This window comes from Lycium barbarum, chromosome 12 (genome assembly GCF_019175385.1).
Source record: "Lycium barbarum isolate Lr01 chromosome 12, ASM1917538v2, whole genome shotgun sequence".
NCBI lineage: Eukaryota > Viridiplantae > Streptophyta > Magnoliopsida > Solanales > Solanaceae > Lycium > Lycium barbarum.
The window spans coordinates 69,549,912-69,664,652 of record NC_083348.1 but is presented as its reverse complement, the minus strand read 5'-3'; the positions used below and the strand labels follow the sequence as shown (position 1 = coordinate 69,664,652).

The 114,741-nt window shown below is 35.1% G+C and overlaps 9 protein-coding genes and 1 pseudogene across 18 annotated transcripts; 7 read left to right on the top strand and 3 right to left on the bottom strand.

Annotated features, from left to right (window-relative positions):
• Window positions 1-11,417: 11,417 nt before the first annotated feature.
• Window positions 11,418-17,628, bottom strand: LOC132622405 (apyrase-like; annotated as a pseudogene).
• Window positions 17,629-19,345: 1,717 nt separating this feature from the next.
• Window positions 19,346-26,199, top strand: LOC132624394 (probable pectinesterase/pectinesterase inhibitor 46). Its single transcript, XM_060339180.1, has 4 exons — window positions 19,346-19,417; window positions 23,039-23,089; window positions 23,807-24,902; window positions 25,520-26,199. Exons 1-4 carry the CDS (start codon window positions 19,346-19,348, stop codon window positions 26,197-26,199), a joined length of 1,899 nt encoding a protein of 632 aa, XP_060195163.1.
• Window positions 26,200-26,961: 762 nt separating this feature from the next.
• On the bottom strand, window positions 26,962-30,169 carry LOC132621643 (small ribosomal subunit protein uS19-like). Its single transcript, XM_060335980.1, has 4 exons — window positions 30,019-30,169; window positions 29,798-29,943; window positions 28,729-28,786; window positions 26,962-27,411 (listed from the first exon to the last, which is right to left on the bottom strand). Exons 1-4 carry the CDS (start codon window positions 30,019-30,021, stop codon window positions 27,163-27,165), a joined length of 456 nt encoding a protein of 151 aa, XP_060191963.1. The 5' UTR covers window positions 30,022-30,169; the 3' UTR covers window positions 26,962-27,162.
• Window positions 30,170-41,267: 11,098 nt separating this feature from the next.
• LOC132621466 (transcription termination factor MTERF2, chloroplastic-like) lies at window positions 41,268-51,027 on the top strand. The gene is made up of 2 exons (XM_060335744.1): window positions 41,268-41,416; window positions 49,456-51,027. Exon 2 carries the CDS (start codon window positions 49,566-49,568, stop codon window positions 50,778-50,780), a length of 1,215 nt encoding a protein of 404 aa, XP_060191727.1. The 5' UTR covers window positions 41,268-41,416; window positions 49,456-49,565; the 3' UTR covers window positions 50,781-51,027.
• A 607-nt stretch (window positions 51,028-51,634) lies between these two features.
• On the top strand, window positions 51,635-57,058 carry LOC132622077 (uncharacterized). 5 transcript variants are annotated; one of them, XM_060336603.1, is made up of 3 exons: window positions 51,646-52,107; window positions 54,534-54,631; window positions 55,543-57,058. In XM_060336603.1, the coding sequence occupies exon 3, from the start codon at window positions 55,560-55,562 to the stop codon at window positions 56,769-56,771; it is 1,212 nt and encodes a 403-aa protein (XP_060192586.1). In that variant the 5' UTR covers window positions 51,646-52,107; window positions 54,534-54,631; window positions 55,543-55,559; the 3' UTR covers window positions 56,772-57,058. The 5 variants fall into 5 exon arrangements, with proteins under 5 accessions (XP_060192583.1, XP_060192586.1, XP_060192585.1 ...); XM_060336602.1 differs by having other exon boundaries at window positions 51,648-52,107; window positions 55,449-57,058; XM_060336600.1 differs by lacking the exon at window positions 54,534-54,631 and having other exon boundaries at window positions 51,635-52,107.
• A 695-nt stretch (window positions 57,059-57,753) lies between these two features.
• On the top strand, window positions 57,754-69,880 carry LOC132621078 (uncharacterized). Of its 3 annotated transcripts, none has more exons than XM_060335218.1 (2): window positions 57,754-57,903; window positions 68,379-69,880. In XM_060335218.1, the coding sequence occupies exon 2, from the start codon at window positions 68,471-68,473 to the stop codon at window positions 69,683-69,685; it is 1,215 nt and encodes a 404-aa protein (XP_060191201.1). In that variant the 5' UTR covers window positions 57,754-57,903; window positions 68,379-68,470; the 3' UTR covers window positions 69,686-69,880. The 3 variants fall into 3 exon arrangements, with proteins under 3 accessions (XP_060191201.1, XP_060191202.1, XP_060191203.1); XM_060335219.1 differs by lacking the exon at window positions 57,754-57,903 and adding an exon at window positions 57,965-58,841; XM_060335220.1 differs by lacking the exon at window positions 57,754-57,903 and adding an exon at window positions 58,992-63,139.
• Window positions 69,881-70,501: 621 nt separating this feature from the next.
• LOC132621080 (uncharacterized) lies at window positions 70,502-76,648 on the top strand. Of its 3 annotated transcripts, none has more exons than XR_009575409.1 (2): window positions 70,502-70,918; window positions 73,633-75,306. XR_009575409.1 is itself a non-coding variant. In XM_060335222.1 (2 exons), the coding sequence occupies exon 2, from the start codon at window positions 75,430-75,432 to the stop codon at window positions 76,330-76,332; it is 903 nt and encodes a 300-aa protein (XP_060191205.1). In that variant the 5' UTR covers window positions 70,502-70,918; window positions 75,318-75,429; the 3' UTR covers window positions 76,333-76,648. The 3 variants fall into 3 exon arrangements, 1 of the variants encoding a protein (XP_060191205.1); XR_009575408.1 differs by having other exon boundaries at window positions 73,590-75,306; XM_060335222.1 differs by lacking the exon at window positions 73,633-75,306 and adding an exon at window positions 75,318-76,648.
• Window positions 76,649-78,544: 1,896 nt separating this feature from the next.
• LOC132621077 (uncharacterized) lies at window positions 78,545-81,316 on the top strand. Of its 2 annotated transcripts, none has more exons than XM_060335216.1 (2): window positions 78,545-80,047; window positions 80,321-81,316. In XM_060335216.1, the coding sequence occupies exons 1-2, from the start codon at window positions 78,830-78,832 to the stop codon at window positions 81,173-81,175; spliced, it is 2,073 nt and encodes a 690-aa protein (XP_060191199.1). In that variant the 5' UTR covers window positions 78,545-78,829; the 3' UTR covers window positions 81,176-81,316. The 2 variants fall into 2 exon arrangements, with proteins under 2 accessions (XP_060191199.1, XP_060191198.1); XM_060335215.1 differs by having other exon boundaries at window positions 78,549-80,047; window positions 80,306-81,316.
• An 87-nt stretch (window positions 81,317-81,403) lies between these two features.
• On the bottom strand, window positions 81,404-85,505 carry LOC132621081 (uncharacterized). Its single transcript, XM_060335223.1, has 2 exons — window positions 85,177-85,505; window positions 81,404-81,878 (listed from the first exon to the last, which is right to left on the bottom strand). Exons 1-2 carry the CDS (start codon window positions 85,388-85,390, stop codon window positions 81,748-81,750), a joined length of 345 nt encoding a protein of 114 aa, XP_060191206.1. The 5' UTR covers window positions 85,391-85,505; the 3' UTR covers window positions 81,404-81,747.
• A 6,616-nt stretch (window positions 85,506-92,121) lies between these two features.
• LOC132621079 (protein TRIGALACTOSYLDIACYLGLYCEROL 2, chloroplastic) lies at window positions 92,122-99,127 on the top strand. Its single transcript, XM_060335221.1, has 5 exons — window positions 92,122-92,815; window positions 93,356-93,685; window positions 95,204-95,319; window positions 98,560-98,650; window positions 98,730-99,127. The coding sequence occupies exons 1-5, from the start codon at window positions 92,282-92,284 to the stop codon at window positions 98,820-98,822; spliced, it is 1,164 nt and encodes a 387-aa protein (XP_060191204.1). The 5' UTR covers window positions 92,122-92,281; the 3' UTR covers window positions 98,823-99,127.
• Window positions 99,128-114,741: the final 15,614 nt, after the last annotated feature.

The window sequence follows — 114,741 nt, the reverse complement described above, 5'->3', positions numbered from 1 at the left end:
TTACTTTCCTCAACTCTTTTTGCTTCGATTTTAGCTAATTTCCGATTAAGTTCTTCAATTTGCTGCGCCATAACTGCGATTTGAACACCATCAACTCCCTCTGCTTGTCGAGGAGACCCTTCACCTCGCAATCCTCACCGAAGGCAACTTAAGTTGTTCCTTGGGCCTAAACCGTATGCTCTACCCTTTTGTACTCCCCCAACTGCTCTACACCAAAATTCTACCTCTAATTCCGGCGGAGAATGCCTCGGGTGGTCAGGCTGAGTTTGGCTGTACTGGTCCACATTTTGCATAAATTGCGTCTGTATATTAAAAAATGAGACTTAGTAGATAACGAATATATCATAATCAGACTTATATATAATTACTTAATAATAAAATTATCACTTACATAGGAATCACGAACCCTGTTCTCAACCCATTCGATCGGATCTGACTCCTGCTTTTTCTTTTTTGTGTGGGTCTTTAGGAATAGCTGATCCTGAGTCTGCAACGGTCCCATAGCTTTTTTCTGCAAAAAAAAAAGAAACAGTGAAAGATAGAATTAATAACTCAATAATGACATATTGATCGTAGGTAACTTTAAAACTATAAAACTACTTATCATTGTCCTAGCCACGTGCGCCTGACTTCTTGTACCCGCAGTGTGCAAAGAGCCACCTTTCTAGGACGCACGGGCAGCCTTTGCCTGCTCAGACTTGGCGATAAACTCAGGAGTTCGCCAATATGCCTTAAGTTGCTCCCACTGTCCATCGGTTAGCCATTGCTTCCTCATATACTTTCTAGCCCTCAAAAACCAATCAGACAACCTTGCACTCCCCTTCTTCTCAAAGTTCGCAGCAACCCTATCATTTTCTATTGGATCCGATGTACACAACATCTGCAAATCAAATGGCTAATGTTAGATGATTTATATAAAAGTAAATTCAAGTTATGAAATGTATAGTAAGATGCATACGTTAAGCTCTCTAAACATAGTCTGTCGAGTATCATATGGGGACTTCACCCCATGAAGTATAAAACCGATCACCATAAAGCCTTCGAACAACATCCAGTATGGTTTTTGTAGTTTCGTGATCTGGATAGTACCTGCAGTTAAAAAATTGAACGCGTATAAGATTAAGATGAAAAAAACTTTAGGAAAACTTAATAAAAGACGATCTTACTTTAGCTCTAACGCATATAACTTTGAAAAGCACAATCCCAACTAATTCTAACTTTTAATTCTGAATAACAATTCTAACTTTAATAACTTATGGATTCTAATTTTAATTCTAAAAATTGACAAGTAAATCTAGTCAAATAAAGTCTACATTTTAGTTTTGAGGTTATAGAAATATTATAACTTAACAATTCTAACTTTGAAAGCACACTGTCAACCAATTTAATTTGAAATGCTCAATGACAATTCTACTAACTTATGAATTCTAACAAAAAGCACAATCTCAACTAATTCTAAAAATTGAAAAATAAAACTAGTCAAATAAAGTATAAATTTTTGCACAAATTCAACATCAATAATATGACAAACAATAATAACTAAGCTAACACAAATATACTGACAATGAACATAAAATATAGCACAATCTCAAGCAAAAAAAAAAAAAATGAAAAGTAAACTAGTCAAATAAAGTTTACATTTTTCCACAAATTCAACATCAATAACATTACAAATGATGTTTAACAAAGCTAAATAGACTAACATTAGGCCTAAAATCTACAAATAAAACTAAAATTGAAAGAATTTTAAAAGTCATAATTTCAAATAAACCAACCTCAATTTAGAAGTTAAAAACGGGGTTGGGGTAAGCGGGGGTGGGCTGCGCCGGTGGCGAGGGTGGTCGGCGGGGGCAGGGACTTTGGTGGCGCAGGTGGTGGTGCAGCTAGGTTTTTTTGTTAGAGGAAAGTGGGTTTATTTTATGAAAGAGGGAAATGGGAGGAAAGAACCCATTTGGGCTTCTTGTATTAAAAAAACCGACGCAGTCCGTCGGTTTTTTTAATATGTTGATCAGATTTGACCCAAAAAAATTAGAAAACACGTCGTCCGTGGGTTTATTTTTTTTAAAAAAAATCATTTATTAATATTTTAAAAAACAAAATGAATTATAAATTATCTAATATAATTTTAAAATTAGAATCGACGTCGTCCATCAGTTTTTAATTATTTAATACGTCGGTTTTTGTAAAAAAAAAAAAGGTTGGCTAAATTATAAGTTCAAAATTCCGCGAAAAAAACCGACGTTGTCAGTCGATTTTTTTAATTAAAAAAATATATTAGAAATACACAAAACCGAAGCACTGCGTCCGTTTTTCGAAGCGACGCAGTCCGTCTGTTTTTTGTCCATCGAATTTTAGCAGTTTTTTAGTAGTGTTTCTTTAAGAACTAGAATGTCACCCAACTTCACTATTTTCCTTAGAATATATTAAACACACAAAACCCTTTTTCTTTCCTAGTTGACATGTCATGTCCCAAAAAAAAAAATCTTAATAATAATTTTTTTTAATTCATCAAATCCATTTAACGCAACTCAACTCATTTAACCAACCAATTCATGTCCTCTACCCAAATAACTCATTTTTATCTTTTGAAATTGCCTAATATGAGCATTTTCGTTTTACCCTCAACATTATAACTTGATGGATCTACTTGATATAAAAATTAATTTTTAAGAAGAAAGAAAATAAAGATACGTGCAACTCCCACCATCACTACTAAAAAAACAGTATTTCCCGACCTCAAAAAACCGACCTCAGTTGAGGTCGGTAAAGTCGTAATATTTAATTTTTCAATTTTTTAAAAAATAAACCGACCTCATGAGGTCGGTAATATTGTACCAAAATTTGAAAAACGTAATGTACCGCCCTCAGTAGGTCGGGAATTTATTTGATGCTAAATATAATAATTTTATGTTTAATTTAAAAGAATATCGACCTCACGAGGTCGGTTTATTAAAATAATTTTTAATTAACCGACCTCGTGAGGTCGGTATGCTTTTAATTAAAAATAAAATTATAAAATAATTATACATACCGACCTCATGAGGTCAGTATAATTAGTCAAATAAATGAAAAATACAGACCACTTAAATATATACGTACCCTTCATCTTTCCACTTTCTCTCTCTTTCCTCTCACCTTTTCTCTCCCCCCAATCTCTAACCCTAATAACCCGCCCGCCAGTCACCGTCGCCGCTTTCCAGTCACCGTCGCCGCCGTCTCTACCCAGTACCGCCGTTGCCGTCCACGGCCAAACATTTGAGGTATGCTTTCTTTCTTTTCTTGGCTAAGAAATTTGCTAGGAGGCCCAGCTGAAAAAAGCTTGTTTCAGATATTGTAAAGTGAGTTCCTGTACTTGTTTCTGATTTGCAAAGTAAATTCCTGTACTTGTGATGTTTGCATTCCTGTAATTGTTTTAGATTTACAAAGTAAAATCTTGAATAAAATTACCTGTACTTGAGTTCCTGCCCGTCAACAATGAGGCTCCTAAAATTTGACAAACAACGAGAGTAGCTAAGCAAGAAAAAGAAAAACGCAAAATTAGGCGTGTTTGGCCATGAAAAGCAATTAATTTTTCACTTTATTTGGAATTTTGAAGTTGAAGTTGTGTTTGGCTATAGTTTTTGCAAATAATATTTGAATGTATTGAAAGTGAAAAAAAAAGTGAAAACAAGGTTTTAGGTGTTTTTCATGGCCAAACACTGATTTTCAAATAAAGTGAAATAATTTCCGGAAAAAAAGTGAAAATTTTGAAAATGTATTAGTAGGGATAGAGCAACATTGTGTGTACAGAGGATTGATTATCCTTGTAGAGAGCTAAGTTACCTTAAGACTATATGAATTGGCATAATGCTCTATATTCTTGTTTACTCTAGAGACATGAGACTTAAGTATATATGATCTTCACCTTGTTTTGAGAATTGCTAGATAGAACCTTGAAGTTTAAGATTTGATACTTAAATCGAGGTTCAAGTAGTTTTTTTAACGTGTGTGGAGAGGAAGTACTATGACATGATCTCTAATCTGAGTAATACATGCCTGTACACACAATGTTGCTCTATCCCTACTAATACATTTTCGAATTTTTCACTTTTTTTCCCGGAAATTATTTCACTTTATTTGAAAATCAGTGTTTGTTCATGAAAAACACCTAAAACCTTGTTTTCACTTTCAATACATTCAATCTAGTGGTGCGAATGATGATGGGACTCACGTGTCAAACACACAAAGGAATGTTTGAATGTTAATGTTGTGTTGGATTTGTGGATTGTGTAAGTGTTTTGTGGATGTTTGCGAGGGGTGAAGTAGTCTAATGTTGTAGACTAACTTAGTCTAATATTGTAGACTAACTTAGTGTAGATCTACTAGTTTAATGTTTTGTGGATGTTTGCAAAGGTTGAAGTAGTTTAATGTTGTGTAGATGTTTGCGAATGTTGAAGTAGCTTAATGTCTCTTAGGAATGTTTGAATGGCGTTTTGATTCAACTTTGAAGTAGTTTCGAATTGAATTTGACGTATTATTGGTTGTGATATATGTGTTTGTTGAAGTAGCTTAATGTTTTATGTTTTTTAGTAGTTTGGTGAATTGTTGGCAGCTATGTAAGCTGGTTTTAGTCGAATATAAAATTGCTTTCATCTTGACAGGAGGGTAGCTGGAATAGCAGCTGGATCCTACCATTTTTTTTTTTTGCAGAATACTGACCTCATGAAGTCGGTTTTCTGCAAAAAAATTCAAGAAATTGCAAATTACCGACCTCATGAGGTCGGTTTTCTGCATAATATTCGCAGAAATTGCAAATTATCGACCTCATGAGGTTGGTTTTATGCATAATATTCCCAGAAATTGTAAATTACTGACCTCATGAGGCCGGTTTTATGCAAAATATTCCCAGAAACTGCAAATTACCGACCTCATGAGGTCGGTTTGCTGCAAAATTATCTATAGAAATTGCAAATTACCGACCTCATGAGGTCGGTTTTTTGAAAATAAATTATATTATTAATATAATTTACCGACCTAATGAGGTCGGTATTTTATTTAATTAATACCCGACTAAAAAAACATTACCGACCTCATGAGGTCGGTAATAATTCCGACCCACTATTTTCCGACCTGATTTTGAGGTCGGTTTTGAGGTCGTTTTTTGCCCAAAACCAACGTCATGAAGTCGGAAATTGTCATTTTTTTGAGGTCGGAAAATACTGTTCTTTTTAGTAATGCATCATTCATTTAAAAGGACAATTTTATACTTTACATCTATTTGTTTACATATCTAACGTCTTATTAAAAAGTATTTCATCTAACACATTTAATTTACGGAAAATGGAATGAATGAAATAATAGTGTGTGGTTCGTTTTAGTACATTACCTTAATCTTCATTGTCAAAATCTCATCAGTTTACCTGAAGCGGCTGAAGGTGCGGATTATATGTGTAGTGAAGTTTTTCTGACCTCTAAAAACAATATATATATATATATATATATATATATATATATATATATATATATATATATATATATAAAACTTAAGAGAATTGACATTTTGAGGAGCCAATTAGTGATTATAAAATATATTTGGAGGACCAATTTTGAAACCGACTCCTTGTGTATGCATATGGACTACTTTCTTGATTTATTTTTAAAGAAAATTTCATCAACCTGACAAACTGTATAATAATATTTGTATTTCTTTTTTCACGTATTATTAAACAAATGGATTGGATTGAATTGAGTTAAAGGGATTTGATGAGTTAAGCAAATTTATTATTAAAAAATAAAAATTTATGCGACATAGCATGTCAACTAGGAGAGAAGGGGAATTTTGTGTGTTTAGTATATTCTGAGGAAAATAGTGATAGTTAAGTGATATTGTAGTCCTAAAAAAAAAATGATATTTATAGACAATTCTCAACACATAAGTGACTTTTTAGGAAATTAACTCTTGTTTTGTAATATATACGGCTATGAGTAGCTCATATATCCTTATTCCAAATAGTTTATGACCATCTCAATAAATTGATATTTTCCTAACCTTGGTGTTATCATTTGTCCAAAGTCATTATCATGTTTTCTTACCTAGCTAGAGACTTGCAAAATATTTTCTATCTCTGATGGATCCTACGGTGTCTAGTTTTTTTTTTTTTTTTTTCCTATCTCCTCCGGTATCTGGATTCAAATTGGGGCCCTGACTCATTCAAATTCACGGTCATAAAACTTATTAATAATTAAAGTGTGACTTAGATTCCGTGGAAGAAGGAAGATTTTAGAATGTTGAATATGACAACTCAAAATTTATTGGAAAAGTTTGTTTGACAGACTAATTACGAACGTTGACCTCTCAACCCTTCCAACAAGCTAAGCTAAAAAGATTATTCAAATTACTCGGTAAATTAAAGCAAAAAAGTTATAGCTATATATCATCTTAGTATTCTCATTAGAATAAAAAAGAAAAATCAGATTCTTATCCAATGGTATCTCTTCCTATAGAAAATTTTCTCTTTTCGCCATTTGTATTTGCTAGTTAATAATAGTAACAGATAATCTACGGTTATGTGTTTGAACATGAATTAAATGATATTTTTAAAAAGAAGAAGTAGTACTTGAAGTTAAGTTGAAAAAGGTTATTTAGCTGAAGACTTGAAGTTGTGTTTGGACATGCATTACACTTGAAAAAATGTTGAAGTTTTGTGGGGGATTTTTTTTTTTAATTTGACTGTTTTCTTTTAAGTTTGGAGTGAAAAAACGACACAATATAACCAAACAACTTTTTTTGAAAAAACAATATTTGTTTTATGTTCAAACAGGGTAGAATAGGTCCAATATTCTAGAGGGAACTTGCTTCTTTTTGTTTTCTTGCAAAATGATCATATTCGGGAAATTTCACCAGCTCTTTATCTAGCAAAAAAATCCAATTATAAGAAACTAGCTCTATAAACCACCTTAAGACAAAATAGAAGTAGGTAAATGGGGGAAAATAACTTTTTTAGCAAAGAGTTTACAATAGTGTACTTTTTTTTACACTATCAAGTCAATGTAACCTCTAATGACAAGTACTGTTTATAGTAAATCTAGTTTGGTAAGCTAGTAAATATAATAAATCATGTTTTATAATAATTTAAAATATACTACTAATGTAGAGATTCTTTAAATAATTATCAATAATCCCTATACAAAATAATAGCTGCCAAAAACAGATTGCAACTAATCAATGTTATTCATCATGGTGATATTCATAGCTGGAATTTAATTTAGATTGCTTCGAATCAAGTTGGCATACCTTGACGCTGACTTCCTCCTTCTTGCTTTATCTATATCAAGAATCAAAGAAGTAATTATGGATGTAGATGAATTTGGAGTTGTTATTATTTTTCTTGATTAAATGTTAATTTGAATCAAGTATTAATTGACTTAAACTGTGGAATTAAGAATCAAGAGTTAATATAACATAGATTAAAAAATCGTGAGGCCTCGGGTTCAAATCTCAAATGATACAAAAAATATCAAGTGATAACTTTAATTTCCGTCTGCCTAAGCCCTAATACTGGAGAGATTTATTTGATACATATGTTGGTGAAAGATAGCAAGTATTCGGCGAAATAGTCGATGCATGCGCAAACTGACTCGGACTTTATTATCATAAGAAACCGTAATAATGTGAAAAATAATGTTAAGTATTACTCTAATTTATAAGTTGAACAAAGACTTTACTCATTATTTAGAGTTGAGTATTGGTGTTCTACCTCTTGTTCTATCCCATAAATTCCTCTATTGTCTCTGTCGCACTAGAGATAAACTTATATTCCCTCCGTTCACTTTTACTTGTTTATTTTGAACTTTTCATGCTGTTTAAGAAATAATAAATGAAGTGTATAATTTACTAATGTTAATTGGTGTATATTTTTATTGGATTTGAAAAATGATCTGAAGTGCGTAATTAATACTATGGGTAAAACAGGAAAAAAATAAATTGTCTTATCTTGATATGATAAAAGTGACAAGTAAAAATGAAAATTTATTATTAGAATACTGGACAAGTAAAAGTGAATAGAGAGAGTAAATTCTAACGACTTAGCTTGTTTAGGTGATGAAGCTTTCTTGGTATATGTAATAATCAGTTGACTCATGAATAAATATTGTCCTGTTAAACATGAGGTGATCATAAGTATTATTTAACGTAAATGTGTGATGTAGAGAGACTTGTATTCAGAGGCGGATCCAGGATTTAAATTTGATGGGTTCAATCTATAGATTTTTAGTATGAAACTCATTATATTTTTAAAGTTAAGGGTTCGTATCTATTATTTATTGCAATTTTAATAATTTTTTACATATAAATTTAGGCTCCGCGTCTAAAGATTGGGGTTCAGTTAAACCCCAAACTTATAGGCTACATACGCCTCTGCTTGTATCTATCAAATACCTAGTTTTTATGTATGATGTATTGGTTTTCTAACTTATTATTAACGTAAATATTTTCTTAATAATAGTTAGAACAAAGATCAGATTGAAGGCACAACAGACATAGAATTGGACCAAGTACAAATTTGAGTCCATTGGTTTCGAATAAAATAGAATGAGGCTTTTTGTGAAGCAACTTCTTGGGCCAAGTTTATGCCCGACAAAAAAAACTTTTTTTTGGGGGCAATTCGCGCGAATGCCCTTCAAATGCGTTGGTCTTTAATTTTTGCCCCCGTAATGCGTGGTCTTTAATATTTGCCCTTCTAAGCCAAAAAATAATAAGAAAAGACGTTACTATCCCTACCCATCACATATAAAAACCTGAAAGTCTGTAATGAATCTCAAACATTCAATTAAACCTATCCATCATTCCAACAACAAACCTTTCAATCGTTCCATCGTTCCAACATTTCACCGGAGAAATCTCCATTGATTTTGCTGCTACAACATCGGAAAAGATAAATACATAATATATAGCGTTTCAATTGAACGTAATTCAACTCAATTTAATGCTTTATTAAGTTTAGATTTGTTAATATTTGAAAATAACAACAAATCATCTTCTATGAACTAAACAACTGATATTCAGTTGAGATTCAACATTGTGAATCATAATTTTACTCAACAACATAGAATTGATCAAATTTATTGCTTTGTTCTGATTTTGATTAGTTTATACGTTCCATTTGATTAGTATACAATGCTCAATGACTTAGACTTGAAATTATAGTAACTTCAGTTGACAAAAAATAATCAGGCAAAGTTCTGAACAAGTATGCCGGAGGAGGCAGAAGTTCACCTTGCAAAAGAACAAAGTATGCCGCTAGAGTCAAACTTTCATTTTCATAAGCAAAACATCAAGTATACAAGTGTTAAGAACTAGAAAAGTATGCCGGAGGAGGCAGAAGTTTACTTTACAAAAGAACAAAGTATGCTGTTAGAGGCAACTTTTATTTTCATGAGCAAAACAAAAATTTACGCAAGTGTTAAGAACTAGAAAAGTATGCCGGAGGAGGCAGAAGTTTACTTTACAAAAGAACAAAGTATGTTGTTAGAGGCAACTTTCATTTTCATAAGCAAAATAAAAAAGTACACAAGTGTTAAGAATTAGACAAGTCTGCCGGAGGGGGCAGAAGTTCACGTTACAAAAGAACAAAGTATGCTATTAGTGGCAAACTTTTATTTTCATGAGCAAAACAAAAATTTACGCAAGTGTTAAGAACTAGAAAAGTATGCCCGAGGAGACAGAAGTTCACTTTACAAAAGAATAAAGTATGCTATTAGAGGCAACTTTCATTTTCATAAGCAAAACAAAAACATTATTAACAAAACAACACCAAAAACACATAAGATTGCATAAAAACCAAAATTATTAACAAGACAACACCAAAAAACCAAGCACATATAAATTAACTTAATTCATGAAGTTATGCCGGAACAAGCATAACTTTATGCCGGAACCGGCATAACTTCAGTTTACAAAATTACAAAGTATGCCGTGAGAGGCAAACTTTCATTTTTCATAACCAAAACAAAACATTATTAACAAATCACCAAAAACACATAAGATTGCATAAAAACCAAAATTATTAACAAGACAACACCAAAAAATCAAGCACACATAAATTAACTTAATTCATGAAGTTATGTCGGAACAAGCATAACTTTTTGCCGGAACCGGCATAACTTCAGTTTAAAAAACCAAGAACTCTGCCGGACCCGACGTATGTTGCCTCAGACAAACACATTTTTCACAAAAAACAGATTATTAAATAAAAACAGCAGCAACAACAACATAAAACAGCTGTTCACAGGCAAAACTTCAACGATTCAACAAAGAGAAAACCAAAACGCATATCAAAATCAACTAAAACATATTACGACATTCATAATACGACATTCAAAAAACCAAAATATATACATGGGGAATGAAACTAAAGTTCAGAAAATCATACAGACACTATAACAAAACACTATAATTTTAAATAAAAAAGGATCAATTAAATATAAAAAATTATGAAGACAAGGATATCAATTCAACAAATAACAATTTAACATAAAAAAAAATATTGAAACGAGCAAAAGATCCAAATTCGTACTTAAGTTTTAGAACAGATGAGACAAACACAAAACAGATGAGGAAAGAAGAAGCAAAAAAAGAAAAGAAAAGGGCAAATGACGAAATAAAAAGGATTTTAATGGGGTAAGGGTAATTTTGTCAAAAAACTTTCATTAAACAGGCGGCAAGGGCAAAATTTAAAGAAGACATAAATGAGGGGCAAAATATAAAGACCAGCCCAAAAGAAGAGCACTCCGCGCAGCGCGGATTGTTCGTCATTTGGGGTGGTATTTAATTTTTGTCCTTCAAATTGGTGGTCTTTAAGTTTTTCGCTTCGCCTAATACCTCGAGGTTGTGGATTCGAACCTCAGCTTAATTAAAAATAAAAAATAAAAAATCGCAAAGCAGAATTCTGCAAATTCTACCTTTAAGGCCCAAATTCTACCCATGTGCAAATTCTATCTTTAAAGCCTAAATTTGCAGCGAAATTCTGCCTGAAGGGCAAAAATTAAAGACCTTTGAAAACTTGATCAAGCATGAATTACTACTCCGGTATTGACAAATGTGCTTTAGAAATAGATTAGTCAAACACAAACTACAACTCTCTAATTGTACATTTTTTTAAAATACTTCTCATAAATTTAAAAGCACTTCTCAAAATTTAGAAGTTTGGCCAAAAGAGACTACACTCTCACCATGCACCCCTCAAAAAAGAATGGACATATTGTAAAAAATGAGTTGATTCCTTGAACGGCCACTCAAAGAAATTACCTACTAAAGTCATTTATACGTGCCATGATATAATGGAGAAATAAGAAAGAAAAACTAGCAAAAAAAGGCCATTTAATTTCTAACTAAATGAGGAGAATAAATAGAAACAGCTGCTCCTAGTACATGAACCATATAGGTGAAAGTAGTCTTATTAGTTGAAGCATTCTCCCAGGCTGACATACATGGCATAATTAATTAATTTGAACACATGAGAACAATAAAGCAATTGAAATTCCCTAAAATTACCAGGAAAATTAAAGAAAAAGAAACATTAATAACATATCCCAACATATGTAATTGTTCTTATGTTGAGGAAGAGACAGCATCAATAGCAGAGCCCAATGGCCATGCAGCTTCAACAAGGTGATTTTTGTAATTAACTTGATGCACCACTGTGATCTTTCTGTAAGGATCAATGCCTGTTCATTAACAAAAAAAGGACAGAAAAATGAAATTAATGTGTGATATTAAAATCATAAATTTCAGCTAGAAATAGAAGTATAATAATATTGGTTAAACAAAGAAATAAGGACTTACCAAATCCATCTACAAGCAATGCGTATTCATACATTAAATCCATGCAGATAAAGGGTATGTCTTTATCTACAGTGTTAGGGAATACTGATTTCATATTGTCCTTCTTAGTCTTGCAAGCAAGCTTTGCTGCTTTGTAGTATTGTATTGGCTGAGATATACCAGAGGGCTCTTTCGGATCAACTATACCTACCTATACAAATGAAACATATCAAAAGTCAAAAAAATTCATAGATATATCACTACCAGAAACAGAGGTTTTCCACCGATATTTAGTGGGAATTTGTGTTATAAAACATGATCTTCCCATATCAATCCCATCGAACAAGCTCACTAGAAAAATTACATGGTGGAAAAAAGTTTCTCATTGAACGCTGGGAAACTTCATAATTTTCCGTGTAAAAACACTAATATATAAGTTTTTTTCCCACCAGCATTCAGTGGGAATAGCAACCGCACATTTTTCAGTGGGAAAATAGTAATTTTTTAATAGTGTATAGGGCTATGTAATGAACCAAAATAATAATACCTACAATTTATCAATTTATATTAAACTTTAGAAATCACAAAAACATATAGTAAATGAGTGAGCTCCTTCAACTTGGAGCGAGGCAGCTTAAATTAGTTAATCTACTAAATTCTATGCTGACAAATTAGTAATAATGATAATATTATTTCCCTTTTTGTACTTAATGAATTACCTCAGAAGCAAAATCATAGAAAAATGAAGAGATATGGAGATTATTGGTTCCAGCCCCAGCACCACCATTCCAAACCCCAGCAAACGAACAATTGTTGTGGTTGCATGCTGCAGCAATTTTCTAATTATTGCTTTGCATCTCCTAACACTTGGACCATGTTTTTGTGCTGCAGCTTTATAAGCTACTCCATTATATGTGTAGTACCCTTCAAGTAAAAAAAGAACAATTTAAATGTTAAGAAAGACACTTACAAATGTAGTGCAACGATATAGGATTATAAAAATCAATTTGGGTAGAAGACAAAATTTCTAAGTATTTAAATTTGTTAAGGGATAATAGCACTTTCTGTCCCTCAATTATCGGAAAGCTCTGGTTTTAAAATCTCTGTGATATTTGATAAAGGGTGTTTAGAGCCTGTTTGGATGGGCTTATGCCTATAAGCTGTTTGCAGCTTATAAGCTAAAAAAAATAAGTTGGGGTAGTCTAACTTATTTTTTTTGGCTTATAAGCTGCTTTAGATAAGCTAAGTCAAATGGGCCCAATTATCTTTTTGAGCTTATTTTAAGCACAAAATGACTTTAAGCTGGCTAGCCAAACACTCAAAAAAACTGAAAACAGCTTATAAGCTAACTTATAAGCCAATCCAAACGGGCTCTTAATGTTCAATTAATTGAAACGTGTGCTTATAGTCCTTTATTTTTGAAATATGTTATAATATTTGGACTATTTTTAGAGCTATATTATTGTCAAATATTTAGTAACTGTACAAGTTTAACATAACACATGAGTAATTAAGTTGTAGAACAATGGGTAACCATGATAAATTTGTGAGTATACACAAGCAAAAGGATAAAATATGTACGTTTCAATTAATTGAAGGTTAAATATGCTTAGTCAAATATCATATGGACAAAATTCAAAATTTATTAATATATGAGGGACCAAAAATGCTTTTAACCCTTTGTTAATACCGTTTAATTATTTGTTCAAGGAAAATTACCATCGTGCCCTTCCACGATGCATGGACTGGCCAGTCGAATTTTTAGAAGCCTTCAAAATCTCTGCTCGAGCCGCTAATAGTCCATAATTTAGGAAACTGTAATACATAACGAAGAGAAAATAAAGTTGTTAACTATGCTTTGAGGAAAAAAAAAACCTATTAATTGGAAAGCAATGTATTATAAAACATAAATTATAACAAATGAAACCTGTGAACATAGAGGTAATAATTTGTTCCAAGAAGTGATTTTTGTTGGACATAAGGCTCTCCATTAGGTAACTTAGGAGCATTTAGCACTTTGTTTTGAGACAGCATATGCAATTTGGACTGATCCACCTCCAAGATCAATTGTAGCAATGGTGCCAGAGTATTTTTTGCCCAAATTTCCGTACAAATAGTTCAAAGCAACCTGCATTTTTATAAGGAGAAAACAAGTTATTTTAACTTTTACAGTTGGTGAAATATTTATATGACTTTTGAACAGCTCTTTTCCTCCGAATTATAACACCCTACATGATTTCTTTTTAATTTACATTTTTGTGTGAAGAGAACGAGAGTTTTTTTTTTATCTGTTTTGCGGGTAAGCTACAATGTTTTTAGTGGATTAATTTCAAGTATGACCACTAAATTTGATTTAACGCCATAATACTAGAATTATTTAATTATTTTCTATCACAAAGAACTTTTAATGATGGACTCACCCAAAAATAAGAAGCTTCTTGAGTCCTTTCAAGAACCGAGACCCATTCAGCCTTGTAACTCAAGAGTAGTTTCATTCTTCAGCAAATCTCTCACCTTAATTAACCAAGGAATGATAAGAAAAACAATAATTAAACTAGTTAATTTGTACTATGTAGTATTATCAAAGCAAAGGGAGGAAAGATCTATAAGGAAGACTGATTGACTCGCTTTTGAGAACTAAGATCAATTTTCAGATTAATGAAGATAAAGTAAGGATAAAAAATGTACTGCTTGCAGAATCTTTTCGGATGAATCACCCTTTAACAGCCTCAGCCATGCAGTTGCCTGTATTTATTAAGATTAACCCAAATATAATGTTAATTTGACTGAAAATAGTGATAAATAATGGAGTGGTAGTAGTACTAATTTTTTCCACAACATTATTAAGATTGACATAATAGTTAACTGACCCCAATTTTAACAGGGGTTTGAGACTGTTAAATTCTTAGGAACAACAGCTTCAGCTTTCTGAAGAAGGGGCTTTAGAGAATTTGCAGCAGCCTTTGGATCATCTGCATATGAACTCAGTCCTGGTTTTATCTGCAAAGGCAAAAATAGAAAATTAAGGGAAATTTAAAAAACAGAAAAGGTTTTAACTCTCTTTAGAAATTGAGTTTAATTAGTATAAAAATCACACAACCTCACTACAACCAGATATAGATGTTTTACCCTCACTTATAATTAGATCCTTAGTAGTATTAACTAATGTGTGAACCACCTAATTGACCAAAAAATTTAAATATTTAGATATGGAATATTTTTATGCATTTTATTTAATTATTTTAGTTGGTATGATGTAGACCATTTTTGGTTCTTACAAACACTGGAAAAGTTGATGTGCAGCATTGAGACTTTGAAGCAAAAAAGCTAATGGCATGTCAAAATTCATGAACCACATCATCTTAAACTTTTGAAGGAGAATATTTTATTTTAGCTCTTCCCTTTACATTTTCTGGAATAAATGTAGAAAAAAGTTATATTGAAGAGTTCGCGCTCTATGCATTGCTAGTATATATAACAATTTTTATAATAACTGGTTGAGTTAGCACATGCTGGTGGTGAAACTAGTAGGAGGGAAGTGGTTCAATTGAATTCCCTTAGTTCAAAAAATATGTTGTGTAAATAGGTAAAAATAAAGTTTTTTCAGCTATATATAAATCGGAAAACGGTCAAATATACCCCTGTACTATCAGAAAAGGGTTAAATATACCCTTTGTTATATTTTGGGTCCAAATATACTCTTCCCGTTATACTTTGAGCCTAAATATACCCCTTTGTTATGCTTTGGATCTAAATATACCCTTCCTCCGTTAAAATTGTCCAAGGTGGACATGAGATCTGACATGACACTGACAACTCGGTGAGATGGACACCACATGGCATATATGTCACCTCACCGCCCAACTCATTTACCCCACTCTTCCTTTTCTTTTTCCACTACTATCATCTCCTCCCCCTCTACAACTTTTCCCACCATTAGCATCGCCACACTTGCTGATAACCATAGATCACCTCCCCCTATACCAAAATCTTCACTTGATTAGATGGCCATGTCCATCATTTCATGTGATAAACATAATCATTGCTGCAACAAATTTAAAGTTGTTGATTTTAATTGATGAGATCTAGTGGGGGCTACCACACCTATAATTCTTTTTTCAAATTTCTAATCCTGATAGCTCTATCAGTGACTTCTAAAGAACAAGTAATTGTAAAATCCAGCTAGATATATGTACATTTCACTGTTTTGCCTTCGTATTAGGCTGTCATAAATAATCTTAGATTGATATCGAAGTAAAACTTTTTTTTTTTTAAATGTCATGTAAGATCTAGGCATGACATTAATTTATTAGGAAAAGAGGACCCTTGTTTTCCTATTGATAAAGGCAGAAGATTGTGTGTTATATGTCCATTACTCTGTCATACATAGTACTGGTTATGACAATTCAAACATATTATTATCTTGGTTGTTGGATAAAGGAGATGGTGGTGTGGTGGTGCTAATGGTGGGAAAGGCTATAGAGGGGGAGGAGATGGTAATGGTGAAAGAAGAAGGGGAAAAGAGGGGTAAATGCGTTGGGCGGTGAGGTGGCATGCTATGTGGTGTCCACCTCACCGAGTTATTAGTGTCATGTCAGATCTCATGTCCACTTTGGACAATTTTAACTGAGGAAGAGTATATTTGGATCCAAAGTATAACATATGGGTATATTTGGACTCAAAGTATAACGGAAAGGGTATATTTGGACTCAAAGTATAATTAAGGGTATATTTAACCCTTTTTAATAGTACAGGGGTGTATATGCCCCATTTTCGTATATAAATTGTTGAATCCTCTTGACATAAGGAAAAGTTCTAGTGAAGTAATAAATTAGGGATTCAAAAATTGCTTTAAGTCACAAGTTCATATCACAACCAGTGGCGGAATCACATGCATCCAAGGGGTGTCAACCGACACTCCTTCGCCGAAAAATTACACTATGTAAATACGTAAAAAATAATTATGTATATATACGATGTGTTGAACCCCCTTAATTTCGTCATATATTTACTTTTTTTTATATTTTGACATCCCTCTGTAAAAATCCTAGTTCCGGCACTGATCACAACAATAATTTTCTAATATTTTCTTGAATCCAATTACATAAATTCCGACGCCGTCACTAACTCATATACAACCAAAATTAACTCGTCATATAATGAGTCTCATATGTTAGCCTGAAAAATAGAGTGCTAGTAATCTACTATAACCCACTAAATTGCAGTAAAAATTCTTTAATCACCTTTAAGCTTTTGTTGTATTGTAAGATAAGAGTTAAAAAAACCTAGTCCATGGATATTAATTAAGTCTAGATTTGATTACCGCCAAGAAGAGCTCAAGATCATTGCCGATGTTTATGAGGTCCATTTTCGTGTTAAAACGGAAAACATGAACTCTGCTACCAGTGCTTCCAGCGTCAAATATGACTGCATATTTCTCTGAATAATTATCATCATATTCATGCCTCGAAAATGAGCCCAATGGCAACCCCACAAGTGTCAAGAAGATGCAGATTAACAAGTTAATATTGTGTCTGTTACTTTGCTTCTGCATTTTCTCTCCCGTTTGCATTTAAAGCTCTCTGCAGCAAAAGAGATTGAAGTAAGTTAACTTAAATGATTCATTAAAAAGCAAACTTGCAAAAGCAATTAATGATGACTTAACAAAAACAATAAAACGAGTAATGCATGAGGACACTACTAGCTAGCACGAGAAGAAGGTACAGAGAGAAATGGTAACTTTACCTGCTTTGGTTCTAAAGTTATCAACTGATTAGAGCTAGTATGCAGGTTTATCTTTTATACAAGAGGTATTGATTTTGCTTTTTGATCTTTCCACACTTTTTTTTTTTGTAGGGTACACTTGCAAAAATGACAAATAGTCACATTATTCACCTGCGCTTAACTTATTTGAAAATTTAAACGAGGAGCCTTCAAACGGACCCATAAAGGCCATCTTTGGTCCATGAATTAAGGCTGAGTTCTCTTAACCCCTGTTTGGATGGTGGTTTCCCGTGGTTCATTAATGTATGGTTTTGTATGAAATTATGTTTGTTTTCATTGTTCTTAAAATTATGTGGTATGGTGTTGTAAACCCGTGATTCATCCCATGGTTATATAACCATGAAAAGTCCCAATTTTTGTAATCACGGATTTGGTGGTTTTTCCGTGGTTACGTATTTCATTTCTCATTATACCCCACCCTCCACCATCCACCCCAACCCACCCCCACCCTATCACTCACGCCCACCCCACCACTACCCCACCCTCCACCATCCATCCCACCCACCCCAACCCCTGCCCTACCACCCACGTCACACCACCCACGCCTCTACCACCCACTACCCCTCACCACCACCCACCCCCACAACCACTCACCCCCACCCTACCACCCACTACCCCCATCCTCATCCCATAACCATCCACTTCACACCACCTACTACCCCTTACCACCACCCAACCCCACAACCACTCACCCCCACCCTACCAGCCACTACCCCCACCCTCATCCCACAACCACCCACCTCACACCTCACACCCCTTTACCACCCCCACTCACTACCTACTTATTTTTTAAAGTTTCTATTTTATTCTTTACCTGAGTTTTATTAATATATATAAACTAATTTCTAATTAAGAGTTAAGGGTATTTTAGTAAACTTACAAGTTATTATACAGTACTATACAGTCAAACCAAACAATACAAATATTATTAAACCACAACAAACGATACATTCTATCCAAACATTGTGTTCATTAATACAGTACAATACAATATAACACCATATTGTACCATACCATACTGTACATTAATGAACCACGGAAAATAACCATCCAAACAGAGGGATATCTAAACTGGCCAAAAGCCACACTTTTGAGAAAAGTTATTTTCAGTACGTGAAAGAAGCCAAAATTATTTCCTTACAGTACCTTTCTTTTCTCTTCACATGTTTTAGTTTTTGGCAAAGTAGGGTCCTTATTCCCTTGGCCAAATTAGGTTTAGCTATTGTAGCTCAAATATATTGGCAGCATATAGCCAAATCCCCTAACACCACGGTTTAAAAACACTTAATTAGATGAGTTACATCATCGATTAATCTCAACACACAATACGGAATTAGATCCACGCATCAACATACCACATAAATCCGCAATTGAAAACCTAATTTCAAGTTCAATTTCGTCAATAATAGTGGGTTATAAACCTTGTTCCCAAAATTGATTTTAGGTAGCAGCTATGGAGTAGACTCTGGAATTTCGTTCACCATTTTATCACCAGTACAGGACACCCATTAAGCACCAAGTGTATATATCATGTATACAAGATATATACGATATACACGGATATACGGGAAATAGAGTTTTTTATGGATATGTACAAAATATACATGAGACATATACACAGATATACTATAGTATTCTTGAGAATTTTGTAAAGATTTATTATTTTAACCCGCGCTAACAATGTTGAACATATCATCTTGTGTGCGAAAAATAGCTACAGACCAATACGAAACATACAAATGTAATGTGAAGTGTAAAACAATGTTCAAGGGTAAGTGGCATGGGGAAAATATCACAAAAATTAAAGAACAAGAACTTCGAAAGAAGTGTCAGGTCTATCGCGTCAAGTCTTGGTGAAAAATTATACGGTGTATGTAGGTTAAAAATTATCTAAAATGAATATATTTTATAATTTAAACACCCTTGACCAAATTGAGAGGCCCAGCCCAGCATCAAAGGGTGTTCAAAGGATCTTAAAGGTTGCATCTTCGGTTGTTCAGTGTTTTACCCAGTAGGTTCGCATCTCCTTGAGCAATAACTAATAAACAATATAACAAAGTAACTAATAAAATCTTATTTTTTAAACAAACCATATCAAACCTCCTTAACATTTGTTCTTAATTAAAACAGGGATAAAATCTAGAAGTGATATTATAAATATATTTCAAGAGATAAAACCTCGTTAACTTTTCATTTGTAAAATTGTAATATTTTTTGGTTAAGTTCTTACTTCAGTTTTAATTTATTACAAACATCCGTTAAATATGGCGTAGTCTGAAAATTTCTTGTGCACCCACTCAATTTTCACTGCACGTATTCATCGATTTTTTTTGTTTTTTACATACTTCCTCAAAGATTGAATCCCTTGTTGAAATTTCTGGCTGCGCCACTGAATTCTCCCCCAAGGTGGCCAAGAAGTTGTTTGATGGAAACTGTATTTCTTATGGTGAATTGACCTCTGAATTCACTGTCCTCTAGACATTAGTAAGTATAGCATCAATTATACAGACATTTGTGCCTATTGGATTTAGTTTCTATTCAAAACTTAGCTTTTCTATTAGCTTTGGATACCACTTTGGTGAAGAATTTTATAGTATAGCCAATCTTGTGATACTCAGAAATAGATCTTACTCGTGTATTATTTGATGATGATGACAATTGTAGACAAAAGGGGCTGTTCCACTTGTTTAGACAGATACTGATAAACTTGATTTCCACATTTTAATTCTTGACAAATTACTTCACTAAATATGATATTACCAAATCAGTTGATACATATTTGATAAGGTTGAATAATAGGTAGCCCGAAGTCAATTTTCATTTAGACTTCTAAACAAAGTCTTTTATGTAGTTAATAATAGAGTATATTATCTGGTACTACTTTGACACTTTCTCAAACTCGACAAGTCGTATTTGTTCGTTTTGTTAACACTAACTAGCACTAATTGTTGTTATTGTTTTTTTTTTTTTTTCTAAAATTGCTAAACTAATTTATTGGTCAAAGTCAAATGTTCTAAAATCTTTATTAAATATGCGTCACTTTCGGGTATATATGTTGGTATAATTCTGTCTTTTACGATTTCAATGGTTTGGGTTTCGCCAATAAAAATGATGCTATGTCATTACAGTTGAGTTTTTCAATTGTAAATCTAAAACGGTTGACTTCATCTTATGTTAGAAAAAACTTCTACTAATTTTAAAATTTTGAACTCATCAAATTATTGAAATTATGAAGTTCAATGAGATGTTTTATCTATCAAATTAACTGTGCGACCTTTAATTTTTATGTTTTCTTCCACTAGCTCTATTATGAGTTATCTTATTAACTATTAATTAATACTCCCTTTTACTTTGTATTCAACTATCCATACTATACAATGTAATGACGATGTACTTAATATTCAATATCTAAAGCTTTAAATTTTAAGCAAATTAACAAGACTCTGATTGGATTCCTAAGATCTGGTAATTACCTGATTCTATTTAAGTGAACAGTCACAGACAAATTGCTATGGGGATTGGGGAGTAGAAGTTGCCTTGAAATTACTCTACATATAACTTAATTAATTAACGTGCATATTCTCAAGATCAATATCTTAACTCAATTAGTTTTTCTTTGTTTACCCATTAAATCTGGTCTTCTTTTTTTGTTTTTTCTGCTTTTGATAATACTTCGTTTGGGCAAGTATATAGTGAGTCCCTTTCCAAATATTCGTACGCGGTTGTAACTTGTAAGCATGCATCATCAATCGACCAGAAGGAAAAAAAAAAAAAAAAAATATTCCTATTTGACTCTCAAAATTTGGAACTTTTCAAGATGACCAATTTGTGCTAGTTATCGACGATTAATTTAAAAACTAACTGAAAGTGTAGAATGTTAATTCCATGATGCAACTAGATTGTTGGGACAACTTATTAGTTTAGTAACATTCTTTGGACTTATTAGTGCTGTTTCATTTGTTTAGACAGACACTAATCTTTGGATTAAAACAAATTTTGTCGAGAATTATTCCTCAGTGATGAATCTTCATAGTTGGATCCATGCATTATCTTTGGAAAGGTTTAATAATTTTATACATCTATAGCTAAGTTTACATTCATTACCACAAATTAAAAAAATAGTGCGGGTGAGGTATTGTGCAGCTACTTGATTAAAATTGTTAGATATACACCATGGCTACAGCTATAGTTCCAATCGTGAAATCATTTATTCTCTGAATTGAGAAACTTTTTATGATTGAAATTGTTAGATATACATACGAAGAAATTTTCGATGATGATAAATAGACAATAAACAAATTAAAACGAAATATATTATAGGAGACACAAAAGGAGTAATAATAAGTGCAAAAATATCGAGACAATAACCTCGCAGAATTTAATTTTAAAAAGGTTCACACAAGTGGTAGGTAGAATTTGATTCTCACAAATTCTTTCCATCAACTCTTTATCTGTAAAAGTATATATATCTGTAAAAGTATATATAGCTGATATTGTTAAGGAATGACATATTCTACAGTTAAGCCTCTTATAACAACATCGTTGGTTCTGAGATTTTTTTTGTTGTTATAGCGAGTGGTTTCTATACACTTATAATAGCATTTGACATTTAAATTATATCTGATTGTGTAGTTAAGCAAAAAAGATGTCAAATACTAGGTTTAATAACACTTAAAGATGAAAAATCCTTTAATGATGGAAATATAAATTCATATACCGTAATATTCATTCTTTGTCATAAATAGTATTCTATTACAGTATCATAATATTTGATCAAAATCTCTAGACCTATTATTGATAATCTTAGAAATTATATTTCTATACATAAAGATGGTTAATTACTATATTACAAAAAAAAAAAAAAAAAAAGATACTAGTTGTTATATAAGGGTAATTTTACAGAGAGCGTACTATTATAAAAATAGTTATTGTTATAGGTAAGTTGTTATATATATAGAATTAAAATATAACATAAAAATAGATTCCAAAAAAAAAACTTGACTATTGTAATGAGGTGTGTTTTTCATTAAGATGTTATAAAAAAAAATCGACTGTAATTTAAGGGAGTTCATACTCTTTTTTATCTAAGGACAGGAAAAGCGAAAAATGGAAGACCTATATTTCCTTTTTAGAAAAGGGAATTTTTTTTAATGATAAATGTGTTTTCACATCTTTTATGAAAAGGGACAGAACTCAAACATAGCAACAAAATCAGGTCAAAATCTAACAAAATTCTCACTATTCATTCTTTCCTCTCTCTTTTTCTTCTTTTTGTAGGCCAAAAAAAAATATATATATATATATATAATGAATCAAAAGAATCCTCGTGGATTTGGTCATATTTTGAGATGTAGTTGAAATAGTATCTGTTGCTAATATGGCAACCACAACACGGTATAGAAAATGCAACTATGTTTTCCTACAGTTTTCTAGCTTCTATTTGTTTAATAACAGGATCTTCTCCCTTGCACAATATTGTACTTTTATACTTTAGAGCTGGTTCGGGTTAGTCGATTAAAAATAATTGATAAGCATCAAGAGCGGAAATTAATTTTGATCGATAACCAATTACGTGTTTAAATAGATCTTAGAAGTATTTAAATTGATAATAAGTCGTCGTTTGGTAAAAATGTGTTGATAGATACTTTTTCTATTAAAATAGCTGAAATATCCTTAAAGTTATTTTTTAAAAAGAATATAAATTTTGAAAGTATTTTTATATAATAATAAAAAGGGACGCATGATGAAAATAGAATATAGAGATGAAAAGTTAAGTAGAGTACTATTTTAGGAAAAGTATTTTGGAAATTTGTGAAAGATATTAGTGATATAAAAAATCATAAATTTTCTGATCAAATCGAAAGTGCTTATTATTATGGCTTACAAGTACTGGTCTTATAAACATTTTTGGTGTTACCAAACGTGTAAATAAGCCAAAAATATAAACTTACCTAGTTCCTTTCCCTTACATTTTCTTAAGCCAATTTAGTTAAACCACCCCCCACCCCCTACCCCCGAGCGAATAGTCTCCTTGCATATAGTCATATTATTAGTTTATTACCCCTTTAACATTAAATAGAACCGAACTGGTCCATAACTAAAAATAAAATAAGACATGACTAGCACCTTTGTTTTGATAGACTCTCCTCCATGTAACCCTAACTGTTATGCCTTGCACGTATAACTCTTGTATAAATCCTTCCATTTCCAATTCCCAACAAGGAAGAGCAAAAAAAAACAAGAGAAGGGAAAGAAAAAAGTACTCATCAAAAAATGGCCTTTCCTAATGAAAATGATCACGAAAGTGTAGCTGCTCGCAAAAAAACAGTCAAGAGGATCAGTATTATTGCTATTTCCTCCATAGTTTTTGTTGGTTGTACTGTGGCTGCTATAGTTGGAATAACACTTGGCAAAAACAATGGAAAAAACAATGGCAGTGAATCAAAGTCTTTTTCCACAGCCATCAAAGCTGTTTGTGACATAACATTGTACCCTCAATCATGTTACAACAGCCTTGGCCCTCTAGCCACATCAGACAACCTTAAACCTCAAGATATTTACAAATTATCCGTCCAAGTTGCTGTCAACGAGTTGTCTAGAGCATCGGATGAGTTCTTCAATTTACCAGAATTGAAGAACATTTCCGATCCTATGACTGTTAAGGCCTTACAAAGTTGTCATGATCTTCTCTCACTTGCACTAGATAGTCTGAATGAATCACTTTCGATCCCCAAAAAGTCGTTGTCTGACGCGTTTTCTGATCTCAAGACGAGTCTGAGTGCAGCTGGAACTTACCAGCAAACATGCATCGATGGTTTTGGAAATATAACTTATGCTTTTGCTAGTATTGCTTCACATAACCTTAAGAATTCAGCGGAGTATACTAGTAACAGCTTGGCTATCATTGATAATATCAATCAATCGATTCAGAATTCAATGGACTCGATTAATTCATTGGGTGGAATTGGAAGAAGGCGTCTTTTGACTAATCTTGATGGAGATTTTCCAAGCTGGATGGGTTCAAAAGTTAGGAAATTGCTTCAATCTTCAAAGGGGAATAATTTGAAGGTGGATGTTGTGGTAGCTAAAGATGGCACAGGGCATTTTAGGAGTATTGGTGAGGCTCTTGAGGTTGTGCCTGAGAAGAGTGAAAAGAGGATTGTGATATATGTGAAGAAGGGTGTTTATGTTGAGAATGTTAGGGTTGAGAAGAAGAAATGGAATGTGATGATGGTTGGTGATGGCATGGATGCTACCATTGTTTCTGGCTCTCTTAACTTTATAGATGGCACTCCCACTTTCCAAACTGCAACTTTTGGTAAGTCTAATTGGTTCAAATTTTGCATGAAGATATATAAGGTCATATAGTTCCAAAGATTTCTTAAATTTTAAGCGGCATGCATGTTGCTTTTTTCGATAGAGTTAACTTATATACATCAATACTGCCCGAGATATATTTTCTGAAGTTTTACCCTACAAAGGTTTTGAATCTTGTCAAGAGAAGTCCTCACTACCCGCCATCCCCTACTTTTTATCTGTTATTCATTTTCTATATATTTTGGTTTTTTTCCCTCTCCTCGTAGATCTCGGCTAAAATTCTAAAGTTAATCCTAAAGTAAATTTTGAATTACCTTCGACACTACCTCGAAATATCCTCTTATGTCAAAGGGATTCAAAAATACATATATATACAAAAAGAATTGTCTTTGCGTTGTTTGTGCACTACGATTCTACAATGAATGGGATTCAATTGGCTCCACCACTGAACTTTGAGATATATATCAATCTATATCTATAGTTGTTTTCGCGTTCACATATATTGTTTGATCCTGAATCAAGGTTAGATCTGCCACTGCCGGTTGGGTAAAAAGGGATTATATCCTTGAATTTGTGAAGCTAAGTTCTGATTCTTCTTCCATTTTTCTTCCTATGCAGCTGTGTTTGGCCAGGGATTTATCGCTCGTGATATGGGGTTCCGCAACACAGCAGGTGCAGCCAAGCATCAAGCAGTGGCTCTAATGTCAACTGCTGATCTCTCTGTCTTTTATCGCTGCAAATTCGACGCGTACCAAGACACACTCTACCCACACTCCAATCGCCAATTCTACAGAGAATGCGCTATCTATGGCACAGTAGACTTCATATTTGGAAACTCAGCAGTTGTTTTCCAGAACTGCCTCATACTTCCTAAGAAACCAATGCCTGGCCAGCAGATCACCATCACAGCTCAAGGCAAAATCGACCCTAATCAAAACACTGGCCTTGCTTTTCAGAATTGCACTGTTTGGCCCTCAGCTAACCTTACTGGAGTCAATACTTTCTTGGGTAGGCCATGGAAGAACTATTCCACAACCGTTTTTATGCATACAACAATGGCTAGCTTTATTGATCCTAAAGGATGGTTGCCTTGGGTGGGTAATACAGCACCAGATACTATTTTCTATGCTGAGTACAAAAACTTTGGCCCTGGGGCTGTGACTAAAAATAGAGTCACCTGGAAGGGATTGAAATTGAACATTACTAGTAAAGAAGCTAACAAGTTTTCTGTGAAGCAGTTCGTTCAGGGTGACAAATGGCTCCCATCAACTGGAGTCACCTTCAAGAAGGATATCTGAGTCAGATGAAACTCAGATGGAGTCTTCATTTTTTTCTTTTCTCCACAAGGTTTTGTTTTCTGTTACACTTCATTTGTATTGAGGAGTTGGGGGTTGGTTTTACTTTTTGGGGCTCAAAGAGCCCAAGAAAATGTTATACACGCTCAACGGGTTCGAAGCCCCTAAATGCTTTGTCTAATTTCTCTAAATGTAGGTCCATATGCATACTCAAATTTTCAGCAAAAATAACAGGATTTGTTTTTCTTTTGCTGGACTTCCCGTTTAGTTATACGAATTCTTTTTAAATTATTCTGTTAACAAGTAATTATGTACAAGAGCAAATTCTTTTCAAGCGTACTCATTGGACTTCAAATAGCGAATTATCACCTCAAGTACAAAGGAAAAATATAACATAGAAAGATTTATGTCCAAACTCTACATTGAAATTGATTTTTTTAAAATATATGCGTAAGCAGGGAAAAGTGACTTTAAACATTACTGCCAAATTGTGATTTGAGCGCTGGAAACATGCGCTGGAATCATACAAAACACATTCAACCAGAAATACATCAAGTGAATATCGAAGGTCAAAACAAGATCTTCGTTTTACCAACTTAAAGGCTTGAGAATATACTGAATGACAGATGGCATACCACCTAAGTGAGGAATTCAGTTGTCATTTTAATTTATGGGGTTTGATATATATATCATTTGCAATCTAACCTAATTTATTGATTTACCCAAAAAAAGATCAAAAACACAAGTTGACACGAGATACGTGAGTAGGATCTAAACAGACTTCAAAATTCAATAACAAAGTATATAACTGAACACATTAAAAATCAAAATGGAACAAAGCTCTAGATAAGCACAATAACTGAAATGTTGCAATGTCTCAAACTAGTCACCATGAGCATCCTCAAAATTGCAGTAAAAACGAAGTACTAGTATTACTAGAAGCCATAAAGACAAGCTCTGCCTGAATCACTTCAATGGAATAAACCTTGAAGAGTGAGTAGCACCAATACCGGGCCTACCGTGCTTGACAGGCTTGTATGAGATGCTGAACTCAGCTAAGTAGTGACTGATCATCTCTGGCTTGACCTCAATTTGATTGAAAGTTTTTCCATTGTAGATTCCAATAACACTTCCAATCATCTCAGGCACAATAATCATGTTCCTCAAATGTGTTCTCACAACCTCTGGCTTCTCACCTGGTGGAGCCTCACGTTTCTGCATGAATATATATCAAATGTATCAAAAAAAGAGACAAGGATTAATTACTGATTTAGCAGAGTTAAACGTATAGGGAAGATCCCAATGTTACAGCGAAGCCAAACTTGCAAAGCATGAAACACTGAATGCAAGCATTAAATCCTGTTTCATTATGTAGGGAGAGGTGGTTGCATAAGGAAAGCGACTTTCTGATGAAGGATTTTTGACATCAGAAGCCCATTCCTCCTCCCCCTAACAACTATTAATATGTAAAATTAGTAAAGATCCAAATTTTACAGCGAAGCCAAACTTGCAAAGCATGAAACACTGAGTGCAAGCATTAAATCCTGTTTCATTATGTAGGGAGAGGTGGTTACATGGGGAAAGTGACTTTCTGATGAATAAGACATTGGACATCATAAGCCCTTTCCTCCTTCCCAAACAGCTATTTACAGGTAAAAATTTCCCAGTCTAGATACCTAGTTCAAGTCAACTTATTTGTGTCTTGTCAAGAAAACATAACACAGCAACTGTGGAAGAATGAAATATAGGGCATTTCCCGTCACTTTAGCAGCTATATTGAGGCAGCAAAGTGGCAATGGTGCACCCAAACCATTACTGTGCGCCTACGCACATTGTGCGCCACAAATATAAACCTTGCTCATGGAATACCACGCCACCTCTTAATTAACGAGGGAAGCGCTCGGCCTTAGGCGCCTACATTCTAAACCTCTCAGTTACTATAAATATGTAATGCAAAAAAAAACAAATATATTATTTTTAAATTCGTTATGCTAATATTTTTTCATCTTGTATCTCAAACAAATATTCAAGCTTTGTCCAAGTCTCCAGGATGACTTGTCGAAGCCGGCAAAACTTTGGAAGATGAAATATTATACAATTCGGCCACTGGAACGGAAAATAGGTCATCATAGATAATCAACAAAGACACAGCTAATGTAGTTTATCCATGATCAATTATAAAGGGCTGCAACCATCAACGTGGAGAAAAGGCAATAATGAGCACCCAGTACAGCTTCACATTTCAGTTGTCTTTTATAACTCAAGAGCTAAATTCTCTATGGCATTAAGTACAATGCATTCACACTAATACAATTTTCTCCAAATTAAATAGATTGGACCTGGCTGTTACTGAGGTCATGAAACACAAAGGCATATCATTCAAACTAAATATTCATTTTTGTATGCATCGAGTTCCAAATAGTCCCCAACATAACTATTTCTAGTTATTCTTTATTAAAGAAATAATAAAATTAAGCACCAAATAAATAATTCATAATTCAGAGAGAAGCTAAATGGTAAAAGTGTTTGTACCGCCTTGCGCAGCTTCTTGATCAAAGCCATGGGCTTCCTCTTCAAACCCCTCTGGAACCTAAAACAATTATAAATCAAGCTGAGTCCTTATCACCGACACAGAAACAACTGTCCATATTACAATGTAAGCTTATACAACAACAACAACAGCATACCCAGTGTAGTGTACGCAGACCTTACCTCTACCAGAGTAAATGTAAACTTATACACGGGAAAATTTATGTCCAATCACTACATCTACAGGTGGCCTTTGAGTCAGTTACATTTTGTTTATTACCAGTTTGTTTCAAAGTATATAACTATTTGAAGGGTTAAAATGTTGATTCTTCGACTACATTTTGCAAGTACTCCATAAAGTAAATGTATATATATATATTATACAGAGTTCACAATTGTACTTATTTAGTACTCCCTCCATTCCAAAATAAGGAATTTTTAGGGTGTGGTAAAAGTTGATTATAGACATTAATCAAAGGGTAATTTATAAAAACAGTCTCTTGCTGCTTCCCAAACTTTTCTTTGAAAAAATACTCTTTTTAATACTAAACTCCTAGCAAATGTAAAATCTTTGAACTTCAGAAAATTCATTCATTTTAGCCATAAATAAGAGTGCCAGAAATTCATTTATATTTGGAATGGAGGGAGTAAAAATTAGCTGTATTCTTGCTTCAAAAAATTAACAAAATCAGTGCTCAAATTCACATCAACTTTTTTTTAAAAAAAAAAAAGGTGACCAGCCATTCTTTGTTGGGATGAACAAGCAGTGTCATCAATAGCAAGATCTATTTTTTTCCTGTTTATCAGTCCCTAATTACAAGTTGTACCATTAACCAGCACATTTAACCCTATTTACTTAGGCTCATGTACAAATTTAGTCACACTTAAACATCAATACAAGGCCATACAGAGTAAATCAATAACAATTCAACAACATACATTTGCACATAAAAAAAGGTATCTTTTGCCTAAAATAAGCCAAATCCAAACAGGGACATTTAAAGAAGCCAATACAGAGCAAAATAATAACAATTCAAGAACATAGATTTACATAAATAGAAGTAAGATATACCTTCTACGAGGGCGAGCGGGGAAAAGCTTAACAAGCTCATCAGTAGACATGTCAAGCAGAGCATCAAGATCAACTCCTCTGTAACTGAACTTCTTGAACGTTCTCTTTCTTGGTTGCTGTCCAGCAACATCACCTTCAACTTCCGCCTAGAAAAAAAAATAACTGTTAAACACTGAAAGAAGAACAAGAAGGGTTATCCATTTTGAGAGAAAAACTATTACCATGGTATGGAGAATGAATTGGTTTGTTAAGTGAATGCGGCTAGGGTTTTGAGGAAGAAGATGAAAGGTGGGTTACTGAGAAGTGAGGAGGATATATAAGGAAGGGTGTAGATGTAGGGTTGGAGTGATTTTGATGGGCTGGGTTCAGAAATGGGCCTCATTTGTAACCTCTTAATGGGTCAATACCCGGCAGACTTTATTTGGACTTTAATAGTTACAGAGCCTGTTTGGATGGGCTTATGTCTATAAGCTAGCTTATAAGCTAAAAAAAAAAATTGGGGTAGTCTAACTTTTTTTTTTTTGGCTTATAAGTTATTTTCAGTTTATAAGCTGTTTTAGATAAGCTAATTCAAATGGGCCCAATTATTTTTTTGAGCTTATTTTAAGCACAAAATGACTTTAAGCTGGCCAGTCAAACACTCAAAAAAGCTGAAAACAGCTTATAAGCAACTTATAAGTCAATCCAAACGGGCTCATACTAATTATATATAACTAGCAAAATATGTCGGTGCATCACATATTTTTCACTTTAATTAGCCTCTTTAAGGTTTGTATTCCGTAAAGAACGTGAAAAGTCAAAAGTGGACCAAGTAATAGTTTAGGTATGTTTTTTGACCCTTTACTCTATAAGGAAAGAAAAGACATATCAAGAGAAAGGAATTTTTCTTCTTATTATTAATTTTACCCTTCACATTAATTACTCATTGTCAAATCATTTTCCAAGGCTATTGAGATTATACACCAATAAATATGAATATTATGTTAAAATATATACTCCCCCGTATCATATTGCTTGCCCGCTTTCCCTTTTGCACGCCTCTTAAGAATAATAAATAAAAGATGTATTTTACTATCTTACCCCTATCTCCCTCCAATAAATACATTCTAATCAAAATTGACTATTTTAAAACACATTTATTATTAAGGATAAGATGGGAAAGATTTAATTAATTTTATCTTGGTTTTATAAATGAACAAGTAATTTGGACATATATTTTTAGTAATGTGGCCAAGTAATATGGGACGGGGGGAGTACTTCATTTATTAATTCTTAAAGAACATGAAAAGTCAAAAGTGAACAAGTAAAAATGCATGGAGGAAATAAATATGTGTCGGAGAATTAAAATTGAAGTGCATATGTGTATACATGAGAAGAGAATAAATATTCAGCAAGAACGTAAAAAGTCAAAAGTAAATAAGTAAAAATGTACGGAGAAAATAAATATGTGTCGGAGAATTAAAATTGAAGTGCATACGTGTCTTGGACACTTATATATAATATAAAAGATAATAGATATTGGCAAGACACGTGTTTCAAATTACTTACACATGTTTTCATGGAAATGAATAAAGTTCAACCAATCTATCTATAAACATTTACAATAATACCTCTGTTTGTACTATTTTGTGCTGCACATGGTACAACTTTTGCAGCCGTGTTCGTCCTCCTTTTCCATTTATATAAGATAGAATAACCTTGATTTGGCACTTCGATCCCAAAATACCAACAAAAGTTGAAACAAGTAATTATTATGCTCTGTTAAATTTAAGAAGTTTAATTGTATTGATCGATTATTTGTTCATTTTAATCTTTTTTTAGAAGATTTTAATTGCAAAAGGGTGTTTTCGATTAAATGATTTTGGTTACTTTTTAAACTCCATTGGCCGTGATTTAAATGTTTTGGTCGTACTTTAAACACAAAGGGGCTACTGACTTATTTTAATTATAGTCACAATTCGTTAATTAGACCGGCTAATGTCAATTCCCAATTTTGGGTTATTTTTTACTCGAACCCAATCTAAAACACGTTTAACCCACTCTTTTCATCTCGAACCGGCCCATCAGCGAGTTAAATAAGGATTCAACCTCATTTCTCATTCCATTTCTACGAACAAAAGGCAGCCAAGGGTCAAAACCCTAACTCCTCTCTTCACTTTGCCGTCCCCGCTGTTGCCGAAAATAACAAATCTCCAAGCGTGTTGCTTCATTCAATCGATGTCTGTCCTCTTCGGGCAAGAGCAACTAATGTTCATGCTCTCTCCGTACTATCTCCACCCAAAAGTAAGGAAAATCCTCCCTCTCTCTTATCCTTTTGTGCTCCACATCTGCTGTAAATACAATCACAAATGTTACCTTTTATACATGAGATTCATGACTTCTGAAATGACGACTCTCTATTTTTTGTCTCTAGTTTTCTGTATGAAAAAATTATTCATGAAAAAGTTTATTTTTGAAAGGCTTCATCAATCGTGGAAAGTCCTTATTTATGGCATATCAAACATCTTGAAGATAAATTTTTAGAGAAGCTGTTTTCATAGATTGTGCAGCAAGATTGTTCCTCATTCTAACAAAGGTGAAGCTTCAATACTAAATATTCTGTTATACTTTTTTATTTATTGTATTTTAACCTGTTATTGCTTCATAAAATGCATTTTTTCTTTATTGGCGCTTCTTATTTTGTAGAATCTATAAGTTTCTCTCTTATCCCTCCCAATTTTTTTGGCTTAATATACGCTTTGCCATCTTAATTTGAACAAAAAGTTCCTTTTACACACAAAATTTTGAATATTCTTTACACATTTTACCTTGTATTTTTCATAGTTAAATAGTGATAAGTTGGCAAAATACCAACTTGTGCTAACCTTTTTCTTGAGTATTAAGGGTCTTTGAGTGCAATTTAGTAACCTAAACTAACTTAAGCTGGTGATTTCCAGGATTTGGAACTCAAGGAAGGCAATCAATGAAGAATTTGATCAAAAGTGATGAAAAAGATGGAAGTTGGAGCAAAATATTGAGAAAAGAGAAGATTGAGAAGACACAAAAATCGTGACCACGTCTTAGTTTCGTGGAGCCATTTCTGATGGTAGAAGAACTTGAATTTGACTAAGTCTGAGAATGAGGAAGTCTGTCTCAGTCCACAAAAATAAATGGCTAGACGAAATAGCTCCACGAAATTGACAAGATCTGAAGAAAAGCAAGAAAAATGTGGAGCCGAAAATATTCTGCTCCACGTTTATGGTCGCGAAGGGTAATCCCGATTTTCAAACAACTTTAAATAGAAACTAGGTCATTTTCTTTCACATTCCTTCATATTTGAAGCCCTGAGGAGCAGTCATAGTCTACTTTTGAAGGATTTAGAGAGTTTTCACCATAGAGCAGCCATACATATTGATGCAAATCAAAGTGACACTACTTCAAGGAGGCATTTCACAAGGAGTCAAGCTAAGGACCTTCAAACAGTGCAAGCTTTATGGATGAAGATGGAACCTTTGGAAGGCTCCAACATGATAGACTTGAAGATATTAAATATAGTAAGTGTTCTAACATTTTAATCTGCTAGTAACTTTAATGAAGGGCAATTAGGTTTTTCTTTACTACTTTTAGCCCTTAGTATAAATTGTAGAATATTAGGGTTTCATGACTAGTTTTTGACATATTATGAATTGTGCCTCTTGTGAGAGCTTTGAAAACTCTTTGTTAAATTTCAACATTTGTCCTAGAGTTTGCAAGTAATGTTACTACCTTCTTGAGAATTCTAATAGATTAGGTGTTCTCAATTCCCAATTAAGTGGTTTTTGGTTAGCTTCTTCATTACATCTTTTAATTGTTTGAATTTAGTTGTGTCTATCTTTCTTTAATTTCTATTTTGCTTCAATTTTCTTGTTTCACATCACAAATATTTATTTTTGGGACCATCATTTAATTTGTATCCTACGTTAAAAGTTTTGCAAGTTTATCCACATCAGGAACAATTTTGGACATACGGGACAGAAGTTGCAAAAATTCGAGTCTGAAGTTTGGCAAACTTCGGGTATTTTTGTATGCAGTGTGGCCTTGTAAAGGCCGAAAATCAGAGATTTGGCTCGAAGTTTGGTATGGCTTGTCAAGACCAACTTCAAACATTTTTGTTATTGAAGTTGTGGAATTGGCAAGGCCTTGGATATATAATGGCTTGCCAAGACCAACTTCAAACATTTTTTTTTTACTAAAGTTGTGATCTTGGCAAGACCTAACTTCGGACATTTTTAACTGAAGTCTTGGTGTTGGCAAAGGTCAAACTTTAGACATTTTTATATGAGGGAGGGCATATATTTGGCTGCGTGAAATTTAGGTGAACAAAATTTTGTTCAAAATCAGCAAGTTGTTCTTCGAATTTTAACAATCAAACACACCCATTTAGGCTCAAATTAAAACATAACTTCCATACATCATACAAAACAGACTTCATTTTATCAATTTGCCAAAACAACAAATCTAACAAACTCATTTTGCAATAATGGTTGTTTGCCATTATTTTCAAACTTCTCCAACAATATCCATTAGATTTATATTACGTCAACTTTTGTATCAAACTTCTAAAAAGAGGAATGTGATCGTCATGAATTTATTGTTTCAGGTAAAGCGAAACAAAACTATTCAAATTCAGAATCAATAGGTAGAAAATATTTGGTAATTTCAAATCCCAGATTAGAGAAGAATAAGAAGGGATGCTTTTTATTTGAAGTTTACTTAATACTGGGTTTAAGTAAAGAGATATAGGTTAAATGACATTTTCCAAATAGAACATGTGAAATTTTTATAGTATTTTGGTAGATGTCTCTTTTGATTTAAAAGTTTCACTTTCAATTTTGCTGGAACTTATATATTAATTATATTTGATTTTTCTTTAAACAAACTATCGTAAATATTTCTTGGATATTTTATTTGGACACTATATTTAACTTTTATCTCTTTCAAATATGAAGTTATTCCAAAGTGTGTAAACTTACAATTTTTTTACACACTACGACTATGGCTTAAATGATGATGGTCCAAGTCATCAATCAAACAAATAAATATAATTTGAAAAGTATAAGTCTGCAATCATTGTTGAATAATATATCAAATTTTAGAAATTGAAAGGAAATTTTTATCCACCCATCCCAACTAATATGGTGCTTTATTCATTTTGGGATAACTTCGAGTGTATGATACAATTATTGACAATATACTTCGGGTGTTCGGTATGGAGGAAAACATTTTTCGGAATATATTTTTCAATTTTTTCATGTTTGTTTGGTCAAAATATTTGGAAAACATTTTATTTTAAAAAAATAAGTTCCTTCAAAATGAAAAAATAACTTATCTAATGAAAGTAGGGAAAACAAGCATTCCACCAACAACCCTACCATTGCCCAACCCACCCACCCCCTCGACCACCCACCTCACTCCCCAATCCCCTCCAAATATTTTTAAAAGGTTTCTAATTTTAATTTTTTTTTGGTTTTTTACACCACCTTCCCCCCGCCCTGCCTCCAATTTTTTTAAAAAAGTTTTTTTTTTTGGTTTTTTACACCATCCACCCCCCGACCCAACACCCCACCACTGCCTCCATTTTTTTTTAAAAAAAATTGGGTTTCTACACCAACCACACCCCACCTCACCCCATCCGCTATGACCCCTCCCCCCTCCCCACCCCACCACCCTCCAATTTTTTTTTTCTTAAAAGAGAGTTTTTATTTTTATTTATTTTTTAGTTTTCTATACCACCCACCCCTCCCCCGTGAGCCCCCACCTTACCACCTCCCAAATTTTCTACTTCATACATATTTTTACTTTTATAAAAATGAGAAATTTGCGTTTTTTTTTTTTGTGTGTGTGGTGGTGTGGGGTGGGTGATGGGTGGTGGGGTGGGGTTGGTGGGTATTTTTCGAAAAATATTTTCTACTAACCAACCGAACATGAAAAAATAAGTAAAAAAATCACTTATTTTTCAAGAACACATTTTCTAGGAAAACATTTTCCTCCATACCAAACACACCCTTCCTCATCCTACATAAAATGGCACGATTTAGAGAACGTGAGTAGACTAATATAATATATCAAGTAACTCTAATAAATTATAATAAATAAAATTTACATAGACGCATTGCAAAAAAATCGCGTGGTGCAGTGAAAGATTTTCCGTTGGTTATCCAGCCCTCCAGATCTACGCCTACTTGTGAAATAAGCGTGCGTTGGTGGGGGGAGGGGGGTACCGAAGCTTAATGGACATTGATCGCACTATGGCCAAAAGAGAGTTCTTTTCACTTATTCCTCAGGGTACTCATAATTGCTATGAAACATAATTTTTGCAGTTTAAAATAATCAAAAATTGAGAAAAAAGTAGTTAGAGGGAAATATTAGGTTCCAGAATAAGGTACAAAAAAATTGGGATAAAGAGAATTTTATTATTACTCAACTTTCCAAAATACAAATTTATTCAAGTAGCCAATCTTAAAGTTTACGTAATATAGGATTAGTTTTAAATCTAATACAAGAAATATGTTTGTTCTTTCTTTTGGCCGGAGATGTGATGTTTTCTACTATCAATAACATTACACGTATTAAAACTATTTCTTTATACTTGTTTTATACTCATAAAGCACGAATGCACTATCATTGGAATGAAGAAAGTTAAAAAGATAAAATTAGGGATAATTTAAGAGACCTTTCCTCAGACCTTATCACACTCACCTCCCTTCTTTTATTTTATCTGAACTCCTTCCCTTTACTGTTCTTCGTGCTTTTTCTTTTCTATTTCTAGTTTTTTTTTTTGCTTTTTGTGATTTGGGTTTCTGGTAATTCAGAAGAACAAAAAAAAAAAATGCATAGCCTATGTTTTAAGGGCAAATGGTCAAATTTACCCTCCAAGTATGGTTTATAGTTTAAATTTGCCCTCCGTCAAAGTTTGGGATCAAAGTTGCCCTCCCCGTTAAGATACTTGATATATTTGTCCTTTAATGGATGAAAGTCCACATCACAGCAAAAAAAAAAAAATCATGTTGGATCCACATCAGATCTATGTAGGCAACTCATACCTAACCCAATAAACCAATAACCCGATCCATGTCCCCATCCCATAAATATTCTTTCAACCCTACTTCTTTGGACTTTAATAGTTATACTAATTATAAACACCTTAATTAGACACTCCGATGCCAAAATACCAACAAAAATTGAAACATAATTATTATGCTCTGTCAAATTAAGAAGTTTAATTGTATTGATTGATTATTAGTTCATTTTAAACATTATTTGGATGATTTTAACCGCAAAAGAGTGTTTTCAGTTAAATGATTTTGGTTACTTTTTAAACTCCACTGGCCGTGATTTAAATGTTTTGGTCATACTTTAAATTCCAAGGGGCTATAGACTTATTTCAATTATAGCCACAATTAGTCAATTAGAGTGGCTAATGTTAATTCCCAATTTTGGGTTATTTGTTTCTCGAACCGAATCCAAAGCATGTTCAGCCCACTCTTTTCATCCCTAACCGGCCCATCAGCAAGTTATATATGGATTCAACCTCATTTCTCATTTCATTTCTACGAACAAGGCAACCAAGTGTCAAAACCCTAACTCCTCTCTTCACTTTGCCATCCCCGTTGTTGCCGAAAATAGCAAATTTCCAGGCGTGTTGCTTCATTCAATCTATGTTTGTCCAATTCGGGGAAGAGCAATTAATGCTCATGCTCTCTTCGCCCTATCTCCATTCCAAAGGTAAGGAAAATCCTCCCTCTCTCTTTTCCTTTTGTGCTCCACATCTGCTGTAAATACAATCACAAATGTTACCTTTTATACATGAGATTCATGACTTCTGAAATGACGACTCTCTATTTTTTGTCTCTAGTTTTCTGTATGAAAAAATTATTCATGAAAAAGTTTATTTTTGAAAGGCTTCATCAATCGTGGAAAGTCCTTATTTATGGCATATCAAACATCTTGAAGATAAATTTTTAGAGAAGCTGTTTTCATAGATTGTGCAGCAAGATTGTTCCTCATTCTAACAAAGGTGAAGCTTCAATACTAAATATTCTGTTATACTTTTTTATTTATTGTATTTTAACCTGTTATTGCTTCATAAAATGCATTTTTTCTTTATTGGCGCTTCTTATTTTGTAGAATCTATAAGTTTCTCTCTTATCCCTCCTAATTTTTTGGCTTAATATACGCTTTGCCATCTTAATTTGAACAAAAAGTTCCTTTTACACACATAATTTTGAATATTCTTTACACATTTTACCTTGTACTTTTCATAGTTAACTAGTGATAAGTTGGCAAAATACCAACTTATGCTAACCTTTTTCTTGAGTACTAAGAGTCTTTGAGTGCAATTTAGTAAACTAAACTAACTTAAATTGGTGATTTTCAGGATTTGGAACTCAAGGAAGGCAACCCGTGAAGAATTTGATCAAGGGTGATGAAAAAGATGGAAGTTGGAGCAAAATATTGAGAAAAGAGAAGATTGAGAAGACACAAAAATCGTGGCCATGTTTTACTTTCGTGGAGCCATTTCTGATGGTAGAAGAACTTGAATTTGACTAAGTCTGAGAATGAGGAAGTTTGTCTCAGTCCACGAAAATAAATGGCTAGACGAAATAGCTCCACGAAATTGACAAGATCTGAAGAAAAGTAAGAGGAATGTGGAGGCGAAAATTGATGTAAATCAAAGTGACACTATTTCAAGGAGGCATTTCACAAGGAGCCAAGCTAAGGACCTTCAAACAATGCAAGCTTTATGGATGAAGATCCTTTGGAAGGCTCCAACATGATAGACTTGAAGATATTTAATATATTAAGTGTTCTACCATTTTAATTGCTAGTAACTTTAATGAAGGGTAATTAGGTCTTTCTTTACTACTTTTAGCCTTTAGTATAAATAGTAGAATATTAGGGGTTCATGACTAGTTTTTGACATATTATGAATTGTGCCTCTTTTGAGAGCTTTGAAAACCCTTTATTGAATTTCAACATTTGCCCTAAAGTTTGCAAGTAAGGTTACTACCTTCTTGAGGATTTTAATAGATTAGGTGCTCTTAATTCCCAATTCAATGGTGTTTTGTTTAGTTTCTGCATTACATCTTTTACTTGTTTGAATTTAGTTGTGTCTATCTTTCTTCAATTTCTATTTTGCTTCTATTTTCTTGTTTCACATCACAAATATCTATTTTTGGGACCGTCATTTAATTTGTATCCCGCATTAAAAGTTTTGCAAGTTTATCCACATCAGGAACAATTTTAGACATAAGGGATAGAAGTTGCCAAAATTCGAGTTTGAAGTTTGGCAAACTTCGAGTATTTTTGTATGCAGTGTGGCCTTGTTGTAACATCCCGTAAATCCGAGTTACGTGTGAATGCATGAAACTAGTATAAAGATGAGATTTTAGCTAAATGAATCAATTCGGGATGAATTCGGGTGATAAACAGTCATTTTGAAGTCAAACAAAAAGTAAAGTTCTTAAGGCCTTATAAATCCGTCTAAGTCTGAGACAGTCTGTACTTATTGCCTGTTTTCGGGTATTTACGATAAGAATTTGTAAAAACTCAAAACATGAAAGTTTTAGGTTTTTGAAATAGCTTTCCAACCATATATTATGGATCTCAAACGGAGTGCTGTGCTAGAAGTTATGCCAATTTTACTGGACTCTATGCAGTCTGTGCTTTAGGAGTTCCTCTTCAAGTCTAGACCTTTATTTCAAGTTTGGAGCGTTACCAGGTATGTAGGGCTACTATCTACATGTGGGAACATCTTTGTTCTTCCCCACACCACGTTTTTCCATGATTATACGAAAGTTCTTCAAAAACTAAGGTTTTAGCCATGTTCATGATAACCCTAGGTCCATGTACTATGTTATACTACGTCTTGAATTGTTATTAGTCCATTGTCGTGTTCTTGATATTTCATTATGATTATTGAGAATCTGTCCGTAATCTATGAAAACCCATACTTTGCAATCCATGGGTTCTTACATGTAAGTTTTTAAATAAAATGCTTATTTCATGAATATCCTACATGTCTACCAGTTTTTAAATAAAATGCTTATATATGTATTTATGTCCATGTCAGATACTCATGTTCATGACCAGGTTCCAGTTTCAGTTTCAGCTCTTAGCATGTTATTTCATGTGTCATATTTATTTCATTCAGTTGCTTTACATACCAGTACATTCAATGTGCTGCGTCCCCTTTCTATTGCCCGGGGGGCCTGCATTTCACGATGCAGATACGGACTTACAGGACGACGGATCTACTCTATAGGATCATCCACATATCAGCTTTTAGTGAGCCCTATCTCCTTCGGAGTTTAGTCATTATTTACTTTTATGATAGTTATGCATTTAAGGTATACTGGGGGCCTTGTCCCAGCAGTTATGTTTAGCAGTTCAGACTCATGTTAGAGGTTTCATATATTAGACAATTATGCTATGTCAGATGTTCAAAGCCGTATAGCCATCTTTGGCTCATTATCTATAACCATCCATATTTATATTTTTAAACAAGTATTTTATTTGATATTTTGAAATCTCCTGTTTATTAAGGCTCATCATGTTTATGTCGTATTCCGCTCATGTTATGCCTCATGATGATTCTGCAAGCCATGTGGTTCGCTTGGTCACATGCAGTAAGACACCAAGTGCCATGTTACGTCCAGACCATGGTTCGGGGCGTGACACTTGTAAAGGCCGAAAATCAGACATTTTGCCTGAAGTTTGGTATGGGTTGTCAAGACCAACTTCAAACGTTTTTGTCATTGAAGTTGTGGCATTGACAAGGCCTTGGATATATAATGGCTTGCCAAGACCAACTTCAGACTTTTTTTTTTTTACTAAAGTTGTGATCTTGGCAAGGCCTAACTTCAGACATTTTTAACTAAAGTCGTGGCGTTGGCAAAGGCCAAACTTCAGGCATTTTTATATGAGGGAGGGCATATATTTGGCTAAACTTCAGACATCTTGCGGAAAAAGATGTTTTTACAAAAATGTATTAAACAAAGAATACATTAGTAAGGGAAAAACAGTCCGATTATAACATTTTTTATATTAATAAAATAATATTAAAAGAATTGTTATAAATAAATTAGAATACGAGAGGTAAGCGTAATATCATAAACTACAAGGTAGCTGAGAGTGAGGAAAGGTCTCTGAAATTATCCTTAAAAATTTAAATTTGAACTTCTTGTTAGGGCCGGTGTAGTTGGAGAAGGTTCTTAATTAAGAGCCTGTTTGGATGGGCTTATGCCTATAAGCTAAAAAATAAGTTGGGGTAGTCTAACTTATTTTTTTGGCTTATAAGCTGCTTTAGATAAAGTAAGTCAAATGGGCCCAATTATTTTTTTGAGCTTATTTTAAGCACAAAATGACTTTAAGCTGGCTAGCCAAACAATCAAAAAAGCTTAAAACAGCTTATAAGCAACTTATAAGCCAATCCAAACGGGCTCTAAGAGCACTTTGCCATTTATCTGAACTTGGGGTCACAGTAGCAATTCTTAAAATTCAAAGGGATGTGAATGGTAAGTTTGAAATATATGGAGACGTCCCTAAAATAGGCATTGCTACTTGGACGCTATCACTGGAGCTGTTTACATTAATCTGCAGGTATGTCATTTTGAGTTTTGATGTATTTTTCCTTTTGAAACTTTGTAATGCTTCACTGTTAAAGTTTGTATTAGAATTTGGTGCTTATCTGGTTCTTGAACATAATAACTCTCATCATTTAATTGGGTTTTTTTTTTTTTTTTTTTAAAATCTGAATTCCTTTTCCCTCTACTGTCCTTTTTCTTTTCTGTTTCTAGTTTTTGTTGCTTTTTGTGATTTGGGTTTCTGGTAATTCTGAAGAAGAAAAAAAAAAGAAAAAGAAATTGCATAGGCTATCTTTTAATACATCTTAATTTATCTAACAAATTATAAGAAACAAAAAGGTTATATCTTTAATTCACCTTTAATTGATTCTGTTCTTAAAGTGTACAACAAGAAGTCTTTTTTAGAATCCTACATTGGTTGAGGGTATGGATGATTTTGGATATTCGCCACGACATTTTTTTTTTTGGGGTTGAGTTAAGTCCTAGGTTCATTTTTCCCGACAAGGTATCGAGCCAGAATAATTTTGATGAAGAAGGTGAATAGGAGATATGTAGAACGTATGCACTACTCAGCCTATTTGGGAGGTGGTAATAACTGTTTATCAAAAACCTAGAAGAGGGGCAAAACAGAAATGTCTGGAAAACCGATATTCTAGGAATAGATGTTTTCAGATGATGAGTCACATGGAATGTAGGAACTACATTTAACTTTCTAAACTTATACTCCCTCTGTCTCAAATCTTTTTTGTTCTACATGCCCCTTAAGAAATATTAATTAGGAGGGGTATTTAACTAACTTTACCCTTATTTATGTCTAAGTTACAATCTATCTCCATTGAATGTTTACTCTATTTATATGTCATCTCCATTAATGACAAAATTCGTAGAAAAATAATTAATTGCGTCTTGAACTTCTAAAACGACAAATAATTTGAGACATCTATTTTTAGTAACCACGACAGATAATTTGAGACGGAGGGAATACTTGCATGCTAATAGTAATAGGAAATATTGCTTCCTAACATGATGATTGGTATGTCTTTGGAAGGGGTCAAAACTATAGTGGTTTAGAAAGATTCCTGTTGTTGGACTGCGTAGAAGTAATGCATGTTATAGTCGAATAATAAGCTCAACAAAGATGTTTGTTGCTTAGTAAATTGTTACCACTGCGAGTTAGAGCTTAGGTAAGCATATCATAGAATTTCAAGAAGAAGAGAAAGTATTCTTTGTATTTCTTGATAATTCACATCCCATGACAATGGGTATTTTTACAATAAGTCCTATAACTAAATAAAGAAAGAGAATATTACACAATCATTACATAATCAATCTATATCAATTACTCCTATAATTATGCTAGGAAATCCATATCAATCAACACTCCCCTTCAAGCTGGGGCAAAGATGTCGCACATGCCCAACTTGCAAACTAGTGTATGGAAAGTCCGTTTGGTGAGGCCTTTGGTAAACACATCAGCTAGCTGCTTTCCTAATGACACATAGAACAAACTCAAGACACCATCTGTAACTTTTTCTTTGTGAAGTGTCAATCAATTTCAACATGCTTTGTTCGGTCATGCTAAACTGGATTATGCGCTATACTGATTGCAGCTTTGTTGTCACAATATAAGGAAATCTCTCCCTTTTCAGACAATCTCAATTCCTCTAATAGCTTTCGTAACCATAAAAGTTCACAAACACCCTGAGCCATAGCCCTATATTCTGCTTCCGCACTTGATCTAGCAACAACACTTTGCTTCTTGCTTCTCCAAGTGACCAGGTTTCCTCCTACGAGTGTACAGTAACCGGATGTAGATCTTCGGTCATCTAGATATCTTGCCCAATCCGCATCTGTAAAGGCTTCTAATTTTGAGGTGACCATGTCTGGAGAAAAGTAGACCTTTCCCTGGCGCAGACTTCAGATACTGTAAAATGCGAAAGACAACTTCCATATGAGGATCTCGAGGATCATGCATGAACTGACTCACCAGGCTGACTGAATAGGCTATGTCTGGTCTAGTGTGAGAGATAAATGAGTCTTCCAACCAGCCTCTGATATCTCTCCTTATCAACTGACTTTCCAACTGCACTTTGTAGTTTGTGATTGCTTTCCATGGGTGATTCTGCTGGCTTGCAACCTGTCATACCAGTTTCTTTCAAGAGGTCCAGAAGATACTTTCTTTGGGAAATAAAGATTCCTCTATTTGATCTAGCAACCTCGATACCCAAGAAGTATTGCAATTTTCCAAGATCCTTGATCTCAAATTCTTGAGCCAACAACTTCTTCAATCGGGTCATTTCCTCCTTGTCATCTCCTGTCACTACTATGTCATCAACATAAACTATGAGAAGAGTGAGTTTACCCGTTTGATGTCTTATGAAAAGAGTGTGATCTGCATTGCTTTGTTGGTAACCGAAAGAGATCATTGCTTTGCAGAATTTGTCAAACCAAGCTCTGGGAGACTGCTTCAGTCCATACAAGGCTTTCTTCAGTCTGCATACCTTTCCTTGATTCTATTTATTACCAAAACCAGGAGGAATCTCCATATACACTTCTTCTTCTAAGTCTCCATGAAGAAATGCATTCTTCACATCAAACTGCTGTAAGTCCCAATCAAGATTAGCTGCAGAAGACAAAATAATTCTAATGGTGTTCATTTTTGCAACAGGGGCAAATGTCTCTTGATAATTCACTCCATAGGTCTGAGTAAATCCCTTAGCCAGCAATCTCGCTTTGAATCTTTCAATCGAACCATTAGCTTTATGTTTCACAGTGAAGACTCATTTACAACTAACTAGTTTTTTGTCTGGAGGTGGTGTGACAAGTTCCCAAGCTCATTCTTTGACAAGGCCTTCATTTCTTCAAGCATAGCTTGCTTCCATTTGGAATCTGCAAAAGCTTCCCTTTAATTTTGGGGAATAGACACAGAAGAAATAGACAAGGCAAAAGCTCTATAGGAGGGAGACAAAGAATTATAAGAGACAAAGTTAGATAAGGGGTGTTTGGTGCAAGATCCGACTCCTTTCCTGTGAGCAATAGGCAAATCTAACTCATTAGGAACTATAGATGACTCACCAGATGAAGAGGGTTCGGCTTCGGCAGATTGCATGATAGCTTCTTCTGCTCTATTCCTCCTTGGGTAAGTTATCAAATCAGGCCTATCCAAACGACCAACAGTCTTCCCCTGAATTCTTTCTCCAATTTCATTTTCTCTTGTTTCAACAATCGAATTAGGAAAAACCATCTCTTCTTCCTTATAATTCTCCCCGTGAAGAGGTGATGGTGTAATGCTGAAATAGTACTCAGATTCTCGAAAGGTAACATCCATGCTGACGAAGGTTCTCCGGGAAGGAGGGTGATAACATTTGTACCCTTTTTGTGTTGGAGAATATCCAATAAAGACACACATAAGAGCTCTAGAATCAAGTTTTCCGTCGTTCCTAGTGTGAATAAAGCAAACACATCCAAATATCTTGGGAGGAACAGTATAGTCATTTCTACCCTTTAAAGCTTTCAAAGGACTCTGAAAGTTGAGAGTTTTAAGTGGCATTCTATTGATGAGGTAGGCAACTACTAGAATGGCATCCCCCCAGTAAGGTTTCGGTAGTTTCATGGTAAACAAAAGGGATCTTGCTACTTCTAACAAATGCCTATTTTCCTTTCAGCAACCCATTTTGTGCACTAGTATAAGGCAACTAGTTTGGTGGATTATCCCAAAAGACTCTAAGTAAGTTCCAAAAGTTTTATTCATGTATTCTGTACCATTGTCAGTTCGAAAGATCTTTATCTTAGCCTCAAATTGAGTACAAATCATCTTATGAAATGACTGAAAACATGTGAAAACTTCACTTTTGGCTTTCAACAGATATACCTATGTTATTCTAGCGCAACAATCAATAAAAGTAACAAACCATCGACTACCAGACAAAGAAGGTGTTTTAGTAGGGCCCCATACATCAGAATGAATGGTCGAAAAAGGAATTGTGCTTTTATTGTACTCAGAGGATAAGAGTTTTTAGTGTGCTTGGCATATTCACAAGCATCACAAGACAAAGATTCAAACTCAGTTCTGGAAAATAAATTAGGATATAACCTTTTTAAAGCAAAAAAGGAAGGGTGTCCCAACCGTCTATGTCACTCCATTATTTCTTGGTTGACATCCTTATTTTTCCTAAATAATCCTGACCAGAATCTCGAGCTCCATTGATCAAATATAAGCCATCATACAATCTACCATTGCCAGTCTTCTTCGCCGTTTGAAGGTCCTTAAAAACACAATGATCAGGAAAGAATTTTACACTACAGTTTAGTGCTTTTGTGATAGCGCTAACAAATAATAAATTAACAGGAAAGTCAGGAACATGAAGAATGAATGATAAGGTAATATCAGGGGTACAAAGGAGTAAACCTGTTCCAGAGACAGGGGTTAGGGAGCCATTGGCTATTCGGACATAATCCCCTTTGGGACTAGGAGAGTAATTTTGGAGGCCTTTAGAAGAGCCTGTCATGTGTCTATTCGCACCAGAATCAATAATCCAAGAATTAAGCTGAGCATTAAAGGCAATACCTGACTCCACATAATTGAAACTAGCAGCACTTGAAGAGTCAAGTTTGTTCAAAAGACGACGAAGTTGTTGAACTTCATCCGGAGACAAAGTTTCTCCAGAAGTAGTGTCTCTAAACGTCTCCACATTTTCTGCAATATTAGACTGACCAGCATTGATTTGTGAAAGAGAACTATTATCTGCTCCCGTTGTATCTCTCTTAGTTTGAACAGTCATAGATCTAAATAATTTAGATGTGTTCCAATAAAGAAATACTTCACAAACAAATGCCGTGGGTAAACACTGTCGAAAAAAGAAAAAAATCTGAACCTGAAAAGTTGCCGGAAAACACGCCGGAAAAATCTGAAACAGTGGCTGTAGGTGCAAAATATCGCTGGAAAATAAAACTGCAGATCTCTAAAAAACAGTAGATCCCGGTGAAAAAAGGGCTGCCACGCCGGAACCTTAATTTTCGGTGATCGGAAAAAAAATCAAAAACTGGTAGGCTGACTCGGAATGTTTCAGTAACTGCAACGGAAGAAAAAAATTCTGAAAAACTGACCGGAAGGAGCTTGTGTTGTGGACAGCCACCAAGAGAGAGAAAACTCGACTTGAGAAAAAAAAGGAACCCTAGTGCTGCGAGGGAGATAACTCACCTCTAAAAGGCAGCAATGGCTCTGATACCATGTAGAATTTCAAGAAGAAGAGAAAGTATTCTTTTGTATTTCTTGATAATTTACATCCCATGACAATGGGTATTTATACAATAAGTCCTATAACTAAATAAAGAAAGAGAATATTACACAATCATTACATAATCAATCTATATCAATTATTCCTATAATTATGCTAGGAAATCCATATCAATCAACACATATTACTTTTTTAAGTGATAGATGTTGAGACTTGGGAGTTTTAAGAATCTGACTAACATTTTGGGTGGAAGGCCAGAGAAAATAAGGTCCTTATTTGATTGAGGCGGCATGCTAGAAGTTCTATAGATTACAACCACTTTCCTATCAGGGGACCTAGGTCAGCTAGTGAACTAATATATGAACCACTCGCTTTCAATATTATGACAGTTCATTACAATCCATCAAGTGTGTTATTGACTTGAGTTAAATCCTACAGTCAATGATTTCAACTCAGAAAAGAGTTACAACACTTCTAAGGTGGAAATTCCTATCGAAATGGGAAGAGTGTGATTATACTGGAGAGAAGATTCACAATGGAAATAGTGTTTATTATTCTGAGGTAGCATGCAGTAGACTGACACTCCCCCTTTATGTTTTCTTCTTTTGGTTAACGTGTGAAATTGATCTTAATTAGGGGCTTAGATTTGCAGCAATGTTTTGAAAAACAAAAGCCCAAGGAAGGTGTATGCCTTAAGGAGTGAGGTGAATGCATTTTGGGGATTGTTCTTCTAAGTGTATTGAATTGACAAGTGTGATCTGTAAGTACAGAAGTAATTGGAAATACTAGGGGTAAGAATGAGTAGATTTCGTTGTTGACTGGATATCGTATACGACCACCACTTATCAGGAAAAAAAAGAAAAAAAGAATACTGTATACGAGCACTAGGGGTGTTATCAGTGGAGAATCTACTCTAAAAAGAGAGCGAGGGAGAGGTAGAGGCTTGAAGTTCTTGGCTTTTATCAATTAGTTTGTTTATATCTCTAAAGATAATTAAGCCAGACAAATCAAATGGGCTTAAGATCATCACTAAAAGGTGGGGGCTTAACAGGACACGTAATCTTCATCAACAAAAACATTAAAAGGCACAAAAGAGAAAATAATAAGTGCCAAAAGGCATGTGCCAAAATGAAAAGATTTCTCACCCTAGAACCACAAATAAGGAATGCCTCATATGAAAAAAGGCATGAATATTAGCTGGAAATGTCTTAATTGATGCTCAACTTGTGTTGAGTTTGGACCTGACTATGACTTGGATGCCAAGATTTGATGTCCATCAGTCCATGTTGTTGGTCTTACCTAGTATCTCAACGGGAGGCCAGGGTAGTCCTTTTCAAACTCGGATAGCTATATTTTTGTCATGATGAATCAAGTACTCCTTCTGTTTCAATTTATGTGTCTCACTTTTCATTTTAGCCTGTTTCAAAAGGAATGCCACTTTCTATATTTAGTAGGTCCCAGTTTATGTGGCGGTGTTTGACTAGCATAAAGTTTTAGAATGAAAGGAAGATTTTGAAACTTGTGGTCTAAAACAAGCCATTGACATTTGTATGGCTATAAATCATCTTATTAAGGGTAAATGAAAAATTTTAATTAAGAAAGTATGACATTCTTTTTTTGGACAGACTAAAACTGAAAATATGACACATAAATTGGGACAGAGGGAACAACTCTTTAATTCCAATATCTCACATGGCCTGTTTAATGTTAGAGTGGGTTAGAGTCCCATACTCCCATATTGATTGGGAATGGACCGGTGGTTTGCTTATATGGACTTGGGCAATCCTCCTCTCATGAGCTAGCTTTTGGGGTTGAGTTAGCCCAGGTGTCATATCTTTACATGGTATTAGAGCCAGGTCTATTCCCGTTTGGGCTTCTGGTCCACGCTCTAGTTGGGCCTGGGCGTGAAAGGGGGGGGGGGGGTTAGAGTCGCACGTTGATTAGGGAACGGATTGGTAGTTTGCTTATATGGACTCAAGCAATCCTCTTCTTATGAGCTACTTTTGGGGTTGAGTTGGACCCAGGTGTCATATCTTTACATTTTAGACCCCAAGATTCGAAGGGCATTTTGGTATATTACACACATTTTTTGTTTTACACCACAAGATTTAAAAGTCTTTCTTAATTTCTTAAACTTCATGCTTAGTCAAACTAAGACAGATAAATGAAACGGAGGGAGTATGTTCCGAGAACACTTTGAGATAGTCTTGAGGAAGTATATTCTTTTTATCAATATCACTGGTAATACTCTGCTGCAACTGAAGAATAAGTTAAAGTTGTAAAAGAACACTATGATGGTCTACGTTTTGTCCATCAGGTTAAGATTGGTTTCAATTAGGTTAATTTGTTCTTCTCATATTTATTTTTTGTTCTACATTAGATTTTCATTTTTGGTTTCGGTCTATGGTCCAAAAGACTATACATAAGCATAGTTGGAATAATCCACTCGTCAATTCCAAGCTATTGCTATTATGATGGTTGATGCATCAGATCTCAAGCATCAGCATATTCTGTAGTGCATAAGTCTTTCAATAAAGGTAAAATGTCTTGCCTCTTTATCTGCAATGGCTGTTGTGCCGGTACTTTTAGATTTACCTGCAAGAAATTTATTTATCCATTTAGATTCATCTTTTTACCTTCTTGGTAGCTGCAATGGCTGCTCCATTGTCATAATGGTCCTTCTGATGTATCTAGAGATTAAGGAGTCTTTTTGGGGAATATCGACTTCTCCTGAACTTGGAGGATTTATATAATTAAACCATTGTTGAATTTCATTGTCCTCTTCTTTTACTAACAAGCAATCTTTTCTGGCAAACAGTCTGTTTAGGTTCCAAGCTTTTGTTCGCATTGGCAGGCCTATAACTTGTGGCCTTTGAGGCATGATCTTGGCATCGATACATCTCCTTCACAGGGTGCCCTTCTTTTAAAATGCTTCAATCTCTCTATAAATGCCAAAGAAACTTGTGTACAAAGATCAGGAAAACCAGCCTTTCAGTGCAGTTTGTGTCGACTAGCTGTGGCAGCAACATCCCAACTGATGAGAACAAGTCACTCATTAATTTGTGTCAGGGGAAGTCGCACGGTTTATCAAAAGAACCCATCATTAGTGAAGCAAAAGTACTCCAATTAGATACTGTTAAATGTTCAAAAGTTTCAGCTGTGATTGAGTTCTTCCGAAACCATGGGTTTTCTGCAAACCAAATGAAGAAACTAATTAGACTACGCCCTAAATTACTAGCATCGAAGGTAGAGAAAACCCTAAAGCCCAAGTTGAAGTACTTGCAATCAATTGGCTTTTCTGAAGATGAATGCAGTAAGATTCTCTGCATTAACCCCAACATACTCCTCAGTAGCATAGAGAAACAACTGGCTCCATCTTTTGATTCCCTGAAGATTTTCATGGGTAGTGAACTGCAAGCAATGGCTGCCATCAAACGAAGTCCTCAAATCTTTAATAATAAGATCGCTCATACTTTGAAGCAGACTGTACAGGTATTGCACCAAATTGGTATTCCTGATTCTCAAGTTCTAGAGTTTATACAAAAATCTCCTATTATCTTGACTATAAATCCCAAAAAGATGAGTAAGGTTGGCCTGAGACTGAAGGAAATAGGGTTTAATGTTACTTCTCCAGCATTTAGGGCAGCTTTTTCTGCAATGTCTGTACTTAGTCATTCCAAAATGGAAAGGAAATTGGAAACCTACAGAAGTATGGGCTTTTCGGATGGCGAGATCCTTAATATTTTCAGATTACAGCCAACTTGCATGTTCTATTCCGAGGATAATATCAGGGCAATTGTGGCATTCTATGTTGATAAACTCCATTTGAGCCGGTCACACTTGTCACAAAGGCCGGTTTTTCTATTGCGTAGCCTGGAGAGGAGGGTTATTCCGAGGTGTTCTGTCATGCAAGTTTTGTGGTCGAGAGGCATTATCTCGAAAATGGGCAAACTATCTTCAATTCTAATGATTAGTGAAAAGGACTTCTTAGAGAAGTATGTTACTAAATATGAAGCAGAAGTTCCTGAGCTGCTAGCTGCCTACCGTGGCGAACTTATGTTCGAAGAGTACAGTTTTCATTTGCGTGAAGTTCGTCAGATTTCAATGTCGAAGGGATCATCTCCAGAAACTAAAGCAGCTTAGTATTTGCACCATATGCTGTCCCGTATCTCTTCAGTTTTCTTGTTTTTTAGCATCTTTTGCTGTCACATTCTCGGGTTCGAAATGTATTACTATTTATGCTTCCTTTTTCCCATTTGCACATTCTCGGTTTTCTTGTTTTAGCTCCTTATAATGTGTTCGTTGAGGTACTCAGATCCTTTATTAATAAGCTTATGATGGAAATACTTTGAATGATTTTTCTACAATTGCAGATTTTTTTTTATTTCCAGACCCCACTTGTGGGACTACACTTGGTATGTTGTTATTGTTGCAGCAGATTCTTTTTATTTATTTTGGATGGCAAACATAAAAACTTCATGGCAACACCTAGCAAGAACAATGTCAGCATATAAGGTAGAAAAACACGTAGTCGTGAGTTATAGCAGTAAAATTTTGATATTATGGTATGTAATTTGATGAAGAATGTGACAAGAAAAGTTTTTTGAAGGAAGCTAAAGTGGGCATGATTGACTGCTAACCCCATGATGAAGATATGAAGAGACCGAGCAATAAAAAAAGAAAAAAAATGATGTATTCCCTATATAAAATGTCTTAAATGCAGTTACATTGGACAACACATTTTTACTCAATTAATATTTTCAACTATTTTAATTATTTTACTCAATTTTGATACAATAACTTTATCAATATGTTGTTTAAAATATCCAGAACACTATCCTAATTGGTCTAGAGAAAGTAAAGGTATTTTTTTTTTTTGAAAAAGGTGAATTATTCTCATGGCCAAATGGGTAATAAGTTTCAGCTTAGCAGAAGTTTGTAACTTCTTCCCACAATAGAAAAACTATCTTTGAGGCAGTAAACTACTTTTGCTTATGCTCAAAAGCATATTATTTTTCGAAGTCTCTGATTTCGAACTGACCATAAAAGATGTGGTGTAGTGGATATGACTGCTCCTCTCTTAATAGAAGTCTTAGATTCGAGTTTTGGGTATGAATCAATCCTCGATAGGAAACGATTCCCCCAGATGGGCACTACACGGTGCGAATCTGAATTTAGCCAGACTCTAATGGGGGTACGGGACAGGACACCAGGCCAGAAACAAAAAAAAAAAAAAAAAAGAAGAAAGTCCTAGAAATGAGAAAGTTCTTAATTTGCCATTTATCTAACCTTCGAGGTAAAATAGCAGTTCTTAAAAATCGAAAGGACCTGAATGCAAAATTTGAATATTTAGTTTTTGTTCGTAAAATAGACGTGGAAGAAGTGTTAGCAATTTTTATTTTTCTTTACAAAATCTATGGCTTTGCAGCTCTTGAGGTAGTTTACTCACCTTGTTGGCCACTCTTATTGGGTATGTGATTTTCATTCTTTCTATGTTCATGTATTTTTTCTTTCGTAAAAAAATCAAAACTTGGGAATGTTTCACTGTTTCAAGTTTGTGTACATTGGATTTGATATAAATGGAAGAAACAACAGGAACTATATGCTATTATTTGGTGCTTATCTGTTTCTTGAACATATAAGTCTCATAATATTAATTTTTTCTCAGCAACTCTTTTAATTTACTGTTACTTCATCCTTTTCTTTTCTGTTCCTATTTATTTTTCCTTTTTCTTTCTTTCTTTCTTTCTTTGGGCTTCTGGTAATTCTAAATTGAAATGAAACAAAAAGGAAAATTGTATAGTCTATCTTTTAGTTCATTATTTTTTCTCCTTTTGTCATCCGAAAAAATTGAGAGCCTATTTTTTTTTGGATGACAAGGAACCACAGCCGCTACCCTTTGGGTGCGCACGGGGTAAACTCCTCTCCTGCCTGCAAACCACGCAGGAGAGATAACCGCACTAGGCAGGCCTGATGCGATGAGCTCGGCCAAAAATGAGAGCCTACTTATTCTATAAAGGTTCATAATTTTTAGAAAAAGTTGTATTTTTAATTCACCTTTGGATTCGGATTTGATTCTTTAAAGAGTAAAACATGAACTCTTTGTTAGAATCCTATATTGGTTTAGGATATGGGTTGTTATACGATTTTGGATAATTCTCGAACTCATGAGCTATCTTTTGAAGTTGAACTAGGTCCAGAAGTTGTTTTTCTCAATATGGTATCAAATTAGGCCCACTATGATAACAGTTTAAAATTGAGAGAAGTTATTTGAATCTATTATGTGTTTTTTAATTGTATGGTCCCTGAAGGTCAATATTATAAGTTGGAAAGGTATAATAGATTCAGGTTTAATTCCCAGAATGGTGAACAGAGTTACCTGGTACCTGTTGCTGGTGGGAGGTGTTAGGTCCTGTGGAATTAGTCGAGGAGAGCGCAAGCTGGCCCGGACACCACGGTTATCAAAAAAAAAAGAAAAAAAGATTCTACAGTGCTATCTGAAAAAAAGTATCTTTGTTGTCTTGCCATGGGACACACAGAACAAATGAAAGGTTGTTCGGATGAAATTTTATCGCTGAGAAATGGAACAGACAACATTCTGTGTAAGGCATTTGACCCATTTTTTGGTTCCAAAATATATCAGTCTTATTCATATCAACAGAATGTACCGTACTGGCATTGCGAAATTAGACATTGCAGGAATGGGAACTATTTACAATGGCATTATCTGTAAATTGCATAGAAACAGAAGATGAGCAGCAGTAGGGAAACCTCAGATTGAAAAATGTAGAGTCCATTTGCAACCTTACCAATTGCCAATGGCCTCTTCAGAGAAGGGCCTTGTATAGTACAAGAGCAATTGGTAAAGACAACAGAACATTGTAATTGATTGTGCAATTGATGTACTGAAATGAGGTTGAATTGAAAGGAAGGTACAAGAAAGATATTCTGCAAGACGATGTCTGAAGTCAGCTTTCGGGGACTATTAGAGACTACTTCTACTTTGTAACAATTGGGAGAGTAATAAGATAAGGAAATGGAAGGGAGTAGTTGAGAATAAATGCTTTTAGTTTCCAACAAACTTGGCAAAACATGTCATAAGCCTGATGTTGCATTACTCATTGTTGAGCCCCCATATTATGTCATTCATGTTCTGGATGTCTGGTCCAAGCATGCTAGAGTCTGACATTGATTGAGAGTATGTGTTGTAGTCTCTTTATATGGTCTTGGACAATCATCATCACATGAGTTAGCTTTTTGAGTTGATGTGAGTCCATATCTCTTTTCCTCAACACTTTCCTCTTGGTACTTATTGCAATAAAGTATTCAAACAAGGATAGTTTATGTGGAATTGTAGAATAACTTATTTATATAAAAAGCTAAAAATATTTTAGGATTTGGATTTGCACAACCAAATAATATTTGTGGAATTTAAACGGACCAAAGCATAGGGATGATTTTAATAAAATGAATAGAGGATATGATTTGAATAAGGTGAACAAGAGTTCTGGAGAACGTGTTGCACTATTCAGCCTATTTGGGTACTGGGAAGTAGAGGTAAGGCTCTCAAAAGCCTAGAGGAAGGGCAAAACAAGAATGAGAGATTTCGATAGAAATTTCTTGAAGTCTTAGAAAAGAATCCATGGCTACACTCGTTTTTTTTTTTTCCGACTTCTAAGTTCCTCTCTGTCTCCCTTTGCCAAATAGAGACTTCAAGAAGCTTATATTTATATCTTTACAAATAGTTGACCTTTTTTTTTTCTTAAAAAAAAAAGCCACGCTGCTTTTTAAAAAAAACGACACCAATATTCTAAGAGAAGATGTTTCCTAAAGAAATTAAAGAGTCTGTAGACCGATTTCTAACCACTCCAACCTTATCTTCCACTGTTTCCGTAGCTAGCTGGCAGTAGAAAAATTCAGTTTTTCTCTGGGTAGACCAGCAATGGTCTGAAGTATCGGCTGACATGCAGCACTTTGATTAAGACCAACCAGAGGTAATTCCTATCTGTGTTCAATTTCATCTTGCTGGAATGCCTTGTCATACTGTTTTGAACTTTGTTTGGAATTGGCACTGGATTTCTTATCCTTTGTCATCTGTTGTTCAAGTTGGATTTAATAATTGAAGTTTGAGAAACTTGTTTAAGATGGAGATTGAAAGTCAAAAAGACCCAAATTAGACTGAGCTACTGATTTCAGCTGCAAACAGAACTCACGCTTCGGGAAGTGGTAACTTGTTACCAGTAGGCAGGTTGGGGTAGGAAATAATCTGTGGTTGCCAAACCGAAGAGCTAGTTGTGGCTAATAATAATCAGATTTACCTAGAAGAAGATTTCTTCTCCATTTAGATTTTTTTTTTTTAAATTTCAAACAAACACAAGAAGATTCTTTTCCATTTCCTTTCCCTTACCTCAATTTTCTTGAAACAGGGATCTCCATTAATTTCTGATATTCAAACCCTCATTCTTTTTGATCTCTCTCTCTCTCTCTCCCCTTCTTCTTCTTTAAAGTAAAATATGTTATCTATTTTCCTCTGTCACTAGTCGAGTCTCAGTACACAGTCCTTTTTATATATTAAAAGGCATGTAATATTTTCTTTAACTCAAATTGTCAGCATTTTGGACTGCTAGTGTCTGGTCTATTGTCATAATGGTCCTTTTAATATGTCTGTAGAGACTAAGGAGTTTATCTGACAATATGACAGATTTTTGGTGAATATTGACTTTTCCTGAACTTGGCAGATATATATAATTACCATTGTTGTATTTCATTGTCCTATTCTTTCTGTAACAAACAGTCGTTTTTGGCAAACAGGCTGTTTGAGTTCTGAGTTCTTGTTTTGCATTGGCTGGCTTATAAGTTTTGGCCCTTGAGGCACGATCTTGACATCGACACATCTCCTTCACAGGGCTCCCTTATTTTAAAATGCTTCGATCTCTCTATAAATGCCAAAGAAACTTGTGTACAAAGATCAGGAAAACCAGCTTTTTGGTGCAGTTTGTGTCAACTAGCTGTGGCAGCAATACCCCAGCTGATGAGAGCAAGTCACTCATTAATTTGTGTCACAGGAAGTCACATGGTTTATCAAAAGAAGCCATCATTAGTGAAGCAAAAGTACTCCAATTAGAAACTGATACATGTTCAAAAGTTTCAGCTGTGATTGAGTTCTTCCAAAACCATGGGTTTTCTGCAACCCAAGTGAAGAAAATAATTAGACAACGCCCTCATTTGTTAGCATCTAGGGTGAACAAAACCCTAAAGCCCAAGTTGAATTTCTTGCAATCAATTGGCTTTTCTGAAGATGAATGCAGTAAGATTATAAGTTGTCAACCCTGCATACTTTCCAGAAGCATAAGGAACCATCTGGCTCCGTCTTTTGATTTCCTGAAGACTTTCATGGGTAGTAAAGTGCGAGCACTTGTCGCCATCAAACAATTTCCTCAAATCCTTGATTGTAATGTCTCTCGTTGGAAGCAGACTAAACAGATATTGGGCCAAATTGGTATTCCTGATTCTCAAGTGTCAGAGTTTATTCAAAAATCTCCTGTTATCTTGACTACAAATCCCCAAAAGACGAGTGAGGTTGGCTTGAGGCTGAAGGAAATGGGGTTTGATGTTACTTCTCCAGCATTTAGGACAGCTATTTGCAGAATGTCTAGAGTTGGTCATTCCAAAATGGAAAGGAAATTTGAAACATATAGAAGTTTGGGCTTTTCAGATGGCGAGATCCTTAATATATTCAGACTGCAGCCAATGTGTTTGTTTTATAGCGAGGAGCATGTCAGGGCAATTGTGGCATTCTATGTTGATAGACTCCATTTGAGCCCGTCACACTTGTCACAAAGGCCGGTCTTTCTATTGCGTAGCCTGGAGAGGAGGGTTATTCCGAGGTGTTCTGTCATGCAAGTTTTGTGGTCGAGAGGCATTATCTCGAAAATGGGCAAACTATCTTCAATTCTAATGATTAGTGAAAAGGACTTCTTAGAGAAGTATGTTACTAAATATGAAGCAGAAGTTCCTGAGCTGCTAGCTGCCTACCGTGGCGAACTTATGTTCGAAGAGTACAGTTTTCATTTGCGTGAAGTTCGTCAGATTTCAATGTCGAAGGGATCATCTCCAGAAAGTAAAGCAGCTTAGTATTTGCACCATATGCTGTCCCGTATCTCTTCAGTTTTCTTGTTTTTTAGCATCATTTGCTGTTTCGAAATGGATTGCTATTCCTGCTTCCTTGTTTGCCATTTGCTGTCATAGTCTCGGCTTTCTTGTTTTAGCTCATTATAATGTGTTCATAGAGGTACTAGGATCCTTTATTGGTAATCTTACGAGGGAAATAATTCGAACTATTTTTTTTTTCCCCCAATGGTACTCAAATCTTGATTCTTGACATATGCAGAAATGGTAGATTTCAAAAGCATTACCTAAAATTACTAGTACTAGTAAATAGTCAAATATTGAGCCTCCTGTTGAAGTACTCTTTAAATATTGGCCCTCAACATTGCAAGAGTACAACTCTTTGGCCATTTTCAACATTACAAGAGTGTCTTTGATTTTCTTCTGCCTACTGAAATGCTTGTCTTTGTAGTTGATGAATTTCTACAACTGGATTAAAATGTATATACCATTTAATCTACTTAAATATTGTTAAAACCAAAGTAATAATATTGGTAATTGCATAACTACTCATTTTTTACGTGTTGATTTAAATGTACTAAAATACATCATTCAATATAAATTAAAATTTCATTCCAGAAGAATGAAAAGTGACGATAGAAATAAACAACGAAAGTCAAGAAGAAAACTCTAATTATATTTTAGAGAAATGCATATTAGATTGATGATGAATAGTTCAATAAATAAAAGAAATTAGTAAAAAATATTTTTATCTTGAAAAAATTAATTTTCTGCTTACTTAAAATTTGCAACTTCTTTCTACAATAATAAAAAAAAAAAACTAATTTTATTGCTCAAAAGAAATTTATTATTTGCTATTAAGGCAAAAGTCTTGGATTCAAGTTCTAAAAATGAAAATGGTTCTTAATTTGCCATCTATCTAAACTTCGAGGCAAAACAGCAGTTCTAAAAATTTGAAAGGACCTGAATGCAAAATTTGAATATTTAATTTTCGTTCGTAAAATAGGCATGGAGGAAGTGTGAGTTTCATGTTTTTTGTATACAAATGTATGACTTTAAATCGATAGTTGCAGCACTTGCCATTCGTGTGTTTTTGAGGTTATGGTAGTTTACTCATTTGTTTGCCATTCTCACTTGGGTATGTCATTTTCACTCTTTCTATGTTGATGTATTTTTTCTTTTGTCAAAAATCAAAACTTAAGACTTTTTCAAGATTGTGTACATTGGGATTTATATAATGGAAGAAACAACAGGAACTATATATGCTACAATTTGGTGTTTATCTGGTTCTTGAACATAACTCTCATAATTTAACAGTTCTTTTTTTTTTTTTACCATTTTATCCAAATTCATTTTTCTCAGCAACCCTTTTACTGTTCTTCGTCATTCTCTTTTCTGTTTCTATTTGTTCTTCCTTTTTGTTTATGTGTGCTTCTGGTAATTCTAAAGTGAAAAAATAAAATAAAGAGGGAAATTGTTTGGCCTATCTTATGCTTCTGGTAGCTCATTATTTTTTCTCCTTTTGTCACCCAAAAGAAAAAAGGAAAGAATGGAAAATGAGAGCCTGCTTATTGTATAAGCTTATATAACTTTTTGAAAAAGTTGTATTTTTTATTCACCTTCAGGGGTTAAGATTGATTATTTAAAGAGTAAATAGTTGAGGATATGTATAATTTTCTGAGATATCTTTTGGAGTTGAGCTAGGTCCTAGGTTTGTTTTCCTCAATATGGTATTTGAGCTAGGTTTGTTTTCCTCAATATGGTATTCGAGCCAGAGACAATATGATTATAGACTAATATGGGAGAAATTGGCAAAGAAATCAAGTAGAATCCCTTATTTTAGAAGGAAAGGAGAGAGAGAATTTATTTCTGATTACCCGCAAGGGTGGATCAATTGGTTGAGCATGAGACTTTCATAATGGAGGTCTCAGTTTCGAAACTCCCTGCCTACGACAGTAGTGGATTTGCCTTCTTGGTCGAGCTCGTCGCACCAGGCTTGCCTAGTGCGGGTTACCTCTCCCGTGTGGTTTGCGGGCTATTGCACAGGAGCGGGGTTTACCTGTGCGCACCCAAAAGGTAGTGGCTGCGGGTTCTCTTGTCATTAAAAAAAAAAAAAATTCATTTCAGATTGGAAAAATGAAATATCCATACAGGCTGTCCACTATTTATATTTGTAAAATACACTGAAACAAAATGACCAGAAAATGATGGAGTTAAATGGCTCTAGAATGCAACATTGTCTCTCTCATAAATGTAGTCTATCTCAATGTGTTTCGCTCACACATGGCATACTAGGTTCTTAGCTATGTCTATGGCTAACTGACTGTCATAGTAAATAGGGACATGATTAGTGATTGAACAATCCAAATTATGAAGAATTCTACCAACCAAGCCACTTTTGCCATAAGCCCATAACTTTGCGCAAGGCTGTGTACTCTGCTCCTGCAGAGAAACGGTAGGTATTTCTTGGACTTCCAAGAAACAGGAGATCAACTAAAAGTAATATCAAAATCAGTAACTGATTTTTTTTTTTGATCTAGTAAATGTATTTCATTTCATAAACAGGCCATAAATCGCCGTATACAAAAAGTCCGCGCTAAGCCAGTGCAATAAAACCTAACTACAGATCGTGCAGATCCCGTATTATATCTGATCTTATTGAAATTTGACAAGAAGCCCAATCTGAACAACAAAGCAGCTAGCAAATATCTCAGTACATGTATAGCATTTAACATATGAGGATCCCTTGGATCCTTGAGAAATTGACTTAAGTATTGGACTGCGAAGGTGAGTATGCTGTTAAAAGTTCAATTTACCAACAAGCCTTCTGTATATAAAAGGATCATGAATGCAGTCACCTTCAGTTGGGGATAACTTGACTGAGAAACTCAAGGGAGTAAGCACACTAGTCAAGGAACCACAATTACATTCATGTAGAAGATCCTAAGTATACTTTAGTTGATTGGCAAGGTAACCCAGTATGATGCACCTCAAGCTCTAGAAAATAGTGCGGCATTTCAAGATATTTAATCTGGAACTGGTCATCCAAGAAAGACTTAAGAGCAAACATTTCAGGAATATTGGTATCATTCAACTAACAAAATATCATCTACATAGACTGTTAGAAAAACAATAGAATTTCCATAACACTTGGTAAATTAAGTAGTCATTATTGCACATAACCCCTGGACAATAAGGACTCAAAGTTTGGAAAATCATCGCCTAGAGCCCTGCTTCAACACTCAAAGAAACTTTTTAAGCTTACATCAAAGGAGTTGAAGAAGAAGGGAAATAAGTAGAAACAGTCAAACCGGGAGGTATATGCATGTAGACTTCATGGAAGTCACTATGAAGAAAAACATTATTTACATCTAGTTGATAGATTGTCCAACCCTTCTTGCTGGCAATAGTGAGAAGGCATTTGATGGTAGTGTTTTAATGACTGGTGAGGAAGTTTTAGTACAGTCTACACCTTCCTTTTGATAATCTCCATTATAACAAGCCTAGCCTTATAACTGTGTTGCCTTCTGAAAAAACTAGCCTTGTATCTTCATTATGACATTTGATTTATCTCGTTTACCCATTTACAAGGAATTATCTTCTGATCTTGAGGAAGAAGAACAATGTCACTAGTATGATTTGCATAAAGAGCTTGAATTCCTATGGCATAGCCTTTTGCCAAGCTGGATTAGAAGCAACTTGTTGGTAAAACTGAGGTTCTTGCATGTGAAGTTCAATAAAAGTAACCTTAGAAGTAATAGCAATGTGCGAACTTATATAGTCTTGAAAGTACGGAAGAGGATTGAAAGATTTAGCAGATCTTCTGAGAGCTACAAATGGTACATATTGTTGAACATTAGATCCATTTATTTACACGGTATCAGAGCAGGATCCATCCCAATTATTGTTTCCCGATAGTGGGCCCATTATTAAAAATTGCTTACTCACTAGATGTCCATCCCGGGGCGTGAGGTGGGGTGTTAAAATATCCCACATCGGTGGTTTAAGGGATGGGTGGACTCCTTATATGGACTTGGGCAATCCTCCCTCACAACCTAGCTTTCGGGTTGAGTTAGGCCCAAGATCCATTTCTTTACAATAGGCAACAGGGGAAGAAATAGGCAAAGTATCTGAAGCTGGACTAGAAGGAGAAGGGGTAGAAGATGACGGAGTAGCAGGAGGAGGCTGGGATTCAACACAAGGTGAAGTTGAAGCAGGAGAAGAAATAGGAAGTTGAGAGGAAGAGAAGCGATAAGGAAAGACTTGTTCATGAAAGGTAATATCCCTGGAGTAGAAGATGGAGTGAGAGAAAGATTTAGGAGTCTGCATCCCTTTTTAACTGAAAGATGCCCCCAAAATACACAAGCAACTGCCCTTGGCTAAAACTTTTTCCTACCATATTTAGGTAGAGTTGCAAATTAGAGACAACCAAAGAACTTAAATGATCATAAGATGGAGGAGAATCATTGAGTTTGTCAAAAGACGATAAATTTTGTAATACTGAGGAAGGAAATCTATTGATGAGATAGGTGGCAGTGAATACGTAATCCCCCATCACTTTATATGAAGCCTAGATTGATATAAAATGAATTTTCATTCTAAAAAAAATGTATAAAAAGGGATTTATTGGTTTCAAGTAGATGCTGGTGCTTTCTCTCTACCACTCCCTTTTATTGACGAGTATGAGGAACTACAGTTTGATATAAAATGCCAGATTTAAAGAAGAAAGCGGAGGCTTCAGATCTACTGCCTAACTCATATGCATTGTCAGATCTGATGATTTTGATAGAGGCTTGAAAAGGGTTCTCTACCATGAAAACAAAAGCTTTTTTTTTTTTTTTTTTTGAAACTGGTAACTGTAAGAAAACAAAAGTTTTAATGATGGATAATGAATTGTTTTAGTAAGAAAGAAGGTGTGTCCATGTCACTCTTGTATAATCATCTATAATGGTGAGAAAATATCTGACTCATTGTGTGTTTTAAGATTGTATGGTCCCCAAAGGTCAATATGTATAAGTTGGAAAGGTATTGTAGATTTTGTAGTGCTATCTGAAAAAAGCATCTTTGTTGTCTTGCTACGGGGCACACAGAACAAATGAAAGGTTGTTTGGATGAAATTTTATCTCTGAGAAAAGGAACATACAGCATTTTGTATAAGGCATGTGACACCCTTTTTGGTGCCAAAAAGTATCAGTCTTATGCTTAGTAAAAGAATTTACAGTATTGGCATTGCAAAAATAGACATTGCAGGAGTGGAAACTATTCACAACGGCATTATCTGTAAATTGCATAGATACAGAAGAATGAGCAACAGTAGCAGAAACCTCGGATTCACAAATGCAGAGTCCATTTGCAACTTTATCAATTGCCAATGGCCTCTTAGAGAAAGGGCCTTGTATAGTACAAGAGCAATTGGTAAAGACAATAGAACATCGTAATTGATTGAGCAATTGATGTACTGAAATGAGGTTGAATTGAAAGGAAGGTACAAGAAATACATTCTGTAAGACGATGTCTGAAGTCAGCTTTAGGGAACTAGTAGAGACTACTTCTACCTTGTAACCATTGGGAGAGTAATAAGATAAGGAAATGGAAGGGAGTAGTTGAGAATAAACGCTTTTAGTTTCCAAGAAACTTGGCAAAACATGTTATAAGCCTGATGTTGCATTACTCATTGTTGACCCCCCATATTATGGCATTCATGTTCCAGATGTCCAGTCCAAGCATGCTAGACTCCCACATTGATTGGGAGTATGTGTTGTAGTCTCTTTATATGGTCTTGGACAATATCATCGCATGAGTTAACCTTTTGGGTTGATGTAAGTCCATATCCTTTTTCCTCAAACACTTTCCTCTTGCTACTTATTGCAATAAAGTATTCAAACAAGGATAGGTTATGTGGAATTGTAGAATAAATTATTTATGCAGAAAGCCAAAAATATTTTAGGATTTGGATCTGCACAACCAAATAATATTTGTGGAATTTAAATGGACCAAAGCATAGGGATGATTTTAATAAAATGAATAGGATATGATTTGAAGAAGGTGAACAAGAGGTCTGTAAACGTGTTGCACTATTCAGCCTATTTGGGAACTGGGAAGTAGCTGTAAGGCTCTCAAAAACATAGAGGAAGGGTAAAACGAGAATGTTCGGAGACCAATATTCTAAGGAAAGATGTTTCCTAAAGAAACATATATATACTTCCTCACAGTTGCCTAAAGAGTCTGTAAAACAATTTCTAACCACTCCAACCTTATCTTCCACTGTTTCAATAGCTAGCTGGCAGTAGAAGAATTCACTTTTTCTCTCGGTAGACCCGCAATGGTCTGAAGTTTCCACTGACATGCAGCACTTTGATTAAAACCAACCAGAGGTAATTCATATCTGTGTTCAATTTCATCTTTGCTAGAATGCCTTGTCATACTGTTTTGAACTTTGTTCAGAATTGACACTGGATTTCTTATCCTTTGTCATCTGTTGTTCAAGTTGGGTTTAATAATTTAAGTTTGAGAAACTTGTTTAAGATGGAGATTGAAAGTCAAGAAAACTAAATTGGACTGAGCTATTGAGTTTATTGCAAACAGAACTCACACTTTGGGAAGAGGTAACTGGTTACCAGTAGGTAGGTTGGGGTAGGAAAAGATCTTTGGTTGCCAAACCGAAGAGCTAGTCGTGGCTAATAATAATCAGATTACCTAGTAGAAGATTTCTTCTCCATTTAGATTTTTTTTTTAATTTCAAACAAACACAAACAAGAAGATTCTTTTCCATTTCCTTTCTGTTACCTTTCTCTTTTCTCTTTCTCTCTCCTAGGGTTTGTGACAGCCCTATACCCACCCCTATTCTTCTCCTATCTTCCTTTTCTTCTTTTCTCTTCTCTCGTCTCCTTCTATCTGGTCCGACAGATTCAAGCTTCCCGCCGTGAACAGTATTTCAGGCGTGAACAGTGATTCCGGCGTCAGCAAGTTCTGTCTAACTGGAGTTGGTACCTCCGGTTTTTTAATTTTTTTTTTTAATTCTCTGTATTTTATCCTTGCTGCTAATTTGCATTCTTACATTACTTATTTCGTTCTTGTCGTAGTAGTTACACTTTCATCTAGATTAGTACTAACTTCTATTTTAGTATTGATTACTGCCTGGTCGAGTAGTTTATATTTGCTTTACTGGCTTTGGTAGACGATGGTGGACTAGGGTCATGTTCTCGGATAGGGGTGAGGGTTAGAGGGGGTAGGTGGGTTAAGAGAGTCTCTAGTCTACGAATAGGGTCTTGGAATATTGGGACTCTAACGGGGAAGTCCATCGAACTAGTTAAGATTCTTAAGAAGAGGAAGATTAATATAGCTTGTGTCCAGGAGACTAAATGGGTAGGATCCAGGGCTCAAGATGTGGATGGGTATAAGTTATGGTTCTCAGGTAGGTCGAGGGATAGGAATGGGGTAGGCATTTTATTAGATAATGACTTACGAGAACAGGTGGTAGGGGTTAAGAGAGTCAGCGATAGGTTGATGACGATTAAGCTGGTTGTTGGAGGGTTTATTTTGCACATTATTAGTGCTTACGCGCCGCAAGCGGGCTTGGGCGAGGAGGAGAAAAGACGTTTTTGGGAGGATTTGGACGCGATGATGGGAAGTATACCGTCCACTGAGAAGCTATTCATCGAAGGAGATTTCAATGGGCACATTGGGTCAATTTCAGAGGGATATGACGATGTGCATGGAGGTTGTGGTTTCAGGGACAGGAACGGAGGAGGAGTTGCACTGTTGGATTTTGCAAAAGCCTTTGGGCTGATGGTGGCCAATTCGAGTTTCCCGAAAAAGGAGGAGCACTTGGTAACCTTTCGTAGTTCGGTGGCTAAGACGCAGATAGACTTTTTACTCCTTAGGAAGGACGATAAAGGTCTTTGTAAAGACTGCAAGGTGATCCCGAGTGAGAATCTAACGACCCAGCATAAGCTCTTGGTGATGGATTTAGAAATCAGGATGAGGAAGAGAAAGAGGGTCGTGGACGACAGGCCTAGGATCAAATGGGGGAGTTTGACCATGACGGGTGCCCTGGAGATGGGGGAGAAGTTGAGATCTATGAGAGCCTGGGAGAGTAGTGGGGAGGCGACCAATATGTGGGATAGGACGGCCAGTTGCATTAGGGAAGTAGCTAGAGAGGTGCTGGGGTTCTCGAAGGGTAGCCGTGGTCGGCACCGAGGGGACTGGTGGTGGAATGGAGGAGTTCAAGAGAAGGTGGAAGCAAAAAAGGTGGCGTATGCGAAGTTGGTAGACAGCAAGGATGACGAAGAGAGGCAAACGAATAGGGAATTGTACAAGATGGCGAGGAAGGAGGCAAAGCTAGCGGTTACGGCGGCAAAGACAGCAGCTTTTGAACGCCTGTATGCAGAACTAGAGGACAAAGGCGGGGATAAGAAGTTGTACAGACTAGCCAAGGTGAGGGAGAGGAAAGCGCGTGACTTGGATCAGGTGAAGTGCATCAAGGACGAGGATGGTAGGGTACTAGTGGAGGACGCTCTCATTAGACGGAGATGGCAGTCGTACTTCCACAAACTCTTGAACGATGGAGGGGACAGAGATATTGTGTTGGGAGATTTGGAGTACTTCGAGAGGTGTCGTGATTTTGGATATTGTAGGAATATAAAGGTTGAAGAAGTTAAGGGTGCTGTTCGTAAGATGAGTAAGGGAAGAGTGACCGGGCCCGATGAGATTCCGGGGGAATTTTGGAAGACTGCAGGCAGGGCAGGTTTAGAATGGTTGACTCGACTCTTTAATGTCATCTTTAAGACGACTAAGATGCCCGAAGAATGGCGATGCAGTACAATGATTCCATTGTACAAGAACAAGGGCGACATTCAAAGTTGCAACAACTACAGAGGGATCAAGCTGATAAGCCACACTATGAAAGTGTGGGAAAGGGTGGTGGAGATGAGGGTGAGGAGAGGCGTGTCTATCTCAGAGAACTAGTTCGGATTCATGCCGGGGCGCTCGACTATAGAAGCTATTCATCTTGTACGGAGACTGGTGGAGCAATACAGGGAGAGGAAGAGGGACTTGCACATGGTATTCATCGACCTAGAAAAAGCATACGACAAAGTGCCGAGAGAGGTTCTATGGAGATGCTTGGAGGCTAGAGGTGTACTTGTGGCGTACATTAGGGTGATCAAGGACATGTATGATGGGGACAAGACCAGGGTAAGGACTTTGGGAGGAGACTCAGAGCACTTCCCAGTGGTGATGGGGCTGCATCAGGGATCAGCTCTTAGCCCATTTTTATTCTCCTTGGTGATCGATGGATTGACGCGGCAAATTCAAGGTGAGGTGCCATGGTGTATGTTATTTGCAGATGACATAGTCCTGATTGACGAGTCTCGCAGCGGGGTTAACGCTAAGCTGGAGGTTTGGAGACAAACTCTGGAGTCTAAAGGGTTCAAGTTGAGTAGGACCAAGACAGAGTACTTGGAGTGCAAGTTCAGTGATATAGTACATGAGGCTGACGTGGAAGTGAAGCTTGGCACCCAGGTCATACAGAAGAAAGATAGTTTCAAGTATCTTGGGTCTATTATACAAGGAAATGGGGAGATTGATGATGACGTCACACATCGTATTGGTGCAGGATGAATGAAATGGAGGCTTGCCTCCGGAGTGTTGTGTGACAAGAAGGTGCCACCGAAACTTAAAGGCAAGTTCTACAAAGTGGTGGTTAAACCAGCTATGTTGTATGGGGTGGAGTGTTGGCCAGTCAAGAAATCTCATGTTCAGAAGATGAAAGTGGCGGAAATGAGAATGCTGCGATGGATGTGTGGGCACACTAGGAGTGATAGGATTAGGAATGAAGTCATCCGAGACAAGGTTGGAATAGCCTCAGTGGAAGACAAGATGCGGGAAGCGAGGCTGAGATGGTTTGGGCATGTGATGCGGAGAGATGAAAATGCCCCAGTGCGGAGGTGTGAGAGGTTGGCCAGTGACGGCTTGAGAAGAGGTAGAGGTAGGCCGAAGAAGTATTGGGGGGAAGTGATTAGACAGGACATGGCGCATTTCCTGCTTACGGAGGACATGACCTTAGATAGGAGGGTATGGAGGACTCATATTAGGGTAGAAGGATAGTAGGTAGTCGCGTTTATCCTCCCTTGAGAGTAGTTATGTTGTTGTATAGTTTCTTGTCTCTTGATTTCTGCGAGTTTCTGCGAGTATCTGTTGGTTTATAATGGCTTATTTACCTTTATTGTTTTCATTTTCATAGTTATTTATAGCAGTTAATTCTCCTTTTACCACGACTTTCTTGCTTTGTTATTCCTTGCTTTCATATTGTTTTCGATACGCTTGATCATATCTAACCTTTTGTCTTGTCTTGTCTTTCTTTCTCTCCTCTCTTGAGCCGAGGGTCTTTCGGAAACAGCCGCCCTACCTTTCAAGGTGGGGGTTAGGTCTGCGTACACTCTACCCTCCCCAGACCCCACATAGTAGGATTATACTGGGCTTGTTGTTGTTGTTGTTGTTGTTCCTTTCTGTTACCTCAATTTTCTTGAAACGTGGATCTCCATTAATTTCTGATATTCAAACCCTCATTCTTTTTTATCTCCCTCTCTCTCTCTTCTTCTTCTTCTTCTTCTTTAAGGTAAAATATGTCACTATCTATTTTCCTCTGTCATTAGTCGCGTCTCAGTACTCATAGTCCTCTTCCTCTTGCTCTCTTGGTCCGGCAAGGAGTGTCCAACAGGGTATCAACCACACAGATCTCTTGCTTTACTCTTTCGTATGACTGCCTCATCCTCAATTCACCTTTCCCATTGGTTTTAATATCATTATTTTTTCTGGTCTTACTTGTGACTCGTTGCTCTCTCATCTCACTTTCTCATGGTTACCAACAGAGACTGTAAAACTATTTCTGATCTCTCAAGCATTATCTTCCACCTTTTCCTTAGCTCGCCAGCGATAGAGGAATTCAATCTCTCTTGGTAGCCCAGCAATAGTCTGAAGTATCTGACTAACTGCAGCAATTTGATCAAAACCAAACAGAGGAAACTCATCTTTTGACTTCATTCTTAATTTACTGGTCTGTCTTGTCATACCGTTCAGACTTCTGTTTGGGATTGAGGGATTGGCATTTGGCTCTAGATTATTTAATTTTTTTAGTCTTTCGTATAAGTTGGATATGATAACTACAGTTTGAGAAACTGGTTACACATGGAAACTGAAATTCAGAAAACCCAAATGCTGGACTGAGTTATTTTTGTTTGGTAGCACATCAAACACAAACACACTTCTGGAAATTATATTGATGTGTTTGAAGAAAATGTTCTTACGATCTTACGATTTTTCGCTTTTTTCGTTTCATACACATGCTATTATGCATCTTGTTATTCACATTTATATATTGAAAGGCCTGTAATATTTTCTTTAACTCAAATTGTCAGCATTTTGGACTGCTAGTGTCTGGTCTATTGTCATAATGATCCTTCTAGTCTGTTGAGACTAAGGAGTTTATCTGACAATATGACAAATTTTTGGTGAATACTGACTTTTCCTGAACTTGGCGGATTTATATAGTTACCACTGTTGTATTTCATTGTCCTATTCTTTCTATAACAAACAGTCGTTTTTGGCAAACAGGCAGTTTGTTTTTGGCTGGCTTATAAGTTTTGGCCCTTGAGGCACGATCTTGGCATCGACACATCTCCTTCATAGGGCTCCCTTCTATTAAAATGCTTCAATCTCTCCATAAATGCCAAAGAAACTTGTGTACAAAGATTAGGAAAACCAGCTTTTTGGTGCAGTTTGTGTCAACTAGCTGTGGCAGCAATACCCCAACTGATGAGAGCAAGTCACTCATGAATTTGTGTCACATGAGGTCACGTGGTTTATCAAAAGAAGCCATCATTAGTGAAGCAAAAGTAATCCAATTAGAAACTGATACATGTTCAAAAGTTTCAGCTGTGATTGAGTTCTTCCAAAACCATGGGTTTTCTGCAACCCAAGTGAAGAAAATAATTGGACTACGCCCTCGTTTTTTAGCATCGAGGGTGAACAAAACCATAAAGCCCAAGTTGAATTTCTTGCAATCAGTTGGATTTTCTGAAGATGAATGCAGTAAGATTATAAGTGCTAAACCCTGCATACTTGATAGAAGCATAAGGAACCATCTGGCTCCATCTTTTGATTTCCTGAAGACTTTCATGGGTAGTAAAATGCGAGCACTTGTTGCCATCAAACATTATCCACAAATCCTTGATTGTAAGGTCTCTCATTGTTGGAAGCAGACTGTACAGATATTGGGCCAAATTGGTATTCCTGATTCTCAAGTGTCAGAGTTTATTCAAAAATCTCCTGTTATCTTGACTACAAATCCCCAAAAGATGAGTGAGGTTGGCTTGAGGCTGAAGGAAATGGGGTTTGATGTTACTTCTCCAGCATTTAGGACAGCTATTGCCTCAATGTCTAGAGTTGCTCATCCCAAAATGGAAAGGAAATTTGAAACATACAGAAGTTTGGGCTTTTCAGATGACGAGATCCTTAATATATTCAGATCGCAGCCAAATTGCATGTTTTATACCGAGGAGAATATCAGGGCAATTGTGGCATTCTATGTAGATAGACACCATTTTAGCCTATCACTCTTGTCAAAAAGACCGAATTTTCTTTTGTGTAGCCTGAAGAGGAGGCTTATTCCTAGGTGTTCTGTCATGCAAGTTTTATGGTCAAGAGGCACTGTTTCAGAATTTGGCAAGCTATACCCAAAACTAATGATGAGTGAAAAGGACTTCTTAGAGAAGTATGTTACTAAATATGAAACAGAAGTTCCTGAACTGCAAGCTGCCTACAGTGGCGAACTTATGTTCGAGGAGTACAGTTTTCATTTGCGTGAAATTCGTCAGATGTCAATGTCAAAGGGATCATCTTCAAAAACTAAAGCAGCTTAGTGTTTGCACCATATGCTGTCCCATATCTCTTCGGTTTTCTTGTTTTATCATCATGTTCTGTCACATTCTCGGTTTTGAAATGTATTGCATTTTTGCTTCCTTTTTTTCTATTTGCTGTCACATTCTTGGTTTTCTTGTTTTAGCTCCTTATAATGTGTTTATAAAGATACCAGGATCCAGTATTGGTAAGCTTAATGGTTTTTCTACAACTGCATGTGTTTTTCTTTGGACGACAAACATAAAAATTTCATGGCAAAACCTTGCAAGAGCTATACCAGCATATAAAGAGTAGAAAAGCAGTTAGTCGTGAGTAAATAGCAGTTTTGACATTCAAATAGAATATGGTATCTAATTCGCTGATGGATGTGAAAAGGAAAAGTTTTCTGAAGGAAGCTAAAAGGTGTGTGATTAACTGCTAACCCTGTGACGAAGATATATATGAAGAGAGCGAGACATGAAAATGGAAAAATAATGATAGGTATATAATATGCTTTAAAACAATGAGATAAGGGTCAAAATGTGAGCAAGGAAGGTCATTTAATCCCTGTTTAGCTACTTTAAGTATATATTTAATATTTTTTCTTAATTATTTACCAAATATCAGAAAATATTTTTGTCGAAAATATCAATTTAAAATAAAATTTTCTTTTCAAAAGCATGAGAAGAGATTTTCACCAAAAATATCAATTTAAAATTAAAATTTCATTTCAAAAGCACGAGAAGAGACGATAGAAATAAAAAACTGAAAAGAAAAAAGAAAGTTGTGATTATATTTCAAAGAAAAGCATGTTAAATTAATGAGGGATAGTTCAATAACTGACAAATTTTGGTATGGATAGTTTCAATTCATCGAATATATCATTATAACTTCTTTGTACAGTAGAGAAAATAATTTTGAGGCGGAAAACTATTTTCTACTTATGCTCAAAACTCAAAAATACCTTCTTTTTTTTTTGTTTTTTTTAACCTAGCACTTGAAATTATCAAAAAAATACGAGTAATATTTTAAATATTGAACCTTTACCAAACATGCTATTAAGGGTCTAAAGCAGATGTCTCTGAATTCAATTCCTATAAATGTAAGACTTGTTAATTTGCTATTTATCTAAACTTGGAGGCAAATTAGCAATTTTTAAAAGTCGAAAGGATCTGAATACTAAAGTTTGAGCTTCATTTTTTCCCCCTCTAAAATCTATGTCTTTAAATCAACAGTTGCAGCTCTGCATTCTTGAGGTATCTGATTTTCACTCCTTGTACGTTGATATATTTTTATTCTTTTTTTAAAAAATAAAAACTTGGGAATGCTTCACTGTTCAAGTTTATATATATTGGATTCATATAATGGAAGAAATAACAGGAACTATACGCTATTATTTGGTGCTTATCTGCTTCTTGAACATAAGTCTCATAATATAACTTGTTTGTTTTTTTGGTCCTTTTTTTTTTTCATTTTTCTGAGTAACCCCATTTTTTTTTACAATATATTTTTAATTCACCTTTGGATTCGGATTGATTCTTTAAAAAGTAAAACATGAACTCTTTGGTAGAGTCCTACACTAGTTGAGGATATGTGTTGATATACGTTGATATACGCTTTTCTGGATAATTCTCAACTCGTGAGCTATCTTTCGGAGCTGAGCTAGGTCCTAGGTATGTTTTTCTCAGTATGGTATTCGAGCCAGACCCACCATGATAACAGACTAAAATATGAGAGAAATTGGCAAATAAATCAAGTAGGAATATCTATAGAGGCTGTCCACTATTTAGGTTTTTAAAATTCACTGAAATAAAATGACCAAAATGAACTATAAAATGATTCACAGGTTTCTGAATCTGGGCTGGACTTGTGACTGATATCTATATAGGCTCTTGCATGAATTTTGCCAAGCAGGATTAGAAACAACCTGTTGGTAAACTGAGGCTCTTGCATCTGAAGTTATCTTAGAAGTAGAAGCAATGTGAGAACAAGTATAGTCTTGAAGTTAAGGAGAAGGATTGTGTGTTGAGAATATAATTAAATAAATAAAGTATGCTCTCTCTAACACCTTAAGCTTTTAGATGGGATGATGTCATGGTCACACACTTTAACATGGTATCAGAGCAGGCAGAGTTCTCACCTATGTTGCTCGAACTCTATAGAAATGTCGACGGGTGCGTGTCAGATCCTCCAAAAGTAGTGCATTTTTGAAGGATCCGACACGGGTGCGGCAACATTTTTAAGGATTCCGAGCAATATAGGTTCTCACTGCCACCCATTCCCAAAATGAATTTTTACGTGTTTGGCCATGAAAAAGAGAATCAAGGTCGCATGTGAGGGGGCATGTTGAGAATATAATTAAATAAATAAAGCATGCTCTCTCAACTTAAGCTTTTAGATGAGATGGTCACACGCTTTAACAGATTGAAAGATCAAGATCTGGCAGATGTTTTGAGAGGTACAAATGGTACATATAGTTGAACATAGGAAACAAGGAAGAAACATGTGAAGTATCTGAAGTTGGACTAGAAGGAGAAGGGATAAAAGATGACGGAGAATCGAGAGAAGGTTGGGATTCAACAAAATGTGAAGTTGGAGAAGGAACAAAAAACAAGAGATTGACAGGAAGAGAGGTAATAAGGAAAGACTTGTTCATGAAAGGTAACATCCCTGGAGTAGAAGATAAAAGTGAGAAGAAAGATTTAGGAGTTTGTAGCCTTTTTTACCTACAGGATACCCCAAAAACACACATGCAATTGCCCTTGGTTGAAATTTTTTCCCTACCATGTTTAGGTAGAGTTGACAACCAACGGATTTCAAATGATCATAAGATGGAGGAGAACCATTGAGTATCTCAAAAAAAAATTGTAATACTGAGGAAGGAAATCTATTGATGAGATAGGTGACAGTGAATACATAATCCCCCAATACCTCAAAAGAAGCCTAGATTGATATAAAAGGCCTGCAGAGAGATTTCACGTAGATGCTTGTGCTTTCTTTCTACCACTCTATTTTGTTGAGGACTGTGAGGAACTCCAGCTTGATATAAATGTCAGATTTAGAGAAGTCTCAGAAGAAAGTGGAGGTTTTAGAGCTTCTGCCTAATTCATATGCATTGTCAGATCTGATGGTTTTAATGGAGGCCTGAAAAGGGTTTTTGCCCGTGAAGTAAAAAGCTCTAATGATCGATAATGAATTTTTTTTGCGAGAAAGTTGGTGTCAGTGTTGTCAAAGGCGCGCTTAAAGTGCGTTTAAGCCCTGAAGCGAGGCTCAAAACATGTTGATTGCTTCGCCTCGCTTTATTTGCGCTTCAGTGTCATCAACAAGGCTCTAAGACATAGTTTTCCTTGACAATAAGCCTCTCTTGAAGAGGTGACACTAGATAATTGATATTTCACTTTATCGCAATGTTTTTACAATTTCTTTGTCCATATATTTGTTGTTCATGCTTATTATTATTAGTCTTGGACTAAACATATATATATTTGTGTTTTTTCACCATTGCGCCTTTTTTCATTAAAGCCCACGCTTTATTTCCGCTTTGCGCTTAAAGCCCCAGCTGACCTTAGAGTTTTTTTGTGCTTTTCGCTTTTAATAACACTGGTTGGTGTGTCCATGTCAGTCTTGTATAATCATCTACAATGGTGAGAAAATATCTAATCCATTATGTTTAAGATTGTATGGTTCCTAGAGGTCAATATCTATAAGTTGGAAAGGCATAATAGATTTTATAGGCTATATGAAAAAGGCATCTTTTCTATCTTGCCATGGGACACACAGAACAAATGAAAGGTTGTTTGGATGAAATTTTATCCCTGAGAAAAGGAATAGACAACAATCTGTTACAAGACACGTGACCAAAAAATACCAGTCTTATTCATATCAACAAATTGTACAATACTGGCATTACAATAATTTACGTTGCAGGAATGAAAACTATTTACGATGGCATTATTTGTAAATCGCATAGGAACAAAAGAATGAGCAGCAGTAGCAGAAGCTTTGGATTGAAAAATGTGAAGTCTATTTTCAGCCTTACCAATTACCACTGGCATCTTCAGAGAAGGGCCTTGGATAGTACAAGAGCAACTGTTAAAGACAACAGAACACATGTAACTGATTGAGCAACTGATGTACTGAAATGAGGTTGAATTGTAAGGTACAAGCAAGACATTATGTAAGACAATGTCTGAAGTCAGTTATAGGGAACCAATAGATACTACTTTCACTTTGTAATCATTAGGAGAGTAATAATATAAGGAAATGAAAGGGAGCAGTTGAAAAAATGCTTTTAGTTCCCGAGAATCTTGACCAAACATGTCATTAACCTGATGTTGCATTACTCAGTATTAGCCCCCATTATGTTATTCATGTTCTGGATGACCAGTCCAAGTATGCTAGAGGCCCATAGTGGCTGAGAGTATGCATGGACCAAAGGTTGATTTAAGTCCATATCCTTTTTCTTCAGCACTTTCCTCTTAGTACTTATTGCAATAAAGTATTCAAACAAGAATAGTTTATGTGGAACTGTAGAATAACTTATTTGAGCAAAAGGCTAGAAATATTTTTGGATTTGGATCTGCACAATCAAATAATATTTGTGGAATTTAAATGGACTAAAGGTCCAAGCATAGGGATGATTTTGAATAAAATGAATAGGATATGATTTTCAAGAAGGTGAACAGGATGTCTGTAGAAAGTGGTAATAAGGCTCTCAAAAACCTAGAGGAACAGCAAAACAGGAATGTTTGAAGACGAATATTCTAGGAAAAAGATGTTCCCAGGTCATCTGGTGACATGGAATGTAATTTGGTGTAGGAAATAGAAGTACTTTTAATGTTAAACTTATACTTGTTTGCTAATAGGAAAATATTGCTTTCCAACAAATTGAATGTTATGTCATAGGAAGGGATCAGGACTATAGAAAGATCCCTGTTGTTAGACTGCGAAAAAGTAATGCCTGGCATAGCGACGATAAGCTCAAGACAAGTTTGTAGCTTCGTTTAGATCCTTAGTTACCATTGCGAGTGAGGGGCTAGATAAACATATAGCATTTTTTGGGCAGTATATGATGGGACATGGGAGTTTTAAGAATCTGACTAGCTTCTTGAGTGGGAAGGGTAGAGAAAATAGTGTTCTTATTCTATTGAGGCTGCATGCTAAAAGTTCTAAACTATTAGAGGTATCATGGATTGTAAAGGGGCTGAATCATGTAAAGAAGAGGAGATTGGTAAAAAGTTTGGTGCACACATAGATAGCTGGCATCGTCTGCTTTCAAGAGACCAAGCTAGAAGGGGATACTAGGGAATAGTTAAAGAATTGTGGGCAAATACATGGGGTAAATTTGCACACTTCCACTTTTCACTTTTTTCGTTTCATAATCATATTCATTGTGCTATGCATCTTGTTTTTCACATTAATATAGTAAAAGGCCTGTAACAATTTCTTGAACTCAAATAGTCAGCACTTCGGACTGCTAGTCGCTGGTCCTTTGTCATAATGATCCTTCTAATATGTCTAGCTAGAGATTAAGGATATGACACCTTTCTGGGGAATATTTACTTATCCTGAACTTGGAGGATTTATATAATTACACCAATGTTGAGTTTCATTGTCCTCTTCTTGCACTAACAAGCACTGTTCTTTGGCAAACAGGCTGTTTTGGTGTTCCCAGCTTTTTTTTTGCATTGGTAGGCTTATAACTTGTCGCGTTGAAGCATGATCTTGGCATTTTCACATCTCCTTCACAGGGCTTCCTTCTTTTAAAATGCTTCAATCTCTCTACAAATGCCAAATAAAATTGTGTACAAAGATCAGGAAAACCAGCTTTTTGGTGCAGTTTGTGTCAACTAGCTGTGGCAGCAATGCCCCAGCTGATGAGAGCAAGTCACTCATTAATTTGTGTCACAAGAAGTCACATGGTTTATCTAAAGAAACCATCATTAGTGAAGCAAAAGTACTCCAATTAGAAAATGATACATGTTCAAAAGTTTCAGCTGTGATTGAGTTCTTCCAAAACCATGGGTTTTCTGCAACCCAAGTGAAGAAAATAATTAGACAACGCCCTCATTTATTATCATCTAGGGTGAACAAAACCCTAAAGCCCAAGTTGAATTTCTTGCAATCAATTGGCTTTTCTGAAGATGAATGCAATAAGATTATAAGTTTTCAACCCCGCATACTTTCTAGAAGCATAAGGAACCATCTGGCTCCATCTTTTGATTTCCTGAAGACTTTCATGGGTAGTAAAGTGCGAGCACTTGTTGCCATCAAACATTATCCACAAATCCTTGATTGTAAGGTCTCTCATTGTTGGAAGCAGACTGTACAGATATTGGGCCAAATTGGTATTCCTGATTCTCAAGTGTCAGAGTTTATTCAAAAATCTGCTATTATCTTGACTTTAAATCCCCAAAAGATGAGTGAGGTTGGCTTGAGGCTGAAGGAAATGGGGTTTGATGTTACTTCTCCAGCATTTAGGACAGCTTTTGCCTCAATGTCTAGAGTTGCTCATCCCAAAATGGAAAGGAAATTTGAAACATACAGAAGTTTGGGCTTTTCAGATGGCGAGATCCTTAATATATTCAGATTGCAGCCAACTTGCATGTTTTATACCGAGGAGAATATCAGGGCAATTTTAGACCCAATTTTTTTTTTTTTTCAAGCATAGTATCAAAGCTAGGTCCATCTCACTCTGTTTACCGATGTTTTTGTATGATGTTGTTCATGTTCCAGTTGCCACGCTTCGATGGGGGAGCCTGGATTTTCATTAAAGGAGATTTAAAATATAAAGAAGTAAACACACGAAGAAGCTTCAACATATATACAATTTTGTACATACGATGTAATCTTTTGGGGAAGGGGATTCGAATGAATCCTTTGCGCCCCCTTGCTCGGCTCATACACATCAGTCTGTTATGGTTCTTTGGTTCCTTACCGCATGAATTGCCTTTTGAGGTTGAGTTAGATCCAATATCTGTTTTGTTATCAAGTTATCCCAATAATTCTTGACACTCATATAGAATATTACTAGTGACATTGGCTCGGGCTTATGAAGAGTTAAATTTGCAATTCTTTTCAGTCCATTCTTTTTGGCATTAAGTTATTGAAAAAATAGTTCAACATTTTCTGCAAATTCTTAAAAATAAAATCATATTTGAGAGTTAAAGAAGAACAATTTTCTTATTCTAGAGTTTATTTTTGTTTTCAAATAATGCAAATGCATGATATAAAAACACCTCTTCTTTTTATTTTAATGAAAGTTTTTTATAGTATACACTTCAATAACTCAAATTGAGTTTGACTATATGTGGGATTAACTTCGCTTAATTTTTGTGAATTAAATCAACATATATTGACCAAGCAACTTATCATAGAAAGATACAACATCACATATGTAAAGATACTATGATTTGTTAATAGCGGAGAAGTGACAGACATATACATGCAAAATGTGCAACAAAACGATACATCAGTTAGCAGGAGTCTACAGATGAAGCTTATCATTTCTTTACAAATTCTCTTCTTTATTTTTCTTTAATGTTTTGGGTATTTCTACCTTTGTTGCAATTATATTTTAACTAAAGTTGAAGCTCAAAACAAAGTATGTTGGTTCATTCTCTTGTCTAGACATTTCTAGAAGAAAAAATAAATTCAAGTGTCAATTTCAAGCTGAAAGTAATTTATAACAGAAAACTACTATCCTCACACTACTATTGATAACAAGCTCATCATATAAGAATTCGACAGATTGGTCATGAGAATGCCTAAAGTCCAAAACCTTTCATGCCTAAAGTCCAAAACCTTTCGAGGAATGTCATAATCAATGGTAGTACTGGAGTCTATAGTTTTTTATTCAACAAATAACATTCCAAATTTCTGTTTTAATTAACCCATTCCATAAGACGGAATCATCAAACACTGAATATGTACAATGTCAAATGTGTCTTAATCTCTTAATACATTTATTATATCATAGTGCAATATGTGGAAGTCCAAGAAAAATAAAAAGCTAATAAGTTTCATACTCTTTTCTTTAACTTGAAAAAGTAAACCTATATTGAATGCAATTTCATAACGTTTACTGTCACTTAAAATTTACAAATAGCTATTCTCAATTATTAAATATATAATAACACGTTTTCATAATACGACGCGAAATTATGTGTCCAAGGAAAGTGAAACTCTGCTAATAACTACTATAGTTTTTAATATTGATATTATTTTCTGTATAAAAAAAATGGCTTTTGTTAGTGGAATTATCAGAAATGGAGTAAAAGCTGTGATGGCAATTTTAATAATTTTTCAAAAGATATTAAGTAAGATTTTAGATTAATATACAATTTCGGTTTGATTAAATTACCCAAAAATCTCATATATGATGCAACATACTTCTTTTGTCCTAGTCATATGGTACTTTTCATTTTTCAAGATTTAAACTGTATAAACTTTAACCAACATTTTAAAATGTATTTATTGATCATATTGATATGATAAGAGTTGCAACTTGTTGTATTTAATTCAATTTAACTTAAAATAAAATCAAATCGACTCTTGACAAATAAAAAATATCACATAAATTGAGGTAAAGTTATCACGTGACATTATTGAGAAAAACTTTAAAAAGAAATAAGTAGCACAAGAGGAGTTGGAGCTAGATTGTTATATGAGCCTTACAAAATGTCTCAAAATTTGCTCTTATTTACAAAATTACATGGTGGCAATTGAAGCAATACGAAATTAACTCAAGGGCAAACTAAAATGGGACAATAAATCTAAAAATCGGACAACACATGTCAAGCTTTCAACGGAGGATGCAAGTTTGTGAGGTCGGCAAAACCCCAACATTCTTATTTAGTAAGTAAAAGTAATGTAAGTGAAGTTATTGAGAGGAAGCCAAGTTTCTCTCTATACTTGGTAGGTTGTTCCTCTGACTATTCAATGTCCATCATTGTACTCTCGTACACATTACAATAATAGAGTAGCACTATGCTCATTTATCTCATCAGCTAGATATCCAGCTCGAATTAAATGCCTGTGGACACTTACTCTCTAATATAATGACATTTCTAAGATTTATCATCACGTGCAAAATTTGACAGCCCCAAATTATTCTGCTTCAAGCATTAATATAGCTATCTAAGTTATCAAAGGGGTGATCAAGAGAAATGGAACTTCCAATTCCAAACAGAGTGAAGAAAGCTTGGGATGAATGGAATATACAAGTATTTCTCCTCTTAAGCCTCTTCCTCCAAGCAATTTCACTCTTATTAGCACCATTTAGAAAGAGATCAAGGAACAAGTGGCTGATGTTGCTTATTTGGCTGTCCTACCTGGCTGCTGACTGGGCTCCTGGCTTTGTTATTGGTCTTATTACCAACGCTGTCACCACTAGCTGTCCTTCTTCTAGTAATAGTCCAAATGAAGAATATTACAAGAGTATTATTCTCACATTTTGGACCCCTTTCCTTTTGTTACACCTTGGTGGGGCTGATACTATAACCTCTTTTGCTCTTGAAGATAATGAGCTGTGGATTAGGTATGTTTTTGCCTTCATTTTCCAGGTCGTTGCCTCTGCTTATGTCTTTTATTTGTCACTTCCTCAAAATACACTCTGGCCTCCCACACTCCTCAATTTTCTTGCTGGAATAGTCAAATGCATCGAGCGGGCACGCGTGCAATATCTTGCTACCAGGGAAAATCTAAAAAATTCTAGTGCTGAAATATTGAAAAAGAGTGCTGGTCCTAATGATGCTACCAAATTAAAGAACTTGGATGTTGTTAAATTTGCATATGATCTGTTTGAGAGGTATAAAGGTCTTATTGTGGGTGATAAATTTACACCGGAGGAATATAAGGCAAGTCAGAAGTTAGTCTGCAACAATATAAAGGATGGGAATGAAGCATTTAGGGTAGTGGAGGCTGAAATGTATATCATATACGAGGCCTTACACACGAAGGCCCCACTTTTAGTTCGTTCCAAAAAGAAGTACGTACTCATCTCCCGTTCAGTTTATTGGGTTTTGTTAGTAACTACATTGGGTCTTTTTGCTTTCATGGATAAAGGAGGATTTCGCTCAGTGGATGTGGCTGTTACCTATGCTTTGCTCTTTGGTACTGTTATTCTGGATGCAATAGCTGTGCTGATTATGATATTTTCATCCTACTTGGTCGTTGCATCCATGTTGCAGTCTCCAATTTTGGGCATTTTGGTACGTCGTCCCTCAGAACTAGTGATGCGAATTTGGAGCCGATGCTTCCCACAAACCGTGCACCAGTATAACCTTATAAGTCATTGTCGACAACAACGTTCAAGAAGTTGTCAAAACTCGTTGAGTTTCTTTGGCCTTGCTGGCTTTTGGGACGAGCTAAAGTATGTATCCCAGGTACTGTTGACCTGTGTAACCAACTCAATCCAATAGCTTAATCTGATAAGAGGAATTAGACTTTTTGTTGTTTAATTATATTATGCCAAGCTCCCTCACATGTTGGAGTGGTCCACTTTTTGGGTGACGGTAAGATTTGAACTCCGAACCTTTTGCCTGCTCTGATACAATGTTGAACTGTGTGACAATTTCATCTAAAAGCTTAAGATATTCGAGAGAAAGCACTTTTAGTTTTTTAATTGTATTATGTCTGAATAGGTACCAATCCCGCAGGCTGAAAGGCTGCAGCGCAGAATATTTTCAAAGGCCAAACCAGTTTTCGATCTGCCACGGAGAAAAACAGATGGCCAGTTATGTCCTAAAGACCACTGGGCTTATCACTTCCCGTACCCAACAGAAAGTTCGCATAAGCTCTTCTATGCAACTAGTGATGAGGAATTCCTCATACTCTCCCACATTGCCACTGAAATCTGCTTCCATTTTGATGATGATCATAGTAATGTGATGATCTTAAATTCCTTGAAGTCTAACCACGTCAAAGATTTTCGCGTTTGGTGTAAGCTTATGTCAGATTATGTGTTGTACCTTGTTGCATTCAATCCATCTTGCATGGAGACTGCTTCAAAATATCAGAAAACTATTGAAGAGACATTGGCTGAGGTCGCGGAGTTGTTCCTTCAAGGAAACGAGAAGTCATTAACAGATCAAAGGAAAGCTTGTGAAGAGATTCTTGGCCTAGCCAAGACCAATAATATTACTAATGATTCTATGAAAGAAGATGATCAACTAGTCCTCGATGAATCTGAGAAAGGTAATAGGTCCAAAGGATCAATATTGTATCGGGCGAGCCTATTGGCGAATGTTTTGATAAGTAGCCAGGATGCATATACAAGATGGAGCAGACTCTTTGATGTGTGGATGGAAAGGTTACTGGAGGCAGCAAAATGGAGCAGACCAAATTTCCACGCTCAAAATCTGTGCAAAGGGGGAGAATTTTTGAGTTTGGTGTGGTTGTTAATGGCTCATTTAGGAAGTGGATCGCAATACCAAGTTGAGGGGCTTAACTTGAGTCCACTATGGCTCCAACCGTTCCGTCCAGCCAGCCCCCAGTTCGACACCGATGAATAGTGGGACAGTTGGGAAATGCCTGATGCTATTTGCTCCTCTAGTAGAGAGTATAAGTCTTATGTACTATTACTGTAAATATAATAATGGTACTACTACCGTTCTTCTGTCGAATAATTAAGGGTGAACATGCTTAAACTTTGGTTAAATATATGAACACCTTAACAATTGGAAAACGGTCAATTTTTAACCATGTGTAACAGTCAGCCAAAAACCAAAAGAAGGGTGGTGTTTCCCACGTCAACCAGATTTATCTGAAAACTAAAACACCTTAACATTGTTGGTTTACATTCTACATCTTCGTAGTTCCATGAAGTCGCATATTCAACAAACCGTAAAAGAAAAAAAGGAAACAGATGATCTATTTGGACAAATTCAAGGACTTGAGGCTCATTTTGACAGTAAACAAAATTTGAATGAGCATAATTTGCATATCCAATCACACGATCAAGTTCCAATTACTAAAATGTATACGCAGAATTTGTCGACGAGATCTTGCAGTAAGCAGCAACAAGATATCTATAACCTTCAGCGAGAGGACTATCAGAAGCTACCAGAGGACAAACAGCCTGCAATTAAACATTCTTCCTTCTGATCTTTCCCTTGCCATGATTCTTCTTCTTAGCTATTTTAAGCTTCTTTTTCATCTTCTTTCCAAGAGGTTTTAAGGATTTTGCACTTTCATTGCCATCAGCCATCTCCACATCTGGAAATCAAGATGATGACAAATTAGCATATTGGGAGAAGGCTAAAAATACAGACGTGCAAGTTCCGGTTCGTTTCAGCAGCACCAGAAGATACAAAACACTGGAGTAGAATGAGCAGTTAAATCTCACTCGCATGTATTGGTCTTTCCACAAGAAGTAAATGGAAGGGCTCTTACATATCAAGAAGCTAATTTTACCAACATGCGAAGACACACTCAACAAGGGAGTCTGAGTTACAAGCTAAACTTAGTGAAACTAATGTATTCAATGGACTCTAGTTACGAGATATCTTCCTTTTGTCGCAATATGCTTCAGAAAATTCATACAACTACTAGCGGCTACTAGCGGCTGCAGGTTCCCATGTCATCAAAAAAAATTCATACAACTACATCTTTTTCCCAATATAACTACTGGAATCACTGGACATACAGATTGAGACAAATTAGATGACGCTGGTAAATGGCTGTATTGTCTGCATTTATGAATTGTCTGCATTTAGGCACTGCAATCCCGTCTAATCTAACTTTTTCAGTTTTTATGTTGGTTGACGTGGTGTCCTGGCAAGCTTGTGCGCATCTCAACTATTTTTTTTTTATAACAATGGTGTTCGGGCCAACTTACGCACATCGACTATTTCACTGCACATGCTACCTCTCACCAGCAAAGGTACCGGTTAACTCAGTTTACCAACGCTTAGGCAAATGAGAAGAATTACCTAGTGCTTTTGTATCTTCTGGGATTTGAGTCTAGTCTCCAAGGTTTGCATCCACTTGCTCGATCACTAAACCACCCCCTTGGATGCATTACTTTATAAGACATGAACCCGCAGTCACCGGAAACTCTTTGAAGAGCAAATGATGTTAAGTAGTTTTTGATAGCATTATCAACTCTACTTTGGTAGAATTACTAATGAGCCCAAGTGCTAGTCCAGCACACGAAGGTGAGCGCCCAGACATAAAGTAGGGGTGAAGTGGAAATGATTTCCGTCCACCCAAAAGCTCACGCCCCTCGTTTAAAGTAGGCCTACTCTCCGTTTTTTTGCAACGTAGGTTAGTTTATCTTCTTTTCATTTTTTTTGTCGTTTTGTATATTTTGTCTTTTCCCTTTTATTAAAGAAACAAAAAAAAAGGGGGGGAAAAGACAAAATAGAGAAAAGGGCAAAAAAAATGAAAAGAAGATAAACTAAGTACACAAATTACCTACTTAGAGCTATTTAAGTACTCTTTTTACACTTATACCTATTAATAACTCAAATTAAATATGTGCCACAAACTAATTACCCATGCTTAATACTTATTCAATAAGCAAGCATGTGTGGCGTCAGATGTTGACTTTTTGAGTTTCACCATTTTTTTAACGTAGATTAGTTTATCTCCTTTTCATTTTTGTCTTTTTCTCTACTTTCCCTTTTTGTCGTTTTCTTTTCATAGATTAAAATAAAGTACAAAATTAAAATATAAGTCTAAAATTAGTTGGCTAATATTTTATATTTGTACTTTATATTTATTTACCTTTGTAAAGAAAAACAAAAAGACAAAAAAGGGGAAAAAGACAAAACAGAGGAAAAGACAAAAAAAAAAGATAACCTAACCTATGTGAAAAACGGTGAAACCCAAAAAGAGGGTGTTTAGAATGACTTAAAGGGTGGTTTGACCAGCTTTTAAGCTCTTTTTAACTTATTTGAGTGTTTGGCAAAGACAAAAAATACTTTAAACAAGTTTAAAATGCTTAAAACAAGCCAAAAGCTATAAGTTGGGCAACAGTTGCCGAACTTATTGTTGTTCGACTAACAAGCCATTTTTGTTTGACCAACAATTTCACCTTTTTATCCTTAATGTAATTTTTTCTAATTCCAAGAATGTCCTCATAGAGAAAAGCCTTATTCTACCCATTTCTTTTCGTTTCTTCATTTCTCTATCTGTTCCTCCATAGTTATTGCCTAGCTCCCTAATCTGCCAACTGCATAGTGAATCTGCATTCACTTAGGAATCCATTCTTAAAAATATTCAGTGGTGCACTGGTTATGCGTTGGCATTATGTCCAATTGTGTTCAGGTGTAGTGTAGAATCGGTCTTCTAAATAGAACTTTTTTATTTTCTAATACCTTTTTTTTTTCTTCATTCAGTTCTTCCCCACATCTGCCAGTCTACCACTGTAACTAAACCTTTGCTAAATATGCACACATAATAACATAAAATTACCTTATGTAATTAATGTAATATTGGAATTGAATAAAAATATTTGTTTTTATTTGAATCAATTAAATTAAAAAAAATCTTGAAATAATCAGTTTATATATAGTGATGACAAAAATATTTCAATCATTTTAACAGAAAAAATTACTGAAGCACTTCTTTCCAAACAGCAACTTTCTTTCCACTCCAACACTTGTACCCAAACATGTAAGTTACTTACTTATTTAAAATCAGCTCCAGCACTTAAAAGTATTTTTCAGCACTTGGTGCTTAAAAGCTACTTAAATTCAGTCAATCCAAACGGGCTCAAAGTCAGCATGTGATAAAGCATGGGTAATCCTCTAATGGGCACAACAAGGGTTATTATTTTGTGGCTCATAGCTTAACAACTATAACGGAAAAAAGCGTAAGTAAATAGATCCAAGTAGGTAATTTGTTATCTTTCAAGTATTATTTTCCAACATGAACAGCAGATATTTCTTCCAGCCTTTTTAATAAATTTTTGTTTTTCTCTTTTCTACCTTCCCCGCACCATTCCACTCCTATCAACAATATCCAAAAAACAACACAGCAAGGAAAAAAAAAGACATAAAATTTAATTCCAAACTGGAATCAGCCAAAGCAACAAAATTTTTCCTTTTAGCAAATATATCCACTGCTAGACCACAAGCAGACTTTTTTTTATTCAATTTTGCAGCACACATACATGTAAGAATCAGAATACCATTTACTTCTTCCAATAAGGAAAGCACCCAAGAAAGAACATAATAAACCCCCCCAAAAAAGACATCATGTTTATTCCAAATCAAACAAACAGATAACTGATTAAGGATGTGTTTGATATAGAGTAAATTTTCCAATTTTCCCATGTTCAATTGTCAAATTTTCTGGAAAACATCAGTTCCTTAAAAAATAAAGGAAAAATACATTTCAACCTCATCTTCACCACATATTTGTCTAGGTTATATACAAATGCTATAGATTTTCCAAGAAAACATTTTTCTTGGTACCAAACACACCCTAAATTGCAAAAAAATGAAATGGGTTCATGGAGAACATTAAATTAAAAAGAATATAGATAGCAGTAAAAAAAAAAAAATACCCATTTTAGTATCATTGTTAGAAGTAGACCCATCTGTATCCATAGTTGTGGAACTGAAAGGAGACTTAACAACAAGTTTAGGGGCAGCAAGGGCAGCTTCTTGGGCAGCTAATTTAGCAGCTTCTTTCTTAAGTACACTTGGCTCAGTAGCAACTATTTCTCTCCTTATTGCTCTTAACCTCTTTTCCCTCTTACATCTCATTGACTTTGCCATTTTTTTCTTCTACTTTTTTGCAAATCTTTGTTTTAGTAGCTGTCTTTGGTTTTTTTTCTCCTTTTGAGCAGCTCTATGGAGAGAGTTTTGTTTAGGGTTTAAAGGAGGCAACAACGGCGGAACCTTTATGTCCAATTACTACAAGGCTTAAATTACGTTTTGCTCCCAAAAGTAATTCTTTATTGCACTTTGTGCGTTTTTTGTTTTGGTTTCCATCCGGGTCCGCTACCTGCATTGAGACCGGATTAAATTCGGATTTGGGCCGGGTAGTCCACATTAGGAGGCAAAGCACTCCCTAACAATGATGGCTCCGTATTTAAGGAGGGTTGAATTCGAGATCTCTTAATTAAGAATGAAGTAGTACCAGTCACTACCTCACAACCCTTGTTGGCGGCGTTTCGTATAGTGCAAAATATTTTTGATGGATCATGTCTCAATGTTATTGGGTCATGTAAGGTGAAAATTAGTGTACATAAATACAGGGGCGGACCTATGTAAAATTTTTGGGTGCTCCGGCACCCATTAAATTCAGTTACGGAGTGTATAACTGTATAGAAAATATAAAGGAAACAGATATAAATAGTTAATAGAGCACCCCCGAACTCAAAATTCCTGGATCCAGCACCCCCGAACTCAAAATTCTGGGTCCGCCTCTGCATAAATATAGTGTTTTGATGATTATTTTTTCGTATTAAAGATTGATGATAATTTTTAAGTAGTGGGAAAAGGTTCAAATATACCTTTCAAGTTTAAAAATTATCTTATATTTGTCAAACTAACATTAGTATTTTCTATTTCAAATATACCGCTCTCACTAACAATTTTTCATAGGAAAAACATTAATTTGATTTGGCTGAAATTCTTAATTTGTTTAAGGATATATTTAGACATTTTCAATTATCCAGGGGAATGTTCTACATTATTGTAGATGGTGTATATAAATCAATTTGATAATTTACAAGTAAGTTTGGATCTTTTGTTTGTCTAAGTGATTCCAGTATGACAAATTGTAGATCCAAAGTGGACAATCATGATAAGGAGGAGAACAATACTAGATAAAATTAATGGTACATGAATTTTATGGACCGAAAAGTAAATATATATATATATATATGACAAATCAAGTATAGTGTGATTGAATTTGGTTAGGTGAAACCAAGAAAATTAATAAACGTATATTGACAGAGGGGAAGGAGTAACATTTAATAATTTTTCAAAATATTATTCAGTGTTATTTGGAGAAATTCTAATAGCCTGTTTGGCCAAGCTTTTAAAAACAACTTATTTTAAAAGTACTTTTAGCTAAAAGTAGTTTGTGTTTGGCCAATTAATTTTAAAAAGTACTTTTGAACAGTAATTAATGTTTGACCAAGCTTTTAAAAAGTGCTTCTAAGTGTATTTTTCTCCAAAGTACTTTTCAAAAAAGTGCTTTTAGGCATGTCACGACCCAACCCCGTAGGCCGTGACTAAATACCCGAACTGGGCACTCGTATACACTCCCGTTAGCTACATGTTCAGTCCACAACAAACATCATATGGAATTCATAACGACCAAACCATGGTCTCAGATTTGTCGCATAATTATACATATAAAAGCAAGCCGACAAGGCTGCCATCACACATCAATATCATATGCAAACCGACAAGGCTACCATCATATATCAATATTATATGCAAGCCGACAAGGCTGCCACTATAGACGAACATCATACCACAGCACATCGTATAGACACAGCTGAACAGAACCCATACACAACCCACACATATGTCCACAGACCTCTAAGAGTATCAGCAGTAACATAACATATGACGGGACAGGGCCCCGTCGTACCCTTAAACAACATATGCATATATTTAGATCAAAAAGGATCTATACCAAAGTCTGGGCTCCGAAACAACGGAACTCTCCAAGATAGCAGAAGGGAAATCTTATGCTGTCGGTTCACCAAAGCGTGTATCTGTACCTGCAGGCATGAAACACAGCTCCCCGAAGAAAGAGAGTCAGTACGGAATATGTACTGAGCATGTAAAGCATAAAACACAGTAAAAGGATCATAACTGAAATATGGAGTACAGTAAATGTGTACAATATCCAGAATACCAAATCACTTGCCTTTATAACATAATCATATTTGTCAATATCATATATCGTATGCATATTCATATATCGTACCCGGCCCTTTAATGAGGGACTCGGTGAATAAGATCATCATATGCCCTCCTGGCCACCATGATATATCATCATATCGTCATATCATCATATCATCATATCATCATATACATATATACCGTACCCGGCCCTCTAGTGAGGGACTCGGTGAACAATGCAGTGAAACTGTGCACGATAACATACCCGGCCCGGGACTCAGTGGAAGATATATTGAGGTATGCATGAGCAGAGTAGTGAGAAACTATATGCAATTCAAAACGTTTTTAAGGACTCAATAGAATAGTCAACACGAACCATCGTTCGCAAATTCAAATAATAGTCATATCTTTTACCTTTCGGATGTCCCTGCGGATTATATCAAAATGGCACTTTGAAATCATATGTACATATCAAAATATATATGTAAAATGTAAGTTATGAGAATCAAGATCATTAGCCATCCTAGTGGCTTTAGGAATAGGAGTTCCTTTGGAATCATATATATATCGTATATTCATTTCACAACGATCATGCCAAAAAGAAAGAAGGTTTAGCTTCACATACCTGTAGCGCTTATTTGTCACACAATATGTATACGCTGCCCAATAATACTTCAACCTATATTAAGACGCCAACAACTATGGTTAAGCTACGGGGAGATTCAAAACGTATTCTAACGTTAGTAACTCCTTTCTAGATGTTTAGACGATGTTTTCTCTTGTAGCCAAACCAACTACATAGAACCAATCCCACATCAATAATTATACATTCAATACCAATCCGGACAGCCCACACAACATCCAAACAGTCTGTATTCACAACATTCAATAGCGATTCACATACGGCTGCTACATTCTCAATTTATTTGTAATAGTTTGTAGCCTTAACGTTTGCATGTAACAACTTTATAACAGCCCATCCAACATACAACACGATGCATAATCTTAATTATCATTAATCTTCCAAACTCAATAAGAATAACAACAACGTGTCAAAACAGCCCGTACCTTACAACACTAGATAATAGTGTACATGCGATTATGACACATCCAATTTATTCTTGTTAGGCTATAGTCATAATATTTCGTCGAAACGATTCTATAACAGCCCAACCACTATGACAACATGATGTATACTTTTAACTATAATTATTTTTCCAACTTAATGAAAACAACACGTCCAAAACAGTCCCTAACCAACAACACGTCTAAAACAGTCCCTAACCGACAACATAATAATGTTCGGAATTCTTGCAAACGTTTACGAACATACTAAGCAAACCACATATGATTCTTACACATTATTTCATGTCTTCTTTTCATATAATTTCAGTAAGTTATGACCAGCAATTACATAACACCTACATCATCAATTCATACGCAACTAAGCTACATCGTCATCTCTATAATCCTTACAACAACTCACAAACGCCTTTAGTTCCAACTCCAACCATTAAACACCTTTATTTCCATCATAAAATTCATGACAATAACAATCAAAATATCAAGTAAAATCAGTTCACTAACTTCCACACAAAACAGTCCACTACATGACTTAACCATGCTTCAACATCACACATATAAAATCATGGATTCAATTATTTTCATACTAACACAACTTCACCTTTAACCTTCCAATTCTTTTCATTCTTTTTACCATGCAATCTATGATAGAATCATCCATAATTACTAAAGAAAATCAGTCCACCATGGCCACTAAAACAGTCCCTACGGCCACATTAACATTCCAACACCAACATTCATGATCTTATGCATGCAATTCATGTTCATCAAGTTACAACCATACTTCAACATCAACATATATAAGTTCATGTCTACTATCATGTTCCAACATCAACACACATCATTTCATGCATGAAACCTATATTCACACATCTACATCACCTTTAACACATGTAGAAGAAAGTTAGATCTTACCTTGACAATCCGACTTCTCAACTTGGCTAGAGTTTGTGAATTGAAATGATAATGGTTCTTGTTGCTCCAATGACTATCTTCACGTTCCGAGGGACCTTCTAAAGGGTTGAAATTCTTGAAGAAGTATTTTTTTGATCAACACACAAAGAGCTTAAAATCAGCTAGCCTTGGCCGAGAGCTCTCCTCTTTCCCTCTCTAAGTTTTCTATTTTTGTGTTGTGAAGTTGGAATGAAAAGATGAGCTCTCTTAGTCATCCATTTGATTAAACTAAGATGACTACAAGTTGGACACAACACATGCTCCACTCATGACATTGAGCACTCAATTAACTTTACACTAAAATTCAATTCTTTTTCTCTATACTTTCGGCCAACCTCACTCTTTGTTTCCTTTCTTCTTCTTTCCATTTAATTGTTTACAAGACAATTGCATGTGTAGTGGATGATTCATACACTAACCTTTGTTCATTGCAATCATACAAAGATGAATGGTCAATATTTAAATGTGCAATGACTCACCCAACTTGTATGCCTTCATAAAATAATGCATGCCTTCATAAAGTAATAGATGCCTTCAATATTCAAATGAATGCCTCACATGGATGCCTTATTTTCAGCCACCTTGGCCGAAATTCACACCTTTATTCCTTTCAATTTGGTTGTCCACAATACTATGAAAGTGTAGTGGATGAATCAACATTAAATGCATATTTGTATGTCTTCCATAATAGCCTTATTTTAGATGACTTTGAGTCATCTTTTGGACATGACACGTTAATATTCATATTGGCTCATTGTTGCCACTAATTTTTACTTAACACCACAATTAAGAAGTTCTTAATCTCCAACAACATTCTTATACTAAGTAAAATTTATAACTGATTAATTCTAGTTTAGAAATTAAAAATCTAAGGTTTCTATCTCACGTCGATTCCTTCGCGAATAACTTGACGTATAAAATACGGGGTCTAACAAGGCAAAAGCTATTTTTTCTAGTTTCTGAAAAACTGCTTCTGCTACTCCTCAAAAGCACTTATTTTCTCCCAGAAGCTTGGCCAAACACCTCACTTTTTTTAAAATAAGCATTTATTGAAAAAATAAGTACTTTTAAGGGAAAAATAAGCTTGGCCAAACAAGCTATAAATTACAAAAATATGCTAACATTAATTTCTTAATCTTCTAGAGTAAAAAGTATGCTTTTATGCCAATATAATAGCCTGTTTGACCAAGCTTCTAAAAACAGTTTATTTTAAAAAGTATTTTTGACTAAAAACAGTTTGTGTTTAACCAATCAATTTAAAAAGTATTTTTGAGCAGCAGTTAGTGTTTGACTAAGCTTTTAAAAAGTGCTTCTATGTGTATTTTTCTCAAAAGCACTTTTCAGAAAAGTGTTTTTGGGCAATTTTTTTTTTTTACTTCTGAAAAACTGCTTTTGTTACTCTCCAAAAGCACTTATTTTCTCCCAAAAGCTTAGCTAAACACCTCACTTTTTTAAAATAAGCACTTATTGAAAATATAAGTATTTTTGAGGGAAAAATAAGCTTGGCCAAACAGGTTATAAGTGTGACTAGAATAAAACATATGTAAAGGATGTTTTTTTTTTCCATTCTGTGTCCGATATTTGCATTGAATCCGATTAAATTCAAATTTGCATCGAAAAGTCTCACATTAAGAATAAAATGCTCCCTAACAAAGGCGACTCCATACCCAAAATGACTCGGCTCCGATAACGCAATTCCGGGAGGAGTCGGTAGTTGGGCACTGGATCCCTTCGGAAAGAATACCAACGGCGAAAGCACTCTGCTGGGCCGACACTGACACTGTGCAAGACCTCGGTTAAGAAAATGATTAAAAGAGAGGTTAATTGAATTTTGCTAAACTAGAGGGGTGCCAAGACAGGACATGGCGCATTTCCTGCTTACGGAGGACATGACCTTAGATAGGAGGGTATGGAGGAATCATATTAGGGTAGAAGGATAGTAGGTAGTCGCGTTTTTCCTCCCTTAAGAGTAGTTATGTTGTTCTATAGTTTCTTGTATCTTGATTTCTGCGAGTATCTGTTGGTTTCGAATGATTTATTTACTTCCATTGTTTCATTTTCATAGTTATCTATAACAGTTGATACTCCTTTTACCATGACTTTCTTGTTTTCATATTGTTTTCGATACGCTTGATCATATCTAACCTTTTGTCTTTTCCTCTCTTTTTCTCCTCTCTTGAGCCGAGGGTCTTTCGGAAACAGCCGCCCTACCTTTCAAGGTGGGGGTTAGGTCTGCGTACACTCTACCCTCCCCAGACCCCACATAGTGGGATTATACTGGGCTTGTTGTTGTTGTTGTTGTAGAGGGGTGCCAAGTGATTGATTAAAAAAAAACCCTGGCGACTCCGTACCCAAAATGACTCGCATGCAAGACCTCGGTTAAGAAAACGATTAAAAGAGAGGTTAATTGAATTTTGTTAAACTAGAGGGGTGCCAAGTGATTGATTAAAAAAAAACCCCTCCGCCTCCAGCGCCAATGGATCTTCAAAAAAAGGCCCAAAACATCTAATCTTCCTCACTACCAACTCCAAGTTATCTTGGGCCTCCAAGATGTTCTTAGCCTATTTTCTCTTTATCAGCCCAGCCCATTTTTGTCACTCTCCCAGTCTGAAGTGTAGTGTCTAAAATATTCAGTCAGTGGTTGATCTGCTCTAGGGTTGCTTCCACCCTGAACCATCCAAATATGCTTCCATTTTGTTGATCTTCAATCTCTATTCTCAGCTCAATTTTATCTAAACAACAAGAAAAGTACATAAAGAAAAGTAAATGATGGCTGGAAATGCTTTAGTCCATGTATCAACAAATTCTACTATGTTTCCCATCATACCCACTAGAAAAAACATGTTGGGTGATCGTTTGTTTTGTACAAAAACACAAATCAGGCCTAAAAATCAAACCTTTAGTGTTAAATCAATGTCTGCAAATACGGCTCATAATCAAGAACAAGAAGAACAACAACCAGCATCATCTTCAGGTCCACTCTCTGTTATTCTTGATGTTCCAAGAAACATATGGAAACGAACTATGCGTCCATTGAGTGATTTTGGGTTTGGAAAAAGGAGCATTTGGGAAGGTGGGGTTGGGTTATTTATCGTTTCGGGTACTGTTTTGCTGGCATTAAGCTTGGCTTGGTTGAGAGGGTTTCAGTTGAGGTCTAGGTTTAGGAAGTATTTGGCTGTGCTTGAGTTTGAGCAAGCTTGTGGCATTTGTACTGGCACACCTGTTAGAATCAGAGGAGTAAATGTTGGTAATGTGATTAAAGTCAATCCTTCCTTGAGAAATGTTGAAGCTGTTGTTGAGGTGAGTCACATTTAAACACCTTGTTTGGATGGTTGTTACATATTGTTTCATAATGAATGGTATTATATTGTACTCTGTTGTACTGTATTGTATTGTTTTGATGAGTACAACGTCTGGATAGATTGTATCGTTGATATCAGCACTTTGAAGGATAAACCTACAAGAAAATTAGGGGTACGGTGTAGAACTATCATAAAAAGGTATGGTAAAGGATAAAATATGATTATTAGATAATAAGAAGAGACAAATGAAAAAAAAGGTAACTACACAACCACTCTATAAGTCGTTACATAAGATGGGACTGTTCGACGTTACATAATGATGGATTTAATAATACGATACAATAAAATTTAAGTAACAATCAAAACAAACGTTGTATCTAAACTAACAACACAATACAATAGGCAACAACCTTCCAAACAAGCTGTTATATTTGCAATTGTATCTTACTCTTTTATTTATATTTTTTAAAAGTAATAGTAGTTGTTGTATAGTTGATTGTGTATGCTCTGATCTTAAACATTGATTATGTGTTTATAGGTTGAAGATGATAAGATAATTATTCCTCGAAACTCGTTAGTTGAGGTGAACCAGTCAGGTCTTATCATGGAAACCATGATTGATATCACACCTCGAGATCCAATCCCAATACCTTCTGCAGGGCCCCTGGATCCGGATTGTGTTAAGGAGGGTCTGATAATTTGTGATAGGCAAAAGATAAAAGGAGAACAAGGGGTTAGTTTAGATGCATTAGTTGGAATATTCACACGACTTGGCCGTGAAGCAGAAGAAATTGGTTTGTCCAACACCTATGCTTTGGCTGAGAGAGCCCTAAATGTTGTTGAGGAGGCACAACCGCTTCTTACAAAGGTCTGATGCGCTTTAAATTTATTCACCTCCCATTTTTTTCTCTTTGCATGGATGAGGTTTAATTGATTCAAGGAGATAAGAAGAAGGTCATCTGATAAACCGAGTGAATTTAACTTCTGTACTTTTAGCTTATACTCCATGTATTTCAATTTGTTTGTCTTGATTTCATTTTTTGTCTCTTTAAAAAAGAATGTCTCTTTCCTAATTTGGCAACTCTTTAATTGCAATATCCCACATGGCATGTTTAAGACCACAAGATTAAAAGCCATTTTGGTACATTATACATATCTTTAGTTTAAGACCACAAGGTTCAAAAGTCTTCTCTACTTTCTTAAACTCCGTGCCTAATCAAACGAAGACAAACAAATTGAAAGGGAGGGAGTAATATAGTTATGCAATGATTTCACAGTTTGAAATTCTGCTATTCTCTATTTATAATTCATAACATCTTTTATAATAAGAGTTTCATTATGTATTTTTGCCTTAAAAACCAAGTGTCATGTGTGGGAACATCTTTCAAAACACTGCTATCTTAAGCTTAGGTTAAATCACAAATTTCAACTTAGTTCTTTCCACCTAAGCAATATGTTTTACATCCTATAAAAGTGTAGTGTGTGCTTTATGAGTTGTACTCGAATGTTATGGACTTCAATCCTCTTTGGCAGCATCTGTATAAAGAGCATTGGTGTAAATATTTCACTGTGATGAAATTTGGAAGTTGGATAACACTTCATTTTGGAGCTCTCTTAGTTAAGAGAGCTTGTGAAGTTATTATGTTTCTGGAAGTGCAGAGTGTGACTACTGAGGTCATTAGCTTGGGCAAGCCAAATTATATTAAAGATTATATTATACGCTGAGTATCTGACCTGGGAAGAGGAGATATGTGAATGGTTTGTCAGACAAGGCCTACCTGATTGCTTTGCAATTTTTTTTATTTTTTATGAAGGATTTATTTGAATTGAGTTGTATATCTTGGTTTAGGACATAGTGAAACTATTAAACGAGTGCTTCATAGTATGAGATTTGTTTTATAAGTTTATTGGACTATTATTAGTTCTAGTATGTGTATCCATTCAAGAATTCTGTCAAAAACTAGCATCTCGTGCTTCATGCAGCCATCACTATCAGCAGAAAATTGCTCGTCTTGACAAAGTTTTGGTCTAACCCAGTATGGAGTTATTGATGCCCATTCAATACACTGATATGTCATGCAGTGCATATTCTAAATAATATGTCAAAAGCAAGTGCACAACTATTATTTATTTGTCAGATGTTAGGTGGTAAGTGTAAAACCATGAGTAAGTACTGCTGCAATATGTGTTTTCTATACCACATTCATCATTATCAGTCTGTACGGCAATTTATCTGAGGGGGAGGGGAGAACTGAAACAGCGGTCAATGTTTAGCGTACAGTTGCGCTCATCCTATTATGCTGCTTGAGCAATTTATGTGTTCCTTGCAGGTATTTAGTATATTCTCATGTATAAACATTGTACCTTTGATGTAGTGACACCTCAGATTAAAGCCATGGCTGAGGATGTCCAACCTATGCTTGCTGATGTTCGTGATAGTGGCTTAATGAAGGAAGTTGAGAGTTTAACCCGAAGTCTGGCACTAGCATCTGAGGATATAAGGTGAATCAGTAACTTATGATAGCTTCTTTTCTAGAGACATCCTTTTTTCAACTGCCTAACCAGCATTTTGAAGATGCTTCTGCAATTCCACCGCAGATATCAATAAATGCATATTTACTACTATCAAATACTTTCTATAAGAAGGGTTTTTGTGCTTTGAAATGCTTGATCTGTCACTTCGTCTCTCCCTTCCTCCACTTCCACATCTATCTCCACCAGTCTCATATGTTTATTTAATAGGTATTATAGAATTTCTACATGTGAAAGTATCTAAGAATCCGCCCCAATATCTTAAGGCAAGAGTGAAGTAGTCATGGACCTTTATATAAATTTCTTTGAAAGCTCTCCCACAGCTAATTTGGGGAATGTATATAACTCAACACCTTTACACATGTGTAACTTATTTTCTTTTACATGTGAGCTTTTATTCGAACATATGAGCGTGAGTATGCTCTAGAGAAGATCATACGAGAACAACAAAAAGAAAAAGGAAAAAAAGAATGTTCTTAGGAAACATTGGCTTTTGTACCATGTGAAGTCTAAGAGTCTGTCGATGAGTCAATTGACCTCTATATACTCCTTTGGAAGCACACAACTCATCTGGACAATTATGTAACTCAACAGTACCTGCTTAATAGAGATGTTAGATAAAAAATTCCAAACTTGGCCATCCAATGCTACTGAACCCTGGTCTGCAGAACCTTGTCAGGGCTTCAAACAATCATCTTTAAGCCATGTTATTATCTCAGCCTTGTGAACAAGATTAAAAAAAAAAAAGGATTAGTAATAGTGATCCATAAGATGTACTTGATACTTGTTCCGTTGGCTGATAATAGAACTGAGTGATATGAATTAACTTTTGCTCATGCTGCTCACTTGTGAGGCCAAATATTTAGCTTAAATTTGGAGTGAACTAGGCTAATGAAAGAAAAACTCAATTAAGCAGCTAGCAAGTTTAACAAAAAGATGGATTTTAGACTACCCTGCAAATAATTAAACACTGTATGCATCTTATGTTACATACTACTTAACCTGAGTCATAATGTCTGTGTGCTATATGTGGATTTTGCGCTTTTTATTTATTTATTTTTAAGAAGTAGAGAACCACCTAGTTCAAAACTTGGAGCGCCAAATGTCATGCATTTCTTTACCAAGGTATATGTGATGTGTGTTGATTCGGTCAATATTTATCAAGCGCATAGACCTATATATCGTATTAGTTTTAAGAATTGGGACTGCCTCAAATCTAAAAATAGTGCATTATATTCACACAGCAGCAGAAATAATTAAACACTATATGCATATAAATTTGTTCTACATATCTTATATGTGATCTCCGAGGGTCTCTCGGAAACAGCCATCCTACCTTGGTAGGAGTAAGGTCTGCGTACATTATACCCTCCCCAGACCCCAAGATGTGGGATTTCACTGGGCTGTTGTTGTTGTTGTTGTATCTTATATGTGATCTGTGTGTTTTTTTTTTTTTTTCTAAACATATAGACACATTATCTGTACTTATTCATTTATGTGATCTTGACAGAAGGCAAGTTTGTATGCATTATAATTCAAAGGAAAAGATACACTATATGCATAAAGTAAGTGGAAAATTCAATTATGCAGTAACTGGACGGATTAGTTCATTTCAAAGAGGAACTTCCCACCATGTGACGAAGGCATTTTATCTATTATTGACAAAAAAAAAAAATTGCCTCTTTGGTCGTTGTCTCTCTCTCTCTCTCTCTCTCTATATATATATATATATATATATATAAAAGGGCAGCCCGGTGCACTAAGCTTCCGCTATGCGCGGGGTCCGGGGAAGGGCCGGACCACAAGGGTCTATTGTACGCAGCCTTACCTTGCATTTCTGCAAGAGGCTGTTTCCACGGCTCGAACCCGTGACCTCCTGGTCACATGGCAGCAACTTTACCAGTTACGCCAAGGCTCCCCTTCATATATATATATATATATATATATATATATATATTTGTATATCTCTGTGTGTGTGTATTGTAAAAAGATAGAGAGGGAGAGGGGGGGGGGGGGGTGGAGGAGCGTAGGTTGCATTTTCTTTTTCTTGATTATGTTAGGGGGCTAGAAATTCATTTTCGTAGATATTAGACGGAATTAAGAATTGTATCAATGAGTACTGGTTTAAAAAGGAGAATCATATCAGTAGGCAGATGTTTGTCACTTTTTATTGTTCAATTCTGATTCATGATGGGAAAAAGTGACATCAATGGATAAGTTATCTTTCTTAATTGATTTTTAGATGGATATGATGGCTCCTTTATTTCTAAACAACACAAACACATTTTAACAACATTCATTGGGAAGCAAAGTTACTCCCCAGTTCCCCCACAAGCACAACTATTATTGAAGCAGATCTTTTGTTTTTTCACTTCCGTTTGCAAAGCAGACATTCCATACCTTGTAGCAATGGCTTGAGAAATGAGCTTATATCTGTTGAAACAAGCTAAAATCCTAAGGGAACATAGCTTATGGCCAGATTCCTCAAGGCCACCTCAAAGTTTATGCTCTTCTGTCCAATAATTTCATCGGCATTCCAGAAGTAGTCCAAGAACATATTTAATCCATCGTTCTCACCCTAATGCTGTGTCATGATCATGCAAAACTGGGCTAAGGATTGCAAAAGTTCTGATGTTATCTCTGAATAAATAATGTTCTTGTGGGAAATGCATCTAATTGGTGTGTGTTTTCAGATTTTACTATTTGAGCTTAGACCGTTCAAGTTGAGATATTATTGATTATGCTAATTCGTTCCTGGTGGAGTACTACTTTTTATTTATAATAATAATGGTGTTCAGGCCAACTTGCATGCACCTTGGCTATTCCTCCGAGTACTTGCTACCTCCCACCATTGCAGGTACCACGTACCGCTGCTTACCAATGCTTAGGCAAATGGGAAGAAATCACCTAATTTTTTTTCTCCGCTTGGGATTTGAACCCTTGCTTCCAACGTTTGTACCCACTTCATTAACCACTACTCCACTAGGCCACATGTACACGTGATACAGAAAATGGCCAAAGATTTCTAATTTCCTCATAAAAACAGTGAGTTCCTTTTATTGACAACAAAAGCAGAGTTCAAAAGCTTATAACTCTTTCTAGGTGATCCCTAAGTTATGCATCTACTTCGAGGCTGCATCTGTTACTCTTTGCTTTAGGCATGGCAAAACCATATTATCTACTTATGGTGTTTTATGAACCAAATTGCAGGAAAGTGCACTCCACGGTCATGACTCCTGAGAACACTGAATTGATACGGAAGTCCATATATACGCTGGTCTTCACTTTGAAGAATGTTGAGGTAATTTCCTGCGTGGTCTAGTCATTCTAACGTGTCAATCACTTGCATGCTTTGTTTCATCATTTGTCACGTTATGCAGAGCATTAGCTCCGACATTTTGGGATTCACTGGTGACGAAGCTACTAGGCGCAATTTGAAAATGCTCATCAAATCGCTAAGCAGGTTATTGTAAAGTTGATGGAATGTTGAATCTGCTTAATGGCTTGCAATATTGGCCCGAGAGGTTCCCGAAAGACCAAGGAAGATACTCTATTTGATACTCTATTTGACACTGATAGTCCCTTGGTCTACGGATTAGATAGGGTTTATGGGTTGTTTCTGCTAATCTGGCTGGTAGTTACAACATTGATCTGTAGGATTTTAAGGTGTGAAGGCTTCCTTTTTCACCTTGTTCTGTGATAGAAATTGCAATATAAATGTCATTAAAGATGGTTTCACAAATGACAAGTATGAGATTGAATTTTGATTCTTTGGTCACTTTTCTTTCAGTTTTCTAATATCTATACTTGTTCGGAACAGTTCCAGCTGATAAAATATTTGTATTATTTAATTAAAGCCTTGTGGAAATTTCTACATGTGGTTTCTCTTGTAAAGAAGATTGATATTTGTCTGGTTTTTAGAAAAATAAAATAAAAAAAAAGTATTCTGTCGGATCTGATTTTCTTACTTTCTTTTTAAGAAATTTGAATTATTCACTATATCAGCTTATATTATGATTTTTTATTTAGGTTTTAAATTGTTAAATATAAATACCATTTTAGAAAACTAGAAAATCTATGCTCCCAATTAACACAGAAAATGAGGTGCTTTGATCATCCACCTCCGGTATCTTTCTACATAAATAAATTGGGACAGGACAAGTATTATTACGTCTCATGTTTTTGTTAGTAAAGTATATTAAATCTACTTTAATTAATGCACCATTTCTGAAACTGCTGTCCGCGTTAACAGTTTTTCCAGACAAAAGAAGCTGTTCTAAGCTCATAAGCTACGCACGATATTAATAATTTGTTCTAACATAATTGAGACTTTAAAATTCTGCTTGGTTAGGTTAACAATATTTCTGCAAATAAAGTAGGAGGTACTAAAAAGTTTTAAGTTTGATTCAACAATGTATCTATTTTCCCCTAAGAAAATAATATTTGGGAAACCTTTAATTTAGTTACCTTTTTCTTTATTTTTCAAATGCAAAACAGTTGTATGTCCTTGTTGTGTTATTGTTTTTGTTATTCTTACTAATTTCAATTGCAAGTCCTCAACATACTTGCAGCTTCAAAGTTTTATTCCAAACACGAGTATCGATATTTCAATATATCGTCCATTCAACTCACGGCGAGAATTTTTTTTACCGATGTACGCATAATTCTATAACGAATCAAAATTTAGAAAATAATGGATAAATAGCTTTGATGAATCAGTAGTTTCTCAGCGTTTTTCATTTTTTTTCTTAGAACAGAATAAAAATAATCCCTCCAACATATTAAAAATCAAATTCCTTGTCATATTTGATTCAAATCATGGATCAAAGTTAAAAGAGAAAAAGACAATTTCTTCATAGATCCCTATTCCTAATCATGTAAATTTTTTCTAGCAGCCTCAGTTCTGGCATTGCTAATGGATTCATGTTTTTCCAAAGTTTCACATGTGCAATGTCCACCCAGGCATATTCCAGTGCCTCTAGCAATGGGGACACTACAATAAACTACGCAGTCCTGATTAGTCTTACATGCTGGCCCCCAAGCATCCACACTTTGCAAATCTATCAACATACTAAAATTTGAGTTAGTAGCGTAAATAATATGAAAATAATTCTTTCAATTTACACAAAATCCTCTCAATCGGCTAAAGGTCCACACATAAGAAAACCATTTCATGGTCACGACATAACTAAAGAGGATTTGAAAAAATGTGGTGACTATACTCTTTACATTAATTTCCAAATGGGATTTCTATAGTAAAGTGTGTTATGCGTAAAAGAAAGGGCGGGTTGGTGCACGAAGCATCTCACATTTACATAAGGTCCAAGAAAAGTGTGCTATGTGTGTGTATATATATATATAATTAGCAAGTGTGTGTGTCTTATATATATATACCAATCGACAGAAGAATCACAAACGCTAAGGCGAAAAAATTGTATGAAGCCTTCTTCATAGCCATGTCTTTAGACTGTCTTATGTGATTGGTGATTATGAAGAAACTTTATTATGATTTGTAGCTTGTACAAAAACCTTGCAACCCCTATTGAGCTATATATAGTGTAGACAATAAGTCGATATGAGGTGATTGCTATCTCTCTTGATTGGTCAAAAATGGAAAATAAGTTATTTGAGGTGATTGCTATCTATATTAGTTGGGCAAAAATGGAAAGTAAGTGAATTTGAGGTGATTGCTATCTGTATTAATTGGGCAAGAATGGAAGGTAAGTGAATTTAAAGTGATTGATATTTGTATTAATCGGGAAAGATGGAAGAAAATCTAAAAACTCAATATTCAATGGATGTCACCACACTCGCTTAAGGCATGTAATTGATTTTGTCTTAGAACTTATTGAATAAAGACACTATAGATTTCACTCATTTCCTTTTCTCGTCATCTATACCATATTATATTCCCCAAAAAAGACACTATAGAGGGAGGCCACTAGCCTATTAAATATTTGTCTAATTTCTACTCTCAAAGTAGATGAGAGAACTGTGAAATTTGAATGTATTTACTTGGGACAAAAAAAAAAAATCAACATGATGATTTTAAATTTACTAAAAACATCAACCAAAATAACATTGTCATTTTCTTAAGTACAAAAAAAAATTAGTAAAATGGTTGCTTGAATATCAAAAGAAAAACATACATCTTTTTTTGGATAAGAAATGAACTGTATCTGCTGTATAAAATTCAAACTATATGCAATTACAACTTGATAATTATAACTATATACAATTACAACTTGATAATTATAATAAGAATACAAAGTAATTGTAATTTTATTTGAAACATTTAAGTGTATGATGGAGATCTCATTAAGAAACAAAATGAATTGCTATACGTAATAGGTATAATTAGAAAGTAGTGAATTAACAAGGGATATATTTGGTAAATATTTCCTCCGTTCCAATTTATATGATATATTAGGCACGTACTTTAAGAAAGAAAGGAAAACTTTTGAAACTTTTAATCTAAAACAAGTCATAGATATTTGTGTGACTGTAAATCTTCATTAAAGATAAAAAGAAAAATTTTAAGTTAAATTATTTCTAAATATGCTATACGTAATATGTATAATTAGAAAGTAGTGAATTAATAAGGGTATACTTGATAAATATTTCCTCCGTTCCAATTTATATGATATATTAGGCACGTAGTTTAAGAAAGAAAGGAAAACTTTTGAAATATGTGATCTAAAACAAGTCATAGATATTTGTGTGATTGTAAATCTTCATTAAGGGTAAAAAGGAAATTTTTAAGTTAAATTATTTCTAAATATATAAATGTATCATTCTTTCTGGTACAGAATAAAAAAGAAAATGTATCACATAAATTGAGACAGAGAGAGTATGTATTTTATGGTGGGATATTTTGTCTTGAAAAAAATAATTTTCTACTTTTGCTTTCTCAAGAAGCAAAAACTTTTAGCCTTCTTCCTAATTGCCGAAAAACTGCAACTGTTTCTACTTAAAAATATTTTTAGAAACATTTTTACTTCTGGGGACAAACACCTCAAATTTTCAAAAATAAAATGCTTTTCCCCCAAATTTTCAAAAATGGTGCATTACTTGCAGGCTGCAGCTTCAAAGTTTTATTCCAAACACGAGTATCGATGTTTCAGTATATCGTGAATTCAACTCACAGCGAGAAAAAATCTTACTGGCATCCGATGTACGCATAATTCTATACGATCAAAATTTAGAAAATAATGGATAAATAGCTTTGATGAATCAGTAGTTTCTCACCGGTTTTCAAGATTTTCTTTTCTTAGAATAGAATAAAAATAATCCCTCCAACATATTAAAAATCAAATTCCTTGTCATATTTGATTCAAATCATGGATCAAATTTAAAAGAGAAAAGACAATTTATTCATAGATCACTATTCTTAATCATGTAAAAATTTTCTAGTAGATTCAGTTCTAGCATTGCTGATAGATTCACGTTTTTCCAAAGCTTCACATGTGCAATGTCCACCCAGGCATATTCCAGTGCCTCTAGCAATGGGGACATTACAGTAAGTTACGCAGTCCTGATTAGTCTTACATGCTGGCCCCCAAGCATCCACATTTTGAAAACCTATCAACATAGTAAAATTTGAGTTAGTAGTGTAAATAATATGAAAATAATTCTTTCAATTTACACAAAATCCTCTCAATCGGCTAAAGGTCCACACATAAGAAAACCATTTCATGGGTCATGACATAACTAAAGAGGATTTGAAAAAAAAAATGTGGTGACTATACTCTTTACATTAATTTCCAAATGGGATTACTATAGTAAAGTGCGTTATGCGTAAAAGAAAGGACAGGTTGGTGCACGAAACATCTCGCTTTTGTCCAAGATCCACAAAAAGTGTGTTGTGTGTGTGTATATATAATTAACAAGTGTGTATGTATTATATAGTAGAGAGGTATATATACCAATCGAGAGAAGAATCACAAACACCATAGCGAAAAAATTGTATGAAGCCTTCTTTATAGCCATGTCTTTAGAGTGTCTTGTGTGATTGGTGATTATGAAGAAACTCTATTATGATTTTGTAGCTTGTACAAAACCTTGCAACCCCTATTGAGCTATATATAGTGTAGACCGTAAGTTCATATGAGGTGACTACTATCTCTATTAATTGGGCAAACATAGACACTAAGTTAATTTGAGGTGATTGCTATCTATATTAACTGGGCAAGAACGGAAAGTAAGTGAATTTGAGGTGATTGCTATCCATATTAACTGGGCAAGAATGGAAAGTAAGTGAATTTTGAGGTGATTGCTATCTATATTAACTGAGCAAAAATGGAAAATAAGTGAATTTGAGGTGATTGCTATCTATATTTACTGGGCAAGAATGGAAAGTAAGTGAATATGAGGTGATTTCTATCTGTGTTAATTGGGCAAAATGGAAGAAAATTTAAAAGCTAGCTCAATATTCAATGGATGTCATCACAATCACTTAAGGCATGTAATTATTTTTTTCTTTTTGAAAAGGTAACATTTAAGGCATGTAATTGATTTTTTCATAGAAATATTTATCCAATTTCCAAAATGATGGATGGAACTAGCCTATTAAATATTTATCCAATTCTGCTCTCAAAGCAGACCATGAAACGATTGCATAAATTGAATGTATATACTTGGAAAAAAAAGAAGATCCAAACACAAAATGTAGTTTTTTTTTAGTGTAAGGTGCAATAGCAAAAGAAAGTGCTTGCTTGCTTTTTTTCTCCTGGACGAGCTCATTGCTTTAAACGATTACTGAACTAGTGAAAAATAGGTGAATAAAATTACCCTTTTTTTTTTGTATTACAAAAGTCACTTACCTTTTTTATTTTCTTCAAAAGGTCACTCAAGCGGGAAAATTATATATCCGTCTACTTTTTAAAGATGTAACACCTGAAAATTATTAAACACAACCGATTCAAATAAAAACCCACTTATTCAATCCGTAGAATCCCTTTGTATGCCAAAATAAACGCCCAAAAATCTCTTTATATGCCAAACAAATTTCTTTATTTTTAAAATATGGTAAATGCGTTGAACATAAATACTTTTAATAGAGAGAGCTTGGAAGTACCATCTGAGATGGTTTTGGACTTTTGGGAGATACCTTTCACAAGAAATCTGAATAATTGATATAATATAATAATTAAATTTTTATGTGCGCGTCCTGTTGGTTTAGCTTTAGCACCTATTTTTTTTTTCTTTTCACGAGAGCTTGTTTGCTCACAGTTAAATGGTCTAACATTACCCTATTTCACTGATCTTGGCTAAAAGGAACAAAAAAAATCGTCTAAGTTAAAAGGAGCCATTAACTTCAATTAGAGATTTTTTCATATTAGCAGCAAAATTCGAGTATGAACCGTAGCTATATGAATTTATTAAGCGATGACAAACCAATTAAAGGTACCAAACTTGTAATTTTAATCTGGACTTTTTGTTTAGTCTATAAAGAGATTTTATGAGTCGGGTGTTCGGTTGGATAGAGGTTTCTCGTTAAAATGTGTCGAGTTTGATGTGTTTAATTTTTGGCTTGAAAATCAAGTGCCATGCTATTAAAAAGTGGATAGATATATATCCCTTTCCAAATTGAGTAGTCTTTTGAGTAATATTGCTCACCTCTATGGCCTCGAAAGTTAATTATCTTTTTCTCCTTTCTTGCTCCCTTCCTTTCTCTCCTCCCCCCCCCCCCCCCCCCCCCCACCCCCCAACCCGCTTTCCCTATTTTTGTTATTCAACTATTTATTTGGTTTCTTATCAAATATGTTATCTCTAAGTGTTCAAATCAGTAATTTACCAGAAATTACTAACATCAATAATTTACTACAATCATTAATTTATCAGATGTTTACTGAAACCAATTTTTGTTTTATGAAATCAGGAAAACATTAAGGATAGAAATTAGATGAAACAGAAAAATTTCCCAGCCCACAAGTTTCTTGTGTGTTCTTAAAAAATCTAATCCCCTCACAGTTGCCAAGGTCAATGGATTAATTTCTGCCAGGATAGAACTATTTTATAATAGCGGCAATGTAAATTACAGAACTTCGGCGAACTCAAAGAGCGGCAGCAAATCACACTAGACACTTACATTTTTGGTTTGGAAAAATATGTAGAATGCAGAAGAGAGAGGGGAGTAAAAACGCAAAATTTCAGCTCGAATTTTTTTAGTATTGAAAACTGAGGCAGAGCCTCCGAATTTATAGCCACAGGTTTGGGGAAGACATGTTTGTTCGGTTCCGCAAAAAATATTAGAATTTAAGAAAATAAATAATGGCATTTAGAAAGTAAATTTGGTCCAAAAAACTATCAATCAATCAGATTATTTAACAAAATCTGAAGCCGAGCTAAGTGATGACGACAACACAAGGGGAATCCCTCTTCTCAACTTTTTAAGAGCTAGAAGAGGCAATTTTATATATAAGCACACAAGAAGTGCTTTTCCCCATCAATGAGGGACAAAGTGTCACAAAGTACCGCAAAGTGCCTTTTGCACAATGAAACTTATTTGAACTTGATTTCACTCCATTTTATTTTCCCACCATTCTTTAAAGCCTAACAAGATATTCGGTACCGTATTGGGGGACTGACTATTCGAATTTGCGGAGCGATGTAAGGTCCATTTAGAGGGAAATCACTCTCTAACAAGATTTGTTTTCATACCCAAATTTAAACTGGAGACATTTGATTAAGGGTGGAGAAATCCTATTGAACTCGCCACCACCGATTATACAATTCAGCTTATTATTTATTTAAAGGTGCTTCATCTAAAATTGGGTTATGACATTGTATTGTCAATCTTGACCCCGCTCATGTTAGCTCTAGAAAATTTTGAGCAGAATCGTAAAATAACTTATGTATCGATTCAAGCAACTTTAACCCACCCAAACTCAATTTCTACATTTGGCACCCCTAGGTCAAACAAACAAATTGATAAATAAGGCATTAAATGGCGATGATTACCCTAACTAAACAATCGTGAAAGTGCATTGTCAACAATGGGGCACCATAGTAGGAACACTAGAAACGGAGTCCGCAACAACCCTTTTGACACTGGCCTTTTTGACATGTTTTCTTGTAGAACCCTATTTAGCTACTTCCAATATGAAAAAAAAAAAAGAGTTGAAGAATTAGAAATGAACCAAACTTTATTGTTGCCATTACTTTCACAAAAGGAGAAAATTTCTCTTAGGTAACTTCTATCATTGAGTAAGATAATTGAAAGGTTTCAGGTAAAATAAAAATGTGATAGGAAAAATATTTTTAAATTAAGATTATGTTGTCAAACTAATATAATTTTGGAGGCCGTCATATTGCAAAGTCAGGCAAAGAAGAATATACTGTGGTTAATTTTTAAAATCTCAATTCAAAATAGTTGGGATTATACTCATTTTGTTATACTAGAATTTATAATCCACATGAAAAGATATTAGATTCTCGAATAGTAAGTGGTTACGTCATTAGTAATCCAGAGAAATCTAAAGGGTATAGGTTTTACTGTCCAAATCAGTGTTTTAAAAAGCGGGGGTGCGAGGCGAGATGTTTACGCAACTTTTGGGGGGGAGGGGGGGGGGGAGTCCCATGGATCTACGGGGCGTGTGTCTGATGTATCTTCAATTTTATAATTTTATTACCAAAAGAGAAGCAAAAGTAAAATTTTCATTAAAATTCTACAAATAAATTCAAGTAAATCACCAATAAATTATTTAATTTTTTGATAAAAGTAACAACACAAAGAGTGATAATAGCCTAGATAATTTTTAAAATGAAATCTTCATTCACTTCATCATGAATCTCTAGATCTATTAGTCCTTCCCACCTCAACTAATATTTGCACTGATTTTTATTTATATATTCAAAGAAGGAGAAGGGCAAAACGTGTAAGAGCAATGACAAAAATAGATAAAGTTGCATCAAGAACATAGTGTTATGAAATCTCTATCATATCAATTTCAGACATAATCACCAAAAAAAATATTTATTGCCGTGTTATTTTCTATGAGAGTTGTTGTCATACCCCATTTTAACCGGGTTGATTTAGGAGTACAACATATTGGTGATTCCTATTTATTTTGTTTTATGGAGTCGCCACCTAATTAATTTAACGGTGAATTAGGACACCTAGAGGTTAACTAAGGCAAAGTTAAAACTAAACCTTAATTAATAGTCTGCTTAACCAGTATGATTCTAGGTAAGGGCTCTATATTATCCTAAAGGGAAGGGGTTAGGCATCCTTTAGAATCCGTTAACTTACGGTTATCCGGCCAAACTTAGGTTAATTAATTAAGATTAAATATAATGCTTAATTCTTAAGAAAAATAGGTTATAAATATTATTGAGGTTTTAAAGGAATACATAATGATGCTATTTAAACTGACTCGAAGAAATGCATAGTAGTCCACTTAAAAATAAAACTTATAAATGTTTGTTAAGCTTAAAATAATAATTTTTATTATAAAAGTGAGACTGGCAAAATATAATGATTTGTATAGAAGTAGAAGCTTTTAAGAGAAAACCTAGCCAATATGACATTACATCAGTATAATAGTGTAAGAAATCTAGACTTGTTTCAAAAATAGAATGCAAAGATGATGAATTTCTTTCTCTTTTACTGATTTATTTAATTATACTCGGCTAAAAATAGACGTGATTGATTCAAACTTGAAGAGTTATTTATAATATGTTTGTATATTAATGATGTTTTGAAATTAAGATAATAGAAAATATGATTCCTTTAATTCGAAAAATATGAATTCTATACTATCAACTATTCTAGAAGTAAATATTATGGATACTATAAATAACTTTAATATAAAAAGAAGAAAATGGAATTTATGGAATTAATTGTTAGTTTCCCTTAAATTAACTACCCATGACTAAAACTAAGTCTACTAATTCATTAGGATTTATCTAAACCAAGAAAACAAAAACAAACAAAGAGTTCATTGCATAATACAAATTAAATGCACAAAATAGAGAAGTAGCTAATTTAAATGGGCTCAGCCCATTTTAAAAGAGTTGCTGCAATCTGTTTGTTGCTGTTGGGCCTTAGCCCAGAATTTCGTTTCTTTTATTTTGCTGCAGACTGGCTGGACGTGAATGAGGTTATGTTGGGCTTTTAGCCCAACTCCGAACGCGGAAGAAGAGCGAGTCCCTCGGACTCGTATGCGGTGGTCATGCACAAAATGAAAGGAAAATGATTAGTACTAAATCAAATGACTACAGCTGAACATGTACAATGTAGATTTAAAACAGTCCAGGGGACTATGTATATCCCATGTATATTTGAGTATATTCAGAGCATATGCAATTAACCAACACGCGTCAAGGATTGGAGACTGATAATTAAATGAATAACAACTTATCAGGAATATATATCAAATTTCAGGTCAATTTTCAACTGGTGTTTCAAATTGATTGTCATCAGTATGCCTGTGACGATAACCAAAACTCATAAAGGAGCACTGCAGACTTGAGCACTTAAAGGTTTAGGCATGAGTATATACACAGAATTCTCAATGTCAATATTAATTGATCATAGCTGAGTGCTCAGATGGGTCATATTAGATAACTTTAACATATACCTTTGATATAAACTCGTTAAACCAAGTAATTAATGCATACGTTAAGTCGATAAGCTAGCCTATGTTTATGAGCTTAAACTGACTTCATTACCATATTTCATGGACAGAACTGTAAAGAGGGAAATGAAGTCTAACTGGTCATTAGGGAACAAAAGAAGAAGAAAGTATGTTCAAGAAACATACATCCCAAGAAAATACTGGTCAAAACAGGTGACACATTAGAGTGCAAGATGGGCTTTTTACATTTTTTCAAATATCAAAACAGCAGCCTACATAATCCCAACAGGTTCCAACCAGTGTTACAAATTGAACACACATAGAGGCAGAACTGTGTTCAAATGCTTTTACCCATTTTAGAGGAACCTATTCCGAGATCTTTAAACACTACAACAAACACTCGAAAGAGACAGCACACAACAACAAACAAACAAATTTGCACACTGGACTCACATTTAACAGGGGCATGAATTAGCTATTTAGACACAGAGGACAATATTAGAGAAGAAAGGGAAGGTATACGTGATGAGAATAAAAACAACCAGAGTCTCAAATATTAAGTAGGAGGTCTTAATCAGATATACCACTAGATTGCTGGTGATTCCGCATATGAATTTGGACACAAGGACCAATTTAGAATGACATGTGCAAACTGGACTGGACTAGGCAAAGTCCCTTACATTATTAAAGTTTAAACTAACCATGTTTTTCATAAATTATGAGTCAACAACTCAATATAGAATCCTGATTCAGTTAACAGAACCAACACAGCATCCCAGGCTACTTCCACATCAAACAAGATCTACGGACTATACTAATAGCATGTTTAATCATACTGATTTCATCTTTCAACAAATCATAGGTGACTGAAACCAACTAATACTGAGCATAAACAAGTATCAATGAATCTCCGAGGATTACACTAATCTAATACAGACTTAAGCAATTAAAACACATAATCCGAGTCCAGGCCCTAATACTTGAATACATGAGACTATAAATTCAATGACAGGATTCAGAACCAAGCATATAGAATAATAATGGGTTGAAGTCATTTGGCAGAGAGACTAACCATATGACAGTCTGATTAAACAGGCTGTGGGCTAACCTAGCATACAACTAGATAAAATTAGCCTTTTATAGCATAACAAAGTAACTGTAGACCCAAACTACACACTACTGAATCAGAACATATCCTAGAGAAGTTGTTCTGACTAACTAATTCCAAAAGAAAACTAATGCACACAAAACACGGCTGACAGATTACCTAAATCAATGCTAGCATATGATTAATCCTAGAACATACAGGCAAACAAAATGAAACTAAAGCACCAGTTTAATTTAAACTTGCACATAAATCTGAAGTAGTCGCAAAACCGAACTAAACAGAATTAAGCACGCTTAATACGCCAAGGATAACTACAGACAGAACTGGAATACAACTAAGCCAAACAAATCACATACACAGTTTCAACGCTAAAAAAAAACAATACCAAAAATAATTAAAGGAAGGAAATTACCTTCTTCGGGTGCAGCGAAAGGGGTACGGGGATCTTTCGGTCTACGCTCGAACACTATCAAATCCGAGCTTGAGATGCTCGGATTCACAGCAACAACAAAGCAAACAAATACGAACTGGAACTAGTATTCTTGAACCAATATTAAGATAAGATTACGACTGCTAAAGAAACTGATTTTTAAGGAGTTCTACACGGCTAAAAGGACTTGTATTTTAGAGATATCTCGGGATTTCGAAGAAAACAAAAGAAAACTTGTTTCAGAACTTGATTTTCAAGGGGGGTTTTTGCTATTCCAGCCCCTCAGTTTCTTGGGGAATTTTGAATCGAAAACCTCTCGGTTCTTGGGGAATTACCTGAATCAAAAACCCATCCCTAAACCGACTTGGAAACAATTATTTATAGGATCGATCTTGGGTTTGAGCTAGGGTTTTCGTTTTTTGGAGAAGAGAGAGAGGAACGGGGGACAAGACATGGTGGAGTGGAGGCGGTAGAGGGGAGTGGGGGTGTCAGAGAGGTAACGTGGGGGACATGTGTGGGAGAGAGAAGAGAGAGTGAGGGAGACGAAGGAGATGATGATGAAGAAGAGGAGGGAGTGGCGGAAAGAAGAATGAAGGAAACCCTAGGGTTTCCTTCGTTAAATGAAAAGGGGGCGGGTCGGATCCGGAAATTCGTGGGCTGGGTCAATTTCTTTTGGACTGGGTATTAAATGAATGGGCTAGATTTTATTTTGAGTGATAATGGGCTAGTCCGAAAAATAATATTGTTGATTGGGCTGCTACATTTAAATAAAAGACCTATTTAAATAACTTGTGTTAAAATATTGCTCAATATAAAATATGCAATTATTAATGCTTAGATAATAGAAAATGGCGTTGTAATAGCCGTGCAATAATATTTCGAAAATCCACGCTATTATTTAATTATGCAAAGGTAAAATGCGATGCGTGTGCGCAAGCTGGTACAATGCCGAAATGATAAAAACTGTGAATTATAATAATAATAATAATAATAATAATAGTAATAATAATAATAATAATAATAATAATAATAATAATAATAATAATAATAATAATAATGGCTAGTAACTGTAATAGAATAATGAAACGCCGGTATTGATTATAGTAAAAAATATAAATATATTTTTTTTAATTTTCCAAAAATATTAGAAGCGTAAATAGGTATTTCGGAGGAGAGGCGGGACAAAATTGGGTGTCAACAACTTGTCCCTCTTTGCCCGGTAATGATGACAAGAGTTGGCGAGCAAAGACGTTGACTCAGTAGACTATTTTGTCCCGGCTAAAGGAAACTTGAGAGGATTATGACCGAACTACGGCCTCTAAGTTGCCTACATATCTCGGGTTGCACGAGAATCAGGTCGAGTGTAGTTCTGGGACAACTACGAGACTTTATGACTAACGAATCCCGATTGGCGCGAATCTTTGCGAAATATTTTCCCAGTGTCGAATTTATGATGACACTGGGTATTATGATAGAACTTGAGAATTCTGAAAATTGAATTGCTGGAATGCAGGTAGAATACTTGTGATTAGATACGAGTGTTCGAGGTAGATCTTTGACCCGTGTCGAGAAGTCTGATTATCCTTCCCAACCAAATTGCCCCAGTTCGCTGCCGAAGAAATAGTTCCACGAATTGATGTGTGTTGCCAACTTTAATATTGTCAAAAGCCACAAGCTAAAACAATTGTTAGCAATAAAGAAACATATGTGTAAATAAGACAGGATTGGAGAAGTTTACACTTGTAATCCCTGTTTCGAAAGTTGAATCCACAACATACTTTGGAGATGAATTAAATTTATGGCTTCCACTTGAAGAGGAATTAAGTCGACATTGATATCCACCTTAACGAGAGCTAAATCCACATCCACGTTTATCTTAAGGAAATCTAAAAATATAAATCCACATCCACTTCCACTGTACAAAAATATAAATCCACATCCACTTCCACGGTGTAAAATAAATAAATCCACATCCACTCACGGTAAAAATATAAATCCACGTCCACTTCCACGGTACAAAATATAAATCCACATCCACTTCCACTGTACAAAAATATAAATCCACATCCCCTTTCACTGTACAAAAATATAAATCCACATCCATTTCCAGGGTGTAAAAATATAAATCCACATCCACTTCCACAGCATAAAATATAAATCCACATCCACTTCAACTGTACCAAAAATATAAATCCACATCCACTTCCACGGTGTAAAATAAATAATATAAATCCACGTCCACTTCCACTGAAATTTAAAATACTCGCATTATGAGGTGGGTACCTGAACTGAAATTGAAAATACCCGCATTATGAGGTGGGTGCCTGAACTGAAATATAAAATACCCGCATTATGAGGTGGGTGCCTGAACTGAAATATAAAATACCCGCATTAGAAGGTGGGCGCCTGAACTGAAATTAAAATACCCGCATTAGAAGGTGGGTGCCTGAACTGGAATTTAAAATACCCGCATTAGAAGGTGGGTGCCTGAACTGAAATTTAAAATACCCGCATTATGAGGTGGGTGCCTGAACTGGAATTTAAAATACCCGCATTAGAAGGTGGGTGCCTAAACTGGAATTTAAAATACCCGCATTATGAGGTGGGTGCCTGAACTGGAATTTAAAATACCCGCATTAGAAGGTGGGTGCCTAAACTGGAATTTAAAATACCCGCATTATGAGGTGGGTGCCTGAACTGAAATATAAAATACCCGCATTATGAGGTGGGTGCCTGAATTGAAATATAAAATACCCACATTATGAGGTGGGTGCCTGAACTGAAATATAAAATACCCGCATTGTGAGGTGGGTGCCTGAACTGAAATATAAATCTACGTCCACTTCCATGGTACAAAATGTAAATCCACATCCACTTCCACAGTGCAGAAAAATAAATCCACATCCACTTTCATAGTTCAAAAATATAAATCCACGTCCGCATTTCACGGTACAAAAAAAATGTAAATCCCCATCCACTTCCACGTCCGTATTATACGGTACAAAAAATAAATCCACTTCCACGTCCGTATTATACGGTACCAAAAATAAATCCACATCCACTTCCACGTCTGTATTATACGGTGCAAAAATAAATCCACATCCACATCTGTATTATACGGTACCAAAAATAAATTCACATCCACAAATAAATCCACATCCCCTTTCAAAATGCAAAAATAAATCCACACCCACTTTTTACGGTGCAAGAACATAGATCCACCTCCATCTTCCCAAACTTTAAAAATAAATCCACTTCCACGTCCACAATGTTCATATGAATCCACATTCCTTTCCACAATATAAATCTACTTCCCCGTCCACATCCACAATGTAAATTCATGTCCACTTTAAAAATAGTATTGTAGAAAGGTATCCACGTTTATATCCACATCCTAATCCATGTCCCGTTGTGACGGAAGTTAAATCTATAATTATCCCCACAATTTAATATATGACGCAAGATTTCGATCTTGTTATCTTATTAAAATACCACATTCTAAAAGAAACCTGTTAGCGACTTGAAATAAATATGTACAAAATGATGACAAAATTGAGGAATTCAAACCAGTAACAGGTGACCATGTCAATATCCACTTGAAGAAGGTTAAATCCACGATTATGTGTACTTGATCGATCGAGAAATGCCACGAGCTAAAACAACTGTTAGTGATAAGAATATGTAAATAGTTGGGTTCGAAAGAATTATGCTCACAGCCCTTGGTTGAGAAGATAAATTTGTGTCCACTGGAGCGATCAAAATTTAATGATGAGTGGAACAACGTCCACCGTTTAGCGCAAGCTACCTTTGCATCCACATTGAAGAATATTTGACTTTTTGAAGAAAGCCAACTCTTTGTTCATGTCCATAATTAAAATTTTAAGAGGAGCTAAATATGAACCACATTCATGTTAATTAAACCTGTCTCATCAAAGAAAAATTGTGAGTTTGAAAGAAAATTGATTGACTTGTGCATGTCGGGGAACTTGACCCTTGAACTGATCCTTGTTTCGGTCGCGTCCACGTTCTTCGATGTCTCATTCCATATTTGTCTTGCCAGGGAGTTTCAGTTATAAAAGTGTATTTTGCAAAATAAGAGTCATGAGATTTGGATGACTTCGAAGGGAAATACTTAATGGATTTAACAGATGAAATGATCGTGAAGACTCGAATTCGAATTTATCAACATTTCTAGAAAGATATGAAACGGACTTTATTTAAAATTGTTGAATATTTAAGACTACTTTTATGCTACTTCTAAAATTGTCCCAGTT

Bases quoted from the DNA above. Each gene is read 5' to 3' on its own strand.
- LOC132621078 (XM_060335218.1), top strand. From the start codon at position 68,471: ATGCTTCAATCTCTCCATAAATGCCAAAGAAACTTGTGTACAAAGATT.
- LOC132621080 (XM_060335222.1), top strand. From the start codon at position 75,430: ATGCTTCAATCTCTCTACAAATGCCAAATAAAATTGTGTACAAAGATC.
- LOC132621077 (XM_060335215.1), top strand. From the start codon at position 78,830: ATGGAACTTCCAATTCCAAACAGAGTGAAGAAAGCTTGGGATGAATGG. The intron at 80,048-80,305 runs GTACTGTTGACC...ATGTCTGAATAG, and splicing joins AGCTAAAGTATGTATCCCAG to GTACCAATCCCGCAGGCTGA.
- LOC132624394 (XM_060339180.1), top strand. From the start codon at position 19,346: ATGTTCAAGGGTAAGTGGCATGGGGAAAATATCACAAAAATTAAAGAA. The intron at 23,090-23,806 runs GTTAGTCGATTA...ATTCCCAACAAG, and splicing joins ATACTTTAGAGCTGGTTCGG to GAAGAGCAAAAAAAAACAAG. The intron at 24,903-25,519 runs GTAAGTCTAATT...CTTCCTATGCAG, and splicing joins TTTCCAAACTGCAACTTTTG to CTGTGTTTGGCCAGGGATTT.
- LOC132621079 (XM_060335221.1), top strand. From the start codon at position 92,282: ATGATGGCTGGAAATGCTTTAGTCCATGTATCAACAAATTCTACTATG. The intron at 93,686-95,203 runs GTCTGATGCGCT...GTGACACCTCAG, and splicing joins CACAACCGCTTCTTACAAAG to ATTAAAGCCATGGCTGAGGA. The intron at 98,651-98,729 runs GTAATTTCCTGC...CACGTTATGCAG, and splicing joins TCACTTTGAAGAATGTTGAG to AGCATTAGCTCCGACATTTT.
- LOC132621643 (XM_060335980.1), bottom strand. The intron at 28,787-29,797 runs GTATATCTTACT...TAATTGTTTTAG, and splicing joins CCCGCTCGCCCTCGTAGAAG to GTTCCAGAGGGGTTTGAAGA. The intron at 27,412-28,728 runs GTACAAACACTT...ATATTCATGCAG, and splicing joins TCAAGAAGCTGCGCAAGGCG to AAACGTGAGGCTCCACCAGG.
- LOC132621081 (XM_060335223.1), bottom strand. From the start codon at position 85,390: ATGGCAAAGTCAATGAGATGTAAGAGGGAAAAGAGGTTAAGAGCAATA. The intron at 81,879-85,176 runs GTATTTTTTTTT...CTTGATTTCCAG, and splicing joins TAACAATGATACTAAAATGG to ATGTGGAGATGGCTGATGGC.
- LOC132622077 (XM_060336600.1), top strand. From the start codon at position 51,894: ATGAGAAAGTTCTTAATTTGCCATTTATCTAACCTTCGAGGTAAAATA. The intron at 52,108-55,542 runs GTATGTGATTTT...TCTCCTTCACAG, and splicing joins TTGTTGGCCACTCTTATTGG to GGCTCCCTTATTTTAAAATG.
- LOC132621466 (XM_060335744.1), top strand. From the start codon at position 49,566: ATGCTTCAATCTCTCTATAAATGCCAAAGAAACTTGTGTACAAAGATC.